Source organism: Malaclemys terrapin, chromosome 13 (assembly GCF_027887155.1).
Source record: "Malaclemys terrapin pileata isolate rMalTer1 chromosome 13, rMalTer1.hap1, whole genome shotgun sequence".
Lineage (NCBI taxonomy): Eukaryota > Metazoa > Chordata > Testudines > Emydidae > Malaclemys > Malaclemys terrapin.
The window spans coordinates 42,950,800-43,072,695 of NC_071517.1; the positions used below are offsets into that span (position 1 = coordinate 42,950,800).

The following is a 121,896-nucleotide window of genomic DNA, read 5'->3' on the forward strand; positions in this document are numbered from 1 at the left end:
GCAAATGCCAAGACTACACTGGTCTTTTTGGAAAAAAGAATGTGGAAACTCCATCTCCACACCAGGACTATGAGTGCCCAAAAGAACTGCATCTGGGAGGAAAAATACACTTTAGAAGAACATATGCCATGTCAGAATCCGAGCTCACAGCACTCCAGAAGTACCTGCAGTAGAACGTGGCCCAAGGGTTCATCCACAAATCAATCTCACCAGCTGGCACAACAAGACTTTTTGGCAAGAAAAAAGAAGGCAGTCCCAAACTCAGCATTGATTACCATGCATTGAATCAGAGAACTATCAAGAATTGTTACCCACTACCCCAATTCCTGAGTTGCTGGATCACATGGGGGATGTCTGTATTTTCAATTAGTTGGCCCTCTGGCAGGCATAAAACCTTGTGCAAATCAGGAAAGGGTACAAGTGGGAAGATTGCCTTCCAAATATTCTATGGACACTATGAATATCTCGTAATGCCTTTCGGGTTGACCAATGCCCCGGCCACTTTCCAACACTTCATAAACAATATGTCCTGAGAGATATTGGACCAGTATGTAGTAGTCTACCTAGACAACATATTGATTTTCTCCGACTACCCTGCTCATGTCCAAATGGTCCTGGAATACTTATGGCAGTGGTCCCCAACCTTTCAGTGTGGTGGGCACCAGACGACTAGCCGCCGAAATGCCGCTGAGGAGCGCAGCCACCGGACAAGCAGCCGCTGAAATGCCGCCGAGAAGCAGCAATGCCAAGAAGCGTCGTTGCCAAAATGCCGCTGAGAAGCAGCGGCATTTCGGTGGCGATGCTTCTTGGCGGTGCTGCTTCTCAGTGGCATTTCGGCGGCTGCTTGTCTGGTGGCTGTGCTCCTCAGCGGCGGGGCGCTCCCTTGTCAGTAGGTGGGTGCACATAGATGCCCCAGCAGGTGCCATGGTGCCCGCGGGCACCACATTGGGGACCAATGACTTATGGTAACATGGCCTTTACACCAAGCTAGCAAGTGTGCCTTTAATCAGGCCTCCCCAGAGTTCTTGAGCTTCATCTTATCTGCAGAAAGGATCCAGATGGACCCAAGCTTTCCAAGATTGGCTGACCCACCACGGCCCCTCCCCCCCTCTCCTCCCCCCCCCCAGAAAGTATGCGACCTGCAACGCTTCCTGGTATTTGCCAACTTTTATCAATGATTTATCCTGAACTTTTCAAAACAAATTGAAATTGACCACTCTCCTCCAGAAAAATGCCCAGTTCCATTGGTCTCCTGAGGCCCAGCATGCATTCAATCAGCTGAAACTTACCCTTCCTACAGCACCCATACTGGTTCATCCCAATGTCTCAAAAACTTTCATTGCAGAAGGATCCTGTGTCCAAACAAAGCACCAGTGGATTTTAGAGGAGGGGGAAGAATAGACTTGCTGAAGGTGATATTTTCCCAGGAAAACAGGGTTCATACCTCACTGAGGAGAGAAAGTGCCAGGGGATGTACAATGACAGAGTGGGGCATTGGGGTCTGCAGTGACTGCAAGGGGAGCACCCCCTAGTGAGCTCCCACCCCACTCCCTGCAGCACAACAATCCCTAGCACTACACTAGGGCTTTCGAACCAGGACTCACTGCCAGGGAAGACTGCCCCCTACTGAGATTCCCACCCTGCTGCCTGTATCACAGACCCCCTTTATTCATCATTGGGGTATCAGAATAAGCACTGACTGTCAGGTGAGACTTCCCCCCTACCTTGCCCCCGGTAGCACCTGCTGACCTTCTGAGGTCTCGTTTAGACATCCTGCCCTTGCCAGAACCAGCTGTGCTTGTGAGAGATCCCGGCTCTGAGAACATGTGGTTGGGTCAAGATCATTACTGACAGCTCAAGTAATGTTCATTCCTCTCGGGGGATGGATTTGAAATTGCCCTAAGGGCCCTGGGTTTCTTCTCATACTCACTTGCCAAGAGAGGTTTTGTTATTTCTAGTTGCCAACATTGGTCACAATTGACCTAAGTTGGGAGAGTTACATCAGAACACTGAGTAAATATTACTTAGGCTTGGCAGAACTCAATGTTTGTTGCTCTATAATTTCAGGTGGGTAATATCAATGTTCATTTTTCAGACTGTTTTTCAATTTTTATAAATTTAAATTTTCACAGTTCTGTGAAATTATGAGGCTTGGGGGGCAGACAGTTATTTAATGACAGGTGAGATACAAAAATGTAACATTTCAGAATCTAATAAAACTCAAAAGATACAAAGTAAGCAGCATATTCCTTACTTCACCTATCTGTAAATCTCAATTATTATTGATGGAAATATGTTTTCATCCAGTTGTGCATGCACAGTGAAACCAATGTTTAGCAATATTTGCCAATATATTCTAATCCTTGAAAGCCTAATAACACTACAAGAGATTTAGCATAGATATCTGGAGTAGCAGCAGGGAGGGGGGTGATGCAGGGTGGGATATAGGGGCACCAGCAGAGTTGCTAAAGGGGGGAGCACAGGGCTAGTATAGCAGAGGGCTGGAGGTCATGACTGAGGGGCACTAGCAGAGCTGTGGGAGAAGAGCCCAGGGCAGGGATAGCAGGGGGCTGTGGGTGGGGATTGAACATCATCAATAGAGCTGTGGGCAGTTGGGGTATCTTAGCATTGGGATAGCAGTGGGCTCCAGTTCAGGAATGAGTAGATGTCTGCTGGCATTTTCCCTGTGGCTAATTTCATTTATCCCCATTGTGTTTGTTCTCCTGTTGATCCAAACAAGCTGCTGGCGCTTTCCTTGTTGACCGTGGAAAAGTCGGAATGAGCCAGAGTGGCATTTTAACCAATAGGGACACTCAAGAACAATAGTTTACTAAAGAGAACAGACGTATAACTTGCTGTCCTTGACCCGTTCTGGGACAGAACCATTTTAACACCAAAAAGACGCAGAGCACTTGGTTCTGAAGCCACTCAGGAGACCAGAATAACACACACAGCACAACTAACTGAGAACAACGCTACGCTACAGAAAACCTCTTCTAAACACCTTCACTTGCTGGTGCCAGGCAATAAATAGCTTTATTGATAATACCGACATGGATACTTGGTTCCAAAGAGCCTCTAGTGACTAAAAAGATAGACATAATACACCTTTCTGAGAACAACTCCGCACTACAAAAAACCTCTGCAGAACCCACCTTCAATAAAGTGCTTCGCTCCGTAAATAGCCTTATTAATAAAACCACCCAGAATGCTCGGTTCTGAAGGCTTATTCACAAAGCGGTTTAGAGCTGGAAATGGGCACTTCTGGGTGGGATTGGAAGAGATTTTCTGCAGGATAGTGTCATTCTTAGTGTGTTATGTGTATCATTTTTGCCCTCTGTACCACTTCAGAACAGAGTGCCCTTGGCGATTTTATCAATAAAGCTGTTTATTGACGAGGCAGGCAATTGACGGTATGTTCAGAAGCAGTTTTCTATGGCATAGCGTTATTCTCAGTTTGTTGTATTTTGTGTATCATTTTGGTCCGGTGTCTCTTTGGAACCGAGCGTTCTGTGCCATTCTATCAACAAAGGTGCTTATTGCCCAGAACGGGAACTTGAAGTTAGGATTGGAAGAGATTTCCCGTGGCATAGTGTTATTCTAAGTTGGTTGTCTTATGTGGATCCTTTTGGTCCCTTGCACGCCTTCAGAACTGATTTTTCTGGGTCCTTATTGGTGTTAAAAAGGGTTCTTATCCAGAATGGGTTAATCATAGACTTATAAAAATGTGGGGCTGGAAGGGACCTTGAGAAGTCATCGAGTGCAGGCCCCTGCACTGTGGCAGGACCAAGTGAACCTAGACCATTCCTGATAGGTGTTCGTCCAACTTATTTTTAAAAACTTCCAAAGATAGGGACTCCAGGCTGGCCTTTGGAAACCTATTCCAGAACTTAACTACTCCTAGAGATGGAAAGTTTTTCCCATTATCTAACCTAAACACCCTTGCTGCAGATTAAGCCCATTACTCCTTGTCCTACCTTCAGTGGACATGGAGAACAATTGGTCACTGTCCTCTTTATAACAGCCCTGACCATATTGGAAGACTGTTATTGGGTTCCCCCTCAGTCTTCACTTCTCAAGAATAAAAATGCCCCGTGTTTTTAACCTTTCCTCAGGAAAAGGGATGGGGATAAAGTAAATTAGCCCCAGGAAATAACTCACCTAATATCTACTCACTCCAGACCCGCAGCCCCCTGCTATCCCCTCACAGCCCTCAGCTCCCCCCACTCCCCACAGCTCTGCCAATTCCCCTCAATCTTGACCCCCCTCCCCCCCTCCCATGTCGCTGCTATCCCAGCTCTGGGCTCCCTTCATCCCACAGCACTGCTGATTCCCCTCAGTCCCACCCAGCAGAAGTTTCCCTCCCCTGTTGTTACCCCAGATATCTATCCTCAAGGTAGTGCAGTGATATTAGGCTTGGAAGGGTTCAAATATATCGATAAAAGTTGCTAAACATCGATTTCACTGAGCATGCACAAAGTGACAAAAAATATTTCCATCAGTAATAATTGAAATGTACAGATGGGCAAAGTAAGGAAAATGCTGCTTGGAAACATAGTAGAGTTTTGTTTAAAGCTATTTACTTTGTATCTTTTGAGATACAACAATTTGTGTTGTAACAGTTTATAAAACTTGAACTTAGTCTTTTTCGAGCTAAATTGACATTAAATAACTGTCTGACCCATCCCCACCTTTCCCTAAAGTTTAAATGAATAAATATTGAAGAAAGGGCTTAAAATGAACATGAATAATATCACTCAAAATTATAAAGAAATAAACACTGAGTTTTGCCAAGACTAAGTAATGTGTACTCAGCGTTCTTCATGACTCACGCAACTTAGGTCAACTGTGACCAACGGAGGCAACTAGAAATAACAAAACCCTAGTGCCGAGTGACTATGAGAAGGAACCCAGGGACCTTAGGGCAATTTCAGACCCATCCCTCAAGAGGAACGAACATTTCCAGAGCAGTCAACAATGATCATAATTCAACCACATAATGTCAGAACCAGGATCTCGCCTGGAGCAGTTCTCACAAGCTAAGAAGGTTGCAGCATGGGCAGAATTTCAAATGGAAACCTCCAAAAGTCTGCAGATGCTACATGAAGGGACGCTCTTCCCTGACAGTCGGTGCTGTTCTCCATGCCCCAGCAGGGCACTAAAGGGCACTGTTCAGAAGGAATGGGGACACTCAATAGGAGGTCCTCTCCCTTTGCAGTCAATGCTGACCCAAATGTCCCAGCCTGGTGCTAGGAGGCACTAGGTGGTAGGGAGCAGGGCTTGGTAGGAGGTGCTCTCCCCTCGAAGTCAGTGCTAACCCCAATACCCTAGCATGCTGTTGGGGGCGCTGTGCTGCAGTGAGTGGGGGGAGGCTCACTGGGGGGTGCTCTCCCCTTTACTCCTGGGGAATTCTGCACCAAAAATTAAAAATTCTGCACCAAAAAACTAATAATTCAGTGCAAAATATTTTAAAATTCTGCAAATTTTATTTGGCAAAATAACACAATATAATCACACCTGTTTCAATTATTTTGGTAATTTCTTTCAAAATACCTGAAGGCAGGTATGTATGTAGCAATACAGACAACAAAAGAGATTCAGGAAATGTTTTTTGACAAATCTATTCCTTACTAGGCATATTAATACACAACTCTGAGTAATAATTCATTTACACTACAATACAGAGATGTATTTCTCAGCCCCCTCAGAAGCAGTGCAAAGGCTTGGGGGAGTCAGGGGTCACGGAGGTCAGAGGGAGAGGGAAGTAATTGCTGGGAAGGAGACTGGGTGTGAACTTGGAGGGTTGTTGGGTGTGGGTGGGAGAAGTATAGACCAGGTTTTTGGGGGGGCAGGGAGGGATTGTTAGGGAGCCTCCCCCAGGCAGACCCTGGCTGACCCATAGCCTCTCTCATTCAGTCAGGCACATCTGCCACTGTCCCCATGTGGACCTACACACACACACACACGTGTGTTCTTCTACCTCCACTCAGCCACCCCTTCCACATGTGGCCCTGTGCTTCCACTCAACCACCCCCTTCCTCCATGTGTCCCTGCACCCTCCTGCCCCTGTCCCCAGGTTGCCCTGCACTCCCCCTCAGCCCCTCTCTGACCCATGTCCCCATGTGTTTCAGACCCCCAATCAGTCCCCCCACTAGCCCTTATGAACCCCACTCTGTGACCCCCCCCAGCAGCCTCATGTGCCCCTCACTGTCCACCCCTCCCCCCCCATATCCTGTGCCTTCCGACCTGGCCCCACCAGCATGGTACTGTGTGGAAGGCAACCTCTTCTCCTCCCTATCCACAGCTGGGGCTGGCCCGGGACTGGCTGCTCTCTGTTTTGGTGGCACAGCGGCCCCTGGTGGGTGAAAGGCATAACTGCAGCAGAATGTATTTCCTTCAGACAGAGGCTGGAAATCCCGTGTATGCCTACCACTTCGCCCACCGTAGCAGCGGCTTGTCTGCACCTGAATGGATGGAGGTGCCACAGGGCTCTGAGATGCCCTATGAGTTCGGGACCCTGGCATCCGTGGTAGGATCCAACCACACAGAGGCTGAGGTAGCGCTGATTCGCAGGGCAATGCATTACCTTTCAGTGTACACCTGGAGCGGGTAAGGAAATCCCCCACAATCCTCTTGTCTCCCCGATCCAGACCATGGGAGCAACTGTAACTCTTTGGCCAGGTGTCCGCAACATCCAGGAACACCCGGCTCAATGCCATGGCAAAGAAGGGGTCTCTTTGAAAAACAGATAATCTATTTGGGTGAAGCTCCTGACCTAGAGCTGAACTTATTTCAGGGACATATAATCCGAGCCCCCTGGTTACAGGTTAGGGATAATTCCCTGCTTTCCACATCAGGATGTCACTGGTCCTATGAACACACCCACTCTCATTCAAGGAAACAAGGTTTTCAGCTAGTAGTGAATGATCTCAAAGCTCTGCCTGCCCTTTCCCAGCCCTGCCACAAAACTCAGGGGATGTTTATGCTACAAACACTATACAGCCCTGGCTACGTCAGCTCATCATGTCAGTACAGCCTGCAGCAGCAAACGGGGTTGCTTCAGTAGTTGGGAAGAATCACCTTCCCCAAAAATGGGAGCTACATTGACAAAAGCATCTTTCCATCAACATAAATACAGCTTTCCTATGGACTAGGTCAGCATAGCTGTGGCAGTCTCTGCTTAAGAAAACTGTGGCAATGCAACTGTTAAGCATACAGTAGAGCATAGATAAAAAGACATGATCCCTTGCAACAAAAATAAGCAAGCAACCCCCCAAAAAAATCCTCATCAATATTCCTCATTCTGGTCCTAATCACCCAGCGTGGGCTAATTTCTTCCCAGATTAGGGAAGGGATGGCAGCTGTGAAAAACAAAAACATAATATACCACAAATGGAAGAAAGGAGAAGTTTATAGTAATGAGTATAAATCAGACATTAGGAACTGTAGAAAATTGATAAGGGAAGCAAAGAGGCACATGGCGAAATCTATGGCCAGCAGCATTTAGGACAATAAGGGGTTCTTTGATGATATTAGGAACAAAAAGAATCCTCACAATAGAATTGGTCCATTACTAGATGGAAATGGTAATGCAGAAAAGGCAGAAGCGTTCAATAAATAAATCTGGGGAAAAAACATGTCCCTTAGCCCGTGCCACTTCCAGCAGCTCCCATTGGCCTGGAGCAGCAAACCGCGGGCACTGGGAACCACAATCACCCGAACCTGCGGATGCGGCAGGTAAACAAACCAGCCCGGCTCGCCAGGGGCTTTCCCTGCACAAGCGGCGGAACAAATTTGGGAACCACTGATCTAGGAATTATTTTGGGAACTCCTGTGGCTTGTGTTATACAGGAGGTTATACTAGATGATGACAATGGTCTCTTCTGGTCCTGGAATCTATGACTCTAAGGAGGGCCACTCTCTCACCCCTCCCCCATGTGTTCTCACACAGACCCTGTTCACATCCCCGCAGTCCCACAACCAATGTGACACAGGCTGTGAGCATCAAACATGGGGAAATCCCTGACTGTGCCGCTTTGGGCACTGCATAGAGCACCTGGGAGGTCTGCAAATTACAGCTACCAGCAGGCTGCCTCCAACATCTTTCCTACAGGCAACGTCCCTGCTAGTTGCCAGTCTTCATGTTCAGGGAGGCCATCTTCCTTGAGGGCAGCCTGTGGCTTCTGCCTCCTTAAGAACAATGGTGGGTGGTGGCCATCTGTCCTAGGGACAACCTGGCTGCCATGTGCAAGGGCTGTAGGCAAATGGCAGCTGACTCAGGGCAGCTTGTGGCTTCAGTCTCCTTGATCACAGTGAGATATGATGGCCATTTTTTGCAAGGGCAGCATCCTAGTTGAAAGGACAAGTGAGAGACACCATCTTAAGTAAGAGCAAAACTTGACACTCCCTTCCAGTTCAGATCCTCCTATCTATGCACCCACATTCCCTATCCATGCCCCCTTCACCCCGCATGTTGCTCTGCTCCCCACACTGCCCTTTCCTGTCTGCAAGCACAAAGGATGCCCATCTTCTCTGAGGGAAGCCTGGCTTCAGTCCCATTGCAAACAATGGAAAACAGTGGCCATCTTCCCTGGGGAAGTCTCATTTTATAAAGGGTCACAGGCCAATGGCAGCCATTATTACTTAGGGCCGCCTGTGGCTTTAATCTCATGGAGAAGAATGGAAAAAAGTGGCCGTGTTTATAAAGGGCAACCTGTAGCATCACCCCATATGAAAAGACCGGGAGGCAGCACCCATCTTAACTGAGGGCAGCCTCTGGCTTCACTCTCATTTGCAGCAACATGGGATGGCAGCCATTTTGGAAAGAGGCCAAACTTTTCAAGTTGGCTCATAATCATCCCTGCATCTGGGATGTTAGACACCAGTTGGGGCAGGTTCCTGTCCCCACCAAGCCACAGTACTAACCTTAGTGGGGCATGTTCATTTTCCATGCAGGAAACCCATGGTGGGGGAGGGCAGTGAGCAGCTGTGGCCCACCTACGATCCCGCAAAGCAGAACTTTGAGCGCCTCAGCCTGAAGCCACCCGAAGCTGAGAAAGCATCACCTGCCTCGTGCTGTGAATTCTTGGCATCACTGCTGTCAGAGAAACCAAAGGCCCCAGGTGAGCATCAGCAGGATGAGAGGATGGCAGCCCTAGAGGGGAAAGGCCCCGTCTCTCCCCACCCCTCTCAGCCACCCTTGGGCTGGATTGGAGATGGCTCCCCTCTAGAAGCAAAAGATCCCAGCTCACATTCTCATTTCCATGGGAGCTTCTGGTCTCCAAGAGATGCTCCATTCTCCTGTCTGGGGTAGAACTTGCATATCCTGGGAACTCCAGATCCCATCTGCTCTGGGGCAGCCCCAGGTTCTACCCCATCTTCTGTTGCTCAACCCCTCTGGGTAGGAGGATGACAACCATGCTTCCTCTCCAAGGTCTCCCCATGTAGCCCCCATTTCAGGGGAGGAGGAATGAGCTCAGACAGAGGGATTCCCAGAAGGGAGGTGGGGATTGAGGGAAAGATCCAAGGACCCTCTGGGCTGAGGGTAAGTGGCCTGTAATGACACGGAAGAGAAAGGCAGCAGTGAAAGAATGACATGCAGCTGGCTCTTGGGAGGGATGCAGCCTCTGGGTAACTGTGTAAGACAGGGATTCAAGGAGAAGCCAATAGCCACTGGGAATCCTGTGTGCCAAGGGGCTTCTTATGGAAGGCAGAACAGAACCTTGCATGTTGGACCCTGGGGTTACAGATGCTGGGAAACATGGGAACTCCAGCAGAACAGCATCCCCTACTGCTAGAATACAGCACTGGGGGGCACTAAATGTGGGAGGACAGCCCTCTCCTGACCCCCCCCCCCATGCCGCTCTTTGCAAAAAAGCACCCCCAGTGCATGGAGATTAGCACTGACCGTAAGGGGTGAGCGTCCCATACTGAGCCTGTGCAGCACCTGGTTTCCCCTGCAGGTCTCCCCTCCTGTTTACAAGTAGACCAACCCCCGCCTAGTCTGAGCTCATCCCCGCTGCTGTTAACCCCACTCGCTGTGTGTCCCACAGGAGCAGACGTGCCCAGCCCGGGGGGCCGTGAATGAAGAGCTGAGCAATTACAATTGAACCCTCCCTGCACACCACAGGATCCCGTTCCTGTTAGTGCCTGCGATTCATTAACGAGGATCCTGCTAATGAACCAGCTGGGAATCCACGGATTGACCCTCCCTCAGCAATTCCTCCACCTCCAGTGCATTAAAGCATTTTCAGTCAGGAGACAGAACCCTGGTGTGTGAGGTTGATTAGCTCCTGAGCAGGAGAGAGTGGGCGCAATGGGAGTTGTGTTGAGATAATGGGGAACAAAGACTACATAGGGGGTCAATGCTGCTCTGGTGTTTGCAGAGGCAAATGACAAAGTGCAGAGATCACACTCTGCACCCAAAGATATGGAACCCAGGAGTCCTGACTCCCAGCCTCCCCGGTCTAACCAACTAGACCTCAATGCCCTCCAAGATCTGAGATAGAACCCAGGCGGCTTGACTTCCAGCTCACACGTCTCTAACCCTTAGACCCCCCTCTCGTCCCCAGACAGGGGATAACACCCAGGAGTCCTAACTCCCAGCCCCCCCTCTGCTCTAACCACTAGAGACCACTCCCCTCCCAGGCCTTGGGAGAGAACCCAGGAATCCTGACCCCCACCCTCTGTGCTCTAACCCACTAGCACCAATCCCCTCCTTGATGGTGCTCAGTGGACTGTGAGGAAGAAGAGTACACACCAGGGAGTCTAAGGAAATTGGTGGTTTATTGATGACATTTGTGGGCCATTATACAATACAAGCCTCAGAGACAGATGTTTTCTCAGCCAGCTGGCAGGGTATGGGGAGGAGGCTAAGTGGGTATAGGGATAGGGAGAGTGCTCCACATGCACACAGCACCCCCTCCCCATGACCCCCATCCCTGCACAGATCCCCTCTGAGAGGCAGGGACTCTGTAGTCCAATCATCCCTCAGCCTCCCTGCTTGGCGGCTGGTGGAGTTTGGGACAGGGGCTCTGGCCCACCTGGGGGTTGGTCTGAGCCTCCACAACTCAGTGCACACTGATGGGAATGACAAAATCTGGAATCAGAGCCCTCGAGAGCGTAAAGGCCCCCATGTCCATTTCCCCATCCCCTGAACCAGCTGGTTCCCCCTTCCCTCCCCCTCCTCACATCAGATCTAGCATCCCCTAGAGGGGAAAGGCCCATGTTCAACCACCTAATCATTGTCCCAGTAACCAGGGCTGCTAGCACAGACCCCCAGAGCACATGAGATTGGCACAACTCTTGCAGAACGGCCATCCCCTGGAAAGGCAAGCCGCCCAGCTCCCAACTTCCAGCATTCCCCATGGCTCAGTTCTCTCAGATCAACTCAGAGCTCAGTTGAAGCACTGAACCATCATTTCTTCCATCGTTAACTGCTGTATCTATTATTATTTCTCCTGCTCCGGCGGGGTGAGTGGCACTTTGCAGGTGGGCTGGGCCAGGCCGTGCTGGGTTTACAATCTGGATAGGCAAGGAAGGAAGTGGGGTTGGGCTTCGGGTTGGCTCAGACCTAAAATCTGGGGTCTGAAGCCGGCTGTGGTTGTGAGGAGAGCTGAGGGTCAGGGTGATTAGGAGTAGGTTTAAGGGTTACAGGTTTAAGAGTTAGAGTCAGGTAGTCAGATCTGGGGAGCCAGGTTATAAATAGGGTGTTAGGGTCGGGAATTGGAGCTCAGGGGTTCCAGGTCCCATTGGGTGTTAGGGTTAAGTATTAGGGTGATGGAGTTGGCTGGAACCGTTAAGTTCTGGATTAGGGTAGGATGGTTATGCCTGAAGGAGAGACAACAGGCTTGTAAGGTAGGGTGGCTAGGGGTAAGTTTAAAGGTTAAAAGTTAAGAGTTAGGGTCAGGTGGTCAGATTTGGGGAGCAGAGTTATAATTAGGATGTTAGGGTCAATAACTGGAGTTCGGCAGTTCTGGTTGGGTATTAGAGTTAAGTGGTTGGATGGCTGGAACTGTTAAGTTCAGGGTTAGGGTGATGCAGTTAGGGTTACAGGAGAGGCAACAGGCTTATAGAGTAGGACTGGGTGTGGGGTTAAATAGTGGGGTTCTTGGTTAGCATTAGTGGGGATGGGGCAGCATGTAGAGGGTGGGAGGCTGGGTGAGGTGGTAGGGTGATAGGGTCATGGGATAAGAGAAGAATAATAGGGTTACAATTAGGTGTCAGTGTATGGGTTGCGGGACAGGATTAAGGGATAGGATTCAGGCACTAGCAGTGGGGGGGGTTAGGGTTGGGGATACATTTGGGGTCTCAGTGGTAGGGCTCAGGGTAAGCGCTTTGGGGAGCGTGTGACACACCGTACCTCAGACCGACACCCTGGAACCCCCATAGTCATCATTCATACATGGTTGTGATGTTTCATACAAAGCATGGTATATGAACGGTCACGATCCGCTGAAATCCCTTGTTCTGTCCAAATATGGCTATCACTAGTGTGTATAAAGTTATGAGATTGTGCTGTATGTTTGTTACTAAAATACGCTATAATTTTGCTAGTGACACACAAAAACCCCTGCCCGGGTGGGTGTTGATCACCCATTAATCCACTGTATGACTCAACTATGCAAGCACCACACAGTGGGAACAGCTCGATCACTGTGACTTGGGGGCTGCTTGTGCACAGTGACTCAGCAAAGTCCACCAGGACATGCCTGCACTAGTGCCTACCAGGCACATGGGCCAAGGGTCTAACATAAGGAACAGCTGCAGCATGAGGGGGCCTTTCTCCACCCCCACCTATGCTGGAAACAACCTGGACCCCAAGAAGGGGACCGCCAACAGGGGAGTTTGGGAGAGGGCGAAGGAGATCCCCCTGCTGAACAAACAAGGTGCGAGTACTAACCTTGGGGTGAGTGAGTTTGTTTGGCTGTTTGTGTTTTTCTTTCAGGTTATTTCAGTTACAGGGTCAATTAGGATTGTGTGTTTGGGGACAGTTTGAGCCTTTGTTCCCTTGATCATCCTCAATCAGCCTTGTGATCACCCTCCCCTTGTGTGATTAATGAGCGAGTAGGGCTGACCTAGGAGGGAAGTCATAATATAATTGTTATGGTTAGGAAGGGCCACATCGCCAGTGCCAACACTGCTCCTGTCTCCTCCACCTGTGCCTGTATCCAGACAGACAGACTAACCACAGATGACTCTACCCAGATCCTGGCTGGATTTGCAGAGACTGTGGCCTGCATTTTCCCCCTCACAGAAAGCCAGGCTGTGTGGGGGACCATCCAGTGTGAGAGGCGTCTGCTGGTGGACTTTCTCAGGAAGCAGGTGGGAGAGCTACAGGAGGAGGTGGGTAGGCTGAGGAGCATCTGTGCACACGAGGAATTCATTGACAGTATTCATATGGAGACTTCCAAGGCTGAGGACACTATCCAGATAGAGAGGACTGCTGTCATGCCACCAGGGGAGGAGGATAAGGCTCTGGTATAGGGAGGGTTATGGGCATAGAATGAAGGTGTTAGGGTTAGCGTTATGGGCAGGGTGCTAAGGTGTCAGGGTTTTAGGGCTATGTGTGACGGGTTGTATCACAGAAAATCTCTTAGGAACTGCCAACTGATGTGCTGAGACTACTTCTAACCTGTTTTCCCTGCCAGCTTGGGACTCCAGAAACTTGCCTTGTTTGAGCCAGACACGCTTGCCTGCTGCAAACACAGACCCAGGTCTGAACCACGTCCCCCAAAAGCTGCAGGCTTAACTGAAAACGGCTTAAGAAGTGTTCCTGTCTCTAACACAACTCCCAATGGGGTCCAAACCCCAAATAAATCCATTTTACCCTGTGTAAAGCTTATGCGGGGTAAACTCATATAATGTTCACCCTCTATAGCACTGACAGAGAGATATGCACAGCTGTTTGCACCCCCTCCCCAGCATTAATACATACTCTGGGTTAATTAATAAGTAAAAGGTGATTTTATTAAATACAAAAAGTAGGATTTAAGTGGTTCCAAGTAATGACAGACAGAACAAAGTAAATTACCAAACAAAATAAAACATACAAGCCTATGCCTAATACAGTAAGAAAGTGATTACAGATGAAACCTCACCCTCAGAAATGTTCCAGTAAGCTTCTTTTACAGACTAGCCTTCTTCTAGTCTGGGTCCAGCAATCACTCACACCCCCTGTAGATACTGTCCTTTGTTCCAGTTTCTCTCAGGTATCCTTGGGGGTGGACAGGCTATCTCTTGAGCCAGCTGAAGACAAAATGGAGGGATCTCCCAGGGGTTTAAATAGATTTTCTCTTGTGGGTGGACACCTTTCCCCCCCCCCCCCCCCGTGTAGAATACCAGCTACAAGATGGAGTTTTGGAGTCACGTGGGCAAGTCACATGTCCATGCATGACTCAGAACTTACAGGTAGCATGCATGGTTCACATACTACCTTGAACGTCCTCATGTAGACTTCTTATGTGGATTGGAGCCTTCCAAGATCCATTGTCCATTAAGTGTTTCTTGATTGGGCACTTAACTTGCAAATTCCTTTCTAAAGAAGCTGTCCAAATGCCTTACTAAGGCTACTTAAAATCAAACAAGTACACAGCCAATACTCATAACTTCGAATACAAAAAAATGACACATGCATACAAATAGGATGAATAGATTCAGTAGATCATAACCTTTGCAGAGATATGTTACATGGCATATGTAGCATAAAACATATTCCAGTTATGTCATATACATTCATAAGAATATTTCCATAAAGAATTATGGGGTGCTATGTCACACTATGGGCATGGGCTAAGGTGTCAGTTTTAGGTTTAGGGTTATGGACATAGGGTTACGGTCTCCATTTTAGGGTTAGGGTTTCGGCACAGGATTAAGGTGTCAGTGTTACAATAGGGCTATGGACATAGGGTTACGATTTCAGTGTTAAGGTTAAGGCTATGGTCATAGATTTAGGGCATCAGAATTAGGGTTGGGGTCTTACGGTCATAGGATTAAGGTGTCAGTATTAGGGTTAGGGCTGTGGGCATAGGGTTAAGGTATCAGTTTTAAGGATGGGGTGGTAGGGTTCAGTCATCAATATTAGGGTGAGGGCTGTGAACGAAGGCTTAAGGCATCATCTGAGGCACGAGGGAAGATTGTACAGGGAGGGGTCTCCTTGCAGAAATCCTTGTGGCTGCAGCAGCTGTGGTTGTGGATGGTGTCGGAGCGGTGGCTTTGCATCCCCATGTTGTGGTCTATCACTCCCTGAAAGGTGCAGCGCAGGTGGCTGTAGCGCGCACAGTCAGCTGGGGAGGTGGTGAGGACAGGCTCCGTCACAGCAGGCATTGAGGGCATCTCCTAGCCGGCTCAGCCCTGCATAGGCTCCTTGCCGTGCCACCGGCTCTCTCGGTTTTTCCACCGGGGATGGGTTTTGAGCTGGGGCTGGAGCCTGTCTCATGATGATGTCCCAAGAAGTTCCAGACCTTACATTATTTTACTCCTCTGATTGGCTGCTCACCCCAGTTGCCCACTTCCCAGGGCAGTGCAACCAATCAGAACTGCTGCAGCCTGAAGCTGTTCTCATGGGAGAGTGAAGGGTGGAGCAGAAGGAGCTGGGAAGCTCTGCCCCCTCCTCCCCTGCCCCTCCTGTGAGCAATGGGGACATAATGGTGCCTCTGCTCCTCCCCCCTGCAGCACCCGCTTGGGAAGGGGCACTTTGGGGGTGAAGAACCCCTGGAGCTGCCCAGTGCAGGCTGGCGGGGAGGGGGACCCTGCTGCACCCCCCAGCCCTGGGGGAGGGGGATGAAAACCCCCAGGAGCAGCAGACAACCCCCTCCCCTCTGCCCCCCTACAGCCAACACAGCCCTGTGGGGTACACCCTGCAGCAGAATCCCCCTGGTGGCCCTAGGGGCCAAGACAGGTCCCCAAGTCTCAGCATAGGCCGAGCCATGCCACCCTTCCCTCCAACCTACGCCAACCCAAGGCACAACAGGGCAGCAGCTGCAAGGAGCAGAGCCCCAGCCATACTGGCCGTCTCCGCGTCACTGGCAGACACTGGGCCAGGGAGAGACAACTCCCCAGCGCAGATTGACAACCGCTTCCCCGTGTAAATAGATCCAGTTCTGAGGCCTAGGAACCCCCCTCCCTGGGTGGGAGTTTCCCAGAGGGGAATTATACAGGGTGTACTGGAGAAAGGCAGGAGCACTGGGCCTACTGCACCATCTGAGGCCTGAATCAGCGGCTGTGAACTAAAGTCAGGTCATGTATTAAAGCAGATGGTCAGAAGTTCACTGTCCAGTACATGAACTCGGCAATGTTGTTGGTAATATTGTAGGCACTAGGCATTTACGTAAATATATTCCAGCTAGTACAGAGACATCCCAATCCGGTACAAGATAAGATGGTGTCACAGAACAATGACTAGAGATTTTTTGTTCAAGATATCAGGAACACGGCGAGGTAGGAAACAGAAATACGTCATGAAATACGTAAATTGTATATTCCCGTTTTTTGCCTCAGCCTATAAATGTCGCGGCCTTAACCCTTTGTCCAGCATAGGGGCAGAGGAATGTGCCGCCACTGACTAAGCTGAGTCCATTTTAACGAGCACCTTTGTCACCGGACTGAGCCGGTGGTCTTTGTTTATGAGCAAGATCGAGGTCTGCTGAATGAACATGCTGCACTGCCTATGAATGACATTGCAGCTTCAAGGCCAGAAGCACCGAGTGGCCTGAACGGCATTACTAATGACGCTCCAACCTTCGGCACTTGACAATGCTGGGTAGTGCTATCAAGATCTGCTAAACCAGCTATCTGCACAGATCTGCACAGCGCAGGGAAAGCACACACACACACACACACACACACACACACACACGCAAGCCAACGGGTAACCCAACATGTGACTTGTTTGGATCAACAGAAAAACAAACAGGATGAGGATGCATTAAATTATCCCCAGGAAAAAAATTCACCTGATATCTATTCACTCCTGACTCACAAGCCCCCAGCTATCCCCTCACTGCCCTGGGCTCCCCTACTCCCCACAGCTCCTCCAAAGCCCCTCAATCCCAATCTGCATCCCCCTGCAATCACAGCTCTGGGCTAGGGTGACCAGATGTCCTGATTTTATAGGGAGGGTCCAGATTTTTGGGTCTTTTTCTTATATAGGCTCCTATTACCCCCAGTCCCTGTCCCAATTTTTCACATTTGCTGTCTGGTCACTCTACTCTGGGCTCCATCCCGCTCCCCCAGTTCTGCTGATCACCATCAGTCCCCACCCCATCCAAGCCCTCACTTCTCTCCACTCCCCACAGGTCCTGACCCACAGCCCCTAGATTTCCCAGCTCTGGGCTTCCCCCCTCGACAGCTCTGCCAGTTGCCCACAATCCCACCCAGCAGAAATTCCCCTCCTCTGTTGCTAAATCTTCTATAGTGATATTAGGCTTGGAAGGATTAGACTACATCGCTACATGTCACTAAACATCAATTTCACTGTGCACACAATCTAACGGAAAAATATTTCCATTGATAATCCATGAAATTTACAGATACTCAAAGAAAGGAAAATCCCGCTGGAAAATGACACGGCAACCTTACTTTATATCTTTTGAGGGGGAGGTTGACAATTGATGTTTTTACAGTTCATGAAACTAACTTATTGGCTCTCACCTGCCATTAAATAATTGTCTGACCTGCCCCCAGAATTTCCCAAAAGTTGAAATTAATAAAAATTGAAAAATACTTTGATATTATCCATCAAAATTATAAAGAAATAAACATTGACTTCTGTCAAGCCAAAGTAGTATGAAGTCCGCGTTCTGCAATGACTCACCCAACTTGGGTCAACAGTGACTAACTTGTGACTAGTGGTAGCAACTAGAAAAAACAAAACCCCAGTTGCCAAATGAGGATAAGCAGCAGCCCAAGACCTTAGGGCAATTTCCACTCCCAGGAGGAACAAAGATGCCCAGAGCTGTCATTAATGTTCATGACTCAACCACATGCTGTCAGAACCAGGATCTCGCCTGGAGCGGCTCTCACAAGCTAAGATGGCTGCAGCATGGGTAGGATTTGAAAAGGAGACCACCAGAAGTCTGCAGATGCTACAGGGAGCTGGGCAGCGGCGGTGTCCCCTGACAGGTTTCAAAGTGGTAGCCGTGTTAGTCTGCACAGGGCCGGCTCTAGGTTTTTTGCTGCCCCAAGCAAAAAAAAAATTTGGCTGCCCCCCACCCCAGCCCTGGGCTCTTCCCCCCCCCAGTACCTTCCCCCATCCGCACCCCCTGACACCCCAGCCCTGGGCTCTCTCTTCCCCACCCACCTGCACCCCTGCTGCCGCAGCCCTGAGCTCCCCTCCACCAAACATGACCTCCTTGTTCACCACAGCAAACCCCATTTACACTTGCAGTGGGGATCAAACCGTTTCTCCTATTTTTATTTCACTTTAGTATAAATCTCGCCCCCACAACCCCATCTTTAGTGCTCCAAATGCACATGGAAGGCATAGGGACTAACCCTCCAACCTTGTACCCGGAAAGGGATGGGGAGCTAGTAAAGAGGGTTCAGGCAGAGGAGCGGGTGTGGGGTGCTTGGGGGCTCTACACTGGCAGAGAGGCAGGGTGTGATGTACTCACGGAGGAGGGTGGAGGAGGAGAGGGGGTATCAGGAGGGTTGTGGGAGAAGAGGTGCAGGGGAAGGGGGATGTGTGGGAGGAGAGGGCTGGGGGAGGGTACAAGGGGAGAGGTGCGGGTGAAGGGAGAGGACAAGGGGAAGGGGTGCGGTGAAGGAGTGATGGGGGAGGTACAAGTGGAGGGGCTGCGAGCGGGATGGGGGGTGCAAGGGCTAAGAGGGGCAGGCGCTGACAGCTGCTTCCCCAGCCCCGTGCAGGCAGAGCCGAGAGGACAGACACTGACCCCCAGGTGCCCGAGCCGCGGGGGTCCCCTGGCAGGGCAGTATCCCCCGCTGCCCCGCTCGGAGCCGGGCTCTGCCTCTCCCCGCCCAGGGCAGGCAGCGCAGGGCTGAGTGGGGGAGGTGCGCGGCGGGCTGGGTCCGGGGGCAGGAGGGGGCGGCGGCAGCTCCCTGGCAGCTCGGGCTGCCCAGCCACTCGCCCTGTCAGCGCGCGAGCCGGGATCCGCCCCCTGCCCAGCCCGGCGCCCCCTGCACAGCCCCCTCGGGCGGGGAAACGCCGCGCCGCCCTGGGGAGACTCCGAGCAGCAGCAGGACCCCTCCCCCCTCCCTGCATCCCGGCCCCACTTCCCTCCCCCCTCCCCGGCTCCTCACCCCCAGGCTGGGCTGCAGGTCAGGCTGCCCGGCCGCTGGAGAGCCGGAGCATCATCCCCCGGAGCTGAGCCCCTCTCGCCGCCGCAGCCGGGCTCAGCTCCGGGGATGACGCTCCGGCTCTCCAGCGGCCGGGCAGCCTGACCTGCCGTCCAGCCTGTGCGACTCCGGCTGCCATGAGCGCCATCTAGCGACTGCAGCCCGAACTGCAGCGTCAGTTCCAGCGCAGCCTGAAAGCCTCAGTGACAGGGAACAGCTTGGTTCAGGGCCGGCTCCGGCTTTTTGCGCCCCAAGGGAAAAAAAAGGGGGGGCTGGAGTGCCGCCCCTTGGAAAGTGCTGCCCCAAGCACATGCTTGGAGCGCTGGTGCCTAGAGCTGGCCCTGGCTCCCGGGCCACGCCTTAGCCCAGGGTCCCTCCAGCCAGGGCTCCCGCCTCCAGGACCAGCCGGGACCTGGGAGGGCAGAGCCAGGGGACCGCCCCGGCAGGGGGCTGAGGAGCCGGGGCAGGGTAACCCCAGAGGGAGCGGAGCCCCGGAGAGCGGGACACAGGCCCCGCACGGCAGCACCCCGCCCTCTATGGCCCCACTGCTGCTGCTGCTGCTGCTTCTGGCCGCCCTGTCGCAGGCCCCAGGCGGCTCGGGCCACTTCGCCCAGCCGTGGCTGCGGCACTGGGGGGCGGCCGCCCTGCGGCACCTGCAGGCGGCTCCGTGTGCCCCGCAGGGCGGCCGCCAGCCCGAGTGTCCCCCACTCAGAGCCTGCCCGGCCCAGCCGCTGCTCCCCCACAGCACAAACTGCAGTGGCCCAAGGGCGCTCCCGCGCATGACGCTCTGCTGCTGCCAGGGTCGGCTCTAGGCTTTTGCTGACGGAAGCAAAAAAAAAAAAGATGGCTGGAATGCTGCCCCTGAAAATGTGCCGCCCCAAGCACATGCTTGGTTTGCTGGTGCCAAGAGCCGGCCTTGCACGTCACACCCTGAGTGTCCGTGTATAGCCACAGCCCTGGTCCAGCAACTCTGACCCCAGCAGCCTGTCCGCAAACACCAGCCACACTCTGGCTTCCACCAGCCTTGGTTACCACTTGCAGAGTGACCCTAACACACTCCTAGTCCTGGATTTCCCCTCCCCCCCCCCAACATGTTTTTCTGCACTGTCCAACCCTCTCCTGGACAGTTCAGGGGGAGGGATAGCTCAGTGGTTTGAGTATTGGCCTGCTCAACCCAGGGTTGTAAGTTCAATCCTTGAGGGGGCCACTTAGGGATCTGGGGCAAAATCAGTACTTGGTCCTGCTAGTAAAGGCAAGGGGCTGGACTTGATGACCTTTCAAGGTCCCTTCCAGTTCTAGGAGATAGGCTATCTTCGTTAATTTATTTATTTTTATTTTAGATCTGTTGCTTCTCTAAGGGGATCTGCTACCTTAAAGGGAGTTACCCGAACGATCCACAACACTGGGTGAGTTTCAATTAAAGAATAAAACAAGTTTATCTAACTACAAAGAAACAGATTTTAAGTGATGAGGCATGAAGTCAGGAATGGCTACAAGAAAAACAAAGATAAGACACTTCCTAAACTCAGGTTTCACAGTAGCAGCCGTGTTAGTCTGTATCCGCAAGAAAAAGAACAGGCGTACTTGTGGCACCTTGGAGACTAACAAATTTATTTGAGCATAAGCTTTCGTGGGCTACAGCCTACTTCATGAAAAGGTGGGAGTTGTCCTACCAACTAGATCTTACAACTAGGTACAATCAACTTAGGCTTGAATAGAGACTGGGAATGGCTGAGCCATTACAAACATTGAATCTATTTCACCATGTTAAGTATTCTCACACCTCTTGTCCAACTGTCTGTAATGGGCTATCTTGATTATCACTACAAAAGTTTTTTCTCTTACTTAATTAGCCTCTTAGAATTGGTAAGACAACTCCCACCTTTTCATGCTCTCTGTATGTATATATATATCTCCTCACAATATGTTCCATTCTATGCATCGGATGAAGTAGGCTGTAGCCCACAAAAGCTCATGCTCAAATAAATTTGTTAGTCTCTAAGGTGCCACAAGTATTCCTATTATTTTTTCTAAACTCAACAAACTAGCCTTGGGTCAAGGTGAAGTCCCTGTATTCAGTATATTGCTGGCCAGACTCTCAGGCCAGGATCTGTTCCCAAAGCCTGACAGCTGTTTCTTTTGTCTTCTTAGATGAAAAGAGAGAGATGGGTAGGGAGAGATAGCATTGGGAGTGGTTTTGCCCCTCGCTTTTATAGTTCAATCACCCTCTGAAATGTATTTTTCTGAGCGTAACTCCTAGATAAAGTTCTCTCCAACTGAGAGCAAGGAGGCATGGAGTCTGAGGGTAGGGGAAGGAGGTTTCCTGCTGTTGCCTGCTAAGATTAGATCTGTTTGTTCCTACCACACACACACACACACACACACACACACACACACCACTTCCTTACCAAAGAATGGCCACTTGACAGGTGATGGCCCATCAGCTTTGATGACACCTGGCTGGGGTGTCACCTTGTCCTTTGTCCTTGAGAAACAGGTTTACCCCCTCCCCAGACTTGTCTGAAAAACACCGGATTTCAGCTTATGTTCATAACTTTACACCGAATGTTGCTACACACATTTCACCATGACGTTATTGACCAGCGAATTATTCGTTTTCAAATGATACCTCACACGGCATATTTTGCACCAAGGTTATTGCAATAGCGTGAAGGGAGTGAATGCAGGGGCGTATTCCATCACACCTTCAGAGTTAAATCCCCTCTCGGGGACTGAATCGGCAGGGCTCCCTCTGAACACCAGCCACTGATGGTGGTCCAGCCTGGGCCACACTCAACTTGTGGCTCACTCCACTAACTCCAAGAACTGCCATGCTAGCAGCCAGTAGGTCCTTTAATTTCAGCCTGCTGGGTCTCGATTGGCCCTTGCTGATTCCCAGCCCTTCTAGCAGCTGGAGGACCAGCTATCACTGGGTGTCCAAAATGGCTGCCAGCTGGGAGGTCTAATATTCTGGCTCCCAGCCCATCTCTGCCTTGCTCTTACACATCCACGCACCAGCCAGGGGTTCTGACCTGCCAACAGTTGTTATGCTTCTTCCTGCTCTGTTTCTGTGGTTTGCTTCTTCGTGCCCAGCTGGCGTTAACAGCTCCCTCTTGACCCTCTGCTTCATCCTGCTATTTGAACAGCTTAAGGGTTTTACACAAACAGTTATTGGATGTGCAAACGGTCGCAGCAAAGTCAAAAGTGCCGTATTATCAAAATCGCATGCAAAAGCAAAAATTCCCGTCTATTTTCGTATACTGTTATATATATAATATTAATGCTGCTCGCATTATTGACTATACATTTGACTAACACAATTCATTACACAGTTCTCCAACACATCCCTTCCAGCTGCTGCCATGATGGGACTTCTCCACGTGGTCCCCTCCCTGCTCCTCCTCTCCCTGCCAGGCCCCAGCTCTGGCTCCGATGACAATGGCACCGTGGTGCTCACCACCAGCGGCCCCATCCGGGGCAAGCGCCTCTCGGCCGGCTCCAGCACAGTGACGGCCTTCCTGGGCATCCCCTACGCCGACCCCCCATGGGGGCCTTGCGCTTCCAGAAACCGCTTCCCCACCAGCCCTGGAGCCACGTCCTGGAGGCCACCGGCTTCGGCAACGCCTGCCACCAGCCTCCGCTTACTGGTTACCCTGATGCCGAAATTTTCTTCGTCAATACGCCGCAGTCTGAGGACTGCCTCTTCCTCAACGTCTGGGTGCCCCATCCACGGCCTCCCGTGCTGGCCCCCATCCTCCTCTGGATCCACGGCGGGGGGGTTTATATGGGTGCAACCTCTGTGGAGCTCCACAGTGGCCGCTTCTTAGCCGCCACCAAGAAGGTGATCGTGGCCTCCATGAACTACCAGCTGGGGGCGCTGGGCTTCCTGTCTCTGCCCCCGGCTGCCCCGGGGAACGCCGGCCTGTGGGACCAGCGCCTGGCGCTGCGCTGGCTGCGGGACAACGCAGCCGCCTTCGGTGGGGACCCGGCCCGTTTGATGCTCTTTGGCCAGAGCGCTGGGGCTGTGGCGGTCGGCCTCCACCTCCTCTCCCCAGGGAGCCGGCCCCTCTTCACCCGCATCACGATGCAGAGCGGAGCCCCGACAGTACCATGGGCTTGGATTTCACCCATGAAGGCCAAGGAGAGAGGCCGGAGGCTGGGCCAGCTGCTGGGCTGCATCGATAGCGATGACACGGCCCTGGTGGGCTGCCTGCAGGGGAAGGCAGTACCCGGATCTGTTGGGGATAACCTTTGCGCCAACACCAGATGGGGATTTCCTCCCTGATACACCACCAAGGCTACTCCAGGCCCAGCATGACCAGCCTATAATACCCATCCTGACCGGCATCACTGCCAACGAAGGCTCCTACTTGCTAAGTGGCAGTGTCCCCAGCGTCAAACTGGAGAACGCCAGCTCCATCGGGTGGCATGAGCTGCTGAAGCTGGTGAGGCTCATAGCACCAGGGGCACCAGAAAAGGCCACCCAGGCCGTGGCACGGTGGTACATCCAGGAGGGGGAGAAGCAGGGGGAGGCACAGTACCGATGGGCCATGGAACAAATCATTGGTGACTACGCCATTGTGTGCCCGGTAGCCGAGGTGGCTGGGCGAGAGGCGGAGGCTGGCAATCCCGTGTATGCCCACTACTTCACCCACCGCAGCAGTGGCTTGTCTTCACCTGAGTGGATGGGGGTACCACACAGCTCTGATCTGCTCTTCATGTTTGGGACCCTTGCATCCGTGAGAGGCACCAACTACACGCACACGGAGGCCGAGGCGGGGCTGAGCCGCAGGGTGATGCGGTACTGGGCGGAATTCGCCAGAAGTGGGTAAGGGAATCCCCCACAATCCTCTTGTGCCCCTGAGCCAGACCATGAGAGAAGCTGTAACTCTTTGGCCAGGTGAACACAACATCCAGGAAGACCCGGCTCAATGCCATGCAAGAAGGCGTCCCTGTGAAAAATAGTTAATCTATTTGGTTGAAGCCCCTGACCTAGAGCTGAACTTACTTTGGGGATGTAAAATCTGAGACCCCTGATTCCTGGTTAGGGATAATTCCCTTCTTCCCTCATCAGGATGTCAGTGATCCCACATGCATTCTCATTAAAGGAAACATGTTTTTTAGCTCAGAATTCTGCCTGCCCTTTCCCAGCTGTTCCACACAAACTCAGGGGATGTCTATGCTACGAAGACCATATGGTCATGGCTACAGCACCATAGCTAGACCGGAGTCACCCCATAGTGTAGACATGGCCTACCTTGAGGGAAGGGGATTTTCCACCGGTGTATGAACGCTGCCTCCCCAAACCACAATCGCTGCATTCCCAGCACCAGCCTTCATAGGCACCGACTCTGTGGAGCACCCACGGAGAAAAATTAGTGAGTGCTCTGCACCCACTAGCAGCCAAGCTCCCCTCACTCCCCGCCCCAGCACCGCCTCTTCCCCTGAGCGCGCCGGGTCCCCGCTCCTCTGCCTACCTCCCAGCACTTCCCACCCGGCCGCTGCCAAACAGCTGTTTGCAGTCTCCAGGAGGGAGGGGGCGGAGCGGGAAGGTGGCACGCTTACGGGAGGAGGCGGGGAAGAGGCGGGGCTGGGGTGGCGATTCGGGGAAGGAGTCGGAATAGGGCCAGGGAGGGGGTGGAGTTGGGGTGGGGACTTTGGGGAAGGGGTTGGAATGGGGGCAGGGGTGGGGCCTCATGGAAGGGGTGGAGTGGGGGCGGGGCTAGGGGCCAGCGGGGGATTGAGCACCCACAGAAAAGAGGGAAGGTGGACGCCTATGCCCTCCTTCCACCAACATAACTGCAGCTACACTGGGAGTTGGGTCAGCACAGCTTCCTCAGTCCGCTCTGGCAGCCTAGCTTTTAGGGCTTAGATATCGGAAAACAGTGGCCATCATTCATGGGTGGCACGTGAACCGCCAGCTGGGGGAGGCTAGCCCCCAGCCCCGCCCCTTCCACCCGAGGCCCTGCCCCTTCTGCACCCCCCACCAATGCCCAGAGCTCTCCCCACCGCAGCTGCTGGCCCCCGCCCCAGGCTTGTGCCCCCAAGGCCTGGAGCACCCTCAACCCCAGGGCGGCGGGAGAGCAGGTGGCATGGCCTGAGCCGGAGCCACCCCACAGGGAGACTGGAGCCATGCCGAGTGGGAAGCGGGGGTGGGGAGGAAAGACTGGGGGCAGGGCATGGGCGGGGCCACGCCTGGCTGTTTGGGGAGGTTCAGCCTCCCGCAGCCTATGATACCCGCCACCCATGCCATCGTTCCTAGGAGCAGTCTCACTTTATGCAAGGGCTGTAAGCCAATGGCAGCCATCATAACTTAGGGCAGCCTGTGGCTTCAAACGTGAGAACAACTGGAGATAGCAGCCATAGAATCATAGAATCATAGAATCATAGAATATCAGAGTTGGAAGGGACCTCAAGAGGTCATCTAGTCCAACCCCCTGCTCAAAGCAGGACCAATTCCCAGCTAAATCATCCCAGCCAGGGCTTTGTCAAGCCGGGCCTTAAAAACCTCCAAGGAAGGAGACTCCACCACCTCCCTAGGTAACGCATTCCAGTGTTTCACCACCCTCCTAGTGAAATAGTTTTTCCTGATATCCAACCTGGACCTCCCCCACTGCAACTTGAGACCATTGCTCCTTGTTCTGTCATCTGCCACCACTGAGAACAGCCGAGCTCCATCCTCTTTGGAACCCCCCTTCAGGTAGTTGAAGGCTGCTATCAAATCCCCCCTCATTCTTCTCTTCTGGAGACTAAACAATCCCAGTTCTCTCAGCCTCTCCTCATAAGTCATGTGCTCCAGACCCCTAATCATTTTTGTTGCCCTCCGCTGGACTCTTTCCAATTTTTCCACATCCTTCTTGTAGTGTGGGGACCAAAACTGGACACAGTATTCCAGATGAGGCCTCACCAATGTCGAATAAAGGGGAACGATCACGTTCCTCGATCTGCTGGCAATGCCCCTACTTATACAGCCCAAAATGCCGTTAGCCTTCTTGGCAACAAGAGCACACTGTTGACTCATATCCAGCTTCTCGTCCACTGTGACCCCTAGGTCCTTTTCAGCAGAACTGCTACCTAGCCATTCGGTCCCTAGTCTGTAGCAGTGCATGGGATTCTTCCGTCCTAAGTGCAGGACTCTGCACTTGTCCTTGTTGAACCTCATCAGGTTTTTTTCTGCCCAATCCTCTAATTTGTCTAGGTCCCTCTGTATCCGATCCCTACCCTCTAGTGTATCTACCACGCCTCCTAGTTTAGTGTCATCTGCAAACTTGCTGAGAGTGCAGTCCACACCATCCTCCAGATCATTAATAAAGATATTAAACAAAACCGGCCCCAGGACCGACCCTTGGGGCACTCCACTTGAAACCGGCTGCCAACTAGACATGGAGCCATTGATCACTACCCGTTGAGCCCGACGATCTAGCCAGCTTTCTATCCACCTTACAGTCCATTCATCCAGCCCATACTTCTTTAACTTGGTGGCAAGAATACTGTGGGAGACAGTATCAAAAGCTTTGCTAAAGTCAAGAAATAACACATCCACTGCTTTCCCCTCATCCACAGAGCCAGTTATCTCATCATAGAAGGCAATTAGGTTAGTCAGGCACGACTTCCCCTTCGTGAATCCATGCTGACTGTTCCTGATCACTTTCCTCTCCTCTAAATGTTTCATAATTGATTCCTTGAGGACCTGCTCCATGATTTTTCCAGGGACTGAGGTGAGGCTGACTGGCCTGTAGTTCCCCGGATCCTCCTTCTTCCCTTTTTTAAAGATGGGCACTACATTAGCCTTTTTCCAGTCATCTGGGACCTCCCCCGATCGCCATGAGTTTTCAAAAATAATGGCTAATGGCTCTGCAATCTCACCCGCCAACTCCTTTAGCACCCTCGGATGCAGCGCATCCGGCCCCATGGACTTGTGCACGTCCAGTTTTTCTAAATAGTCCCGAACCACTTCTTTCTCCACAGAGGGTTGGTCACCTTCTCCCCATGCTGTACTGCCCAGTGCAGCAATCTGGGAGCTGACCTTGTGCGTGAAGACAGAGGCAAAAAAATCATTGAGTACATTAGCTTTTTCCACATCCTCGGTCACTAGGTTGCCTCCTTCATTCAGTAAGGGGCCCACACTTTCCTTGATTTTCTTCTTGTTGCTAACATACCTGAAGAAACCCTTCTTGTTACTCTTAACATCTCTTGCTAACTGCAACTCCAAGTGTGATTTGGCCTTCCTGATTTCACTCCTGCACGCCTGAGCAATATTTTTATACTCCTCCCTGGTCATTTGTCCAATCTTCCACTCCTTATAAGCCTCTTTTTTGCGTTTAAGATCAGCAAGGATTTCACTGTTTAGCCAAGCTGGTCGCCTGCCATATTTACTATTCTTTCTACACATCGGGATGGTTTGTTCCTGCAACCTCAATAAGGATTCTTTAAAATACAGCCAGCTCTCCTGGACCCCTTTGCCCTTCATGTTATTCTCCCAGGGGATCCTGCCCATCTGTTCCCTGAGGGAGTCAAAGTCTGCTTTTCTGAAGTCCAGGGTCCGTATTCTGCTGCTCTCCTTTCTTCCTTGTGTCAGGATCCTGAACTCGACCATCTCATGGTCACTGCCTCCCAGGTTCCCATCCACTTTTGCTTCCCCTACTAGTTCTTCCCTGTTTGTGAGCAGCAGGTCAAGAAAAGCTTTGCCCCTAGTTGGTTCCTCCAGCACTTGCACCAGGAAATTGTCCCCTACACTTTCCAAAAATTTCCTGGATTGCCTGTGCACCGCTGTATTGCTCTCCCAGCAGATATCAGGGTGATTAAAGTCTCCCATGAGAACCAGGGCCTGTGATCTAGCAACTTCTGCTAGTTGCCAGAAGAAAGCCTCGTCCACCTCATCCCCCTGGTCTGGTGGTCTATAGCAGACTCCAACCACGACATCACCCTTGTTGCTCACACTTCTCAACTTTATCCAGAGACTCTCAGGTTTTTCTGCAGTATCATACCGGAGCTCTGAGCAGTCATACTCCTTTCTTACATACAACGCAACTCCCCCACCTTTTCTGCCCTGCCTGTCCTTCCTGAACAGTTTATATCCATCCATGACCGTACTCCAGTCATGTGAGTTATCCCACCAAGTCTCTGTTATTCCAATCACATCATAGTTCCCTGACTGTGCCAGGACTTCCAGTTCTCCCTGCTTGTTTCCCAGGCTTCTTGCATTTGTGTATAGGCACTTAAGATAACTCAACGATCGTCCCTCTTTCTCAGCATGAGACAGGAGTCCTCCCCTCTTGCGCTCTCCTGCTTGTGCTTCCTCCCAGGATCCCATTTCCCCACTTACCTCAGGGCTTTGGTCTCCTTCCCCCGGTGAACCTAGTTTAAAGCCCTCCTCACTAGGTTAGCCAGCCTGCTGGCGAAGATGCTCTTCCCTCTCTTCGTTAGGTGGAGCCCGTCTCTGCCTAGCACTCCTTCTTCTTGGAACACCATCCCATGGTCGAAGAATCCAAAGCCTTCTCTCCGACACCACCTGCGTAGCCATTCGTTGACTTCCACGATTCGACGGTCTCTACCCCGGCCTTTTCCTTGCACAGGGAGGATGGACGAGAACACCACTTGCGCCTCAAACTCCTTTATCCTTCTTCCCAGAGCCACGTAGTCTGCAGTGATCCGCTCAAGGTCATTCTTGGCAGTATCATTGGTGCCCACGTGGAGAAGCAGGAAGGGGTAGCGATCCGAGGGCTTGATGAGTCTCGGCAGTCTCTCCGTCACATCGTGTATCCTAGCTCCTGGCAAGCAGCAGACCTCTCGGTTTTCCCGGTCAGGGCGGCAGATAGATGACTCAGTCCCCCTGAGGAGGGAGTCCCCGACCACCACCACCCTCCTCCTCCTCTTGGGAGTGGTGGTCGTGGAACCCCCATCCCTAGGACAGTGCATCTTTTGCCTTCCAATCGGTGGAGTCTCCTTCTGCTCCCTTCCCTCAGATGGGCCATCTAGTCCACTCTCCGCATTAGCACCTGTAGAGAGAACATGGAAACGATTCCTCACCTGTATCTCCATTGCTGGTGCATGGACGCTCCTCTTTCTTCTTCTGGAGGTCACATGCTGCCAAACCTCCTCACAATCCTTCTGTCCCTGCTGCGCCTGCTCTGAATCTTCAGAACATTGTGGCCGTAGAAGCATCTCCTGACGTCTGTCCAGGAAATCTTCATTTTCCCTTATGCAACGCAGAGTTGATACTTGTTTCTCCAGCCCTCGAACCTTCTCCTCCAATATGGAGACCAGCTTGCACTTTGTGCAGACAAAGTCGCTTCTGTCCTGCGGAAGAAAGACAAACATGGCACAACCTGTGCAGGTTACAACAGCTGATCGCTCACCTTCCATATCACCGTCCTCTTAAGAACTTCCTCAACTGTTGCAGGAACGACTCGGAGAAACCTGCAGATGAAAGCCTCAGTGCGCTCTCCCTAGGCGAACTCCCAGGCAAACTCCCGCTGTTAGCCTCTGCTGTTCGCCACTCAGCTGGTTCGCTGCTGACTGCCCTTATATACCAGTCAGGCCCACTCAAGGCCCAGCTGGAACAAAGCACTCCCAATTCACACTTTTCAAACAAACAAGCAAGCAATCAAGCACACGGTCAAACTGACCAACTGTCCCAGCAGCAGACACTCAGATACTCACCAACACAGCCCCCCTAATGCAGCACTTAGCGTACCTCCTCTCGGACAGCTCCCAGGCAAACTCCCGCTGTTAGCCTCTGCTGTTCGCCGCTCAGCTGGTTCGCTGCTGACTGCCCTTATATACCAGTCAGGCCCACTCAAGGCCCAGCTGGAACAAAGCACTCCCAATTCACACTTTTCAAACAAACAAGCAAGCAATCAAGCACACGGTCAAACTGACCAACTGTCCCAGCAGCAGACACTCAGATACTCACCAACACAGCCCCCCTAATGCAGCACTTAGCGTACCTCCTCTCGGACAGCTCCCAGGCAAACTCCCGCTGTTAGCCTCTGCTGTTCGCCGCTCAGCTGGTTCGCTGCTGACTGCCCTTATATACCAGTCAGGCCCACTCAAGGCCCAGCTGGAACAAAGCACTCCCAATTCACACTTTTCAAACAAACAAGCAAGCAATCAAGCACACGGTCAAACTGACCAACTGTCCCAGCAGCAGACACTCAGATACTCACCAACACAGCCCCCCTAATGCAGCACTTAGCGTACCTCCTCTCGGACAGCTCCCAGGCAAACTCCCGCTGTTAGCCTCTGCTGTTCGCCGCTCAGCTGGTTCGCTGCTGACTGCCCTTATATACCAGTCAGGCCCACTCAAGGCCCAGCTGGAACAAAGCACTCCCAATTCACACTTTTCAAACAAACAAGCAAGCAATCAAGCACACGGTCAAACTGACCAACTGTCCCAGCAGCAGACACTCAGATACTCACCAACACAGCCCCCCTAATGCAGCACTTAGCGTACCTCCTCTCGGACAGCTCCCAGGCAAACTCCCGCTGTTAGCCTCTGCTGTTCGCCGCTCAGCTGGTTCGCTGCTGACTGCCCTTATATACCAGTCAGGCCCACTCAAGGCCCAGCTGGAACAAAGCACTCCCAATTCACACTTTTCAAACAAACAAGCAAGCAATCAAGCACACGGTCAAACTGACCAACTGTCCCAGCAGCAGACACTCAGATACTCACCAACACAGCCCCCCTAATGCAGCACTTAGCGTACCTCCTCTCGGACAGCTCCCAGGCAAACTCCCGCTGTTAGCCTCTGCTGTTCGCCGCTCAGCTGGTTCGCTGCTGACTGCCCTTATATACCAGTCAGGCCCACTCAAGGCCCAGCTGGAACAAAGCACTCCCAATTCACACTTTTCAAACAAACAAGCAAGCAATCAAGCACACGGTCAAACTGACCAACTGTCCCAGCAGCAGACACTCAGATACTCACCAACACAGCCCCCCTAATGCAGCACTTAGCGTACCTCCTCTCGGACAGCTCCCAGGCAAACTCCCGCTGTTAGCCTCTGCTGTTCGCCGCTCAGCTGGTTCGCTGCTGACTGCCCTTATATACCAGTCAGGCCCACTCAAGGCCCAGCTGGAACAAAGCACTCCCAATTCACACTTTTCAAACAAACAAGCAAGCAATCAAGCACACGGTCAAACTGACCAACTGTCCCAGCAGCAGACACTCAGATACTCACCAACACAGCCCCCCTAATGCAGCACTTAGCGTACCTCCTCTCGGACAGCTCCCAGGCAAACTCCCGCTGTTAGCCTCTGCTGTTCGCCGCTCAGCTGGTTCGCTGCTGACTGCCCTTATATACCAGTCAGGCCCACTCAAGGCCCAGCAACACAGCCCCCCTAATGCAGCACTTAGCGTACCTCCTCTCGGACAGCTCCCAGGCAAACTCCCGCTGTTAGCCTCTGCTGTTCGCCGCTCAGCTGGTTCGCTGCTGACTGCCCTTATATACCAGTCAGGCCCACTCAAGGCCCAGCAACACAGCCCCCCTAATGCAGCACTTAGCGTACCTCCTCTCGGACAGCTCCCAGGCAAACTCCCGCTGTTAGCCTCTGCTGTTCGCCGCTCCATCTTTATAAAGGGCAACCTGTGGCGTTACCCCATGTGAGGAGAATTAGAGGCAGCCACCATCTTAACTGAGGGCAGCCTGCGGCTTCACTCTGATGGGGAACAACAAGGGATGGTAGCCATTTTGGAAAAGGGCTAGACTTTGCAAGTTTAATGACCCCTTGGTCTGGGATGTCAGACTCCAGCAGAGCATGTTCCCATCCCTGCCCAGGCCTGGCTCTGGGTGGGGAGTGTGATCCCTGGGCTTCATCAACTGTCTGTTGAAATCCCAGAGCATCATTCACCTCCCCGTGTGGGGCGTGTTTCCCCCCAGGAATCCCATAGGGGCAGGGAACAGCAGGGACCAGTGGCCTCACTATGACCCCAGGGAACAGAAATTCTTCCGCATCGGCATGGAGCCGCCCCAGGTCAAGGGGCGATCCCCTGCCCGGCACTGCAGGTTCTTGGCATGGCTGACCAGAGCGCAGCAGAACGCCACAGGTGAGCAGCAGTGGGGTGAGAGGACAGCAACTCTAGAGGGGAAAGGCCGCATGCCCCCCCATGAGCCAGCCAGTCCCCACTCCACACTGGACCTGGATCAGAGCTAGCGCCCCCCAAAGGGGAAGGGCCTCATATCCGATTCCCCTCACCCCATGGGAACATGGGATGTTACAATTACACCTCCACAGCATGTCTTCTGAAGAGTCAAAACTTGCTTGCACACTAAAGAACTTTGGAAGACTATGTACCAGCGCCACCTAGTGGTGCTTCCTCTTTGTCCTTTTTCTTCTCTTTATATCCCCCCAAAAGCATGATTTTGTCCCCAGCGTGAGGATGCCCCCCCCCCCTTTTCATTGGTTCATTCGCCTGTGTCTTTTCTCCTGTGTTAACTTCACATCCTCATATGGATGCCGTATGTAAATGGAACTTCATTTACACGAGCACCGAGGTAGACAGGCGAATAAGCCATCCTTTGTCCAGCAGAACTCTGCTTTTTCCTTGGTCTCTAAAACATATTTTCAGTACTTAAGCACAGCTCCTTAAACATCCCCCGTACGTACATCTCGCAATGATTACGGGGCTCGGTACAACAGAAGCTTCACATGACGGAGTTTATGGCTAAATACCGTGAAAGCGGGGTGTCAGGTGTAGTGAGTTTGTCAGGCCTCTCAGAAGTGGCTGTTACAGACCAGTAAAACCTTTGCCAGCTGAGACCAGCTCTGTGTCAGCATGGCAGGATGGATCCAAAGACAGAGGGGGATGGGGGCTGGTGGCCAGTAAGGGCAAGGAAGTGATAGAAGGCGTTGAAAGAATGAAACGCAGCTGGGTTCTGGGGAGCGACGCAGCTGCTGTGTAACAAGGGAGTGAAGGAGAAACCGGTAGACACTGAGAAACCTATGTGCCACGGGCCTCTTATGGGAGGCAGAACAGAACCTTGCATGTTGGACCCTGGGGGTCACAGATGCTGGGAAACACGGGAACTCCAGCAGCACAGTGTCCCCTACTACTACAATGTAGCATTGCAGTCGGAAAGGACTGTGAGGGGAGAGCGCCCCCTACTGAGCCCCCAACCTGCTCCCTGCAGCACAGCGCCCCCTAGTGCCACACTAGGGCAGCACTGACTGCCAGGGGACAGCACCCCCTACTGAGCCCCTGCCTTCCAGCACCTAGGTTTCCCACCCCACTTTCAACCACACCAAACCCTGCCCAGGCTGAGTTTATCCCCACTGCTGTTAACCCCACTCGCTATGTATCCTGCAGGAGCAGACCCAGGATGTGTGGGGCCCGGGAAGTGACACATGAGGAGCTGAGCAATTACAATTCCCCTGCCGGGGCGGGACCCGACCCTCCGTGCAGATGACAGCATCCAGTTCCTGTTAGCGCCTGCGGCAGCTGCTGATTTATTAATCGCACTGATAAACCTCTCAGTCGTCGCCGGACTAAACCGCCCCCTGTAGCCTCCCCGTGCATTAAAGCATATTCAGTCTACAGACACTACCCCGGAGTGCAAGATTGGTTAGCTGCTCCTAAGCAGTGGGGAGAGAGCGAGAGAGCGTATGTGTGTGTGTGTGTTGGGGGCAGGGAGGTCCGTGTCCAGATAACGGGGGGCACAGATTACATGGGGAGGTGAATGATGCTCTGGGGTTTCAACAGACAGTTGATGAAGCCCAGAGATCACACTCCCCACCCAGAGCCAGAAATGGAACCCAGGAATCCTGGCTCCCAGCCTGCCCTGCTCTAATCACCAGATCCCACTCCCCTCCCAAAGCTGGGAATAGAACCCAGGAGTCCTGGGTCTCAGCCCTCTGCTTTAACCCCTAGACCCCACTCCTGTCTATGCTGGTGCTCAGTGGACTGTGAAGAAGAGCCGTACACACTCAGGGATCTCAAAAATCAGTGCTTTATTGATGACAAGTTGCAGGCCATTATACAATACAAGCCACAGAGACAGTTCCTACCTGGCCAGTTGTCACCCCACACACGCCAGGGAGGTGGTGGAGGTTTCTTTGTATCCCAATATACAAAGACAGGGGCAGGGGGACAACAGCCTAGATCAGAACGAGAATCCCCTGGAGGGGAAAGGCCTCATGTCCCATTCCCCACCCCCCAGGGTCTAGATTCTATATTTGCCGTTGCTCCCACGAGATGCATTTCCAAGCAGGGTTTGAAGCACCAAACCTGGCTCTCCAGTGCAGACATCAACTCACACGTGCACTAGTTACACACAGCTTGGTTGAAACCTTTCAAGCCCTAACCCTCTCCCCCATCCTTCCCCCCAGCCGCTGGAGCAGGAAGTCAATCCTTCACCTCAGCTGGCGGTGGGGCAGCTGCTCTGCCATGTACTGCCTGGGGCAGAAAATATATTTCCCCAAGGTCTTTCCAATGAGGCTTGCCCCCTCTCCAGCATCAATGAACCCCCGACGCTTCCCTCACCCCCAGTAAGACATGGGAGATGAACTCTGCCTTCTCAGCTCCTATGCAATCCCCTGACTCCTAAACCATTAGGTTACCTTCCCGTGGGCTGCTGTGCCCCACCCCAGAGGTCGCTGCATCTCGGCGCTGAGGGAGCGATGCCGGTGCGGCGCTGCTGGATGGATGTTATCCGCTGTCCCACCCCAGAGGTGGCTGCATTTCAGCCAGGGGAGCCTTTCCGCTGCGTATCGAAGCCTTTGGCCCCTGCCCTGGATTCCCTCCAGCCGGCCCATGCCCCCCTCCCCCAGCCCATGCCTCCCTCCCCCATGCATGTGCTGAGCTCAGCAAGGTCACTGCTCTCAGGATCAATAAACCACGGGGGCTGTTAGTCTCGGGGTTGGAGCCATCCAGTCAGATCCATCGTCCCCCGTTTGCTGAACCGTGAGCCACAGTGAGAGCCACAAAGCTGCAACTGCACTGGGGAGACGGACAGGTAAGTCTGTGCTGCCGCTGGCCCCCCAGCTCCGAGAGGGGGAGAGAGGGGTCAAGGGAGGGAACGATGCGGGGTCAAGGGCTGGATATTGGATCTGCCCTGCGAATTACCCATCCAATACACCAGTTCTCAGACCCCACACCAAGAGCTGGGGATAGAACCCAGGAGTCCTGGCTCCCAGCCCCCCCTGCTCCAACCCTCTAGACCCCACTGCCTGCTCAATGGACAGCAAGTAAGAACCGTATTCTCCAGGGTGCCCAAGAAAATCGGTGGTTTCTTGATGACAGTTGCAGGCCCTTATACAATACAAAGCACAGGGACACGTTCCTTCCCCGGCCAGCTGGCAGTGCACATGACAGTCACCCCACACACATGGGGGGAAGGGGGGAGTCTTCTTTCTACCCCAATATACAGAGACAGGGGCAGGGGGATCTGGGCCTGGATCAGAGCCAGCATCCCCTGGAAGGGAAAGGCCCCATGTCCCCTTCACCAGACTGGGGGCAGACCGCAACCAGTGCCCCCATGGAGAGGAAAGATCCTGTGTCCCATTCCCTGCCCCCCAACCCAGCCACTCCTCCACCTTGGGCCTGGATTCTATATTTCCCGTTGCTCCCACAAGATGCATTTCCAATGGGGGTTCGATGCTCCAAACCTGCCTCTCCAGTTCTGACTCCCAGCCCCTCTGCTCTAACCCACTAGGCCCCACTCCCCTGCCAGAGTTGGGGCTAGAACCCAGGATTCCTGACCCCCCCAACTCACTAGATCCTGTGCCCGTCCACACAGATCCTGCAGCTTCCTGCCCAGGTCTGGATCACCTGTTTGTCGCTGTCCCCCCATTCCCTCTACTTTGTCTGGTTTCTCTGCTCTCTGCTGCCTTGGTATCTCGGGTCCCACAGCTGCTGGGCTCAGGGGTACAATTCGTGAAGCCACTGTGAGAGATGACCATGCCCCGGACTCCTGGGTTCTATCCCCAGCTCTGGAAGGGGAGTGGGGTCTCATGGGTTAGAGCAGAGGGGGCTGGGAGTCAGGACTCCTGGGTTTTATCCCCACCTCCGGGAGGGGAGGGGCATCTAGTTGTTAGAAGTGGGGGAGCTGGGAGCCAGGACTCCGGGGTTCTACCAGTAGGGGGTGGGGGAATGCGACGGTTGCCCTCCCGTCCTGACTCGTTCTCCCAGGGCAGGAAGGGCGCTCTCACCCGCAGTGGGGTGAAGGACGTACCAGGGTGAGCTCAGCAAAAGACTCAGCACGCTAGGGCGAATGACCGGTGGGCCTGTATTTGCTAAAGGGGAACAAGGACAGCAAAGGAAACTATCTGCCCCCATCGGTTGGTGGAGGGCTTGGATCAGATCAGGACTGGCAATGGCTGAAGGGGAAAGGCCCTATAGCTCTTCCCCTGTAACTCCCTCTGGGGGGTTTCCCTTCCAGCTGCCGCGATGCTGGGACTCCTCCCCTGCCTGCTCCTCCTGTCCCTGCCGGGCTCCAGCTCTGGCTCCGATGACGACAGCACCGTGGTGCTCACCACCAGCGGCCCCATCCGGGGCAAGCGCCTCCTGGCCAGCTCCGGCACAGTGACGGCCTTCCTGGGCATCCCCTATGCCGAGCCCCCCGTGGGGGTCTTGCGCTTCCAGAAACCACTTCCCCACCAGCCCTGGAGCCACGTCCTGGAGGCCACCGGCTTCAGCAATGCCTGCCACCAGCCTTTGCTTACTGGTCACCCTGAGGCTAATGTCTGGACACCGAAAAGACCGCAGTCCGAGGACTGCCTCTTCCTCAACGTCTGGGTGCCCCATCCCCAGCCAAACGGGACGGCCCCCGTCCTCATCTGGATCCATGGAGGGGGGTTCTTCACAGGGGCAGCCTCCCTCGACATGTATGACGGGCGCTTCTTAGCCGCCACTGAGAACGTGATCGTGGCCTCCATGAACTACCGGCTGGGGGCGCTGGGCTTCCTGTCTCTGCCCCCGGCCGCCCCAGGGAATGCCGGCCTGTGGGACCAGCGCTTGGCGCTGCGCTGGCTGCGGGACAACGCGGCTGCCTTCGGTGGAGACCCGGCTCGTTTCCTGCTCTTCGGCCAGAGCGCCGGTGGTTCCTCAGTCAGCTTCCACCTCCTCTCTGCGGGGAGCCGGGCCCTCTTCACCCGCGCCGCGCTGCAGAGCGGAGCCGCCACCGCACCGTGGGCTTGGATTTCCCTCGAGGAAGCCAAGGAGAGAGGCCGGAGGCTGGGCCAGCTGCTGGGCTGCACTGATAGCGATGACACGGCCCTGGTGGGCTGCCTGCAGGGGAAGGAACCCAGGGAGTTCCCCAAACACGAGTTCTCCGTCTTGCGCCACAAGGACCTGCTGGGGCTGCCCTTTCTGCCGACACCAGATGGGGATTTTCTCCCTGACACACCACCAAGGCTGCTGAGGGCCGGGCACAGCCAGCCTATGCCAATCCTGGCTGGGTTCACCTCCAACGAAGGTGCCTACATGTTAAAATTCAATCCTCTTGACTTCAGCCTGGAGAACACCAGCCACATCGGCTGGGAAGAGCTGCTGCAGGTGGTGAGGCTGGGAATGCCAGGGGCCCCAGAAGAGGCCGTGCAGATCGTGGCACGGCGGTACAGCCAGGAGAGGCAGGATGAGGCACGGTATTTATGGGCCATGGACCAAACCACCGGTGACCGCCTCTTTGTGTGCCCGGTAGCCGAGGTAGCTGGGCGAGAGGCGGAGGCCGGCAGTCCTGTGTACACCTACTACTTCACTCACCGCATTCCTGGCTTGTCTTTACCTGAGTGGATGGGGGTGCCACATGGCTCTGAGGTGCCCTACCTCTTCGGGACCCTAGCATTCATATGGGGTGCCAACTACACTCTCACGGAGGCCGAGACCGGGCTGAGATGCAGGGTGATGCGGTACTGGGCAGAGTTTGCCAGGAGCGGGTAAGTGAATCCCCCAGAATCCTCTCGTGCCCCTAACAGCCCAAAACGCAGCCCCGGTGATCAAACCAGCACAGCGAGTGTCCCCCTTGAGCCAGTTGTCCACAACGTGGTCTGGCAGCCAAGTCTCAGAAGAGTTCCTTCTTAAATATAGGTCACAATATGTCCAACTTATACTCCTGGCTGGAGGGAGAGCTAAATTTTTATGAGAGGGGCAAAATTTTAAACATGATGATTCATAGTTAGTAACAGTCCTCTTCCTCTTTCACATGGATATTTTGAAAACACAACAACACGAACACGAACACGCTCCTGCAGGAAAACAAGTAGCTTAGATAACAGCCCCTGGCTGGCTCCTCTTTCCCAGGCCAGCCCTGACCAAAACAAAGCTACAAACCCAGAAAACCCTGATAGTATCACCACCACCACCTGTGGCTTCAATCCCATTGAGAACATTAGAAGGAAGTGGCCATTTTTAGTTAGGGAAACACATGGCTTTCTCTTGTTTGGAAGAACAAGAGACAATGGACATCTTAACTGAGGGCAAACTCTGGCTTCAGCCTCCTTCCCACCCAGGTCTGTGGCCCCATGTTTCCCCACCACCACAGTATCCTTCCCTCTCCCGCTATGTTGCTCTGTTCCCCACACTGCCTATTCTATGTCTGAGAGCACAAAAGGAAAGCCATCTTCACTGAGGGCAGCATATGGCTTCAGTCTCATGGAGAACAATGGCACCCTGAGTATTAGTCCTTTTGAGAAGAACAGGGGGTGGCAGCCATCTTAACTGAGGGTGGCCATTTTGGAAAGGAGCCAGATTTTGCAGATTGACTCCCAATGACTCCTGCATCTGGGTGTCAGACTCCCGTTGGAGCACATTCCCATCCCCCCCCAGGTCCAGTTCTAACTTCCACGGGACGTGTTCAATTTCCCCCCAGGAACCCCACAGGGTCAGAGGGCAGCAAGGAGCAGTGGCCCCTCTACAACTCCAAGGAGCAGAACTTCGTCCGCATCAACACAGAGCTGCCCCAGGCCAAGGGGACATCTCCCACCCAGCACTGCGGCTTCTTGGCATCGCTGCTCAAAGAGACGCCGAGCCCCACAGGTGAGCATCAGTAGGGTAAGAGGATTGCAGCGCTGGAGGGGAAAGGCCTCGTATCACATTCCCCGTCCCCCTGAAGCAGCCAGTGCCCCCATCCTGGGGCCAGATTGGAGCTGGCACATCCTATAGGAAAAATTCCCTCTGTGCCATTCCCTGCCCTCCTGAGCCAGCCAGTCCCCTCGATCTGAGGATGGATTACAGCTGGCATCCCCTAGAGGGGAAAACGCCTTGTGTCCCATTTGCCACTTTTCATGTGAACATGGGATGATCCTCGCGCCTCCTAGAAGGGCAGACACCTGTGGGGAGCTCTCCCATCCCCTGAGGTCCCCAGAACCCACGTGCTGTGGGGCAGCCCCAAACTCAAGCCCAGTTTGTGGTTGTTTGGGCCTTTTCAGTGGCAGAATGACATCTGCGTTTCTTCCCCCAGCTGAGACCCACAGAACTGCTGACCCCTCAAGGAAGAAGGAACATGAGGAAGAGAAGGAGAACTGAGCCCCATAGAGGAAGCCAGGACCTGCAGCATCAAATCCCAGACGCCTACCACCAGCTGAGCAAAGGGAGTAATTCCCCCAGCTGGGAGTCAGTAGACGGCTGCTGTAGTAATTAATCTGGCCACTAGATGGGGATATCATCCTATTCACTTAGCATTGACGACCTTTCCAGGCATGTTTCCTAGCAGTATGTCATTCAGCCATTAGATGTCGCTGTGTGCAGCATATCGCTCCAGCCAATGTGGTGTCCCTGGTAAACAAGGAAGACCACTCTAGACCGAGAGCTGTGTAGAAGCCTGTTTGGGTCAGTAGCTGCTTTCTTTAATAAACGCCTTCTGTTGTTATTATTATTTATTATGTGCGTCACCAAATGAGATAGAAGAACCCAGGAGTCCTGACTCCCACCCCCTTCCAACCCAGTAGGCCCCACTCTTGTCCCCAAGCCATGGATTGAACCCAGGAGTCCTGACTTCCAGCCCCCTCCAACTCAGTGGGCCCCACTCTCGTCCCCAAGCCATGGATTGAACCCAGGAGTCCTGGCTCCCAGCCCCCCACATCATTATACATTGCGAAGTGACACCACTTTTCCCCATCTGAGGTTCTGTCAGTTTGACTGGGTTACCCCAGACGTCTCCATGGCCGAGCAGAGATCTGGTGGGTTGCTGACCTGAGACGTGCCAGGGAAGTGCCTGTGCGTGACTGAGAGGACCCGAGGCTGTGATTCATCCTCTTTCAGCGGCACCGCGGGTTGCTCACCCCAGGTTGACAAGCCCCTGCTAAAAGCTGCCTGCGTTAAGCGTGTAACCCCTAGCATGGCAGGCGGAGACCGGCGATCCCCATCCACACCTCTGAGTCCTCCAAGAAGAGCTCCCCCTCCACCAGAGATACTAATTGACACGGTCATTTCCAGGGCAGCTGTATGCGTGCATCTGAGTCCGCACATTAGAAGGACACAGACACAACACCAGGGGGCTGATTTCAGCATCTTCAACACTCACTTGTCCTCCCCACAGGAAAGGGGGCTGGGAGTGAAAACTCCTGGGTCCTATTGTTGACTCTCAAAGGGGAGTGGTGGAGCTGGGAATCAGGACTTCTGGGTTCTTTTCCCAGCTCTGGAAGGGGAGTGGGGTCTAGGGGGTTAGAGCCAGGGGGGAGAGGCTGGGAGTTAGGACTGCTGGGAACTATCCCAGCTCTGGGAGAGGAGTGGGGTCTAGTGGTAAGATCAAGGGGGGTCCGGGAGCCAGGACTCCTGGGTTTCTATCCCCAGCTCTGAGAGAGGAGTGGGGTCTAGTGGTAAGAGCAGGGGGCTGGGAGTCAGACCCTAGGCATGCTGGGCTTCTCTGAGCCAGGGCAGGGAGTACAGAGGTCTTAGATGGGAAAGACACACACTCCTGACTGATCACAGGGTGGCTGGGGACTGGCATTATCCTTCTGTGCCGTGGCCAGCCATGCAGGGAGCATCGCCCGGGGGGCGCTGGCTGGAGGGACAGGGCAGAGCCATTTCATAGGAACTGCCCACACAGAGAACAATCACTGCTGGGCACGGATCAGTCTCCACAGCTAGATTCAGTGGGGGCCTGGAAACCCAGGCTCCTGGGTTCTCTCCCTAGCTCTGGAGGGGGAGTGAGTCTAGCGGATAGGACCAGGGATGGATCTGGTGTATTCAGGGTCTTTATTTTACATTTTATCTCCAGGCACCAGGGTCAGCACTGCCAGCGAAGGGAGAGCGCCCCCTACTGAGCCCCTACCCCAATCCCTGTAACACAGCGCCCCCTAGCGCCACCCCAGAGTTGCCACTGACTCAGTAGCAGGTAAATATGAGGGAGGCAGTGTCCTAATTCCCTCAGGAACAGATCAAGCCGAACCCATTAACTGTGAGAACAAAGTGTCCTTATTTACGCCAGTTTGTCAGGATCCATCCCACCTCCGCACGGGGTATTTATAGCTTCATAGATTCATGTATTCCAAGGCCAGAAAGAGGCATTGTGATCATCCAGTCTGACCCCCTGTGTAACACAAGGCAGAGAACTGCCCCCCACAATAATTCCTACAGCAGATCTCAGAGGGTGGGGTTACATATCGGAAACATATTTCATGGCTGATGCAATTTTGTTTACAAACGAGGATAAAAGTCTTGCCAAAAACCAATGGTAGGCCTAGGACTAGAACCCAGAATCCTGATTCCGCGTGTCCCGTGCTCTAACCACTACATCCCACTCCCCTCCCAGAGCCGGGGGAATAGAACCCAGGAGTCCTGGCTCCCAGCTCCCCCACCTCTAACCACTAAACTCCACTCCCCTCCCAGAGCCAGGGATAGAACCCAGGAGTCCTGACTCCCAGCTCCCCCACCTCTAACCACTAAAGTTCACTCCCCTAACAGAGCCAGGGATAGAACCCAGGAGTCCTGACTCCCAGCTTCCCCACCTCTAACCACTAAACTCCACTCCCCTCCCAGAGCCAGGGATAGAACCCAGGAGTCCCAGCTCCCAACCTCCCCAACCCCAGCCTACTAGACCCCACTCCACTCTCAGTCAGAGAGAAAACTCAGGAGTCCTGACTCCCAGCCCCCCTACTGAATGTATCCCTGGTGGAGGGAGCGGGGGTGTTGCTTCTGGGCAGCGGCTGTTCTTTGTGTGGGAGTCCACCTGGCAATCTCCTTGGACATCAGCCATAGTCCAGTGAGTCCAGTCTTGCTGTCCTCCACCCCCATGAGTGATCTGTGGGCGTTGGCCCTCAGGAGATTGTGGGAGGATAAAGCCAGCCCCGAGCCCCCCTGCGATCAGCCAGGAGTCTGCATCTCCACCAGCTGAGAGCTCTCCACTCCCCGGACCCAGCACCTGCCTTGACCCAGAGGAGCCCAGCATGGCCCGGGCTCTGCTTCTCGCAGCTTCTGCCCTGCTCTGCCTCATGCTAGGGGGTAAGTGCTGTCTCGGGCTGTGGGGGGAATTCCACTACTGTGTGAACTATACAGACCCTGAGCTGCTTCTGCTGTGGGGGACCCCTTTCTCCTCCTATAGCTGGAGCTAGAACCCAGGAGGTCCTAACACCCAGCCCCTGTGCTCTAACCCACTAGACCTCGTCTTCCCTCTAGAGCTGGGGATAGAACCCAGGAGTCCTGGCTCCCAGCTTCCCCTGCTGTAACTACTAGATCCCACTCCCCTCCCTGAGCCAAGCCCCAGAGGTTGCAGTAGGGGCTGCCAGTGGCGAGCGTGGCTGGGGAGCACTCCTTTGGGGGGATGCCCGGGTGATGGGTTGGGCGGCCACAGCCTGCTGGGGGCTCATCTCTCATGTCCCTCCACAGCTGACGCCCTGCGCTGCCGGCTCTGCAGTTCCTTGCAGCCGGGGATGCCCTGCATGCCCCCAAAAATGAGCTGCAACTCCCAGCCGCCCAAGGCAGCCTGCCTCTCCGTCACCATCTCCTACGGTAAGGACCCAGGTGTTCGGCTGCCCTTGTCTCCTTTCTCCGCTAGGGGCTCTGCTGGCACCCGTCCAGAGGCAAGAGCCTCCCCCCACTCACGTCTAAAACTCTTACTCCCCCCTACTTCACACCCTTCACCATATCCCCCACCCACATCTGAGCGGAGGTGGTTAGCTCCACCTACAGCGTTGGCCACACCCACTCAAAACCAATAACCACACCCCTTTCCTCCTTGGGTTATTACTGGCCTCTCACCTTCCATTGCTGGCCCATCGGTGTCTGAGCTGGCCCTGCCCCCTCTGTTTGCCGCACCCACCTAGAGGCCGTAGACCCGCCACCCCCATCCTTCCAAGACATGGCTTGCATTATCTGGACCACAGCCCATGGCATAGCTTTAAGCTGCATCCCATCCCCCCCGGCCATTCTTTATAGGACCCCCATGGCTCCACCTCCTTTGCCTCCAGCCAATCAGCACCTCCACTGTTCCATGCCACCTAGGGGACACTGTGATCTTTCTCCCCCACTCCAATAACCTCCCTTCCTCCTGCACACACTAGCACACCTTGATCCCACCCAGCTCTCCGCACGGGATAGGATCCAACCACTGAACCCCACATGCTGCTAAGCTTCCTGAGGCCGGGCAGTGACTGATCATTTCTTCCCGCTCTGGCTCTCTCAGGCACACTCCCAGGTGCACCCCATCTCCTACACGCATGTGTGCAGTGGGGACCCTGCAGGTCATCTGCCTAGGCCCCGAAACCAGTGTCTCTGCTCTACCGAGCCCCTCAGTTACTCAGACACATTCCCTGGGAGTCCACCTCAATGAGAGAATTATGGTTTCACTAACACACACACACACACACACACACACACACACTTTCATCTAGGCTGACTCCTGTATAGCTAAGCTTGGCAGACTTCAATTTTTATTTTTTTATCATTTTGACACATAATATCAATGTTTATTTTTAAGCATCTTTATATCTATTTAAATTTTCACAGTTGTGCAAAATTTGGGGTTTTCAACATTTTTTTCCTAATTTTTATCGATTTAAATTTTCGCAGTTGCAGGAAATTGGAGGGGTTTCGGACAATAAGGGAGGGGGCGGACAATCATTATTTCCTGACAGTAGTTGTTGAGATTTGAAAAGCTAAAGCTTTTATAACCCATAAAACACAAATTGTCAACATCACATCTCGAAACGTATAATGGAAATAGCCTTAAAGCAAACTCTGATAAGTTTGTAAGCAGCATTTTTCTTACTTTGACTGTCTAAAAATTTCACTTATCATTAGAAATGTATTTTGTCGGTTTATGTGTGGGTGGTGAAACGGACATTTACCGATAACAATAGAGTCTTTCCAAACCTGTACATAACACAGGCTGTGTTGTTCACCCCATGCTCTGAACCTCTGATGGCTAAAAGCTGGGACTGAGGATGGATCACTTGATAATCGTCCTGTTCTGGTCATTGCCTCTGAAGCATCTGCTGCCAGACACTATAGGAAGACAGGAGACTGGGCTAGATGGACCATTGGGCTGACCCAATATGGCCGTTCTTATGGTCATACTCTGGGTGACCCTTAACCTCTGACTGCCAGGAGCTGGGAGTGGATGACAGGGGCTGGATCACTCAATAATTGCCCTGTTCTGTTCATTCCCTCTGAAGCCCCTGGCATTGGCCACTGTCGGAAGACAGGACACTGGGCTGGATGGACCATTGCTCTGACCCAGTGTGGCCGTCCTTATGTGATCACTCAATGCGTAAGCAAGGGCTCTGGTTTCTTCGGGGCCCTGCTGCAACTGGCTGCACAATGCCAAGAGCTTTGAAGGCAGCATCCCACCGGGTCTCTCTGTCTGGGAAGCTCAGCCCTCGGAGGCACAGTCCCCCACCCGACGCGGGCCGCCCATTCTGTGTCACCCTCCCCATAGCCACGGGGGGCGGGCTTGTGTCCCTTTCATCCCACCGGGGGAAGCTAAGGCAGCTCAACTCGCTGGTGCAGGCGAGATGGGAGCCGCTGGCTCACCCCTGCTCTCTCTGCCCCCCCCCTTGCAGGCAGCCAGGTGGAGCAGAAGATGCTGGGCTGCATCCAGGCGGATAACAAGAAGTGCGGCCTGACGTGGGACGACCCGGAGACCGGGCGTCACGCCGAGTACAAGTGCTGCTCCAGCGGCGACCACTGCAACGAATAGGGGCCCCGGCTCCGGCCTGCGGCGCCCCCAGGGTGGGGGGGCGGTGATGGTGCAAACTGGGCGCTCGCGCCGCCCAACTGTCGCTTCCAGCCCCCCAGCAGGGTCAATACAGCTGAGTCCAGAGCCCTGGTGTCCGTGAGGTTCATTTCAATCGGGGGCATCGTGAGCTCTGACAACACCCACACCCACGCGGGAGGGGACACGGCAGTGGGAAGGAGGGAAGTCAGCTTGGTACCAGGGCCGGCTCCATAAAACAAAACAAAAAAAGCCGCGATGGGCGGCGGCAGTTCAGCGGCAGGTCTCACGCTCCTAGAGGGAGTGAGGGATCTGCCGCCCCCGAATTGCCGCAGGTGCCGCCCCTCTCCCTTGGCCGCCCCAAGCACCTGCTTGTTAAGCTGGTGCCTGGAGCCAGCCCTGCTTGGTACGCTCCACATGCAGGGAGGGGGAATATGCATTTGGTACATTCCACAAAGGGGGTATTCATTTGGTACATTCCACAAAGAGGTGGGCATGAAATTGGTACATTCCACAAAGAGGGAGATATGAATTTGGTACATTCCACAAAGGGGGTATGAATTTGGTACATTCCACAAAGAGCTGTGTGAATTTGCTATATTTCACAAAGGTGGAGGTATGAATTTGGTACAGTCCACAAAGGGGTGGCTATGAATTTGGGATGCTCTACAAAGGGTGGATATGAAATTGGTACGTTCCACAAAAGTGGGGGGGGGTAATGAATTTGGTACATTCCACAAACGGGGATGGAGGCTATGAATTTGGTATGCTACAAAAAGGGGTATGAATTTGGTACATGCCACAAAAGAGCGGCTATGAATTTGGTACATTCACATTCCTCAGAGAGGGTATGACTTTGGTACATTCCACAAACGGGGGGATGAATTTGGTACATTCCACAGAGAGGGTATGACTTTGGTACATTCCACAAACGGGGGGATGAATTTGGTACATTCCACAGAGAGGGTATGACTTTGGTACATTCCACAAACGGGGGGGATGAATTTGGTACATTCCACAAAGAGGGTATGACTTTGGTACATTCCACAAACGGGGGGATGAATTTGGTACATTCCACAGAGAGGGTATGAGTTTGGTACGCTCCATATAGAAGGCGCGGCCATTTCTGGTCGGGGCAAACCCACTTCCTGCCTTCGAATGTCAACTTCTGGAAGCCGCTGGCTGGCGTCACTTCCGGTGAGGGCGAAGAGCCCTGTGAAACGTCGGCGCAGGGACTTCCGCTCTGTGGCCGGAAACCCGGCACCCCGCCTCCCTCACCTCCGTACAGTTTCCGCTAGGGGCGGCCTTAGCCTCTGTGTCGTCACTTCCGCCCTGGGCCCAGACCGGGGCGGCCCTCGGCTCCTGTGCCCCCACCGGGAGGAGGAGGCGGGCGGAGGTGAGTGCGGGGGGGTTTCTGTGAGACCCACCGTCATTATCCCTCCCCCCAACCGCGGGGAGAGAGACACCCCCCCGTCAGCGGGGACCCGCCCCGCCCCGGAGAGACCCCGCATCCGACTGCCGCTCCCACCCACTGGGGGGGGGAGACACCCCCGGGCCCAGGAGAGGCGCCCCCCCCCTCGCACACACAGACAGCCCCGCCCCTCCCTGGGTTCCAGGAGCGAGAGAGCCCCTCCCCCCATCCCAGGAGAGACCCCTCCCACTGCCTCACATTCATGGGAGATAACCCCCCACCCCACAATCAGGGCAGAGACTCCCCCAGAAACACCCCCCTCCAGCAGGGCAGCAGGCGTCAGCCGAGCACTGGGGGAGTCACGGATTCACTGCTTCCAAAGAAATGATGCCCCCCCGCCCTCCATCGCCAGCTTACCAGTTCCACCTCTGCTCTTTCACACAGCCCCAGAGATCAACTGTAATAATTCATCCCCCACCTCCCTGTCCTTCCCCCACACACTAATTGCCATGCAGAGAAATAGCATCCCTAGGGCAGTCCGTCTCAACCTCTCCAGACCACTGTACCCCTTTCAGGAGTCTGATTTCTCTTGCCTGCTCCCAAGTTACACCTCACTTAACAACGACTTGCTCACAAAATCAGACATGAAAATACGGAAGTGTCACAGCCCCTAGTACTGAAAAATTGTTGACTTTCTTATTTTTACCATAAATCAATTGGACTATAAATATTGTACTTACATTTCAATGTACAGTCTATAGAGCAGTATAAACAAGTCACTGTCTGTATGATATTTTAGTTTGTACTGACCTTGCTAGTGCTTTTTATGTAGCCTGTTGCAAAACTAGGCAAATATTGAGATGAGTTGATGGAAGATCTCTGCATACCCCTAATTGAGAACCACTGCCCTAAGTATTCCTGGTTCTTCTTCCCAATATAGTGAGTCCACCTCGCTAGTTCTTCCCCAGCAACTGCGGAGGCCCCCCAGTCTCCACCACAAGTGCCATGCAGGCCTGCACTCAATTAAACAGAAATCACTTTAAAAAATAAATCTGTTCTGGTAACCCCCACTTAACTCAAATGCCCAGTCAACAGGTAGGAGGGAAGTTCTGTGGTAAAGATTTGTCACTTAGTGTAAACCTTTCTGCCATTAATAGTCTCTTGTGAGGAAAAAAATGGGGTAAATAAGATCAGGATTTCTAAATAAAATTATTTTAATTTACCCCACTAACTCCCTTTGCAGGCTGCCTTCTTCATAAAGAAGCAGTTTTAAGAGTGAGCAGAAACCCAGTTAATTTTGTCCTTCCCTGGTGGCTTCAAAATCTGTGCTGTGGAGGTAGAAAAGCGTATCGTGAATTACACCTTGGATAGGAAGCATAGTCCAATGGGTAGAGCACTGGACTGGGAATCAGAACTCGAGTCTCCTGCTCCTGGCTCTGCCGCTGACTTTGGACAAGTCAGATTCCCTGGCTGTTCCTTCATTTCCACCTCCCATCCTATCTAGTTAGACTATGAACTCTTCAAGTCTGGGACTGACTCTTATGATCTCTTTGAGACCAGGGTCCCTGATCTCTAGGTATTAGCATAATAAATAATAACAAACTTCCCCCTAAGGCCTTAATGTAAGCGGGAAATTGTGAGCACGCAGGGGCCTCTTGTGTAGCGTTTGTACTATGCCACCTTTATTCTTAATAGGCTATCTCCAAGGGAAATAATGTTAGTGAGACTCACTCATAAGTGTAGGGCTGGAAGGGAACTCAAAAAATCATCAAGTCCAGCCCCCTGTGCTGAGGCAGGACCAAGTAAACCTCCTAGACCATCCCTGACAGGGGTTTATCCAACCTGGCCTTAGAAACTTCCAGTCATGGGGACTCCACAACCTCCTTTGGAGGCCTATTCCAGAACTTAACTGCCCTCCGAATTCAGGTTTCTAGTATCTAACCTAAATCTCCCTTGAAGCAGACTAAGTCCATTACTTCTTGTCCTTTCTTCAGTGAACATGGAGAACAATTGATCACATTTATCTTTATAACAGTCCTTAACATTTGAAAACTATTAGCAGGTCCCCCTTCTGTTTTCTCTTCTCAAGACTAAACAGGCTGAGTTTTTTTAACCTCTCCTTATAGGCCAGGTTTTCTGAACCCTTTATTGTTTTCTCTTCCAACTTGTCCACTTCATTCCCAAAGTGTGCCCAGAATTATACACAGTACTCCATCTGAGGCCTCACCAGTGCCGAGTCGAGCAGGACAATCACCTTCCATGTCTTACATGGGACACTCGTATTAATGCAATCCAAAAAGCAATCTCCTGGGCTCTGGGCATTTGGGGATAGCTGTTCCAAGATTCCCACGGTTCACTAGTCAATGTATGGACAAAGAGTTTGATTTCAGTGTCTTTGGGTGGTAACTGAGATCTAGTTCTTGTTGTCAGTTGTTCGCTGCGTGTGTTCTCTCTATGTGCTGTACCGACTCTGGCCAGGTAGACGGCAGAGCAGACCTCCATCGAACTGCCCAAAAAGACCACAGACTCAGGTGCTTGGCCAGGTGTATTGCCGACAAAGCATGGTACTAGCACCCCATAGACTCTACAGGAATACTACTATACGTACACCCATGACAAAGGACCAGCTCAGTCAGTGGCGGGTCTTACCACTGCCCCCTAGGCCGGACAAAGGGTTAAGGTGAGGTACCTCAACTTTTATAGACAGACAAACAATCTGGGATAAGGAACCGGCGTATCACTTTACGTGTTTCATGACATGTTTGTTACCTCCCCTTGTACCTTTCTCCTGATGTTTCAAACAAACATCCCTATTCACCACCCATCTTTGTACTTTATTCCTCATGTTCCAGACAAAACACCCCCTTCCGTCAAACCATCTTGTGCCCAGCTGGGGTGTCCCTGTGCTGGCCTGCTGGAATATGTTTACATATTCAGTGTGTTTTAGCAGTGCCAACCATACCTGTGCCGAGTTTATGTACCGGACAGTGAATTTGCCGGCAAGCATCTGCTTTTTGACAGGGCCTGACTTTTGCTCATAGCATAACTTTTTCTGACTTTGGTTCAGGCCTCAGGTCTTTCACCAGGCCCATGCTTCAGGCTCTGTCTTCCTACTATAGTTCCCCTCCTTTTAGCTTTTTCCGGGGAGGATGTTTACCCACCATCCCAGAAAAGCATAATGCATGAACGTCGGATGACCCAGAGGGCTAAAGGTTGTTACATGTCCACCTTACATTACCATCCACACATTCATGCCCTTTCTGTCCTTTGGCCTGCACATCCCCTTGATTAGATTTTCATTTGCAGTGTCCTTAGTCCCCTGTAGTGGGCCTGGGAATGTTAGGTCTGGGACTTTGGTTAAGGGATATAGTTTTAGGCATTATTACAATGTGTCCCACAGTGCTATGTGTATGAGGAATAAAACAGAAATTTGGAGTAGTGACATCACAAGTGAGGTCTTCGTATATACACCTCTACCCCGATATAACGCTGTCCTCGGGAGCCAAAAAATCTTACCGCATTATAGGTGAAACTGCGTTATATCGAACTTGCTTTGATCCGCCAGAGCACACAACCCCGCCCCCCGGAGCACTGCTTTACCGCGTTATATCCGAATTCGTGTTATATCGGGGTAGAGGTGTACATTTTTTGTAATCAGTTACTATACAGTACTGTTATAGGTTACCCTTCCCCAATGGTGACATCCAGCAGTAAGTTTCACTGGGCAGGAAACAGGAGCGGCTCGCTTTTCTGTACCATTCGTTTGTCCTGAATTATTGTGACTACACACTGGAGTTGTGATATCAACAACGTTCCTGGCATAACAAACCACGGTGCAATGCTCTGTAGGTTTGCCTTGCTGCATGGTACACCAGTAGTTGATGTAAATCCAGTTGTTTCTTGTAAATGCTCTCTTCCAGATAACGTATTTAATGGACAGTAATAAATTTATCAAGTATTGCTGTGTCAGGGATTTAATATTGGAACAAGATTGTATTAAATAACATGTGCATCTGTTAGGAGGAAGCGTCATTGACCCCAAATTATGACTGGTGCTAACAGGGAATTTGTCCATATGACTTGACGTATTTCCAGTTCATTGTTTTTGTTATACACTGAGCACAAAGCTAGTTAGCTGTGAATTACTAATAAGGTTAGGCAATTTTCTCTCTTTTTTTTCTTTTGTGTTCCCTAATGAGTTGGTTATGGAGGTTACTATGTAACTCTCATAAGCAGTATAAATAATTTCTTTACCAATTTGGGTTTTTTTTTTTTCTTGCCTTCATATTGTTTGCTGCCATTAGTTTAATTTTTACTTGTGTTTGCTTAAAAGATTTAGCAACATCATGCACATTATCAGTGGTGTACTGTTTCTTCAGTAGCTAGGCCCTTAATATCATGAATTACAGGTTCAGAAACAGTTTCTGCTGCCTGGTGGTCAAAATAGTTAATGGTTTGTCCTGTTCCAAATTGATCTCCAGAGTCAAACAATCTCGAAATGCAACCCATGATTCCATAGCTTTTGGAGTATCCTATTTTAAGAGATTCCAGACTGCTGAAAAGTCTCTTACCCAACCCTAAAGTCTTGTGCACATTCCTGATAAGATGCTAGTATTATCAATTAACAAAGTATATGGCAATAATACAGTTGCTTTTACACAATAAAACCACAGGCACATGAATTCACTTTTCTCAGAAAGATACAGTTACATGACCATTAGACCTGGTCCACTTTGTTGATTCTAGCTGATTGCCTACTTAATTGTCCATATATGGTAGACTGAGGTGTACTTGACCAGTCTGTTATTTATAAAGCACTTTGTTTTTCTTTCTTGATGCCTGGGGGTTTCTTCACTGTGCATTGATATCTTCTGGAATCTTTGGTCTGTGGGATGCATCCTTAAACAGCTCAAGTTGGGTAACATAGTAAAGATTTGGCTTGTTTGCTTGTACATTTCTCTTGTTTTCAGTAACCCAAATTTAATACACAGATTAACTTCATTTTTTTACACTGTAATAGGGACCAAGTCTTTTATAACACAAGCAATGCTTGTGTTATGTTTTTCCCAATTCTTTAGCACAAATAGACCTGTTTTAGATACTTTTGCTGCTGTTGCATGGACATTCCTTTTTTACTTAATGTGTGCATTACCAATTTTTTCATAATATAATGCTTGACTGCTAAAATGGGTGCTCGCAATCTTCTGTGAGGTGTACGGCTCTCCCCTGCTAAGCACTCTGTTTTAGCAAAAGTTAGTAACAGAATTTTTACCAAGTTTTATAAAGTTAATTTGCTTGCGATCCCAATTCCACCTTTAACTGTTTGAAAGCACAAACTTTACTAACCACTACTTCCCTTTAGTATAATATAAAAGAATAAAAGTATAAAAAGTATAAAAATTAAACCAAAATGAATTTTAAATGCAGGTCTGTGCAGGGTATAAAACTTTCATGATGCTTGGTAATATTTGAGGGAGACAGGTGGAAACTGGTGAAATTGTTTCGTTAGCTTTAATGCTTTGCAACATATCCAGCCGTGGTGTATATTATATTTTTTTGACATTTATGCTATGGCATTCTTATAACTATATTGCAATATTTAATAATGGTGAAAACAGTTTATAAAAACCCAATAAGAAATTGACATTATGTTAAGACTACCTTTACATTAATGTTGAGGTTTCTTCTTACATTTTTTCCTTTGAATATCTATGATTAATAAAAGATAATTCTTTTTGTTTGCAGTTGCATTATTTGTTGGGGCATCAATATATGTACATATATTTAAAACTGAGGCCTTTTTGAGCTTTGCAAAAAAAATTGGTATTATGATGGTTATCCCACCATAATATTAAAATAGTGTGATACCACTTATAATAAAAAAAAGTATCAAATTGACTTTTGTTGCAACAAAATTAAAACAAAACACAGCACAGGACAGCATACGTGACATACAGGACAAACTTACAATTAAAGGTGAATGGTGCCGGAATTGTATTCATAACTATACAAGCTAAGGTGTTAAGAGGGGTAGCTCAATGGTTTGACCATTGGGCTGCTAAACCTAGGGTTGTGAGTTCAATCCTTGAGGGGGCCATTTAGAGAACTGGGGCAAAAATCTGTCAGGGATGGTACTTGGTCCTGCTGTGAAGGCAGGGGACTGGACTCAACCTTTCAAGGTCCCTTCCAGCTCTATGAGATAGGTATATCTCCATTTAATATTAAAGCAATGCATGTTGCAAACAGGTAAACAGAAGTTAAACATCTAAATAAGCAAGTTATATTTTTTAAACTTTTAATAAGAATTGATAAAAATGTATATTTGCCCACTTTGTTAGGCATTTTTCATTACTTTTGTATTTTATTTTAAAAACTCTGCTATATGGAAATAAGGAAAACCCATGTTTCAAATATTAGTCAGTGGTTAGGATTAGAAGCAGAATCTGCATTTCTGTTGCTTGGCAACGATATTTTTAAGAAAGTTAGGAGTAATTCCAGCTGTTGCATTCCTGAAGGGTTAAAATAATTAATTCGCTGGGCTTATTTAGAATACAGTTTTTACCTTGTTTTCTCTTTGTTTTGTTTTCAATTGCTTCCTCCCTTTCAGCAACGGAGGTTTCTGTAATAACTATAACTTTTAAAACAAAGAGAGGGCAGAAGTGAAGAGAGGCAGAGGGAGGGTGGGGGAAGAGCAACCTAGGAAGGGAGGGAGACCTGACCTGAACCAAGAGAGATCAATTAATTCTGTGAGGTCATTTTAAAGTACAGGCAGCAGCAGCAAGTTTAGCAAACAGAGGATATAAAGGAAAACTACCGGGTATGTACAAATATTTGAAAGAGAAGATTACATCATTGGCTGTGAACGAGGAGTGGGGCTCAGTGGAGGGGTTTATCCTGGCTCTGAGAGGAGAATGGGGATCTTTATCTGCTCTTACAAAACCTGAATTTGTTCCCCCAGTGTCTGTTGCTTCTGTCTGCCTGCCAGATGGGCGCCTTTCTCTGCTTCAATGAACCATTTCTGGGCAACTCCATGCGTTAATGCTTCGATTCCAGTTGTTAACCCTCATCCTCTCGGTTTTTCACTTTGAAATTCTTTTGTATCCACTCCCCGGCGATCATGTCGCTTACGGCAGTGGTTTTCAAACTTTTTTTCTGGGGACCCAGTTGAAGAAAATTGTTGATGCCTGCGACCCAACGGAGCTGGGGCAGAGGGTTGGGGTGGGAGTGGTGAGGGCTCCGGGGTGGGACTGGGAAAGGGGGGTTCAGCGTGTGGGAGGGGGCTCTGGGCTGTGGCAGGGGGTCGGGGTGCGGGAGGGGGTCAGGGCTTTGGGCTGGGGGTGCAGGCCCTGGGGTGGGGCCCAGGAGGAGGGGTTTGGGGTGCAGGAAGGGGTTCTAGGTTTGGGGGGGCTCAGGGCTGGGGATTGGGGCACGGGTTTGGGGTGCAGACTCCCAATCAGCGGCGCAGCTGGGGTGCAGAGGTAGGCTTCCCGCCTGTCCTGGCACCGCGAACCGCACTGCGCCCCGGAAGCAGCCAGCAGCAGGTCTGGCTCCTAGGCAGAAGCGCGCCCACAGGCACCACCCCCCTCAGTTACCGGCCAATGGGAGTACGGAGCCGGTGCTCGGGGCAGGGGCAGCGTGTGGAGCCCCGTAGCCTCCTGCCTAGGGGCCGGACCCGCTGCTGGTCACTTCCAGGGCACAGTGCAGTGTCGCAAAAGGTAGGCACTAGCCTGTCTTAGCTCGGCAGCGCTGCCGACAGGACTTTTAATGTCCCGGTTGGCGGTGCTGACCAGAGCAAGGCGACTTGGCGCCTTACATGCCACGACCCAATAGTGGGTCGCAACCCCCGGTTTGAAAAACATTGTTTTAAGGTGCTCTGTTTACCCTACTGTTTTCTCCTGATTTACCAATGCAGTGAACGGATTGTTTGCTACTTTTTCCTCCTGTGCACGCACTTAGGGCTGGTCCACACTAAGCCCCCAGTTCGAACTAAGATACGCAACTTCAGCTACGTGAATAACGTAGCTGAAGTCGAAGTATCTTAGTTCGAACTTAAAGGTACTTACCGCGGGTCCACACGCGGCAGGCAGGCAGGCTCCCCCGTCAACTCCGCCTACTCCTTTCGCGGAGCAGGATTACCGGCATCGACGACGAGCACTTCCGGGATCGATTGATCGCGTCTAGACAAGACGTGATTAATCGATCCCAGAAGATAGATTGCTTGCCGCCGAACCAGCGGGTAAGTATAGAAGTACCCTCAGTCATTCCCAATGTCTTCCATGCGGCACCCGTTCCAATCTTTCCGGGTTTCAGCTTTTAATTTTGCTTGGAGCACCTTTTTCCATTTCTGGCCCAATTCTTCAAGCACTATCTAAGTACCTGAAGCCCGTTGTCGCCCACAAGGTTTATAACGAGGGGATGGCACTTTTCTTGTTTGCAGATTTTCTACAGCTGTTTCCAATTTTCTGTTCTGTTCCTGTGCTTTCCAGCCTGCTCTGTTGCTTTTGTAGCTTCTTTTCACTCTTTTTTGGTTTCTGCTGCTTGCCCCACCGGTTCTGGGGCATGTCGTCTTAACTATTTAACAGCCGTGGTCATATTTTTTCAAGCCTTGGTCTCTGCCATCGCTTTACATATTCCAGGCCACGTTTCCCCACTGTCTTTTTTGAACTCATGTGGATCTCCTTTGCTGGCCACCCAGCGCGTCCATACTTCATATAACTCTGGGGATTGGAAGGGAGGGTGTAGGAAGGCAGAGCGCTCACCGGCACAGTGCCTCCTGCTGATTGGTCTGAGAATTGGCTCTTCCAGCTTCACAGCGCCTTCTGCTGGCCAGTGTCTCCCTTGCTGCCGCCTGCTTCTCCCTTTTCTCCACCACACTTTAGTTCAGGCCCCACATCCCTCCCGACCCGTGGTGCCCCTTTGCTCGGGCACTGCCCCCTGGCAGTACCCCACACTCAGGAGTCCTCCCCTCCCTGGGAACCCCAATCCCCCTAAGCTCACCTTGCCTCAGTGACCAACCACCAGTCTTCATCTAGCCCCTTTTCTCAGGGGCAAACTGTAGTCTGAAATGGCCGCTCATCATTGGCAAGTAGATTTGGACCTGCTGCCTTTTCCTGGTCTGGCCGCCCCGCTGCAGCCTCAGAACCACCACAGGCCCTTTTAGCACGGCCTCAGCCTGGGGACTCGCCTGGCCAGAGCTCCCCAGCTCTGCCTGTCTTTCCCCAGCACGGCTCTATTTGAGATACCCTTCTCTAGCCATCAACCAGGGCCTTCCCACTCCACCACTGCTGTGAGACTTCCCCTGCCTAGCTCCCAGCCCTTTTATCAGGGCCAGCCAGACCCTAATTGGGTGTGGCCACACCTGGGACTGCCAACCCAATCAGCCACCCTCGGCTGCTTTCAGGCTCAGCCCTCTCCAAGGGCTGGCTTTTAACCCTTTCCGAGCCGGAGCGGGGTGATTGCCCCGCTACAGAGGGGATAAGGGGATTCCCTAGCTCGGGGGTTTTCTGCCATGTTAGATTGTGATTCCTACAGAAGGCAGCTCGCCTACTTACCAAATCAGCAGTCGGGGTCACCAGTGTTGTCAGTTGTTGGCTGCGTGTCTGTTCTCGCTGCGTGCTAGGTACTGGCTCTGGCCAGGTAGACGGCACAGCAGACTTCCATTGACCTGCCTGGAAAGACCACAGACTTGGTTTAGTGGCGAAGGCGCTCGGCCAGGTTTATTGCCAACAAAGCAGGGTTCTAGAACTCCATACGCTCTACAGGAACATTACTTCATGTACGCCCGTGACAATGGACCAGCTCATCAGTGGCAGGGCTTTCCACTGCCCCCTGGGCCAGACAAAGGGTTACGGCGAGGTACCTCAACGTCTGAGACAAACAATCTGGGATAAACAACTTAGGTGGTGTTTCATGACATGTTTGTTACCTCCCCTTGTACCTTTCTCCTCCTGCTTCAGACAAAACATCCCTATTCACCACCCATCTTTGTACTTTATTCCTCATGTTCCAGACAAAACACCCCCCTTCATCACTTCTGTCAAACCGTCTTGTGCCAGGCTGTGGTGTCCCTGTGCTGGCCTGCTGGAATGTGTTCATATAGTCAGTGTGTTTTAGCAATGCCAGCGTACTTGTGCCAAGTTTATGTACCGGAACTTGCCGGCAAGCCTCTGCTTTTGGACAGGGCCTGACTTTTGCTCATAGCTTATCTTTTTCTGGCTTTGGTTCAAGCCGCTGGTCTTGCCCCATGCTCAAGCTTCAGGCTCTGTCTTCCTACTACTGTTCTGATACCTTGCAACACGCCAGCCTTCAAACGCTTTGACCAATCCAGTCTGGCAATTCCCGGGCCTCCAGCGCTTTGATTGGTCTGTTGATGTGAAGGGAACCTAAGAAAATTCACTCCACCCTAGGCGATTGTTGGAGAGTGAGGCAATCAAATCCTCTCTTGACAGCTAATTGAGAGCGCCATCCGAGGGGGAACAATCCCACAGGTGCCCAGAGGTGGATGCCAAGTCGGATCAGCCACTGGAGCCCCCCGGAGGGAAGCAGGACGTTAGAATGACGTTCACACAATGATTTTAGTTTGGGAAGAGGGGAGCTGTAGTGGGACTGGACTGAGGGCTTTAAAATGGCGAACGGGGGGACATTCACATTGATGGTCTGGTGGATCTCCATCAAACACTTGGGGTTTCCAGAGGAGCGTAAGGGAGTGAAATTCAGTAGGATTTGGCTACCACCTCGCTTATGCTGTCTTGGAAACCCCAGCCTCAGTATTGAGCCGGTTGGTGGACTCAAAGTAGCTGTGGAGGTCTCACTGTGGTAGGGATGTCAACTTGGTGAGGGAGACTGGCTGGCTCACAGGATACAGGCCCTTTGCCTCTAGGAGACGCCAGCTCTGGTCTGGCCTCACAATGAAAGGACTTGGAGGACTGTTGGCCAAGGCAACAAGGAGTCTGGTGGCACCTTAAAGACTAACAGATTTATTTGGGCATAAGCTTTCGTGGGTAAAAACCTCACTTCTTCAGATGCATAGAGTGAAAGTTACAGATGCAGGCATTATATACTGACACATGGAGAGCAGGGAGTTACTTCGCAAGTGGAGAACCAGTGTTGACAGGGCCAATTCAATCAGGGTGGATGTGGTCCACTCCCAATAATCGATGAGGAGGTGTCCATTCCAGGAGAGGAAAAGCTGCTTCTGTAATGAGCCAGCCACTCCCAGTCCCTATTCAAGCCCAGATTAATGGTGTTAAATTTGCAAATGAATTTTAGTTCTGCTGTTTCTCTTTGAAGTCTGTTTCTGAAGGTTTTTTGTTCAATGATAGTGACTTTTAAATCTGTAATAGAATGACCAGGGAGATTGAAGTGTTCACTTACTGGCTTATGTATGTTATCATTCCTGATGTCCGATTTGTGTCCATTTATTCTTTTGCAGAGGGACTGTCCGGTTTGGCCAATGTACATGGCAGAGGGGCATTGCTGGCACATGATGGCATATATAACATTAGTGGATGTGCAGGTGAATGAGCCCTTGATGGTGTGGCTGATGTGGTTGGGTCCTCTGATGGTGTCGCCAGAGTAGATATGGGGACAGACTAGGCAACGAAGTTTGCTACAGGGATAGGTTCCTGGGTTGGTGTTTCTGTGGTGTGGTGTGTAGTTGCTGGTGAGTATTTGCTTCAGGTTGGGGGATTGTCTGTAAGCAAGGACTGGCCTGCCTCCCAAGGTCTGTGAGAGTGAGGGATCATTTTCCAGGATAGGTTGTAGATCGTGGATAATGCGCTGGAGAGGTTTTAGCTGGGGGCTGTATGTGATGGCCAGTGGTGTTCTGTTATTGTCCTTGTTGGGCCTGTCCTATAGTAGGTGATTTCTGGGTACCCATCTTGCTCTGTCAATTTGTTTCCTCACTTCCCCAGGTGGGTATTATAGTTTTACGAATGCTTGATAAAGATCTTGTAGGTGTTTGTCTCTGTCTGAGGGGTTGGAACAAATTCAGTTGTATCTTGGGGCTTGGCTGTAGACAATGGATCGTGTGATGTGTCTTGGATGGAAGCTGGAGGCCTGTAGGTTCGTATAGCGGTCAGTAGGTTTCCGGTATAGGGCGATGTTTGTGACCATCACTTATTTGCACTGTAGTGTCCAGGAAGTGGATCTCTTGTGTGGATTGGTCCAGGCTGAGGTTGATGGTGGGGTGGAAATTGTTGAAGTCCAGGTGGAATTCTTCAAGGGCCTCCTTTCCGTGGGTCCATATGATGGTTTATTCTTGCTGCCTTCTCTGTTAGCTTCTCTGCTCTTTCTGCTGCTTCTCTCACAGACGCACACAGCTCCTCCCATCCTCTCCACCACTTAACTCACCTAGGAACATGTTATCCCATCATTGGCCACTAGGGGAGGGTCTCTTGTGTCTTCCTCTGAAGCATCTCATGCTCGGTCCGGTTGGAGATGGGATATTGAGATAAAAGACCCCCTGATCCACTTTCCTATGTTCATAAGTAGGTGTCAGTAAAACCCCCAAGATGTTTCTAAAGCAGTCTGGGTATAAATCTCTCTTTTAGGTGGATCAGGTTTGACTTGCTTTGTATCTGTGATAAAATCTGACTAGTTCTCCAGTCTTCCATTGAGACTTCCAGGGTAGACAGGACTTGAATTTCTAATTGTGGGTTGGAAGGCAAGGGGAAGAAATTAGTTTAGCCCTTTCAGGCCTTCACTGTGCATCACAAAGGAGCAACAGTGCCCAACTTTATCTCCTCCTCAACTGGGGGATGGGAGCATCAGCTTCTGCCACTTCTGGGGTGGTGCCTCAGAGCTGATCACGTGTATAACACAGGAGTGCTCCAGGGGCCCTTGACAATCATGTGATGTTTGAGCTCCTTGTAATGGAATTGTTTCCCATACAACATCCATGTTTCCGCACTCTGTGCCCTCAGCTCACCGCTGCCCGGATTGTGGGAGAGGGCGCCGCTTGCCCAGAGCCACAGAGAGATCCACGGAGTGTGTTGGAATCGGCTGCTGGCTTGTCACTGCAGCCTGCTGCGAATGCCCAACCCATTCTTGTGGAGTGAAACCAAAAAGTGAGTAGGATCTTCTCTCTCCTCCCGACTGTTTGGTGAAAGGGCACATGTCCCATTCCACACACATCCTGAGCCAGTCAGTCCCTCTGCCCTGGGGCTGGATCTGAGTCACATCCTAGAGGGGAAAGACCCCATGTCCCATTCAACACACCCCCAAGCCAGTCAGTCCCTCCGTGCGGGGGCCGGATCAGAGCTGGCTCCCCTTGGAGGGGAAAGGCCCCATACCCCATTCCCACACAGTGATTCTCCCTTGTCTCGCAGGTACCATGGCTACCACCAACCCCCTGGAGAACCTGCAGGTGGAGGCCAGCTGCTCCGTCTGCCTGGAGTACCTGAAGGACCCCGTCATCATTGACTGCGGCCACAACTTCTGCCGGGTCTGCATCACCCGCTGGTGGGAGGAGCTGAATCGGGACTTCCCCTGCCCCGTCTGCCGCAAGACCTTCCGCCACCGCACCCTCAAGCCCAACCGGCAGCTGGGCAACATGGTGGAGATCGCCAAGCAGCTGCAGGCCACCAAGCGCAAGGTGCGGGACGAGAGCTTGTGCGGGAAGCACAACGAGGTGCTCAACCTCTTCTGCAAGGAGGACCAGGAGGCCGTCTGCCTGGTGTGCGAGATCTCCCACGACCACCGCTCCCATACCGTGGTGCCCCTGGACGACGCCTCCCTGGAGTACAAGGTGGGAGGCTGCCCAAGCGATGACACCCGGCCCTTTCCCCAGGGCCGGTGCTCTACAGTCCATGAGCTGGAGAAGGTCTCCCGGGGTCCCTCTAGCATCTGTCTTCACTGCAGAGCTAGCCCGGGTTCTAACCCACCCCCCTCATTTGCTTTCACTCACCCTCATCCAATGAGGATGCAGAGCTGGTCGTCCTCCAGTGCCTTCCCACAATGCCGCCTGTGTCCCCAGAAGGACAGACAAGTTCTCCTACAATTCACTGGGAAAGAACCAGCTCAGATTGCCGCAGTGCTGAGATCCAGGGGATATGCCCCCAGAAGTCCTAGTGATGCACACAGGGGAGCACAGCACCAGTGGGATCTAGTGAGTGGGGGCTGGGAGCCAGGACTTCTGGGTTCTGTGCCCAGCTCTGTGAGGAGAGTAGACCCTAGTGGTTAGATGAGGGAGGACTGAGACTGGACTGTCCGTAGGGGACTGGGTTCTCCTCTGGCCTTGACTGTGCCTCCCAGCAGCCGTAAGCCCTTTCCCATGCCATAGTGCCATCCCTGGCCCATCTAAATGCCAGGGAACTGACCGTCTGGTTACTGTTGCTTTGAGCCTGAATCTTGTGGCCGGATCCAGCTTGTTAAATGTTCTTTGTCCTCCCAGGAGAAACTGCAGCAGTGTCTGGAGCCGCTGGAGCGGAAGCTGCAGGACATTGCCCACTGCAAATCCCAGGAGGAGAAGAAACCCGGAGAGCTGAAGGCAGGTGGCAGGGGCTCAGGGGTTTGCTCTGTAACGTGTGGCTGGGTCATCCGTCAGATGCGCTGATCCGGCCATGAGTTGCGGAGCTGGGTTGGGCAGGGTCCCGGCTTGGATGGGAGACCTGCGGGAGGCCTCAGTGGGGGGGCGTTCTCCCCTCGCAGTCAGTGCTGGCTCTCAATGCCCCAGCCTGACACTCGGAGATGGCACTTCCAGCAGCACAGTGCCCCCTAGACATGTCGGAAACCCTGCTTGTGTGAGATGAGTGAAGATCTCCTGTCACTTATCTCAGGAATCAGAGCACTGACCCTGGGGTCCAAATCCCAACTCGGGCGGCTCTGTTCTGCCTCGCTGAGCCTCCTGCAGTCTGGTTTCAGGTGGATACGAGGCTCCCTTTTGCATCCTCCCCCACGCTATCCTGCGGCTTTGCCTTGTGGTGTCACAGCTACCGCGCCCTGCCCCAGAGGTGGCTGCATTTTGACAGCCTGTGGAGCAATCTACATATACGCTCTGCAAAGAGGATAACTGTCTCTGCCCACCTATAGAGAGCCCCCACCCAGGTTCCCACTACACTCAGCTCCTCTCTGTTCAGCTCTGTGGAGACATCCCTCACAACCAACACCATCACCTGGGATCCCCAGGTCTGGGGAACCCCCCCCCCCCATCCTGAAACCCTCTGCTCCCTTCCTCTGTAGCCAGATCTGGGGAGACCCCCTGTTCTGCCTCTCTGTGGCCAGATCTGGGGGAGACCTGTGCTCATCCCTTGCCCCGTGGGGCAGTGCCCATCCTGACTTTCCCCGTGCCTGACTCCAGCTTGGTCCTCCCTTCTCCCTGCCACTGCAGAGAAAGGTGGAGAGCCGTCGGCAGCTGATTGTGAGCGAGTTCGAGGAGCTGCACCAATTCCTGGAGGAGGAGCAGCAGGTGCTGCTCCGGCGGCTGGAGGAGGAGGAGAAGGAGATCCTGCAGAAGCTGAAGGACAACGTGGCCCAGCTGTCGGACCAGCGCCTCTCCCTCAACCAGATCATCACCGAGATCGAGGAGAAGTGCCTGCAGTCGGGCATTGAGATGCTCAAGGTGAGGAGCCCTAAGGGGCATCCTCTTTTCCTGGCCCTTAGGTTGGTACCCAGCGAGACGTGGCTGAATCCCTGGGCAAGCACACGGATTTCCATCCTACCCACAGAGCTTCCTCCAGAGATGCTCAATATGGCACCTCTGTCTGGAGTTTCCAGAGCGGGGGAGTTGAGGGGGCCTCTGTCCTCAAGAGCTTCCTCCCAAGCCACTTCCAACTCTTAAGGGTGGAAGTAGCAGCCAGAATTCCCATCTGATCCCTGAAGCTCCCACCCAGGAGTCTCCCGAGCCCATGGAGGGGCACTGTTGGACATCTCCATGCGGATATGGATGGAGCTCCGGCTCCGTCCAAGGAGGCACCCAGAATTTCCATCCTGTCCCAAGCGTTTCTTCCAGGGCCTATTCTGAGCTTGCTTCTCAGATACCAGGCTGGCTTCCTGGAGAATCCATAACAAGGACATTTAGCCACCTCTGCCTTGGAGCTTCCTGCCAAGGGACCGACCACCTCCTTCAGCCTTGTCTGCCCCTAGCGCAGAGACCGTTCTACTGGCTTGCAAGTGCTCGCACCAGGGTAGCTTATTCCACTTCAACAAAGTGAAATAAGTTAGTCTCCACCTCGTCCCGGTATAACTCTGTCAGTAAAGTCACATACACCCCCAACCAGCCTAGCTATTCTACAAGTGTAGACCAGGCTTTGGCCATCAGGAGGTCCTACTTGGATGGGTCAGCATGACTGTGTTGGGAGGAGGGAGGTTTAGGGACCTCTCTCTCAAGAGCTACTTCCCAACTCCTTGGTCTGCTCTGCTCCTTAGAGGTGCCCCACTGAGGATCTTTGCAGGGCTCCGACTGGAGCTCTGGCCGGATCCAGAGGAGACCTTCGTATCTCCCAGGCTTCCTCAACGTGTTGGGGGAAAACCGGCCCCTGAGATGCCATCATGTGCAGATGTGCAAAGAGTCAAGGCCGTCCGCTGCTGAGCCACGAGCTCTGTGGTTGAGCCACTGCCCATCAAGGAGACTCCCATGCCGGGGGAAGGTCTGGGAGGCCTGTTGCTTGCTGGGGACGTCTCAAACCAGGATGGGCCAGAACGCTGGGGAACTGGCTGTAGGGGGCCAACTCTGGCCGCCTTTTGGAACTGGGCGAGATGGACCCTGATTTGGGGCATCTTCAGCTCTGATGGGCAAAGCATTGGGGGATAGGACGTAGGAGATGATCCTGGAATAGGTGGTGGATGGGCCTTGATGGGGCATCTCTCTGGGAAGAGGCTGTGGGAGACCTGTCCCGCCCTGGGGTTTGGGCAGCCCAGATACTGCCTGACCGATTCCTGGAACCTCCCTTGATCCGCTTCTTTTCTCTCCCTGCAGGACATAAAGAGCACCCTGGAAAGGTAAGGCCTCCATTCCCCGGCCCTCGCCCCGGGAGCTGACGACAGCACCGCCCAACCCCCTGCACTCAAAGGGAAAAGGATCTGAACAGGACAGGGGCCTAGGGGTGGGTCAGAGCTGCAGGAAAAGACAAACAACTGAGCCAGCCCGTGTCTTGGACCAGAATATCAGAGTGGGGTCTAGTAGCTTAGCGCGGGGGGGCTGGGAGCCAGGACTCCTGGGTTCTATCCTGAACTCTGGGAGGGGAGGGAAGTCTAGTGGTTAGAGCAGGGGAAGAGGGACTCAGTCAGGACGCCTAGATTCTGCTGCTGGCTCAGCCCATTGTTTGGCTTCTCTTTGCCTCAGTTTCCCCTGCCTAGCCCTGTGTCTCGGGCACAGGCAGGGTTTGTGAGGCAGGATAAGTGTCTCTGAAATGCTCCGTGTTAACAGCCCTGCCCTTCCTCTCAGAATGCCGAGAAGATAACTCCGTTACAGGCCATGCAGCTCTCGGATACAACAGTGACTGGGGCAGACAGGTACCTTGGATAGGGTAGGCCGGGGCTCTGGCCCCAGGGGCCCCTGTCCTGGGAGCTCAGACCCAGCTGATGTGGTGCTAGCTATGTGTCGCCCCCTTCAGGTGTGAGACGGTGCAGACCATGGAACTGGCCTCGGTCCCCATTGAGCTGGAGAAGAATTTCTGCAGCTTCCCCCGGCAGTACTTTGTCTTGCGCAAGATCATCAAGAGACTGATCGGTGAGTGGGGCTGCTGAGAGTTCTGCCCTGGCTGGGGTCCCCTCCTTCCCTGGCCCTGGGGGGCTGGTCCCTCTCCCACCCTGTTCACCAGAGAACATACAGGGCTTGGAAACCCTGCCGGCTCTGGGTCGGTTTGTAGGAAGGGTGGGGCTGGCACAGAGGGGGTTTGGGAGGGGATGAGCGGGGGTTCAGTTGGGGGTGGCTGGCACGGGGGGGATTCGGGAAGGGGGTGGCAGTGGGGTTGGTGGTTGGGAAGGGGGAGTGGAGAGGTTGGTGGGAAGGGGCGTGGGGCTGGCACGGGGGGGATTCGGGAAGGGCGCGGCAGTGGGGTTGGTGGTTGGGTTTGGGTGAGTGGGGTGTTAATTGGGAAGGGTGTGGCAAGGTGAGTGAGGGGCTCGGTTGGGAGAGGGTGTGGGGCTGGCATGGGGGGATTTGGAAAGGGGTGGCAGTGGGGTTGGGTGAGGAGTGAATGGGGGTTCGGTTTGGAGGGGGGGATTCGGGAAGGGGTGGCAGTGGGGTTGATGGTTGGGTGTGGGGCGACCGCGAGGGCAATATGGGGTGGGGCAAAGGACTGACCGCCCGACCCCTCTCCCCCTCCAGGAGACGTGACCCTGGACCCTGAGACGGCCCACCCCAACCTGGTGCTGTCCGAGGACCGCAAGAGCGTGAAGTTCGTGGACACGCGGTTGCGGGACCTTCCCGACACCCCGCGCCGCTTCACCATCTACCCCTGCGTCCTGGCAACCGAGGGCTTCACCTCGGGCCGCCACTACTGGGAGGTGGAGGTGGGCGACAAGACGCACTGGGCCCTGGGCGTCTGCAAGGACTCGGTGAGCCGCAAGGGCGAACTCATGGCCCTGCCCGAGACGGGCTACTGGCGAGTGCGGCTGTGGAACGGTGACAAGTATGCGGCCACCACCACCCCCTTCACTCCACTGCACGTCCCCATCAAGCCCAAGCGGGTGGGCGTTTTCCTGGACTACGAGGCCGGGCGGGTGTCCTTCTACAACGTGACCGACCGCTCCCACATCTACACCTTCACGGACACCTTCACCGAGAAGATCTGGCCCCTCTTCTACCCGGGCATCCGCGCCGGACGCAAGAACGCCGCCCCCCTCGTCATCCGCACCCCCACGGACTGGGAGTGACGGGGCCTGAGGCCGCTCGCGCCAGCCTCCTTGTAGACGGGCTAGGCAGAAGGCGTGGGTCTGGTTTCTGCTGTTCATCCGCATGCCATGACTGTGATGAGCACCGTGGCTCTTACTGCTCTCCTGGAGACCCTGCCTGTTTGTGGACCGGGAGAGCCGGGGCGGGGCCGGACATGGATTACCGAAGGCCCCATCCCTCCCCACAGACTGGGGTGGGGGACACCTCGCTGGCCATGCCCTGATTTAGTCCAACCCTCATGCATTGGGGTTTGCAGGCCCCTGCCATGCACGCTGGAACCAGCCATGAAGGAACTGCTCCGTTCCATTTCCCCCCTCCGCCGTCCAGCCAGCCTTCCTGGACAGGGAGTGATGGAGGCGGCTAGATCCCGTTTCTGCCCTCCACATGGACCAGGCATGGGGGGATCTCACAGCTCTCTGACACCGCTGCCTTTCCAGGCTGTGTGGGAGGACCCCCACCACCCTCATCTCTCCCCCAATGTGGGCCAGCTCAGCACGGACATCAGACTCCAGTGCAGTCCCAAAGGACAAGACCCTGGGTTCCCTCCTTGGGCGGGTGCTACCTCCCTGCCCCCATCCAGGAGTGGGGGGACCCTGCTGTTCAGGAGAATCTGGACCCAGGGACTAGTAGATTTCCCCCACTAAGTTAAACCCATGGGGATCTCTCTTGAGTGTGTCGATGGTAATAAGTCACTATGGACTGCAACGGGAGAGGAAGAGGAGGGGGGTTTCTGATTAGAATTGGGGGAGACAGGCTGCGAAGGACTATGGGGGTGTCGGCAGTTCATTCTGAGGGCATTGCATAAACGGGGATTCAACAGATTTATGGGGTGGCCCCTCCCTCATAATCACTCTGTTCCCTCCGTGATGTGGCCCTAGCTCCCCCTCCAGAATGGACTCAAGGGGACAGATCCGTGCTTGTCTGGCTGGGTTCTCAGTCCCTGAGTCACTTTAATTCTCGGCTCCTCTCGCACTCGTCTCCTGATTTTGTGGGGTGGGGGGAGGAAGGGCGGAACTGTGTTGTTTCCACCCAGCTCCCGTGAAGATGCATCACATTGGATTGTCCAAGGTGAGTCCTTGGGAGAGGGAGTGGACTCGAGGGAGAGAATCCTTGGCCTTGTACGACCCAAGTTTATTCGCCTTCTGGAGCAGAGCAGGCAGGGTGAGGTCCAGTCGATTAGGTCTGGGGAGTCAGGACTCCTGGTTTCATTCCCAGCTCTGGGAGGGAAGTGATGTGTCTAGTAGAGCGGAGGGGCCGGGAGTCAGGACTCCTGGGTTTTGTGCCCAGCTCTAGGAGGACATACTGGTACCACAGTCAGCCTGATCTGGTGCCGGCAGAGAGGCGGGGTAGCAGACTAGATGGATGAATTGGTACCCAGAAAAGGAGCATGTTGAGCTTTGTTTCTCAGTGTTCCACGTTGCTTGAGGGGGCACGACCTCTCGGTCTCTTGATAGTGGCGTATCTTCTTGGGAAATCACCTGTCACCCTTGTCTAGGCCAGAGGAAATGTTTAGGACTGACCAACTCCTGTCCCTTTGGGCTGAGTCCTCCCCCTCGCTCTGGGGTGAACTCTCTGGGGAAGGCCCGTTACAATTCCTCACCGCCGACTGGGATTTGTTTGTGGCAGGGATGGAAGTCGTTGGACCCACCCGATAATCTGTTCTAACCTGTGTTAAACAGGAGACGCCGATGAGTGAATAGGCTACAGAGGCGGAACTCCCCTCGGCTTCCTCAATGAGAGGGTGAATTTTACCCAGTAGCCTCCACTCCAGGAATGCCGGGAGATCTTGCACGGTTCCCAGCCCCTCCCATTCCACCCCACTGCGGTAGCTTTGAAAATGCATCTCCATGCTTTCTTTGCCCTCTGCAACTCGCTCTTTAATAACCCATCAGGTGCATCCATATCTGTGCTGCTCTGCACCCTATCTATTTTTAACAGTAAATAATTGCGTGTGTGTCTTTTGGAGAAAAGAAAAAGCGAGGAAATAACTTCTGGCCAATGAAGAACTCCATTAAAGCAAGGAAAAGGCTGGGGCACCCAAAAAACTATGTCACCGCGCAGTTACGGTTGGAAATTGACTGTCAAAACTGGCCCTGTCTCTTCTCTCTGAGTTGTATCTGTGGCACATGCGAGGTTTTCATTCTCAAGCAAGCTGGTTTCTTCCCTGACTCGTGTATCGTTTTCAGATGTCAGCTGTGAGATTAGAAGAGCCAATCTTTCAGCCCTGATTGGCTCAAGAAGTGGCCCTGAGGGGAATTAAATAGGACTTTCCACAAGGGGCTGTTTGGATGAGAACGCAGACCTCATGTTCCCTGCCACTGCCGAGTGGTGGCATATTGGTCTCGCGTGATCTCCGTTTTTGGCACTTAACAGTTAAGTCCCCTGAGGATTGAAATGCTTTAGTCTAAAGTTTTTGGACTCAATACAAGGGTAACTGGGTGTGTTGATGTTGCCCGTGTTTACAGGTCGGAAATCTCCTTTGCCTTTCCAGGACTAACTGCATCTCTCGCTCCTTTTCTGAGCTGAGCGCATCCCCACCGGCCCTCAAGCCCTTCCCTTTCCTGGGGTGGGATTCCCCTATTTTCCCACTCTTAGCCCGCTTCCCGGGCTACGGCACCCCAAGTATCAGCTCTGCTTCTCTGGCAGAGCTGTATGGAAGTTGGCCCCCGAGGTTCAGTCTTTTGGGCACCTTGACCTGAAACCAAAGGATTGTGTGTTGTTAACAGTAGGAACAAAGCACAGCAAGAGAGAAACAGATTTTAGAACAGCAACCGGCCTACAGGCGAAACTCTCAGTGGTAGGAGCTTATTTGCGGACAGTAAACACTACGCCCTGGATACCACATGGTGAGCTACTTAAATTATCACAGGCCGCTCCAGATCTGTCCCCCTTTGAGTTTGGGTTCAGCCCTTTGAATAAATGCTGACCCAGGCAAAGGTTTTTGCCACCCAAGGGCTTTTCAGTCCAGCTGACAGCAGCCACATGGGAGCCGACAGCCGGGAGTTGAAGCGAGACAGATTCCGAGTGGAGGCAAGGTGCAGATTTTCCACAGAACGGGCGATTAACTCTTGGAGCCGCTTCCCAAGGGAGGGTGTCTAGCGCTGGGAGTCTTTAGCAAGACTCGGTTAGTGTTTCGAGAACATACGGCCAAGCCTGATCACTATGCAGTGGAATACTCTCGCCTGGGTTATGCAAGAGCTGATGATTATTTGTATTTCAGTAGTAGCTAGTTCCCAACTGGGATCAGGCAGGACCACGTTGTGCTGTGCGCTGTGTGCCCACGTGTAATCAGAGATACTCCTTGCCTTAAAAAGCTTCCAATCTAAACAGTCTGGCTCAGACTCAGGTGAGACTTCCTGAAATGCAGCCACCTCTGGGTAACAGCTGCCCAGCAAATCAGCAAAGGATGTGCTCACCCAGCACTGAGATGCAGCCACCTCTGGGGTGGGGCAGGGCAGCTCTTTAGGAGTGGAGATTTTGCAGGAGCTGGGGCGGAGGGCTCTGATTCAGACTCGCGGCGGATGGGGTAGTATCAAGGATTCATTCATGCCCAGGAGGGGTCAGAGCCTCATTGGGGAGATGCTTTTCTGCCCCAGGCAGAGAGGGGCAGGGCAGCACCTCGAAATGCTCCATATTTGAGTAGCTGTGTGTGAAGGAGGGGTGAGAGGGGCACCGCTTGTAATGCATTAACTAGCTGTGTGTGTAACTAGTGGCCCAGGACAGGGACTGGCTGGCACAGGGCAGGGCAGGATGGGACGCAGAGCCTTTCCCCATTAGTTTGGGTGGGTAGCTGGCTGAGGGGAGGGGAGGGGGGAATGGAACATGGGACCTTTCCCCTCTAGGGGGCATCTGTATCCGACCCTATCTCCGTGCAGGGCGGAAGTGCGTCCCACTTGGTGCACCCATGTGTGTAATGAGCTGGTGGGTCTCAGCAGAGAAGGTGCCTTTATCCCTACCTGCCCTGAACACCCCAGTGCCAGTCACCTCAGCAGGGATGCCAAAGGCTGAATGGGCCCCAGCTCCTCCCTGTCCCCGTAGGGGGATCCCTGCAGGGGTGGTGCTGTGACTCGTCAGCAGGGGGTGTTCTGTGGTGGGGGGCGCACTCCCTGCTCCTGTCCCCATTGGGGGTGGGTACAAAGAAGCCGCCTCTGCTCCCCTGGAATGTGGGGGCAATTGTCTGCACTGCGGTCTGTCCCAGCTGGCCGGGCAAGAACCTGTCTCTGTGGCTTGTATCGTATAATGGCCTGCAATTTGTCATCAATAAACCATCGATTTTCTTAGACTCCTTGGTGTGTACGGCTCTTCCTCATGTGCACTGAGCACCAGCAAGGAGGGAAGTGGGGTCTAAGTGGGTTCGAGGGGGGGCTGGGAGTCAGGACTCCTGGGTTCTGTCACAGGCTCTGGGAGGGCAGTGGGATTTAGTGGTAAGTTCCCTGTAAGCTGCACGGCTGGGTGGCCACTCAGGAGGCTATCAAGTGCTGCGCAGTTCAGGGGTCCCTCCCCCCACTGCCATGTGCTGCTCCCAACCTCTGCCTTGGAGCTGCTCCCGGGAGCCTCCTGCTTGCTGTGCAGAGCGGCGGAGGGGATAAGGGTGCTGATGTCAGGGTGTTCCCCTGCCCTGTACCCCATCTCCACAGAGCAGGGGGACGAGACGCAGGGAGCTTGCTGGCAGCTGAAAGGGCAGCGTACTTAAAGGGGCAACACGCCTCTCTGTCACACACACATACACACTCCGTCTTTCACACTCGCCTCCCAACACATACTTGTGGTGGTAGTGTTGTTACTTCTTGATACGTCTTTCAAAGTGTGTTATTTTAGTTTTTGGTCTGTGCATTTCATAATTTTTATTTCTCTCTTGCGTTTAAATTTAATTCATTGAGTAGTGAGTGCAAATGCCTAACCTCCTGTCCTGGCTGGATTAATTATTCCTATGGTAAGTTTTAAAAATATATATATTGTATCTCTAATGGTGGCGCACATCTGCACATTACCTCGATACGGTGCACATCACAAAATTCATTCCACACATGGATGGAAAAAATGAGAGGAAACGTTGGTCTAGCAGTTAGAGCTAGGGAGTACTGGGAATCAGGATTAATGCTGGTCAGTGAACAGCCTGAAGCCCTAGAGAGAAGACCTCTTGCTCTTGATTCCTGTTTGTGAACAGAAGAGTAGCCCAGAACTACTTGAGAACCCCAGATGGGCCAGGGCTCTGTAGCAGAAGGCACTCTGCTGCCACCTGTTGGTGGCAAAGGGAAACAGCTGGTATAGAGCAAGCCTCATTTGCATTTCAATTAGGGTTAGGGTTGAAATTGGAACAAAAGGTCTGTTTCCATTAAGCTTTCGTGGGGAAGCTAATTCAGATTCATCGTGGAATTTGTGCTCAGAACCAGACAGGAAGAGCCAGCCCCACACCAAGAGAACCAAGTGGTTCGAGTCTGTAGAAGTTTTGATACCATCCTCATCACTGTAGTATCTGAGCGTCTCCCAATAGTGCGTTAAGCCAGGTGTCTACGCATCCATCACGTGGGGTTTGGTCTCTTGTCCTCTACCCAGAGGAGGAAGGATGCTGTGGAGTGTCTTGTTTCAGTAGCAACTTCAAATCTACCTGCTGCTGTGTGTTTGTTAGAGAAGGCCCGGCTGAAGAACTAGACCTTGCCCGTGGAGAGGAACGGGCGGAGGTTTGGGATGGGGCTCGGTTCCAGTGGGAAGTTCAGTAGGGCACATGGCTGTGATGTGGATGACCCAGTTTCAAATCTTTGCTCTCAATCAGGTGTGCAGCTCTCTCACTCTCTCTCTTTCTGGTGTCAACCAGATACTCCATCCAGGACCTGAACTACCTTCCTGAAACATTAACAAAACGAGGAGGGTTCTGCGGAACGTGTCTCTTTCAGAGAAGCAGCACTTTCTGATGGAGAGAGGTTTGGATGAGACATTCCAGTCAGCTCTAGTCAGGACTCCTGGGTTCTATCCCCTGCTCTGGGAGGGGAGTGGGGTCTAGTAGGTTAAAGCAGGGGAGGCTGGGAGCCAGACTCCTGGGTTCTAGTCCTGGACTTATGACTGATTTGTGTAAGACCTTATCCCCATTTGTAAACTAGTTGCATTGACTGTGAAACGTGTTTCGGATATGTAACCTCACCATGTGAGCTATAACTACCCTATGCAGAGGTGGGATGGACCCTGATGAACCCACGCTAATAAGGACAAACACTTTGATCTCACTGTTAATGGGTTCGGCTTGATCTGTGCGGGAGGCTGTTTGCGAATATGGGGGAGGCAGTTCCCCTAGTGTGGCACTAGGGGGCGCTGTGCTGCAGGGAGCAGGGTGGGGGCTCAGAAGGGACCGCTTTTCCCACACAGTCAGGGTTGACCCCAATGCTCCAGTGCGGTGTAGGAGTCCACTGCACTGAAGATGAAATGTAAAATCCAGACCCTGGCCCGTCTAAAGCTCTAACCCACTAGACCTCACCCCCTCTAGGAGCTGTGGATAGAACCCAGGAGTCCTGGCACCCAGCCCCCCACTCCCCTGCCCTGCCCTGATGAATCTATTCCTGGAGACTAGTCACCTCCCTGCAGGGACTGTTCTTGGTGTGGGTGGTTACTTCAAAATGGGTCTGCTCTGTCCCTCTAGCCGCCTCAGGCGATGCTCCCTGCACAGCTGGTCACCAGCACAGGAGGATAAAAACAGCCCCAAGCCCTGGAGTCAGGAGTCTGCGTCAGTCCCAGCTCAGAGCTCTGTGCTTCCCTGAGCCTGTGCCTACCCGACCCAGAGGAGCCCAGCATGGCCCACGCTCTGCTCCTCGCAGCGTCTGCCCTGTTCTGCCTCGTGCTGGGAGGTAAGTGCCGCTGGGCAGCTCGGGGAACTCCACTCTGGGGTGACACAGGCCTGAGCGGCTCCAGAGGCAGCGGACGCCTGTCTCCCCTGAGCACCTAAAATAGATCTCAATAGTCCTGACACCCAGCCTCCCCCACTAACCACTAGACCCCACTCCCCTCCCAGAGCCAACGATAGAACCCAGGAGTCCTGAAACCCAGCCTCCCCCTCTAAACACTTGTCGTGGAAAAAGTCACCCACGCATTGATTTTAGTTCACAGACTCAAGCCTGAGGCCAGTTTATTGCAAACCATACCAACGCGTTGGGGTAGCAGTCCGAAAACTACCACACCCAGCACAGCGCGAAAATAAGGGTTGGGGTCTGTCCCTTTTTCCCGGCAGCTTCCTCATTATTTACGAGAATTGGGTGCCTATTGGGTGGGGGATTTCTTGGTGGTTTCTGACATGGGTGGTACTTGGCACCAGTTGGAGTGTTGTTCTCGTCAGGGTACATATTGTTTTTTCCGGGGTCGTAGGGGTTTATTACGGGACGCCCAAAGATGATATATGATTAGCTGGTTGGCAGATAGCTGGAACTATAGGAGAAGTTGGCCTTTACTAGAAGCAATTTCTGCATGTAAGCCGTTATTATGTTTCGTCAACAAGTGGTTATCATGTTTTTCATAAACAAGCAGTTATCATGTTTTTCATCAACAAGCGCTTATCATGTTGCTAAGGCCTTTCGCATGGCTTCCGTCCCCTCCCTCCTCTGGTCATGGCCCATGACCGTATTTGGCAGGGAATTGCACAGCTTAGTTTTGTTCAGGCCTTGGCCTGTACTGTTCTATGTAAAGGCCGTCTATATAGTCAGCCTCTGTCAGAGGGCCTGAATTTGGGCCTTCGGTGTTACTTTGGCTGTCATAAAGAAGGCCACCTAGTTCTTTTTCCCCACAATTTCCCTCCTCTGATGCCATGTAGGCATCATCATTATAATTTGCTAAAGAGGCCATAGTGCAGTATTTAGGCTTAGTTTCTTGTAAAAGGGGATCAGTGGACACGAGACTGGCAGTACCGGCGGGGCGGACACTAAGGTGACTAACTTCTGGGTCTCTAGTAAAGTATAGTGTTGTGTTGGGGGTATCGATGGGAAAAAGAAGGGCTTGGGGTGGTGATTGAACCTGTAGCTGGGGTGAACGACACACCCTGCACAGGCAACAAAGGGTGGCGATTAATAAAACGCAACAGATTGCAAGAATTGGACCAGCTAGTATTTTTAAGAATGAGGATGTGAAGAGGCTGGGCGTGGCTTGGGCAATTTCTTTAGAGGCAAAACACAAAACGTCGTGGGAAGAACATAGGGTACCCCCCCCGGTAGGCAGTTTGGAATGCTTTGGCCTCTCTGTTGTATTCAACCTCTATTCGGTGTATTTGGTCTTGGAGGTGAGATATGGTGGAGAGGAGGGAGATCAGAAAAGTCAAATTTAGGAAGCGGTTCGGGATGAGGGAAGTCCAATCGAAAGTAAGGGGGATGGCTGGGTGGAGGGTTATGTAGATTTGGGGATTAACAGGCCATGTGATAAAGCAACTACCCTGGGTAGTGGTTAAGTTAAGGTGAAAGGGAAGAGGGGTGTGGGGATTTGATGGCAGGGCGCAACCATCCTTTTTGCTAAATAGGAGTTCTCCTCCTGGGGCCTTACCTACTGCTTCTCCTTCCCAACAAACTGTATCAAAGATATTCAGTAATTCCCTAGGGTATAACTTATGGAGACAAAACAACTGTGTGGGTTCCAAGGGCCATAAGGACCACAAGGTTCCGATTTCCACCCAGACGTGTTGAGCAGTGAAATCATGGGGAGTGGTGATAAAATGGCTAGGTTCGTGGGGTGGCTTGATTTTCCATACCTGCCGGCCGATAACCCAGTCCCATAGGCAGCCCGCCCAGGGTCCTGGCAAAAGTAAGTGCACTGGGGCTCATGTGCCATTGACAGGCCCCGAGGCCTGGAAACAGGGCCAGCTCTAGGTTTTTTGCCGCCCCAAGCAAAAAAAAAATTTGGCTGCCCCCCACCCCAGCCCTGGGCTCTTCCCCCCCCCCCACCAGTGCCCACCTGCACCCCCTGACGCCCCAGCCCTGGGCTCTTTCCCCCGCACCCGCTGCTGCCCCAGCCCTGAGCTCCCCGCCCCCCCAACATGACCTCCTCGTTCACCACAGCAATCCCCGTTTACACTTGCAGTGGGGATCAAACCGTTTCTCCTATTTTTATTTCACTTTAGTATAAATCTCGCCCCCACAACCCCATCTTTAGTGCTCCAAATGCACATGGAAGGCATAGGGACTAACCCACAAACCTTGTACCCAGAAAGGGATGGGGAGCTAGTAAAGAGGGTTCAGGCAGAGGAGCGGGTGTGGGGGTGCTTGGGGGCTCTACACTGGCAGAGAGGCAGGGTGTGATGTACTCGTGGAGGAGGGTGGAGGAGGAGAGGGGGTATCAGGAGGGTTGCAGGAGAAGAGGTACAGGGGAAGGGGGGAGGTGCGGGAGGAGAGGGCTGGGGGAGGGTACAAGGGGAGAGGTGCGGGTGAAGGGAGCGTACAAGGGGAAGGGGTGCAGCGAAGGAGCGATGGATGAGGTACAAGTGGAGGGGCTGCGAGTGGGATGGGGGGTGCAAGGGCTGAGAGGGGCAGGTGCTGACAGCTGCTTCCCCAGCCCCCTGCAGGCAGAGCCGAGAGGACAGACACTGACCCCCAGGTGCCCGAGCCGCGGGGATCCCCCGGCAGGGCAGTATCCCCCGCTGCCCCACTCGGAGCCGGGCTCTGCCTCTCCCCGCCCAGGGCAGGCAGTGCAGGGCTGAGGCGGGGGAGGTGCGCGGCGGGCTGGGTCCGGGGGCAGGAGGGGGCGGCGGCAGCTCGGGCTGCCCAGCCACTCGCCCTGTCAGCGCGCGAGCCGGGATCCGCCCCCTGCCCAGCCCGGCGGCGCCTGCACAGCCCCCTCGGGCGGGGAAACGCCGCGCCGCCCTGGGGAGACTCCGAGCAGCAGCAGGACCCCTTCCCCCTCCCCGGCTCCTCACCCCCAGGCTGGGCTGCAGGTCAGGCTGCCCGGCCGCTGGAGAGCCGGAGCATCATCCCCCGGAGCTGAGCCCCTCTCGCCGCCGCAGCCGGGCTCAGCTCCGGGGATGACGCTCCGGCTCTCCAGCGGCCGGGCAGCCTGACCTGCCGTCCAGCCTGTGCGACTCCGGCTGCCATGAGCGCCATCTAGCGACTGCAGCCAGAACTGCAGCGTCAGTTCCAGCGCAGCCTGAAAGCCTCAGTGACAGGGAACAGCTTGGTTCAGGGCCGGCTCCGGCTTTTTGTGCCCCAAGAAAAAATAAGGCGGGGGGGGGCGGGATGGGGGCTGGAGTGCCGCCCCTTGGAAAGTGCTGCCCCAAGCACATGCTTGGAGCGCTGGTGCCTAGAGCCGGCCCTGCCTGGGGTGAGCAACCCCCGCAGTGCCGCTGAAAGAGCCTGAACCACAGCCCCAGGTTTTCTCAGTCACGCACAGGCCACTTCTCTGCCACGTCTCGGGTCAGCAACCCACCAGATCTCTGCTCGGCTATGGAGACGTCTGGGGTAACCCAGTCAAACTGACAGAACCTCGGATGGGGAAAAGTGGTGTCACTTCGCAGTGTATAATGCTTGGAGTGGGGGGGGCTGGGAGTCAGGACTCCTGGGTTCTATCCATGGCTTGGGGAGGGGAATGGGGTCTAGTGGTTAGGGTGGGCTGCCTGCGGGGATGGTGGTTGGGGGGGTGTTTGTGCCCATCTCTCATTGCATCTCCCCTTGCTCGCCCCCTGCAGGCAGCAATCTGCGTTGCAGACAATGCGCCCTGAACGAGCCCTACATCGGTTGCCTCCCCGGAGTCTCTGAGTGCACCCCTAAGGCCGGGCATCCATGCATGACTGTCAACATCAGCTATAGTGAGTGGGGGGCAGGGGCTGTACCGGGTTCTCTCTGTCCCAAATGCCCCCACCAGTACTGAGCCGTACTCCTTTCTGGGCAAGCTGCTGCTTGGCTCTGGCCTGACCCCTTGTGGTCAGGCTCAGAACTGCAATGTGGGCTCAGCCGGTGATGGAGCAGCTGAGCGGCCTGGGGGTCGGGATGGCCTGGTTTCTGATCCCATCCGTGCTTTGGGGTGGCGTGGTTCTGAGCTCTGCCTCTCTGTTGCCCCCTGCAGGAGGTGAGGTGCAGTTCCTCCTCCAGGGCTGCATCATGAATCCCAGCCGCTGCGGGATGGTGAAGGAGTTGATGGTCCCCGAGTACCACATCAACATCACTTGCTGCTCCCACGCCTCCTTCTGCAATGAGTGGGTCCCGCTGCCCCCTGGCAAGGGAGGGCACTGAGTCTGGCCTGCCGCCTGCCACCCGCCTCCGTCCCTGCCTGTCCTCAGTCCTGGTCCCCATCCCTCCTCCCCCTCCCGCAGTTCTCCAGCCATCTTCTTCCCTCCTTTCTTCTCTCCACCATTCACCCATTCCTCTCTCCCCATCCTCCCTCCGCCTTCTTCCCACCCATCCTCCTTCTCTTCATTCATCCCTCTCTTCTCTTCTCTTCTCTTCTCCTCTTCCTTCATCTGTCCTTCCCCCTCCCTTCTTCCCTTCCTCCTCCTGATCTTCCCCCCATCCACTCTTCCTCCACTCACGCTCCTGGTGTGAAACCTGCCCATGTTCACTGATTCACTGTGATTAATAAACTTGTTATGGGGATGTACAGTTCTATCCATCTGTAGAGCCTGGGGACAATATAGTCAGATAAAGTGGTCATGATCTTTGTCACCTTCGCCATGTGACTGCAAGGATACGAATGCGGCAGCAAGCGGGAGAACACGTGAGAACTGGTGAATGGTGAAAAAGGCCCACCCTAACCTGGGAATGAGTGGGCCCGTGTTGGATAGTGAAACCCAACTAATGGTGTATTAGGGGGCTTGTTTTGTAGTTTTATTAATAATAGGAATGTTTTAAAGGAGGGGCTCAATAATGTACAGTGAAAAAAATGAATCTAGAAATAATAAATACTGAAAAACATTCCTGACTCTATAGCTAACATGAGAGGGTCTAAATTAGCTGTTATCTCTCAAGAAAGAGGTCTTAGAGTTATTGTAGAGAGGTTTCTGCAACCATCTGCTCAGTGTGCAGTAGTAGTTTAAAAAAGCCAACACAATATTTGGAATCGTTAGGAAAGGGACAGATAATAAGACAAAAAAATATAATGCAACTCTATAAATCCGTGGTACACTCACAGCTTGAATACTGTGTGCAGTTCTGGTCACCCCCTCTCCAAAAAGATATGAGAACTGGAAAAGGTACAGAGAAAGTCAACAAAAATGATGAGGAGTGTGGAACGGCTTCCATAAGAAGAGAGATTTCAAAAGACTGGGACTGTTCAGCTTAGCCAGAGACAAGGGAGGAGGGATATGAGGGCCGTCTATAAAATCTTAAATGGTGTGGGGAAAGTGAATAAGGAATGATTTACTCCTTTACATAACACAAGAACCAGGAATCATCCAATGAAATGAATAGGCAGCAGGTTTAAAACAAACAAAAGGCAGTATTTCTTCACACAACGCACAGTCAACCTGTGGAACTCATTGCCAGAGGATGTTGTGAAGGCCAGAAGTATAATTGGGTTTAAAAATAATTAGATAAGTTCATGGAGGATCGGTCCATCAATGGCTATTAGCCAAGATGGTCAGGGACGCAACCCCATGATCTGGGTGCCCCTAAACCACTGACTGCCAGATGGTGGGACTGGACAACAGGAGATGGATCACTCACTAATTGCCCTGGTCTGCCTGTGCTTCGGAAACATCTGGCGCCAGCCATTGTCAGAAGACGGGATACTGGGCTAGCTGGACCATTGGGCTGACCCCTTAAGTTATGCTTGGATTTGTTTTGCCTAAAACCTGTTGTGAGCCTCACTTGTGAAAAAGAAAATTAGTTCAGTGTTGTGAGCTAATGCTGGTAATGCCCTGGTAAAGCAGCAATGAGTTAGCACTGTTGTAGTCTAACGAATTTATTGCACCGACAAAGCAGGGCTTTGAGCCAGCTAACTTCGGCTATTAACTTGATGCACTGGCAAGCAGAGATTTCAAAATGCAGTCGCAACCCTCCTTTGTCTCCACTGTTGACCAGGGGACAGCTTCCCCTCCACAGTGACATCTAGTGGCCAATTTATATACTGCACATAAAGGTATCACTGTAGGGATGCTACCGTAGGAAGAGGGATGAGTGTGCCGGATCTTGTCTCCATCTAGTGGCCGGCCAGCATTACTACAACAAAAATGCTACCGACGCCCAGCTGGGAGAGTTAGGCCAAGATCCTCAAAGCTATTTAGGTAACGAATTCCCATTCGACACCTAAATACCCATGAGAATCTGGACCTAACTCCCATAGCTGAGATGGCGGAGGGGGTCTGGGCTTTTCCTGCTGAAGATCCTGTGTTTCTCCATGGTGCTCAGTCCTCCAGACGTTCTGTCTCCCCTGCTGGTTCAGCAGTTCCTTTGGGCTGGGCTAAGAGAGAGGTATGGAGGTTACTGTCCCATCACTAAAAAGCCGGGCCTACAGTCAAGTGGCAGTCCAGGCATGTGAATGCCAGAGGCCCATGGATGGGAGGGCTCCCCCCAGATTTTGCCTGGAGGCCAGAATATCCCCCGTCTCTATGGAAAGCGGAAACTGGCTGATGGGAGCATATTATGTAGTCCTTTTCCCTCTGGGGGGCACCGGCTCCAATCCATCCCCAGGCTGGGGGGACTGGCTAGCTCAGGTACTGGGTGACACAGCCCCTCACTGCTCCGGATTGTGCCCCAAATTGTGACACTCACCCTTGAGCCGCTGATAGTTTGGGACCAATGGTGTCAAGACGCCACAGAGCCGGGCGGGCGACGTCCCCTCCACCTGGGGCGGCTCCGTTCCGATACGGAAAAAATTCTTCTCTGTGGCATTGTAACGAGGCCACTGCTCCCCGCTGCCTCCTGCCCCTGTGGGGTTCCTGGGGGGAAATGCAACTATGGTCAACATAGGGGGGGGGGAAGGGAATGAATTCCAGCCACAAGGGGGCAGACAGGAGGATGCCCTGATCAGGTGACCTTCACTACAGCAAGTGGCAGCAGAGAGGGACAGGGACATAGCCAGCCACCCACAGTCTCCAGCCAGGTCTCACTAAGGCTTCCCACGGGCTAGGAAGGATCAAGAGCCAAACAACCCAGTTTTGCCCTCTTCCAAAATGGCCACCCTGCCATGTTGTTCTTCACGGGCTGAAGTCACAGGCTGCCATCTGGTGGTGAAGTGGGGAAGTGCTGGCTGCTGTCATGCCAGCTGCCAGGTTGATCTGATATACAGTTCTCTGGCTCCGATGGGGAAGTGGGAAGGGCTCAGGATCAGCTGGCAGGTGTAATTTGCATAGATATCCCAAACGTCATGTAGTACCCCCCAGCTGCATAATTGGGGCTTTCCCCAGCTTCCACGCTCACAATCTGTCTCACATTGGCTGTGTGACCGCAGGGACATGAATGAGGTGGAAAGGCTTAGAGCCGGGGGATATTAGTGATTGGGAAACATGGCTCACCGTAACCTGGGAGTCAATGGGCCCAGGTTGGCTAGTCGGGACCAAGTTATTGTCAGATTTCAGAGGGGAAACTTTGTTGTTTTATTTAGTATGGCAGCTATTGGGGTTGGGGGAAAAGAAATAAACAGGAGTGTTATGGTCTAGTAATTAGTGATAGGACTGGATTCCACCTGTCCTGGGGACACCAAATTTGAATGCAAGTTTGTGGAGCAAAGCTGAAAGTGCAGGTAGATCCAGGCCGATTGGCACTCAGGGTTGCGACTTCTTAGGAGTTCCCTTACCCACTTCTGGCAAACTCTGCCCAGTAGCGCATCACTCTGCGGCTCAGTGCCACCTCGGCCTCCGTGTGCGTGTGGTTGGCTCCCCCCACGGATGCCAGGGTCCCAAACAGGTAGGGCACCTCAGAGCCATGTGGCACCCCCATCCATTTGGGGGAAGACAAGCCACTGGGGCGGTGGGTGAAGGTGTAGGCATACACGGGACTGCCGGCCTCCGCCATCTGCCCAGCCGTCTTGGCTATGGGGCACACCACATGATAGTCACTGATGATGTGAGCCATGGTGCGGTGGTACCACGCCGAGCCCTGCCCCTTCTGGTTGTACCGCTCCGCTGCCGCCTGGACGCCCTCCCATGGCAGCCCCGGCATTGTCACCCTCAGCACCTCCAGCAGCTCCTCCCAGCTCACGTGGCTGGCGTTCACCCTGGTGAAGTTAAGGGCAGTGATGATTAGGTAGGAGCCTTCGTTGGCTGTGACACCGGCCAGGAGGGGTATAGGCTGGCTGTGCCCGGCCTCCAGGAGTCTCAGTGGCTCATCGGGGAGGAAATCCCCGTCTACGGTCGGCACGGACCCAGGCATGGACATAATGCGTTTCCCAAAGTCTCCCAGCTCCTTCCCCTGCAGGCAGCCCACCAGGGCGGTGTCATTGAAATCGGTGCAGCCCAGGTCACGGCCCAGTGCTCGGCCTATCTCCTTGGCCATTTCTGGGCTAAACCAGGCCAAGGGAGAGGTGGTGGCACCGCTCTGCAGCGCGGCGCGGGTGAAGAGGGGCCGGCTCCCCGGGGACAGGAGGTGGAAGCCGACCGAGGCAGCCCCAGCACTCTGGCCGAAGAGCATCAAACGAGCTGGGTCCCCGCCGAAGACGGCCACGTTGTCCCGCAGCCAGCGCAGCGCCAGGCGCTGGTCCCACAGGCCGGCATTCCCCGGGGCGGCCGGAGGCAGGGACAGGAAGCCCAGCGCCCCCAGCCGGTAGTTCATGGAGGCCACGATCACATTCTCGGTGGCGGCTAAGAAGCGCCCATCTTGGAGCTCCAAGGAGGCTGCACCTACGAAGAACCCCCCACCGTGGATCCAGACAAGGACGGGGGCCGGCGCGGGGGGCCGGGGATGGGGCACCCAGACGTTGAGGAAGAGGCAGTCCTCGGACTGCGGCGTTTTGGGTGTCCACATATAGGCATCAGGGTAACCAGTAAGCAGCGGCTGATGGCAGGCGTTGCCAAAGCTGGTGGTCTCCAGGACGTGGCTCCAGGGCTGGTGGGGAAGTGGTTTCTGGAAGCGTAAGGCCCCCATGGGGGGCTCGGCGTAGGGGATGCCCAGGAAGGCCGTCACTGTGCTGGAGCCGGCCAGGAGGCGCTTGCCCCGGATGGGGCCGCTGGTGGTGAGCACCACGGTGCCGTCGTCATCGGAGCCAGAGCTGAAGCCCGGCAGGGAGAGGAGGAGCAGGCAGGGGAGCGCAGGGAGGAGTCCCAGCATCATGACAGCTGGAAGGGAAACCCCCCTAGAGGGAGTTACAAGGAACTGGGACCTTTCCCCTCTAGGGGGCGCTGGTTCCAATCCAACCCCAGGTCACGGGGGAATGGCTGTTTCGGGGAGTGGGGAATGGGATGTGGGGCCCTTCCCCTGCTGGGGGAGTTGCTCTGCTGCAGCCCAACCTATTTAAACCCCCATGCGAGCAGGAAGCCTGGCTCCTTTTTGGTAAACACAGTCTCCGGACAGTCACCCCCACCCCGCCCCTGGCTCCAGCTCTCCGCTGAGCTCTCAGATCTGTATCACTTTGCCCTTTGGCCCATTTCCCTCTGCAACAAGAGGCCCCTTAATGCCAGGGGGAAATGCTGAAAGGCTGGGACAAAAATCCACATGCCACCCTCCCCAGGGGCAGCTCCAGGCACCAGTGCAGCAAGCGCGTGCCTGGGGTGGCAAGCCGTGGGGGGGCCGGGCAGCCTGCAGGTCGCTGTGAGGGCAGCAGGCAGGTGGCTTTCGGCGGTGCGCCTGCGGGAGGTCCGCTGGTCCCACAGCTTCAGCGGCAATTTGGCAGTGGGTACGCCGAAGGCGCGGGACCGGCGGACCTCCCGCAGGCATGCCGCCGAGTCCGCGTTACCAGCAGACCTCCCGCAGGCGCACCGCCGAAAGCCGCCTGCCTGCCGTGCTTGGGGCGGCAAAAAGCATAGAGCCGCCCCTGCCCCTCCCGGAGCTGGAGAGAGAACCCAGGCGTCCCAGCTCCCAGCCCTCCCACTAATCCACTAGACCCCACTCCCTTCCCAGAGCTGGAGAGAGAACCCAGGAGTCTTGATTCCTGATTGATAGGACTCCTGGGTTCTAGCCCCAGCTCTGGGAGGGGAGTGGGGTCTAATGGGTTAGAACAGAGCGGGCTGCGAGTCAGGACTCCTGGGTTCTCTCCCCAGCTCGGGGAAGGGAGTGGGGTCTGGGCATCAGGACTCCTGGGTTCCATCCCCAGCTCTCAGCATGGGGTCTGTGGAAGGGGTATTAGCTGGGACGCTACCAGTCGAGTTCCCAGTTCCAGCTCCCCTGACACCAGTCACCCCTTGACCACGCTCTGCCCATCGCGGAGCCCGAGGGACACCCCCCCCCCCCAGCTACACAGACTCACCTGCTGCAGGCACGGCTCTGTGGCTCCTACTGCAGATCCCAGCTCAGCACGATGGAGGAGATCTGCTGATGCTGGAGCCAAGCGGCTCTCGTCTCTGGTGCTGACAGCACCAGCCAGGGCACAGTTTATTTACCCTGGCAGCAGCAAGCTCGCTGGGCTGTGCACACATAGGGCCCAGGTTCAAGGTGGCTGGAGGGATCCCAGGGCAGGGTCCATGGGCTCAGAGACCCAATTCGGCACCTCTGGGGTACGGTAGCAGGGTCACAGGCTCACTGTGAAATGCAGCCGCTTCTGGGGTGGGGCAGCTGGGGCCCAGCCGCACAGCACAGCTGCCTTGGGCTCGCTCGCTGCTGCTAAGATGCGGCTGGCTCTAGGGTGGAACAGCAGGGTAACAGGAGGCGAAGGGGAAATCCCACAGCCAGTTCCACCCACAGCTGGATTTTGGTGGCGCCAGAGGGGAAGCCCCCTTTGGGGGGAAGGGACGGGACATTTTACACTTGAGGGGTCAGGGTTCCAGCTGTGTCTTGGGCTTGAAATGGAAAAAGACAAGAGGTAGGCGAAGATGTTCATTAGCCCTGCCCACAAGCCAAGCCCCGCCCACCAACCTAGCTCCGCCCTCTTGCGATGCCAGCAGGGCGCCCCACCCGCCATCCAGGAGTCTGTTCATCTCTGTTCAAAATAGGATCCCGCGGCTCTGCTGCGCTCCCCACAACACATTTCAGAGACATGCTGGGGCAAGCAGAGAGCTGAGCCCATCACTCTGATGGGGGGGAAGCTGCCCCAAGTGTGCCCGAAGCAGCAACACTGCCTGAGTCTGCAGCGAGCCTGAGCCCATTGTTCTGAAGGGGTAGCAGGACTGAGGGGGTCTCAATAGAGCCGTGGAGGGGATGGGGCGCCCAGGGCTGAAATAGCAGGTGACCTAAGGGTCAGGCTTGTGGGTCATTGGCATAGCTTGTTGGTGGGCAGGGAGCAAGCCCAGGGTGGGAGAGTGGGGGGGCGGGGCTGCAGTCAGAGCTGTACCCCATCTGAATAATCCCCCTGTGTCCCCACATCCCTCCCCTCTGCATGGGTAGCATTCACAAAACATCTCTCATGCCAGCAGGCCCAATGTTCTTTAATACATTCAGGGTTCATCTGGGGGAAGGAGAGGCTTGGGGATCGGGGAGGGGGGGGAGTGGAGAACTCACTCCTTTGATTCCCTCACCTGCTCATTAGCAGGCGCCTGGTTAATGAATCCGCAGCAGATGCTCCATCCCTGCCCTGTGGGGCCATCACCTTGGGCGTGTGGGGAAGGGGATACCCCGCAGGGTGGGGCGTGGGGTGAGCCGTGCCGAGGCCGGGGGGGGAGGGGGCTGCAGGATTCCCCCCCCCCCCATTGGGCTGTTTAGTTCTCCCGCGTGTGGCTGGAGCAGCAGCTGGCGCAGGGCGGCCTGGGCCTGCCAGCTAAGCCCGGGCGAGGCAGGCGGCTGCGTGGATGGGACACACACACACTCCGACAAAACCTGTGGGCAGCTGGGTGCACCGGCCCCTTGGCATGAGCGCAGCCTGCACCTGGGGGTGCGCTGATCGTGGAAGGAGACTCCTGCACTGCCTCAGGGCGATGCTAGGGGGTGCTGTGCTGCAGGGGGGAGGGGTCAGTATGGGGCACACTCCCCCTGCCCCAGTGCAGTGCCAGGGGGGCTCAGTAGGGGGCGCACTCTGCACCCAGTCAGTGCTGAACCCAAAGCTGTCGGAGCGTTAACATGTTTCCAAGCCAACATCAAATCCTTTATAAGCAACAGCCTGGCCCAGCTCCGGCTGGCATTTGTACTGCCCCTAAAATCCTTGTCAGCCCAGCGCCGGGGCATTCACCCCAGGCTCCTCCGGCCTCACTCACGCCCAGATGGTGGGTGCCGTGAGGAAGCCAATAGAGGGGCCCCCAGCACTCTGGCTGGAGTGTATGGAACGGGCCAGGTCTCCACCCAAGGCGGCCGTGTTCTCCTGCAGCCAGCGCGGATCCCACAGGCCGGCGTTCCCCAGGGCTTCCTCAGCCGGTAGCTTGCGGAGGCCGCGAGCCTGTTCTCAGGGACGGCTGGGATGCACCGGTTGTTGGCGTCCAGGGAGACCGACTGGGGGATTCAGACCAGGGTGGGAGCCGGGATGCGGCACCCAGCCTTTGAGGAAGAGGCAGGTCTTGGGTGGTGGCACCATTGGATGCCCAGTTGGCCCTGTCCACACAACTAAAAACACCTATATCCTCCTCTGGCTGGAGGCAGGCGTTATGGTAGGCGCCGGCCTCCAGGACACGGCTCCAGGGCTGGTGGGGAAGCACTTTGGGGCTCAGCCTAGGGGACACCCAGGAAGGCCGGCCCTGTTGTTGGAGCCAGCCGGGAGGCGCTTGCCCCAGCTGGGGCTGCTGGTGGTGAACTCCACGGTGTGGTCATTGGAGGCAGGCCCGGGCCCAGCAGAGAGTGAAGGAGCAGGCAGCCCCCTGCTGTGGCCTGGGGGCCAGCACTGACTGTGTGGGGAGAGCCCCCACCCCCCTGCCTGCTTTATTGTCCGGGGTTAGCAAACTTCCTTGCGGGCAGGACAGAGGATGGGTACCAAACAGACCAGGCAGCCTGCCATGGATCTGCCGCTTGGCCGGGACTGAAACGTGTCATCCCCAGGTGGGCATGGGGCAGGATCAAGGGGGCCAGAACACTGCTCTGAACCACCCTGAATTAGGTGGGGGCACGGCTTGTGTATTTCCCAGTCTCACTCCCTCTGACACACACACAAATCACACGCACACGCGTGTGAGTGTCACGGGTGACCCTACACAAACATTCTCTAGGGACTCTGGCCCTTTTGTGTTCCTTTTTTAGTGCTGGCCTCACCTGGAAAAAGGGTTCATGAAAACACAGCCCCCTCCCTCCTGGACCCCATGCTCAATCAGTTGCTCTGGGAGGGGAAGGAAGGGTAGTGGGGTCTAGTGGGTTAGAGCAGGGAGGGTTGGGAGTCAAGACTCCTGGATTCTATCTCCAGCTCTGGGAGGAGAGTGGGGGCTAGTAGGTTAGAGCAGGGGGTGCTGAGGGCCAGGACTCCTGGGTTCTATTCCCAGCTCCTGTGTTCTCTTCCTGACTCTGGGAGGAGGGCAGAGTTTGTGACAACATGCTGCATATCCTTGGGGGACCTTCTTGAATTAAGCATCTTTGGGGTCTGTTGTGATCACGGGACCTAAAAAATGTACCCCAGTTGTAAGTTTAATTGTGAGATGTCTGGGAAAGTTTATCAGAGGTCACACTAACCTAGGATGGTTTGCTCGGCAGAGAATTGACCATGAAATATAAGTCTAGCTGTTTTTCAAGAAACGCACATGTTAGGAACAGGTGCAAGAAAAACCAGACACAAAAATTGAATCAGTCCAGACAGCAGGGGCCCTACTCATGCAAATCACTGACTGTGGTGAGGTCATACTTAACAAACAAGTAAATGTGGGAACAAAGTTACCTCTGCGAACGTGGCCTTCCGGAAATGGATTTAACTGGTGACCAAAATAATGAGGAGAAACTGCCCCCACCTGTACTCCTTTTTGGGGGGTTGCTTAAAAAGAATCATTCTCATCCCCCAGCTCATATATTCACCCCCACCTGGCCATCTCCCCTTATCTCAGCTTCCGGGACCCCGGGAGCAAACCAGATTAAGGGATTTTCGTCCCAGCCGAGTGTTAGGGTTACTAAAACATCCAGCACCACACAGCCACGTAAACTCCTGTATGGTTTTCTCTTCCCTTGCTCTGTTGCTTTCTGCTCCCCGCCTTCAGCTTCCCACCTGCAGTGCCGCAGCACCGCCACGTGAGAGGACCCCAGCCCTGCCTAAGGAGAAAAGACCCTGAAAGGATAAGGCCTTTGTCTGCAGCCATATTGCAAGGCCTAAAGCCTTCGTTTGCAGCCAGATTAAAAGAGCAGCGGAGAAGCAGGAAGTCACATCCTCACATTCCATCTAAATTACATTAAAACGATGTAATATCAGGCTGTTAAGGAGACCCCGTCCTAATGGCACCTACTATTGCCAGACAAAGAAACAGATCTTAAGATGGTTAAAGAAAACTTTGTTTGATGGCATTCTGTCTGACAAGAAACCACTTATCAATAGTTGTGGAATCCTCATTTCTTTATTGTTTTGTCTTTATGATCCCCACTTCCCCATTGTTTGTCTGGATGAGTTCTGTCCGGTTCTTTGATTATTTCTGTCTATTACTTCATTAATTTTGCTAGGTGTAAATTAATGAAGGTGGTGGGGTAGGATTGGTGAGAGCATTTTGTTAGGATTGGTTAGTAAAATGTTAGTATATTGATTGGTTAAGATATAACTAAGCAGGGCTCAAGTTTCACTATATAAACTGGGGTCCAAAAGAAAATTCTTGGGGAACCAGCTCCAGGACACAGCCCCAAAGATCAGAGCTGTGAGACCTCAACGCTCTGCCAATGACGCAGTGCAGAAACTGGAGTCCCCCAGATGGACCTGATCCTAGGGTGACCAGATGTCCCGATTTTATAGGGCCAGTCCTGATTTTGGGGGCTTTTTCTTATATAGGCTTCTATTACCCCCCACACCCTGTCCTGATTTTTTACACTTGCTGTCTGGTCACCCTACCTGATCCTGACTGGCCATCAGGAAAAGTTCATTTGTCTTCTTGGGAGTGGTGAGCACCGTATGTGTAGCGTGTGCAGTCTGGTTTTTGGTGATTGTTAATAAATAGAGGTTACTTAGGATATCACTGGTAAAAGACCCCATAAACCTGCAAAAGATTAAGCCCTGAGCCCACTCGGAAAGGGTGTTAGCCCAGAGCCCTTGGAGGAGTAGAGCCCAGAGCCCATGGAGGGGTAAAGCTAGGTGCCTTTCACCTGGAGCCCTAGGACCAGGTAAGGGTGGGTGCCTAAATTAAGAGGATTGCGCCTTGAGCCCGAGGAACTGGGTAAAGGTGGGTGCCCTACAGTGTGTAACAGAGAATTTTGTGCCGGTAACACCCCAGCCAGCTGACGGCCCAAACCGGAAAGCGAACTGGGGCCAAGCAAGAAGTGCCACGGCCAACCAGCCAGGGGAGCAAACGCTTCTCATGGGACGTCCCAGTCCCTAGTATTCCCACTGGTAACGGTAGACTGTTTCTCCCACTAGCCCCCCATCAAGTCTAGCCAGGACCATATAGTCCCTCCGTCCTTGAACCGCCCCCCCGGGAGTCCCCTCCATTGTATTCCCCCCTTCCCCTACACGTAATCCTAGAGGGGTATGGTCCATTACGGTCACGCCCTCCCACCAGCTTGTTTTAAGCCAGTAAAAGATGCTGAGTCAGGAAACGTGCTTCTAAAAATGCACACGGAGATGCAATTTGATTGTACGTTTATAAATAGACAAGGGTCCCAAAAAAACCACCGAATCAGAACCGACGCCCCCTAGAGGCCCCATGTCTCGTTCCCCACCCCCTGAGCCAGCCAGTCCCCTGCTCTGGGGCTGGATCGGAGCTGGCACCCCCGAGTGGGGAAAGGCCCCACGTCCCGTTCCTTGCCCCACTGAGCCAGCCAGTCCCCTGCCCTGGGGCCAGGTGGGAGCTGGTGCCCCACAGAGGGGAAAGGCCCCGTATCCCATTCCCCACCCCCTGAGCCAGCCAGTGCCCCAGGAGTAGATAGTTTCGAGGGGGTCATTTCTCTTCCTCTCCCTTTTCAAATCAGTCTTGGCACCTCTCTTACGAACGGAGTCTCCTAAAACCTGCCCCAGGCCTGTCCTTGCCACCCCGCACTGGGATCAGGCCCCAAGCCACTGGCCCCTGCTCACGGCCATCCCCGGGGGTCACCTCCTGCTTGGGCCCCCTTTCCCCACCCGGGTCCCAGCCTCTGCAGTCCCCTGCGGGGGGGAGCGGCTCTGGAGACCGGAGATCACACTGGGGGTTTTGGCCTTCTGTGCTGAGGGCTCCTTCGGGGGATCCTGGGGGGCTGCAGGTTTCTGGTCTGGAGGGGAAGAGATGAGATGGAGATGCAGGAAATTCCCACTGCTTCCCTGCCCTCAAATTCTCCCCCCCCCCCCTTGATCCTGATATTCCCCCCTACACGGCTAACCCCCCCACACACCAACCCCAGCTCCTCCCCCACCCCCAGATCCCCTCCCAGGTTGATCCCAGAGTCCCCTCCCCAAAGTCCCCCCCCAGTCCAATCCCATCTTCTCCCCATACCAATCCCAGTTCCCCCCCCAATCCATACCCCTCTCAGAACAACCCCAGCTCCTCCCCGACTCGATCCCTTCCTGGCCGATCCCAGCTTCCCCACCACCACCACAAATGCCCCATGGACCGATCCCAGCCCCTTCCCCCACACCAATCCCAGCTCTGACCAACCCCCCCAGCTCCTCCTCCCTCCAACCCCCCCCAACTGATGCGAGCTTCATCCCCCAGACCAATCCCGGCTCCCCCCCGCCATCCATACCCCTCTCTGACCAATCCCTCCCAGATCAATCCAGCCTCCCCCCCACACACACACACACAGTGACAAAACAATCCAGAGCCGGGCAACACCCCACCCCATCCTCCCTGCTGAGCCCTGCCTCCAGGTGCCCCACTCCTCCACTCAGGGGCTGCAGCCCCACACCGCCCCCATTAACCCTTTGGATGCTGCCCCCTCTCACCAGCTTGGGGCTGGCTCTCCAGCAGAGCCTCAGGCTGCTCCGCCCACAGCTTGTACGCGGGGTTGCTTGGGAAGCGCTTGGTCTGGCCGCAGCAGAGACACCGTACGACTGACCAGCGCCGGCCGCGGCGCCCTGGGGGGAAGGGGGAGGGGCAGGGAGTCAGGGACCGGGCACAGACAGGCATGCACAGGGAGAGGCTTTGTCACCTAACCCCACTGGTCTCCCAGGGTCCTGACTCCCAGCCCCCCTGCTCTAACCACTAGACCCCACTCCCCTCCCAGAGCTGGGGAAAGAACCCAGGAATCTGGGCTCCCAGAGCAGTACTGATCCCTCCCCACTAGAGGGCGGCACTCACTTCTCTGGCGCACCGTGGAGCTGACACCAGGGACCAGGAGGGAGGAGCAGGATTTGCAGATGGTTCTCTTCACCGAGGGGTCCCTGGCGGAGGGGAGAAAACACAGACAGGGGCTGGGCCTGGGGAGATGGGCCTCTAGAGGGGAAAGGCCCCATGGCCCAGTCCCCACCTCCTGGGGCCAGATGGGAGCCAGCACTCCCTAGAGGGGAAAGGCCCCATGTCCCGACACTCACTGTCTCAGCACGAGCCTGCGGCTGATGGTGCGCTGCGCGTGGCAGTAGAATCGCGCCAGCTCCTGGTTCTTGGGGTTGTGGGCGAGGACACAGTGAGCCGCCTGCGGGGTGGGCAGGGGGAAAAGAGATGCAGAGTGAGGGGAACAGCCCCACATCTCCCCCTGCTCCATGTCACCCCCAATCCCTCCCTGAGCCCCACATGGCTCTCCCCTCCCCATTGATCTCCCCCCAGCCCCATGTCACCCCACCATTACCTCCTCGCCCATGTTATCCTACTGATCCCCCCTCCCCATGTCGCTCCCCCCAGCCCCACTGATCCCCCCCCTCCCCAGTCTCACTGATCCCCCAACCCCATCCCCCCCACCAGTCCTCCCTCCCACCGATTCCCCCCTCCCCCAGCCCCATCTCCATCCAACCTCCCCTCCCCCAGTCCCATATCACTGCCCCACCTCCACGTGACCCCCTTGCCCTACCGATCCCCCTTCCCTTCCAGTTGCCCCAATCCCATCTTCCTCCAATCCTCCCCGCCCCCACCCCACACACAGACACACCAACCCTCTTTGCCCCACGCTCTATTCAGGAATCCTGGGGGGAGCCCCAGAAATCCCCCCTCCCCGGGCCCCACAGAGACCCCTAGCCCTGGGACTAGGGGGAATTGCTCCCAGGGTCTCTCTTAGGCAGGGGTTCTCAAACTTTTGTACTGGTGACCCCTTTCACATAACAAGCCTCTGAGTGTGAGCCCCCTTATAAGTTAAAAACACTTTTAAATATATTTAACACCATTAGAAATGCTGGATGCAAAGCGGGTTTGGGGTGGAGGCTGATAGCTCATGACCCCCTATGTAATAACCTCACGACCCCCTGAGGGGCAACCCCCAATTTGAGTACCCCTGCACTTGGGGATGTGTAACCCCCGTTCCCGCTGGGACCCCAGCACTAGGGGGCACCACCCTCACCTGGTAGAGGAAGCTAAGCCTTTGGAAAGCCTCTTTATCCTTCACCTGGGCCGACATTGCTGTGGGGGGGCAGATCTGGAATAGGGGAAAATACTTGAGGGGGGGGCAGCTAGTCCCCTAAGGGGCTGTTAGCTGCCCCTCCCCCAGCTGGCTCCATGCTGCCTTCAGCAATTACCCCAGGTGGGGGCGTTTTCACAATCCACGCCCCCCCCACCACCACCCCATTTCTAGTGACTCCCCACCACACACAGAGCTGGGATCTGTCCCCAAAAGACAGGGGGCTCCCGGGCTTTGTTATTCTTCCAGGAGGGACAACAGCCCCCCCATACCAGAATGGGCCCTGCTACCCCCTTTCCCCCCACACACACACCCTTGTAAGGTTACACCTGCTCCCCCCCAGATCACCCCCAACAGAACATCCCCCACCTCCTCGTGAAACCCCCATCCCAGCTCCTTCCCCAGACCCCTATCGCTTCCCCTGCCAGCCCCCTCCCCACATCTCCCTCCCCTGCAACTCGCCAGCCCCTTCCCCAAACCCTTATCGCTTCCCCTGCCAGCCCCTCCCCACATCTCCCTCCCCTGCAAATCCCCAGCCCCTTATCGCTTCCCCTGCCAGCCCCCTCCCCACATCTCCCTCCCCTGCAACTCGCCAGCCCCTTCCCCAAACCCTTATCGCTTCCCCTGCCAGCCCCCTCCCCACATCTCCCTCCCCTGCAAATCGCCAGCCCCTTCCCCAAACCCTTATCGCTTCCCCTGCCAGCCCCCTCCCCACATCTCCCTCCCCTGCAACTCGCCAGCCCCTTCCCCAAACCCTTATCGCTTCCCCTGCCAGCCCCCTCCCCAGATCCCCTTCCTCTCACAGCCCCCCACCCTTCTTCCTCCAGCCCCCCTAGATCCCCTTCACAGCAGTACCCCGCCAGCCCCTTTTGTTCCCCCCCTCCCCCGTTTGCCCCGGACCTGTCACATGGAGACACCAGCAGCGGCAGCCTCTTCCTGCCCAGCCCCCGCCCCCCCAGCTGACGTAGCTGCAGCAGTAGCAAAGGCCTCTGGGAAATGTAGTTCCCCAGCCTGCCTGGCTCTGCCACACACCATGGGGCGGGGGGGGACACCCCTTCCTCCTGCACCTGCTCCCTCGGGTCCCCCCTGCTCCCCAGCCGAGACTCAGCACAGCCCTGGCCCTCTGCTGGCCATTCCCCCTCCCTCCAGCAGGGGGCGCTCTGCTCGGGCAGCCAGCGCTGACCCCAAGGGGGCGCTGTGTTGCAGGGAGTGGGGCGAGGGCTCAGTAGGGGGCACTTGTACTTTGCCTAATTTCAGATAATATTGTATACGGCTGGTTCCTTTTTTTTGCAAGCCTGGATTAACTGCATTGTATTGGCTCGATCCCAGCTGAGGCAAATATGTATTGCCATCCCTGGAATTCATCCTGTGGTTGTCATTGGAGTTAGGAGGATTCCCCCATCCCTTCTTGTCCTAAACTGTGGTAGTTAAATAGCTGCTGCCTTCCACCCCAGAAGTGGCTGCATCTCAGTGCTGGATGAGTGATGCCTATGCAGCGTCATCATGCAACTGTTTCCCCAGCTGCCCCACCCCAGAGGTGGCTGCATCTCAGAACTGACGGGGAAGATCCAAGCACCGGCGAAGATCACGGGCATCTGCATTGACTTGCTGATTTAAAAAAAAAGCTGATGCAAATTTATGAGCGCTTTGGATGCGGCCGTTGGGCCAGGGGCAACGGAAGGTCCCTAAAAGTGGGGAGGCCATGGGCACCCGAACCATGGCCCCACCCCCTCATGCCATCCCATCCCCCCGAGACCCCACCCTGAGGCTGCCTCTTCGCCCTGAGGCCCACCACGCCAGTCGCTCGCACTTAAGGCCAGTAATTCCAGCGCCCCTGCTTTGGGCTGCTGTCAGGGCACTCACAAAAAAGTATTTCGAACAAGACAAGGGGCAGGGGTGGTGAGTCCAGGTGACCAGTTTGCCCGAGGGGAAAGGGGTTGCAATGCTGCCCAAACAGAGCCCCAGCGATCGGTCCTCGCTTCCACCTCGGGAGCAGATACTTCAGCAAAGCCAGCATTTGCTTGCACGTGGGAGTGGCTCTCTGCTTCATGGTGCATTTCCCCCAGTTTGCTGTCTCCACCTCACTCCTGTCTGTTCCATCAGATCCGAGAATGACCCTGGGGCGGTGCAGGTTCCCCTTAGTTTACACTGCAGTGGAGATTTAACAGACTTTTTTTTTCTTTGTAAAGTTTTTCTGATCTCAGCTGGGGCAGGGCCTGTCTCTCCGTGTGTCTGTGCAGTGCCTGGCGCAACGGGGCCCTGATCTCTGCTGGGGCAGGGAGACTCTCTCCCTGTGTGTCTGTGCAGCGCCTGGCACAACGGGGCCCTGATCTCAGATGGGGCAGGGACTGTCTCTCCCTGTGTGTCTGTGCAGCACCTGGCACAACGGGGCCCTCATCTCAGCTGTGGCCTCTATGTGTTGCCCTAATACATCTAATACTAAGCCCTCTTGGTGATTTGCTGGATGTGTCAAAGCCGCACAATAAACACAACCAGCAGGCTGAAGTTCAACAGTTGCCCCAGGGCAGACTGGGAGGATGCCCTGAGGCGAGCGGAAGAAACTCCTGGAAAAATAAACAGCTCTACTTCCATGAGCAGTATGGGCGAGAATACTGTGGTAGGGAGTTCCACAGGTAAATGGGGAGCAGGATGCTTCTGCAGCAAAACCAAGGTTTGAAGACTAAAAGGAACAAGCCTTTTTGATGGATAGAAATGATCCAAAATGAACAGGCCCGAGCAGAGACCACTGCTCTGAGCCAGGGCAGCAAGGACCAGGCTGGGATATTGAGCTACATGGACCCATGGATCTTATCTGAAGGGGCGGGCTACTAGGCTAGATGAGCCCATTGGTGTGATGCAGCCGGGCGGTGGAGATCCCAGGATAGCTGGACCAATGGCTGGGGAGGGAGACCAGTGTCCTGGCCAATGACGGAGGCGGGGTCTGGAAATAAACATCACTTTTATTCATATACAGAGGCTATAGAGCATTGGAATGAACATGGAGAATGGGGGGGGCGGAGCTCAGCCAGGGCAGGGGGCGGAGCCTGTAACAGGGGCAGGGGGTGGAGCCTGTAGCCAGGCCTCCTCCCCCCTTTTCTCAATCTGTCCAACAGGGGGAGCCACTAACATTCGTCCTCCCCCAGCAAAGCAAACAAGTTCCGGCTTGAGAGTTTCCCCTTCAGCACCCTCCTGGGTGGGGCCTGGGCTGGGGCGCTGCTCCCTCCTCCACTGGAGGCAGCTGGTTCTTCCTCCTCCTCCTCCTCTTCCTCATCGGCATCACGGTCCTTCTCCTCATCCTCCTCCTCCCCAGAGCTGGATATCTCCTCTTCCTCCTCCTCCTCTTCCTCTGAACTGCGCCGGCTGTGCTTGCGGTGAGCCTCCTGCAGGGCGGCGATCTCTGCTGTCTCGGGATGGTGCTCCCACATAGCTGAGGGGGACAGACGGATGGTCAGGGGTGGGCTGCGAGGGTAAACCACCATGCTCTAACCACTAGACCCCACTCTCCTCCCAGAGCCAGGACTAGAACCCAGGGTTCCTGACTCCCAGACCCCCTGCTCTAACCCATGAGACCCCCACTCCCCTCCCACAGCTGGGGATAGAACCCAGGAGTCCTGACACCCAGACCCTCTGCTGTAACCACTAGACCCCAAAACCATCTGCAAAAATTTTTTGATTTTTCAACCTGATTCAATATAAAAAGAAAAAAAAAAGGCAAAATATCAGAATCTCCTGCCTAATGGTAATTCTGATTTTCACTCATCTCTTAGATTTTCTATAAGTGCACACACACGCTCACCATAACACACGAGTACATGAACGGTAACATATTTATACAGCACACTTCTGTGGCGAGAACGAAGAAAGCAGGCACTGTTAACTACTACTGATTATCATTCGTAAACTTATTTTTAATTCAAAGGAGCGAAGACTCGTTAGCAATGAGTAACTACTGATGTAACTGTCTTCAGCACATGGCCCATCAGCGAGTTTATGAACTGTTCCTAAACTACTCCTTGGGGAAAATCATTGCTCGCTAACTTCATTAACGAATTCCCAGGCCAACATCCTCTCGCCTGACCTCCTGCAGAACACAGGCCCTGGTTTAAGCGCGTGAACCAGAGCAGCCCTTTGAAAACATCCAATGTTGATTTAAAAGCTGCCCGTGACCCACCACAGCCCTTGGTAAATTGCCCCAATGCCCCTCACTGTTCAAAACGTAGGTCTTTCCACCCTGAATCCGTCTGGCGTCAACTTCCAGCCGTTGGATCTTGCTCTCAAATATCAACAGCATCAATAATCGCCGAGGTGGCGAGGGAAGGATTTTAGAATTCTGAATAGGTTGGATATCAGGATAAACGAGCCTTAAAAACTCATCAGCCTTTTGCTCAGGGGCTGAGGTTAAAATTCTGTCATAGAGGATGGTGCCGAGTCACTGGGGTGAATTCCCAGCCATTCCTGCCTTTCCCTGAGGGGGGCAAGCGGGGTAGAAATATCACTAGCCCAACAGGACTTGCCATTGGCTACTCCCCCTCCCGTGGCTATTATAGGCAACCTTCCATTGGATCGGTAGGATCTGGTCCTCCTGCCCAGACTCCCAGAGGGATGCTGGGTAAATACCCACAATGCCCTGGGAGGGCAGTCCCCTCCCCATCCCAGTACCTTTCTGAGTGGAGTAGCCGGGAGGCCGCAGACAGAGGCAGAGGCGTCCGTCCACCGCCAGCCGCAGGATGCTGTTGGCAGCTCGGTACACGTCGTTACGAGCCGCTTTGGCCGTCTTATAACCGCGCTTCTCGGCCCAGGCTGGGGAAAGAGGGCGAGATGGGGTCAACACGGACCACAGAACCCCCTAGTGCCGCACTGGGGCCAGCACTGACTGCCGGGGAGAGCGCCCCTACTGAGCCCCCATCCTGCTCCCTGCAGCACAGTGCCCCCTAGTGCCGCACTGGGGCCAACACTGACTGCCAGGGGAGAGCGCCCCTACTGAGCCCCCATCCTGCTCCCTGCAGCACAGCGCCCCCTAGTGTCGCACTGGGGCCAACACTGACTGCCAGGGGAGAGCGCCCCCATCCTGCTCCCTGCAGAACAGCGCCCCCTAGTGTCGCACTGGGGCCAACACTGACTGCCACGGGAGAGCGCCCCCTACTGAGCCCCCGTCCCACACCCTGCAGCACAGCGCCCCCTAGTGTCACACTGACTGCCAGGGGAGAGTGCACCTTATTCAGCTGCTGTGCCGCTCCCTGCAGCATGGTGCCCCTCTAGCGCTCAGACCCCATTCACCTTCACAGATGTCCCAGGCGCACCACCGGGTCTCGGGCTTGCCCTCCTCGGCATTGGGGTGGCGCAGCTTGAGCAGGGCTTGGATGGGGATGCGGCCAGCCAGGTATCCCACGGCGTTGTAGGGCTCCTGGATCTGGGAGATGGGGTAGATGCCAGACAGGATCTGCAAGGAGAGACAGGAAGCAGCGTGGGTGTAATGCCAGCATCCGCCAGCAGGGGGAAGATGTCTCACTGCCGCCATGACCAGGGATTTGGCATAAGTTATCCCAATATTACATGGGGGGAAATTAATGTATGGCAAGGGGAAGAGAACGGAACCCAGGAGTCCTGGCTCTCAGCCCCTCTCCTCTAACCACGAGATCCCACTCCCCTCCCAGAGCTGGGGTAGAATCCTGGAGTCCTGACTCCCAGACCCCCCCCGCTCTAACCACTAAACTCTCCACCCCCCCCCCCCCCAAGCCAGCTGTGGGGCAGTACCTGTAGCTCCCTGTGCACCAGGGAGGGGAAGATGAGGCCGGGGCAGTCGCAGAGGCGCACGGTGGGGGTCAGGAAGTAGGTCTGGAAGTACTTGGTGTGGCCGGGCGTCCGGGACACACTCACCACCTTGTGCCCTACCAGCCCATTCATCAGCGACGATTTGCCCACGTTGGGGAACCCTGGGGGAAGGGGCAGGGTCACAATGTGGACAGAGCCCCCCCAAGTCCCCACCCAGAAAAAGCCACCCCCCAAGGTCCTCCCCAAGTCCGATCCAGCCCCCCAACCCCCCTTTTGTCCCCAAATCACCAGCCACCCCCACTGCACGCTCCCTTCTCCCCACCCGCCCGCAAGACACCCTGTGTCTCCCCTTCATTCACTGCCCCCCAACCAACCACCCCCCTCCACATCCTGCACCACCCCTTTCCTCAAACTCCCTTCCACAGCAACCACCCCCCATTTTCCCACCTGCCCGGACACCGTCCCCCTCAGATGTCCCCTCAAAAACCTCATGGAGATCCCTCGTCCTCCACCCAGTCACCCCTTCCCATGCACCCATTATCCAGCCACTCCAGCTACTGCCCCCTAATCCTCGCAGTCCAAAGGGGCCCCAAGCAGCAGATCAGGAGAATGACCCCCTTTCCCCCCTCCAGTGCAGAATGCTCTCACCCACACAGCCCACGGTCAGAACGCCGTCCTTGTAGAGCTCCTGGGAAGGAACCCCGACATCCATGGCCACGTCAGTCTGGTGTTCCACCACCACAGCCGCCCCTTCGTCGTCGTCGTCGTCCTCATCCGAGTCCTCGGCGGGCAGGTGGGCGCTGGCCGCGTCCCGCTCGATCTTCTCCTTCCAGCTGCTCAGGTCCACTGGGGAGGGCAAAAGGGTCAAAGAGAGGCCAACCAATGATTCTGTAGCACGTGCCCTAGGGCTGGGCAAGTGTTCAGGAAGCTAAGCAGGGTCTGCTCTGCTCAATGTGTAGATGGGAGATGGCTCTGGGGGTGCCGTGCTGCAGGGGGCAGGCTCTCCCCTTGCAGTGCTGACCCCCATGTGGCACCAGGAGAAGCTGTGGAGCAGGGTAGGGGATAAGACAGTAATGACCCTAAGGGGATGTTATAAATGGTCCTCACCTTTCCCAGCAGTGATGGTCTCGCAAGCATGGAGCAGCTGCTCTGGTCCCATGGCCGTGCTCCTGCCCTTCCTCCGCTTCCGCCGCTTCTTAAACACTGACACACGAACAGGGAGAAGCCAGAGGTTAGACTAGGGGCCAGGACTCCTGGGTTCTATCCCTGACGGGGGAGGGGAGTGGGGTCTAGTGGTTAAAGCAGGGGGACTGGGAGACAGGACTCCTGGGTTCTATTTCCCAGCTCAGTATTAAAGTTTTCCAATGTCACATCCCAATATCCAGGCACTAATTCATCTGCGGCCAGATCAGAGCCGGCGCCCCCTACAGGGGGAAGGCCCAGAGTCCCATTCCCCAAACCCTGAGTCAGCCAGATCCCAGCCCTGTGGCCGGATCAGACATGGCGCCCCCTAGCGGGGAACAGCCCCGTATCCCATCCCGAGACAGCCACTCCCCCGTGCTGGGGCCGGCGCCCCTGAGCGGAGGCGTTACCTGTGCTGGGATCCTGGCTTTGCTGGGGGTAGGAGGTGAAGCAGACGACGTGCACCTGGGGGAAGCGGGTCTGGAAGTAGTGCTTCCAGGCCACAACCAGCGCCGGCGGCGCCAGGTCGATCTTGTTCAGCACCAGAATCAGGTTCTTCCTCATCTCTTTGGTCACAAAGTCGTACAGCGCAGGGGAGAAATTAATGACCTGGGGGCGGAGACAGGGACGGCTGAGCCAAGGGAGTGGGCTCCAGTGGGTTAGAGAGGCGGCGCTGGGAGTCAGGACTCCTGGGTTCTATCCCCAGCTCTGGGAGGGGAGTGGGGTCTAGTGGTTAGAGTGAGTGTGTGTGTGTGTGGGGGGGGGGGGGGGGGGGGTAGGAGCCAGGACTCCTGGATTCTGTCCCCAGCTCTGGAAGGGGAGTGGTGTGTAGTAGGTTAGAGCCAGGGGAGGCGGGAGAGGAGATGGGAACCAGGACTCCTGGGTTCTGTGACCAGCTCTGGGAGGTTGTAGTGGTCAGCAGTGGTCACCGCCCCATCCATGCTGCCCCCTTCAATCCCGTTACTTTCAGGAGCTGGGATGGCAGCAGCTTTAGGCCAGGACGCTGGCAGTTGAGGGAGGGAAACAGAGATCACGCAGGGGCTTTACAGACGTGGGGAAGGGAGCGGTATCCTGGTTTGATACCCTGTAACGCTGGGACACAGGAAGGGACCCAATGACCCACTGGGTCACGTCCAGATGCCAAGAGAGAAGGGAGACCTCAGGGCTCCCCCCACAATTTGTATGGGACCCCCAAGAGCCCCTGGGGCAATTGCTCCAATCTCCTGTGTCCTGTGGGGGCTGCCTGTGAACAGGGCTCCTGAACTACCCCCACAGCAGGACCCCAGCGGCTGGGAGTGAGGCTCTTCAACCCCCCCCTCCCCACAAGCTGTCCCTGCCCCCTTGCCCTGGGATCCCAGGCAGGGGAGGGGCCCTTACCGGATGACGGACGTCTGTGATCAGCAGGATGATGTCTGACATCTCCAGCACCCGCCACAGCTGACGCCAGGTCTGCAAGGCAAGCGGAGAGGGGAAAGCCCCCGAGTCAGCCAGTCCCCTTACCCTGGGGCTGGATCAGAGCTGGGGCCTCCTAGAGGGGATAGGCCCCATGTCCCATTCCCCGTGCCCCCGAGCCAGCCAGTCTCCCGCCCTAGGGCTGGATCGGCGCCAGCATCCCCCGGAGGGGAAAGGCCCTACGTCCCCGCTCACCTCCAGGTTATGCTCGAAGTAGCTTAGCTGGTTGGGCTGGTAGGTGCTGTAGATTCCCTCCAGATAGTCCCGGAAACACTTCTCCTCCCGCACCAGCAGCTGCTCCTTGCTCATCTGGTAGCTCCAGGGGGGGCGCTTGGGGAAATCCAGCACTGGAGGGGTGGGGCGGGGGAGAGAAGCGGTCAGTACGGAGGGATCCCAATCTTGAGAAGCTGCGAAAGGGCCCTCCAGCAACCCCAGTGAATGCGAGCCGGCCCCCGGGAACCAGGATTCCATCACCCATACATGGTCCTCAGCCAATATTCCCACCACTGCCATGACCCGTTGTGCCCACACGTCAGCCAGATCCAAGTTCCTCAGAAAGCAAGGCGTCAGCAGGAAGAGGGCAGCCTGGGGAACTCCCCGCCATAGGATGTTTGCACAGACGGAGCCAAGAGGGAGGGGAAAAATTCAGGAGGGTCCTGGCCCCTCCGGCGATGTCCCTCCCCACCGCAGCCCCTTGCTCACCGGAGCCGGATCTGTAGACGTCCTGTATGTCCAGCTCCTTCTCGCTCTCTGGGACAGGCTCCAGGATCTTCTCCTGAGCCACCTTCTTGCGCCGCTCCAGCTCCTCCCGGCTCTCGCGCTCAAAGTGAAGCCGGTACCTGGCAGCGGGGGGAAGTTACAGAGCATCAGGCCAGCTGGGAGACCTGGGGGCAGAGATCCTAGTTGTCCCAGTTCTCCTCCCCAATGGGGGCTCCCAGCGCTGCCAAGATGCCAATCCAGGTCTCCCACCTGCATCCGGACCCAAGCCGACCCTGCTTAGCTTCAGATCTGATGAGAGGTGTCTCAGACAGTTGGTCTCACTGGCTTGATCTAGCGCTAGCCAGGGGAGACTGGCTGGGTCATGGGGGTGGAGAATGGCACATGGGGCCTTTCCTCTCCATGGGGCGCCAGCTCCCGTCCGATCCCAGTGTAGGGGGACTGGTGGCTCAGGGGAGAATGAGACATGGGATCTTTCCCCTCTAGGGGGCGCCAGCTCCGATCTGATCATTCCTGTCTGAGTGTAACGCATTGTGGGGTCTCAGCCCAGCCACCCGTAGTGCAGGCGCCCTGTCCCCACGCCACATGCCAGCACTGACCAGCCCCCATGCTGGCAGCCTCATCAGGGAAACTGAGGGCTAAACCGGCCACAGAGTCCCAGCTCCTCCCTGTCCCCTAGGGGCAGATCCCTGCAGGGGCAGGGCTGAGGCCCATGAACAGGGGCGCTGTGTGTGTTGGGGGGAGCTCTCCCCGACCCAGCAGGGAGACCCCCGACGCAGCCCCCTCTCCCCAGCTGATCTGCCATGGCTGGACTCGTTGCATAGGGTCTCACAGGCCATAGGGCCCTTCGGTACAGCCGGATCCGCCGAGGTAAACCGCTCTCTCCCTCCACTATAACCCCCCGTCCAGCAGCAAGGCTAGACCTGCCCAGGAGGGGACAGACTTCAGAGCCAACCCTGGAGCGGCAGGTTGGCCTAAATTCATCCCACTGCAGCTAACAACAGGGGTAACAGAGCAAGAGGGAGTGGGGGTGGGGGAGCCAGGACTCCTGGGTTCTATTCCCAGCTCTGGAAGGGGAATGGGGTCTAAGGGAGCAGAATCTAATGGTTAGAGCAAAGGAGCTGGGAAATCAGGACCCTTGGGTTCTACACCTGATTCTGCCAAATACGCTCTGTGTGACCGGCTCCGTGCCTCAGTTTCCCCCCGATCACCGCCCCTCATTACCTGTTGGGGTCATAGCTGCGGTCCCCCAGCCTGCGGACTGCTGGCTGCTGGTTGAGTTTCCGGACCTGCAGGGACAGGGACTCGCTGTCCGACGTGTCTGTGTGGTCCTCCCGCCGCTCATGGCTGCCACTCCGGCTGTTGGAGCTCGACCTCACGCCATCAGGCAGACCTGGGGCACAGAGAGGGCAGAGTCAGGGCCCTGTCCCCACTAGGAGGCGCTGGCTGCGCGCTGGCCCAAGGCAGCATAATGCACCTCCACAGATCAAGGCCCCAAGGTCAGACCCAGGCTCTGCAATGCAGCCCTGCAGGGCCCATGACGCTGCAACAGGGCTGCTCAGAGCCGGGGACACTTGCAGCGTATCAAGTGTCTGCGGCAACAGAGGTGGGGGCTGGTTGCAGTCTCCCTCCCACGCGAGACTCCATCCCCCTCAGAGACTGCAGAGGGGATGGCATCATTCCTCATGAAATGGGAGGCGTGTCTAGTGGGTTAGAGCAGGGTGGGGGCTGGGAGCCCGGACTCCTGGGTTCTATCCTCGGCTCTACCACAGTGTGACTCTGGGCAGGCGCTGGAGTTGAGCGAAGGATCGCCGCAGGCAGGAATTTTTGAGGCGCCTCGAGTGGAAGTCAGCAGCAGAGCCGAGGGTCACCCAGGGGCCGAACTAAAGTTGGGGGAGGAGATTAGTGTGGCCAGGGTGGGGCTCCTTATCAGCCGCTCCCAGCCAGTTTGTGAGGCAGGGCCGAGGAACGCTGGCTTGCAGCCTACCTCAACCTCAACAGTCAGGACTCCCTAGCGCAGGGCACCACCGTCCACCCAGCCCTGGGTCAGAGGCAAGCCCGTGGCATGGCACAGTGTGGGGGCCCCCTGTACCACTCCCTGCAGCACAGCACTCCCATGTGCCATATTGGGGTCACACTGACTGCAACGGGAGAGCGCCCCTACTGAGCTCCCATCCCGCTCCCTGCAGCACAGTGCCCCATAGCACTGAACCCAACACTCAAATGACAACAGCGGCTGGAAATACCTTAGGCAACCACAGCTGCCCTTCTGAACAGACGCCCTGGCCACACTGATCCATGGCCCCCCTTGTGAAGACCTCGGAGGGTGCCAGGGCTGGCGCCACATGCCAGAGTTAAGCTCCTTGGCAAAGCACAGATGAGAGAGTCCTGCACATTGTGCTCTTGACCGGCTGCCAGCTGAATTCTGGGTAACAGGGCTTTAACACAGCTCGGTTTTGCCTGGGAATTGCCTTGGTTTATTGTCTAGGTGCTCAAAGTCCAATGGTGCATCTCAGTTTGGGGATATAGGGCCTTTCCCCTCTAGGGGTGCCAGCTCTGATCCAGCCCCAGTTGATACCACTTTAACATAGCTATAAATTAGAGAACAGGCTCTCGCTGAGTTTTTGCCTAGCAATTTCCCTTGTTTACTGTCTTCAATGCTTTAAGAACAGGCACCAGGCTGCATGGGCTCTCTCCCCAGGGGACTGAGCCCAGAGTCAGACTTATGCGGGAGAGGGGGGGAATGGGACATGCCCAGGGCAGGGCTTGCAACTCCAGGACTGGCTACCCCCAGATGTTAAGCTGAACTGGGGGCTTGCTAGATTGGTGCCTGATTGCCACAGCGCAGCACTGGGGGAGAGCACCCAATTGTTTTGCTCGGAGAGAGGGCCTTTGTGCCCAGGGAGGTTGTCTAAATTTCTATAGGGCGCTGGGATACTCCAAGGCCTCTCGTCTGCCTAACTCCCCCACATTAAATCCCCCACCCCCACCATGCTCCAGGGGCCCTAGGCAATTTCAAGTGCCAGGATTGAGTCAGCCCCCAGATGTTGGGGTGGGGAGAAGGAAAGGTCAGTGCCCAGATGTTTTGGGATGGGGGGGGTTCCCCCAATATTGGGGTCGGGAGATGTATTTTTTGTAAGGAAAATGTTCACTCCCCAGCTGTTGGGAACGGGGGGGTGGGGGTGGGCAATGGGTCAGTCTCCAAATATTGGGAAGGGGTTTGGTGCCCAGATGTTAGTGGGGGGAGAGGGAAGGTCAATGCCCAGATGTTGCTGGTGGTGGGGGAGGGGGTCGGTGCCCAGATGCTTGTGAAGGGAGGGGGAAGGTCAGTGCCCAGATGTTGGCGGGGGGAGGGGTCGGTGCCCAGATGTTGGCGGGGGGAGGGGTCGGTGCCCAGATGTTGGCGGGGGGAGGGGTCGGTGCCCCGATGTTGGTGGCCGTGGCCCCCTCCTCACCCCGTTTCCGCTCCCTCTTGTCCTGCAGCTGCTTCTTCTTCTGCTTGGCGCTAAACGGCCTCTTGCGGGGCATGTCCCGGCCCGGCCGCCGTCCCGCAGCACCGGGAGGGAAGCGGGAAGAACCACTCTGCAGGCCCGAGGGGGAGGGGGGCGGAGCAAACCACTGTGACTGGAAGAAACCACCGAGAACCCGGGCGGGAGAAATCTGGGAGAAACCATGGCGGAAGGAGGAATAAACCACTGAGACGGGGGGAGAGGAAACTTGGAGAAACCACTGAGGAAAGGGGGAATAAACCACTTGGAGCGTGGGACAGCATAAACCACCGAGAGCTGGGTGTCTGTGTGTGGGGGTGTGAAATTTGGGAGCAACCGCTGAGGGAAGGAATAACCCACTCGGCAACTGGGAGAAACCACTGAATGGGGGGGGGGAGAAGAAACCATATAGATCCCAATAGAGCGGGGAGACAGAATAAACCATTAAAAGATATGGGGAGGCAGAATGAGAAGGGAGAGGACTAGTCTGGGCTAAACCATTTAGCTGGGGGGGATATCAGAGTGGTAGGAGGCTGGGATAAACCATTCAGATCTGGGGGCAGTAAGACTGGGTTGTACCATTAGAGGGGAAACACTGGGCTCTACCATTTTTGTTAAAGGTCGGTGCAGTGGGCGGAATTATTTACAGGGCAGAGATGTGGATGAACCATTCTGTTGCTGGGGGTGGGTGTGCTAGGACTGGGTTGAACCATTTTGAAAGGGGGAGGGATTTCAACCATCCCATCCCTTCCCATTTAGGCTCAGGAGGAGGAAACACAGAGACAATGATAAATCTTTCAGTCTAGGTGTATGGGAGCAACTGGGCTGAACTACTCAAGATAAGAGAACAGGAGGGAGAGTGGATTAGAGATGGAACCCAGGAGTCCTGGCACCTGACTCCTAGTCTCCGTGCTCTAACACACTAAACCTCACTGACCAACCAGAACTGGGACAGAACCCAGGAGTCCTGATTCCCAGCCCCTCGCCACCCCCTCCGAACCCACTGGACATGTCAAACTTTACATTATGTATACGTTTTTCTCTTGTTAATTGACAGATGATAACTATAACCTAAGTAGATTTGTCTACCCTGATTCTGCGGCAGCTGGATAGCACATCAGTTTCTTTGGGGCTCTGGGAACATTTAATGTCCAAATCAGACCATTTTTCACCAACAGAAGTTGGTCCAATACTATATGTTACCTTGTCTCATGTTTCAACCAGTTAGTTTTGTGAAGAGAGGGTAGGATACTTCATATGTTTGACCAGGATTCATGGATTCTATTCCCAGGATCATCCCAGCCCCGCCAGCATGATGGCACATGCGAGGTCATGCCACACTGGGTGGCAGAATGGACCATTTTTAGGAGCATGCTGTCCCATTCCTGCTGGCATGACAGTGCCTGCGAGGTCACGCCACATGTGGGGAGGGTGGCGTGCTCTTTAAGAGCCAGAGGGGGTGGAATCACATTCCCCCAGCTGACACCGCGGTCCCCATACTGGATGAGGGATGAACCTTTTAAAAAGAGGCCTGCCTGGGTATGTGGCCTCCCTGGGATGGAGTTCCTCTGGGCAGCATCCAGCGTCTCTTTAGACGCCTTTAAGGAGCGGCGGGCATTGTCGGCGGTTCTCTGCCTGGCATCCCTCCTCCAGATCCCTGATATTCAACCGTTGACCCTCTCTCCTGTCCCTGTTGCCCCCCTAGCGCTTGCTCCCGGCTGCGCTTTCGTGGTTCCTCCCCCTAAATCACCTGGCCCAGCCTAGCACCTGCAGACAGCACTGCAAGGACAGGAGTCCTGGCTCCCAGCCCCCCACCCCACCTCCCAGAGCTGGGGACAGAACCCAGGAGTCCTGGCTCCCAGCTCCCAGTGCGGGGAACAGATGGGGGTAACATGGTGGCGTTGGCTTTGGTGCGACAGTCATGCGGTGGGGCCTTGGGGTGCTGCCTGCCCTATGAGCTTCCCCCTGTGTTTGGCAGGACAGGGAGGGACCCCTAGGCTGGGCCTGGCTTGGGGGACTCCCTGCCCCCAATCAGCAGCCCCCGCTTCCATAGAGGACTGAACCACATCACTGGTGTTAAGGGGCTTATCTAGCCACACAACAGTGCGTCTCTACTGCTCCGCGGCTCTCTATGGTGCCGCGGAAGCCACTCTGGGCTGGGCGCTTCCGGCACTCGATGGTCAGGCTGGGCCGCCCCGCGCAGGCGCAGTGGTGAGGTTTCCCAGCTGCTGGCCGGGACTGCATGTGAGCGCTGGGCGCGGTGACCGGCCATGCCGAAGGGGGGGAAGCAGCCGCCGCGGCCGCCGCAGGAAGAGTGGATCGGGGATGGGGAGCAGAAGGTTGGGGAGGCCGCAGGTGAGCAGGCCGGCCTGGGCCGGGGGGGGGGGGGGGGATACACAGGGCCGGGTGGGATTGGGGCAGGGGGTGGTTGGACCGGAGGCGGAGGGAGACTGAGAACCGGGGGCAGAGAACCAGGGGGGAGCTGGTCCATGGGGGGTACACAGGGCCGGGTGGGATTGGGGCGGGGGGTGGTTGGACCGGGAGGGGCACAGAGAATCGGGGGGGTGGGGGGATGACAGAGAACCCGGGGGGACTGGGTTGGGGGGTGGGGGGAGTGCCGGGGGCGGAAGTACTGGGTAGGACTGGGTTGGGGGGTGGGGGGGCGGGACAGTACTGGATGGGACGGGGGGGGGTTAGAACCTGGCCAAGGAGGGCTGGGCTGGAGTGGCATAAAAGCTGAGGGACTGAATTGGGCCAAAGCAGGGGGAGAGGGGGCTGGACCCTAAGCTGGCTAAAGTGGGGGATGAGATGTGGGGGAAGAGACCCTGGAGGGAAGTGTGGGGGGGGGGGGAGTGGAAAGGAGGTTAATGGGGAAGAGACTGGTGGGAGGAGGAGTCCTGGGGCTGGGCTAGATGGGGAAGAGCTGAGCTGGAACTGAAGCTGGATTATTTGGGGGGAGGGGGGTTGGGTCTGAACCAGGTGAGACACTGGGGTGAATCATTAATTTCAGAGTAGCAGCCGTGTTCGTCTGTATCCGCAAAAAGAACAGGAGTACTTGTGGCACCTTGGAGCCTAACAAATTTATTTGAGCGTAAGCTTTCATGGGCTACAGCCCACTTCTTCGGATGCATAGAATAAACTTCAGAACGTATATTGAGGAGATATATATACACGTACAGAGAGCATGGAAAGGTGGGAGTTGTCTTACCAACTCTGAGAGGCCAGTTAAGTAAGAGGAAAAAAAACTTTTGAAGTGAACCAGGTTCAGAAGGAGGGAGCAATGGGATGAACTAGGCTCAGCCAAGGCTGATCTGGACTAAGGTGGGGGTGGAGGACAAGAGGTGCCCACACATTCACCCACAAGAACTGCCCCAGGTGGGACCCAGCCGGGCCTGTGCAGTGGAGGGAGTGGCTGTGGATAGAGAGATCTGGGAGCCAGGACTCCTGGGTTCTATTCCCAGCTCACTGTCGGGAGTGGGGTCTAATGGATTAGAGCGGAGGGGCTGGGAACTAGGACTCCTGGGTTCTCTCCCACCTGCCTGGATTAATCTCTCCTGACTTGTTTCAGACAAAGTGGTGAAGAAGGGCAAGAAGGACAAAAAGACCAAGAAGTCGGTAAGAAGTGGGACTGAGCCAGGCCATGCTGGGGGAGGTGTGAGCTCTGGTACAGGAGCCTAGTGGGCAGGGCATTGGGCTTTAACTCAGGAGACCTCGGTTCTACACCCGCCCTGCTGTGTGACTTGAGTTAAATCACTTCTCTTTGTGCCTTAATATCTCCTCCCACCATATAGCTAGTTATATGGACTGTCTTTCATTGTGTGTCTGGGCAGCGCTTGGCACAACGGGGCCCTGATCTTAGCTGAGGCAGGGACTGTCTCTCGCTGTGTGTCTGGGCAGCATCTAGCCATGATCTCAGCTGGGGTTTGTAAGTACTAAAAATGGGGACGAGTAGCTGTGTCTCTCAGATCTCACTGCTAGGGGACAGGCAAAGGAAGGTGGCTGGATCTCCCATAGCACAGTGCAATCTCCCATTGCTGGGAGTGGGGGGAGTGAAATGGGGAATGGTCACCAGCTAGAGTGCCCTTCCCTCACCACTAGGGGCAGGGAGACTCCTGGGGGGTAGGAGGGGGTAGGAAGCAGAGCTCTAATCTATCCCTGCTGCCCTCCCCAGTTCTTTGAAGAGTTGGCCGTGGAAGAAAAACAAGTCAGCGAGCAGCAGGCTGTCATTAAAGAGAAGGAGCAGCAGCAGCAACAGGTGAGCAGCTGAAGCAGGGGTTCTCAAACTGGGGGTCGGGACCCCTCAGGGGATCACAAGGTTATTACGTGGGGAGTCGCTAGGTTATTATATGGGGAGGCCGCGAGCTGTCAGCCTCCACCCCAAACCCCGCTTTGCATCCAGGATTTATAATGGTGTTAAATATTTAAACACGTGTTTTTAATTTATAAGGGGGGTCGCACTCAGAGGCTTGCTATGTGAAAGGGGTCACCGGTACAAAAGTTTGAGAACCACTGAGCTAAAGGAACTCCCCCGGGGGGCTGCTGGATGTTATTGTAGAACCTACAATAACTATGCTGCTAGAAAGGGATGCCTTGCTTAACCAGGGCTCCCCCGCCCCAAGATTCTCATGGGCTGCGTGCAAGGGAGATATGACCCCCCCACGTCTCATCTCTGTCTCCCCCACCCCAGCTTCAACAACAGAAAAAGAAACGAGAAAAGAAGAAAGACAAGAAGAAGAAGGAGGCAGAGGAGGATGAGGAAGAGCACCAGCTGATCGAGAAGCTGAAGAAGCTGTCGGCTCCGGGCAGCGATGAGGATGAGGAAGGTGAGACAGGATGAGGCTGGGGGCCAGTTCTCCTGGGTTCCATTCCCAGGTCTGGTAAGGGAGTGAGCGCTAACTGTTAGGGTGGGGGTGGGACCTGGAGGTCAGGACTCCTGGGTTCCATACCCCCCAAGTAATTAATCTGGACAGCTGGCAGGAGCTCAACTTGCCACACTTCCATGCCCTGGAATATGGTGATTGTTTTTGGTGTGTGAGGGGTTAACGTGGTGGGTAACGCCTGGTGCAGGGGGGCAGGTAGACAGCGGCTGTGGCGCCATCTCTGGGGTATAAAAAGCGGCACCATTCTGCCAGTGAGCCCAGAGGGGGGCCCTCTCCAATCCCTCCTGAGACCTGCCCCATGGGATGAGAAGCACAGGCCTCTCTTCTCCATGGCCTGCCTTTTCCTAGCCCCTGCCCCATTGCACTAGCCCCTTGGCTCCAGCCCCTACGCCAGGAGAGCCCAGCCCCACATGCGTCAGCAGGGAGCTAAAAGATGATAACCCACCAGGAAGCCCTCCCATCCCAGATCTCCCAAGGTGCTGGAGGACCAAGATTTCTATGGGGCTAGCTCCCCATGGAGGGAGTGGTTGCGTCTGCGTTCCATCGATCCCTAAAGTCCTTCTCTCGTTTCCTTTCCAGCGACTGTTCCCATCACCAAAGGTGGCAAGAAGAAGAAGGTGAGACTCTAGGCTGAAAGGAGCCATAGGGCTCAGGAGAGCAATCTAGACTTGGGCTGCAAGGGGCCCTACACAAGGGAATGGGCTGTAACTGGGGGTGGGCTGGAAGGAGCCCTAGGGGTTGCTGTGTAGACTCAGAGTGCGCTGGGGAACGGGCTGCCCTGGTTGAGATGGGACCTGATGGGGCATCTACTTGAGGAATAGGTTGTAGGGGGGTGATCCTGCCCTGGGTTTCTGGGGCAGGGCTGGTGATGGGGAGAGAGGAGATGTCCACTCTTTGCTAACGACCTTGGCTTTACCTTCCCCTAGGGAGGAAATGTGTTTGCCGCCCTGAGCCAGGAGCAGAGTGAGGAAGAAGAGGAGGAGGAGGAAGAAGAAGAGACGCCAAGACCTGCCAAACCCAACAAGAACAAGATCAACAAGGTTAGGTCGCTTGGACAAAATCTAGCACAGAGCGGGAGTGGGGACATCTTCTAGTGGGTTAGAGCAGTGCGTGTGTGTGTGTGTGGGGGGGGGGGGGGGTCAGGACTCTTGGGTTCTATCCCCAGCTCTGAGGGGAGTGGGGCCTAGTGGTTAGAGCAGGGAGGGCTGGGAATCAGGACTTGTGGGTTCTATCTATCCCTAGCTCCGGGGGGAGAGGGGGGGGCTAGTGGTTAGAATAGGGAGGCTGGAAGGCAGAACTCCTGGATTCCCAGATCTATTGGAGGACAAGGAAATGAGGGAATAGCCCCTCCCAACAGCCTGGGAGATCATCCCCTCCCCGCCAAGGGACGGTCCGGGAACCCCTGGTGCTGGAGATGTTCCGTACCAGGCTTGGCCGGGGCCCAGGGGATTAGACTGTGGGGGTCGCTCCTCCCCTGGGGGTGGGGTAACTCTTCCAGTGCCAAGTTGTGGGGCTGACATGTTGCCTTCTGCAGGCCCCACCTGATGACAAAGAGGAGAAGCAGCCAGGGAAGAAGTTGACAAAGGACGACAAGCCAAAGGGAAAACAGGTCAGTCTCCCATTGCCCCCATGTTGCGTGGTTCCCACTGGTCTTAACCGGGACGGTCATGGCTGGGTCTGGCATGGATTGGAGTCAAGACTCCTGGGTTCTAGCCCAGCTCTGGGAGGGAAGTGGGGAGCAGTGGGGGATGGGAGCCAGGATGCCTGGGTTCTATTCCGAGCTCTGAGAGGAGAGCAGGGCCGGGGGGGAGGGGGGCTGGGAGCCAGGACTCCTGGGTTCTATCTCCAGCTCTTGGAGGGAATTGGGGTCCAGTGGGTTAAAGCGGGGGAGGCTGGGAGTCCCATGTGGCAGAATAGCTTAGCCAACCAGCTGCATTATGAGTTTTGGCTCCGCTGGCCAGGGGTCTAATCGGGGCAGTGGGACGGGGATGCTGGGCTGGGTCAGATACACTCAGAGACGCCGCGTCTCACCGGGCCAGGATTTGCTCTGTGCTCTCAGCAGGAAGAAGAGGACGATAAAAAGAGGAAGAGCAGGAAAAACGAGAAGAACAAAGGGAGGCAGCAGGTGCGAAGCTGGCATTTACAAGATTCAGCGGGATTGGCGAGTGGAAACCAGTTCCCCAAGGCTGCACTAGGGGGCGCTGTGCTGCAGGGAGCAGGATGGGGGTTCCGTAGGGGGCACTCCCCCCTCGCAGCCAGTGCTGGCCCAATGCCCCAGCGCTGCACTAGGGGGCGTTGTGCTGCACAACATGTATCTGGTGTTAGGAACTGAGGTTGACTTCATCCAACCCTGCTGTCTCTAAATGCTCTTGTTTCTCCCACGGCTCCCAGGGAGGAGGATCAGGCTTTGCTGTTCTGGCCCAGAGCGAGGAAGAGGAGGAGAGTGAAGAGGAACCCAAAGGCAAAGCAAGCAAGGTGGGCAAGAGGAGTACTGGGCATGTGGCGTCTAGTGGGTTAGAGCACGTGGGGCTGGGAGCCAGGACTCCTGGGTTCTATCCCCAGTGCTGGGAGAGAGGAGTGTCTAGTGGTTAGAGTAGGAGGGGCTTGGAGTCGGGGGGACTGGAAATCAGGACTCCTGGGTTTTAGCCCCAGCTCTGGGAGGGGAGTGGGGTCTAGTGGTTAGAGCAGGAGGGTCTGGGAATCAGGACTCCTGGGTTCTATCCCCATCACCAGCCCCGCATTATGGGGGTTGGCTTCCAATGATTACTCCGGAATTGACCCCATCGGTCTGATGTGGCGCAGTGCAAAGGGAGGCCAGCATACCAGGCTAGATGGGCCCTTTCGTCTGATCCAGGCAGAGAGGTGTGATACCGGGCTGGATGGGTTTATTGGGGTGATCTGGGGTCCTGGGGAGGAAGGGGGGCGGGATACTGGTTAGCTGAATGTCCTGAACTCCTTCACAATCTTCCTTCCAGACTGTGAATAAACAGACGGAATCCGGTGAAGCTGGGAAAAAAACAAAAGGAAAAAAGAATCAACCAGCCCAAGTGAGTGTTCATGGGGGGGCTCCCTGCTACTGGTGGACACTAGGGGGCGCTGTACTGCAGGGACCAGGTGGTGGGCTCAGTAGGGAGCATTCTCCCCTCATAGTCAGTGCTAGCCCCAATGCGGCACTAGGGGGGCGCTATGCTGCACAAAGAGTCTCTGTGCAATATCGCTGTGGCCAGTACCCAGCTGCCCCACCCCAGAGCTGGCTGCATTTTGGCGCTGGGAGAGCAGTCCCTGCTCAGTGTGGTTGGATGAGCTGGCTTCTGTTCTGCTGCAGAATAAATTTGCTGCTCTGGAGTCCGAGGAGGAGGAGTTGGAGGAAGATGAGGAGGAGCCAGAGAAGAGCAAGGAGAAGCCCAAGCGAGGCAGCGAGCCCGTAAGACAATCCTCTCGGCGGCGGGGGTGGGTTTGCTCTGCTCAAACCAAGCCGCATTAATTGGGCTGGCCCAGGTGTGAGACAACTTGGTGGGTTCTCAGCTCATCTCCCAGCATCCAGCTGGCCCCCAGTCCCGCACGGGCAACCTCAGCAGAGAGGCCCAGGGTGAACGGCCATGGAGCCGACCTCCCCTCTGCCCCCTGGAAGGGAATCGCTGCAGAAGTAGGGCTGAGGCATATCAGAAGGGGATGAGGCTGTGGAACTGGGACCCAGGACTCCTGGGTTCTATCCCTGGCTCTAGGAGGGGAGTGGGGTCTAGTGGTTGGGTGGGATGCTGGGCACCCGGACTTTTGGGTTCTATCCCTGGCTCTGGGCGGAAGGTGTTATTGGTAACAAGCCTCCTATGGTTGGTACAGCAGTCGGAGGAGGATGAGGACGACGAGGGGGAGAAGAAGGACGATGACCCCTATGCTCATCTCAGCAAGAAAGAGAAAAAGAAGCTCAAGAAGCAGGTGAGCTCTGGGTGGGAGGAACCTTCCTGGAGGGGGCGGAGCTTCTGCCAAACAGGCTCCTCCAACCCCTGTGTGTGGTGATCACCCCCTCCAGTGGGGTGGCTCCCAGCTGTCTATAGCTGCACTTCTTGTTCACATGCCAGTGTTCCCAGAATCCTTTGCAGCCATCCGGTTGGTACTGACGCATCATAGGAATTGCTTGCGGGGGGAGGAGAGGCTGTTAACTAATGTGGCTCCATTTTGTGGGAGTCCCCCACCCCCAGAGCGAGGCCTGGCCCGATAGGCTCCCCACTGGGGCACCCACCTAGCTGGGCGTGATGGCCCCCAGGCAGGCTGGGTACTGGCCGGGACGGTCCCTTGGCTGGAGGGGAGGGGAAGAGAAGGTCCCTTGGCCGGGGCATCACCTCAGGCTCTCCCGCAGCTGGAGTTCGAGCGGCAGGTGGCAACGCTGAAGGCGGCCAACGCGGCAGAGAACGACTTCTCGGTGTCTCAGGCGGAGATGTCCTCGCGCCAGGCCATGCTGGAGAATGCCTCCGATATCAAGGTACTTCCCCCACCCCCGAGTTTATTTGATTGCATACGCACACGCACACACGGTCAGCAGTTGGCGTTTCCCGCTGTGATGCCTTCCCATTTCTTCCCTTCAGCAGCCACGTGGAAGGGGTTAATGTCCCATAATTCCACCCCCTTCTTTTCCCTCTCCTTCTCCCCCTCTCCCCTCCCATGTTGATGGAGTTGGTATTTCCCACTACAAGGAGGACCAGCAACAGTATGGAAGGGGTTAAGCCCCTCCCTTCCCTCCATTGGTGGGTCTGGGTTGTGCCATGCTGCAGGGGTTGGGTGGGAGATTGAGTTGAACCATGTGGTAAGAGGGGGATGGGAGTGGATCACACCACCTGATGGGGGTGTGAAGGAGTGGACGGGGGGGGGGGGGTAGGTTGTACCATGAGGTGGCGGGGCCATTGGTGGTGGCAGTGGAGGACATAGAGTGGATTATACCATCTGGCAAGGATATAGAGTGAGTGGCACAGTTATATGGGAGAGGGAGTGGGTCAGATTATCTGGGATTGCAGGGAGTGGGTTATGCCATCTGAAGGGGGCGTTGCACAATGGGAGAGGAAATGGGTTGTACCAAGAGGTGGTCATGGGGACCATTAGGTGGAGTGAGGGTCATACCATGAGATGGCAGGGGTCCTCTGGGGGGGATGACTCCCCCAATGATAGGTCATACCATTTGACACATCTGGCAGGGGGAGGGTCGTACTATCTTGTCCTGATCTCTCTCCTGTGCGGTTGCAGCTGGAGAAATTCAGCATCTCAGCTCACGGCAAGGAGCTCTTCGTCAATGCGGACCTGTACATTGTGGCCGGGCGCCGGTACGGCCTGGTGGGACCCAACGGGTAGGTACATGGGTGGATCCCTCCCGGGGACGCTCTTCCCTCGCAGTTAGGGCTACCCCCGTGTGACGCTAGGGGGCGCTGTGCTGCAGCCTCCCCTTTGCTTCTTCCCTCCCGGCTTCACCCTTTCTTTCCCTCCCCCTTTGTAGGAAGGGCAAAACCACCTTGCTGAAGCACATCGCAAACCGGGCCCTGAGCATCCCCCCTAACATTGACGTGCTGCTGTGTGAGCAAGGTAAGCAGGGGCTATGGGGAGCTAGGACTCCTGGGTTCTTTCCCCGGTTCTGGGAGAGGAGTGGGGCCTAGTTAGAGGAGGGGAGGCTGGGAGCCAGGACTCGAGGATTCTCTCCCTGCCTCTGGGAGGAGGGAGTGGGGCCTAGTGGTTAGAGCAGGGAACCTTGCACTCACTGAGTCCTCTTCCGCCCCTACCTCCCCACCCCCAGAGGTGATAGCGGATGAGACCCCCGCAGTCCAGGCGGTGCTCAAGGCCGACACCAAGCGGCTGAAGCTGCTGGAGGAGGAGAAGCGGCTGCAAGCTCTGTTGGAGAAAGGGGACGACAGCGTGGCTGAGCAGTTGGAAAAGGTACTGGGCGGTGGGGGAAAGGAGATAGCTGGGGGGGCGGGGGGCGAAGGGGGGGCAGGCGTGCAGGGGGATGAAGGAGGTTTGTAGTAGTGTGGGGAAGCAGAGAGTGGGCAAGGGGGTAAAGCATGGGGGCAGTTGAGGGGTCTGGGGAGGGGGGAAATGGAGGGGGCCAGGGGATGTAGAGGAGGAGGCTCTAGCATCAGGAGGAAGCGAAGGCTTCCTGGTGAATCCGCCCGTCTCCCTCTCCGCAGGTGTATGAGGAGCTCCGGGCCATGGGGGCGGCCGCAGCGGAGGCCAAAGCCCGGCGCATCCTGGCTGGTCTGGGCTTCAACCCTGAGATGCAGAACCGGCAGACCAAGAAGTTCTCGGGCGGCTGGCGCATGAGAGTCTCTCTGGCCAGGTGAGGCTGGCGGGGGTGGGGGCAGCATAATGGGTCTGGGATCCCACATGTGCTGACCTGGGTGAGTCCATGCAGTAGATCGATTGGCGGAGGGGGGGTGTCACACATCACCCACACACACACACTGGGGCTGCTGGTGGCTGGCCTGAGACCTGATAGCTCTTTACACCCAGATGGGAATGATCCAATCTGGAACCGGGGCCCCCTAGAGGGGAAAGGCCCTGTGTCCCATTCCCTGCTCCCCCTAATCTGGCCAGTCTCCTCGCCCTGGGGCAGTCCTGCAAGGAGCCACTAGGGGGCACCGCTCACCCACCCCATCTCCTTCAGGGCCTTGTTCATGGAGCCGACGTTGCTGATGCTGGACGAACCCACCAACCACCTGGATCTCAACGCCGTCATCTGGCTCAACAAGTGAGTGCCCAGCCCTGGAGAAACCCTTCCCCTCGGTGCTGGGGCCCCACGGCTCAGATCAGCAGCTGCCACCACTCGGGGGGAGCCCATTCAGCGAGCAGCGACTGAACGGGGGTGGACCCCAGGAATCTCACACAACTGGGACTCTGGGTGGGGGAATTCTGCTCAGCCCCTTGTGGTGGGGCTAGGGGTCTCGCTGGCTGTCAGAGGTAGATGGGGGGGCGGGATGGGGGCAGGAGTCGAGTGGGTTATAAGCTGTGTTGGGGGAGGGGTTTCCTATTGTGGCAGGGGACGATCAGGATTGGGGGATGGCAGGAAATTCCCTTATTGGGGACAGGGCAGGATTTGGACTGTGGGGGGTGATGTTTGGATTCTGGGGGTCAGGGCTGGGGTTTGAATAAGGAGCAGGGTTTGGGCTCTGGGGGTTTCCCCTATGGGGCAGGGGTCTCAGCAGAGGACCAGGATTTGGACTGGCTGGGATTCCCCCCTGGTGGGGCGACAGGGAGGGTGCATGGGGCCCAATGTTTGGGGGGGGGGTGTCAGAGGAGAGAGCCCCCATTTGTAGATTTCCCCCCACTGCTGGGCTAAGTCAGGCTGCCCAACATCCCACCGTGGGGTGTACGTTGGGTGTTCTAGCTCTGTCCCCTCCCCCGTGGCAGGGGTGTCCCTCCGAGCCGCGGATCAGGGTCCGTCCGTCTGATTCTCCTCTGCCTGTCCCCCGTTCACCTCCCCAGCTACCTGCAGACATGGAAGAAGACTCTCCTCATCGTCTCCCACGACCAAGGCTTCCTGGATGACGTCTGCACTGACATCATCCACCTGGACATGCAAAAACTCTTCTACTACCGGGGCAACTACAGTGAGTTGGGGGAGCAGCTGGGGCAACTACAGTGAGGGGGAGGAAGAGGAGGTAGGGGAACTATATGAATGGGGACTGGGGCAATTGCGGGGACTGATCTGCCCAGGGTGGGGATTAAGCGGGGGGTTGGGTCACCCAGAGATCTGAACCCATCTGGAGGCTGATTTGCCCCTAGGTCTCCTTCCAGGGGTAGGTTTTGTGGGTTGATGGTGCATCATGGGAGTTGTAGTTCAGTTGCCCCATACCCCCATTCATCCCTATGGACTGGGCTCCTTGGCCAAACTGTTTCCTATGATGCATCCCTCCCACTGAGCTGCCAAATTGCATCACGAGAGCCCTGTGTCATAGTACTTCATGGGAGATGTAGTCCAGCCAGGGAGCTCAGCCCAGAGCAGAGAATGAGAGCATGAGGTGTCTGAACTACAAATCCCATGAGGTGCCAAAGGGGCATGTGAGAACCCCAACTTTTCTATTGGCTGAAAACCCCGTTTTCACCCCAAAAAAGAGGGAAATTTTTGACTAGCCTGAATGGTGAGCTTCCTCCACAGGCCTCATCCTCTAGTTCTAGGAGTTGAGATCACTTTGTTTACATCCAGAGGGTCCCAAGTTCAATCCCTCAGGCAGGAAGCGGGGCAGGGAGGGGAAGTGGCATTTCCCTGTCTCTGCTTTGGTGGCCGAGAGGGAAGTCAAAGCCGGATCTCCCCCCTCTCCCCCGGTTCCAGAGCAGCGCCTTAACTACAACCCCTCACCCCCTCTCTGCTGCAGTGACCTTCAAGAAGATGTACCAGCAGAAGCAGAAAGAGCTGCTCAAGCAGTACGAGAAACAGGAGAAGAAACTGAAAGACCTCAAGGCTGGCGGGAAGTCGACGAAACAGGCGGTCAGTCCTGAGATCCAGCCCCAGGGCAGTGGGGACTGGCTGGTTTGCAGGTTGGGGAATAGGATATGGGGCCTTTCCCCTCTAGGAGGCCACTGGCTTCAATCCAGCTTTCCTACTTTGAATTTAGCCCCATCATGTTGACCCAGGGAACTCACTGCTGCAGGATTTTACTGAATTAAGAATCTCTTTCCCAACAACAATGCGGTTAACGCTCACCCCTCACGCTGAGGGGTGGCAGCTGAGCCCCACCTGGGTGTCACATGAAAATTAGCCCTTCCTTGCCATGGGGCTGTACTGCCCTTTGAGGTACAGTGTGGTGGATTGTACTGCCTTGGAGTCTGGAGCTGGGGGGTACCAAGCTAGATGGGCCTCCTGATCTGATGAGCTGGATTAGATGGGCACACGGGTTTGATCTGGGGTGACAGGGAGGGAGGCGGGGTACTGGGCTGGATGGGTTCATTGGTCTGTTGCTCTGTTCGTCTCCAGGAGAAGCAAACCAAGGAGGCCCTGACACGAAAGCAGCAGAAATGCCGCAAGAAGAACCTGGATGAAGAAGCTAACGAGGCCCCCGAGCTGCTGAAGAGGCCCAGGGAATACACGGTGAAATTCACCTTCCCCAACCCGCCGTCACTCAGCCCCCCGATTCTGGGCCTGCACGGTATGTCCCCACACAGCGTCGGGGGGGGCCTTTGCAGGGGTGCTCTCCCGTCACAGGGCTGACCACAATGCCCCAGCATGACGCTAGGGGGCGCTGTGGCATTATTAGAACTCCCCTGGGGCGTGAACCCTGCTGTCCTGGCCAAATCCCCTCCCCACAACCCACGTCCATTCTGCCTCCCTGTGGCCACAATTGAACACCGGATTCCCCTTCACTTCCTGCCCCAAACTGTTGGGTGACATTGCGGTGCGCCTGTTCTCCAGCCACCCCACCCCAGAGGTGGCTGCATTTCAGCACCGGGTGAGCGCTTCCTTTTCATCCTCTGGGGATACAGGATGCTGAGGAGTTTTCTTTCCGACCCCGGTTTCCCAGGGGCCCCAGAGCTGAGTGGTGCATTATGGGCAGGTCCCCCTGGAGCACTGTCCAGCAGTTGTGCGCCCGCACCCCTCACCCTCCTCCCTGCCCCTTCTCTGCAGGTGTCGTGTTTGGCTACGAGGGACAGCAGCTGCTGTTCAAGAGTCTGGATTTTGGGATAGACATGGAGTCTAGAAGTAAGTGACCGGCCGGTGTTTGAGAGACCCTACAATAACAAACTGACCTGCGCACAGCCCCAAAACTCCCTTTGCCTGCAGCCCCAACGACGCTACAAACCAGGGTGTACAGGCTGCACCTGTGGGCAAGACCCTATAATAACCTCACCCAGCAACTCGATGATGATGAACTAGTCAGTGCAGCCACAGTGCTCCTGAGACCCCACAATAACAAACCTGCACACAGCCCCAACACCCCTACGACAATGAATTGGACTGTTCAGCCCCAGGAAAGACTCTACAGTAATAGTCAGTCTGCACAACCCCCCTAGCACCTCTGAGAGACCTTAAAATAACAAACCAGCCCGTGCAGACCCTGTAGCATCCCAAGAGATCTGACGTTAACGAAGCGGCCCTCATAGCACCCTCGAGAGACCCTACAATAACAAGCTCCCACACACAGTCGTGGGGTGGGTAGTGGGGAGTCCAATGCTAATGAATCAGTCCCAGCAGAGCCCCCGTGCTAACCCACCGCCCTCCTGGTCTGGTTGAGTCACTGATGGCTGCTCTCTCTCTGCCTCTCAGTCTGCATCGTGGGTCCGAACGGCGTAGGGAAGAGCACACTGCTGCTGTTGTTGACGGGGAAGCTCACACCGGTAAGGGGCCCTTCCCGAAACCCCCGAATCCAGACTCAAGCCAAACTCGTCCAATTCTGTTCTGCCTCTGTGTGTCTTCAATTGGGGACAGGATTCCCCTTCCCTCCTGTCCTAAACTGCTGTGCAGCTCTTCCCCAGCTGCCCCACCCCAGAGGTGGCTGCATTTCAGTGCTGGGCGAGGGCTTGCTGTGTGCTGTTAACACACTAGAGGGCAGAGGAAAGTAGTATCCATTAACCCCTTTCTCTTCTCCTTTCAGACAAGAGGGGAGATGAGGAAAAACCACAGACTAGTAAGTAATGACGGGACTCAAATGCTGAGGTTTGTGTGGGTAGGGGAGCCCATGACTGGGATTGCAGAGGACTGCAAATCAGGATTGGGGGGCACTGGCAGAGCTGGGGGGCACCCAGGGCTGGGATAGCAGGGAGCTGCAGGTTGGGATAGGAGACCAGGGCTGGGATAGCAGGGATCTGCAGAATGCAATTGAGGAGTACCAGCAGAGCCGGGGTGCGACAGGGAGTGGGAACCAGCAGCAAGGGGGCGGTGCTTTGGGTGGTGACTGCCCCTTTCTCTCTCCCCGTAGAAAATCGGCTTCTTTAACCAGCAATACGCCGACCAGCTGAACATGCAGGAGACGGCGACCGAGTACCTGCAGCGCAACTTCAACCTGCCCTACCAGGACGCCCGCAAGTGCCTGGGGCGTTTTGGCCTTGAGAGCCACGCCCACACCATCCAGATCTGCAAGCTCTCCGGTACCGGGGGCGGGGCCTCGGGGAGGGGGCAGGGCTGGGGGGACCTTGGTGGGGGGGTCTAGGGAAGGCTTGGGGTTGAGTATACAGAGTAAGCGGCAGGGTCTGGAGAAGTGGGGGGGCACCCAGGGGAGGTGGGGGTTGAGGCCGGGGCTTATGTTGGGGGAGGGGAGAGGGCCAGGGTCTGGGCAACCAGGAGAGGTGGGGGGCATGGGATGGGGGAGGGCACCCAGCAGCTTAGGTTGGAGGTGGGAAGGGCTTGGCTGTCCAAGGTGAGGGATGATGCAGACAAGTGGGGAGAGGGTTCCCCTGTCTCATCCCTCACCCTGCCCCACTCTCTCCCTTCCCCCCAGGAGGCCAGAAGGCTCGTGTGGTGTTTGCAGAGCTGGCCTGCAGGGAGCCCGACGTCCTCATTCTGGTGAGTGTCTCTGGGGCAAGGGGTGGGACAGGGCCCTGGAGAGCACCAGGCCCCATAGGTTAGAATCGGGGGCTGGGAGCCAGGACTCCTGGGTTCTATCCCCGACTCTGGGAGAGGAGTGGGGTCCACTGGGTTAGAACAGGGGGGTGCTGGGAGTCCGGACTCCTGGGTTCTCTCTGGGATCTGCCCCTTCGCCATCTCAGCCCATTGTCTCTTCCCCAGGACGAACCTACCAATAACCTGGATATCGAGTCCATCGATGCCCTGGCTGATGCCATCAATGAGTACAAAGGGGGTGAGTGATGCCAGCGGGCGCTTGGACTGGGCTGGATGGGCCCGTTGGCCTGGTGGGGAGGGAATTCCAGGCTGGAACGGCCCATTGGTCTGGTCCAAGGGTGGGGAGAGGGAATTCTGGGCCAGAAGAATCTGTTGGTCTGGTCCGGGGCTGGGACTGGGTTGGGAATTCTGGGCAGGATGGGTCCATTGGTCTGCTCCGCGGGGAAGGGAGGGAATACGAGGTTGGATGGGCCCTATTGGTCTGTTCCGAGGGGAGGAGGTTGGTTATTTAGGGATAAAAACCACTTCCTATAATGGCCCTCACCGAGTGACACCACCCCACAAAAGGGCCTGCACAAACTACCCAGCATGCATTTTCCTGGGCGATACCCTCAAACATATGCCCCATCTCCCCTGTCTGTGGGATGGTATCTCCCACCTCTTGGAATGGGGGATCCCCCTGCTCCCCTAACCCCCCCTTCCCCTTGCAGCCGTCATCATTGTGAGCCACGACGCCCGGCTGATCACGGAGACCAATTGCCAGCTATGGGTGGTGGAGGACCAGAGCGTCGAGCAGATTGACGGCGACTTCGATGACTACAAGCGCGAGGTGCTGGAGGCTCTGGGCGAGGTCATCATCAACCGGCCCCGCGAGTGAGGTGGGCGGAGCCTCCCAAAGCTCCTCCCCCCCATGATGGACTCTACATTCACCAGCCTGCCCCTTTGCAGCAGGACTTTTGAGCAGCTGGATAGCGGAGGAGGCGTGGCTATAATGATGGGGTGGGGCTAAACCTGTGAAGGTGGGGTGCTCTTTTTTTTGCCACCCACTTCCTTTCTGGGAAGGGCCACTGGTTATTTATATGAAGGGGGAGGGAGAGGATGGTTGGTCTATTTTGGGCCAGGTGGGGAGGGGACTGTGCCCCATTGCTGGACTCTTCTCACCCCCCCAGCTGCTCCGAAGATGGTTTGAGCCGCCTTCTGTTTCTGTGTGACAGGATTCAATTAAAACAGGAAGGAAAAAAGTGGCTGGTGGTGGCTTTGATTGTGCGGGGGGTGGGGATTCATTATGGCCGGCGAGGTTGGGAGCAGAGGGTGTCTGTCTGGCCCACTCACTCCTTCAAGGGGGCAGAGGGGAGCTGGGGACATTTCTGCCCACGTGGCTGGTGGGAAGGGGGCGCCTGCCCTGCTGGAGGCTGGGCTGAGCCCCCACAACTCGTGACAAACATGGGGCAAAAGGTTGACTGGGATGGGTCCATCTGTGTTACTGCCACAGAGAGGGAAAGGCTGAACCATGTAGAACGGGGTGCAGGGTTTGGCACTCGCACCTCTCTCTCGCTTGCAACCTCAGGTTCCACAGCAGCATGGGCCCAGTGGGGGGTTTGATCAGCAGCTCCACCACCTGGCAAACTTGTGCCAGCAATGGGCAGTTCAGGCCACCTCTCTGGCTGCAGGCTCACAGCAGTGTTGATGAGGAAGGAAAAAGACACGTCGGTTGGGGGACTAAGT

At 55.0% G+C, this 121,896-nt stretch overlaps 6 protein-coding genes and 1 pseudogene across 9 annotated transcripts; 4 read left to right on the forward strand and 3 right to left on the reverse strand.

Moving 5' to 3' along the window:
- The first annotated feature begins 22,646 nt into the window (after positions 1 to 22,646).
- LOC128848143 (acetylcholinesterase-like) lies at positions 22,647 to 24,125 on the forward strand (annotated as a pseudogene).
- An 11,022-nt stretch (positions 24,126 to 35,147) lies between these two features.
- Positions 35,148 to 40,095, forward strand: LOC128847782 (acetylcholinesterase-like). Its single transcript, XM_054047483.1, has 4 exons — positions 35,148 to 35,244; positions 36,670 to 38,164; positions 39,097 to 39,263; positions 39,688 to 40,095. Exons 2-4 carry the CDS (start codon positions 36,678 to 36,680, stop codon positions 39,750 to 39,752), a joined length of 1,719 nt encoding a protein of 572 aa, XP_053903458.1. The 5' UTR covers positions 35,148 to 35,244; positions 36,670 to 36,677; the 3' UTR covers positions 39,753 to 40,095.
- A 6,594-nt stretch (positions 40,096 to 46,689) lies between these two features.
- On the forward strand, positions 46,690 to 69,906 carry TRIM39 (tripartite motif containing 39). The gene is made up of 8 exons (XM_054047263.1): positions 46,690 to 46,774; positions 59,713 to 59,856; positions 60,118 to 60,536; positions 61,182 to 61,277; positions 62,118 to 62,348; positions 63,705 to 63,727; positions 64,342 to 64,457; positions 65,058 to 69,906. Exons 3-8 carry the CDS (start codon positions 60,123 to 60,125, stop codon positions 65,603 to 65,605), a joined length of 1,428 nt encoding a protein of 475 aa, XP_053903238.1. The 5' UTR covers positions 46,690 to 46,774; positions 59,713 to 59,856; positions 60,118 to 60,122; the 3' UTR covers positions 65,606 to 69,906.
- A 7,520-nt stretch (positions 69,907 to 77,426) lies between these two features.
- On the reverse strand, positions 77,427 to 82,990 carry LOC128847838 (acetylcholinesterase-like). 2 transcript variants are annotated; one of them, XM_054047563.1, is made up of 4 exons: positions 82,914 to 82,990; positions 80,310 to 81,786; positions 79,286 to 79,452; positions 77,427 to 78,974 (listed from the first exon to the last, which is right to left on the reverse strand). In XM_054047563.1, the coding sequence occupies exons 2-4, from the start codon at positions 81,779 to 81,781 to the stop codon at positions 78,919 to 78,921; spliced, it is 1,695 nt and encodes a 564-aa protein (XP_053903538.1). In that variant the 5' UTR covers positions 81,782 to 81,786; positions 82,914 to 82,990; the 3' UTR covers positions 77,427 to 78,918. The 2 variants fall into 2 exon arrangements, with proteins under 2 accessions (XP_053903538.1, XP_053903539.1); XM_054047564.1 differs by having other exon boundaries at positions 80,310 to 81,803; positions 82,914 to 82,982.
- A 5,267-nt stretch (positions 82,991 to 88,257) lies between these two features.
- RPP21 (ribonuclease P/MRP subunit p21) lies at positions 88,258 to 92,100 on the reverse strand. 2 transcript variants are annotated; one of them, XM_054047447.1, is made up of 6 exons: positions 92,051 to 92,100; positions 91,094 to 91,168; positions 90,138 to 90,238; positions 89,905 to 89,987; positions 89,550 to 89,681; positions 88,258 to 88,879 (listed from the first exon to the last, which is right to left on the reverse strand). In XM_054047447.1, exons 2-6 carry the CDS (start codon positions 91,148 to 91,150, stop codon positions 88,722 to 88,724), a joined length of 531 nt encoding a protein of 176 aa, XP_053903422.1. In that variant the 5' UTR covers positions 91,151 to 91,168; positions 92,051 to 92,100; the 3' UTR covers positions 88,258 to 88,721. The 2 variants fall into 2 exon arrangements, with proteins under 2 accessions (XP_053903422.1, XP_053903421.1); XM_054047446.1 differs by lacking the exon at positions 92,051 to 92,100 and having other exon boundaries at positions 91,094 to 91,416.
- Positions 92,101 to 94,092: 1,992 nt separating this feature from the next.
- Positions 94,093 to 103,880, reverse strand: GNL1 (G protein nucleolar 1 (putative)). Its single transcript, XM_054047435.1, has 12 exons — positions 103,729 to 103,880; positions 101,498 to 101,666; positions 100,259 to 100,395; positions 99,752 to 99,903; positions 99,482 to 99,553; positions 98,515 to 98,713; positions 98,030 to 98,125; positions 97,571 to 97,768; positions 96,905 to 97,083; positions 96,428 to 96,590; positions 95,810 to 95,950; positions 94,093 to 94,577 (listed from the first exon to the last, which is right to left on the reverse strand). The coding sequence occupies exons 1-12, from the start codon at positions 103,799 to 103,801 to the stop codon at positions 94,273 to 94,275; spliced, it is 1,884 nt and encodes a 627-aa protein (XP_053903410.1). The 5' UTR covers positions 103,802 to 103,880; the 3' UTR covers positions 94,093 to 94,272.
- Positions 103,881 to 105,965: 2,085 nt separating this feature from the next.
- On the forward strand, positions 105,966 to 121,415 carry ABCF1 (ATP binding cassette subfamily F member 1). Of its 2 annotated transcripts, XM_054047427.1 has the most exons (28): positions 105,966 to 106,116; positions 107,330 to 107,376; positions 107,933 to 108,016; positions 108,449 to 108,584; positions 109,221 to 109,258; positions 109,568 to 109,681; positions 110,176 to 110,250; positions 110,701 to 110,766; positions 111,033 to 111,116; positions 111,617 to 111,688; positions 111,967 to 112,065; positions 112,482 to 112,577; positions 112,999 to 113,121; positions 113,877 to 113,977; positions 114,124 to 114,209; positions 114,418 to 114,557; positions 114,809 to 114,957; positions 115,285 to 115,368; positions 116,103 to 116,227; positions 116,993 to 117,105; positions 117,592 to 117,763; positions 118,240 to 118,314; positions 118,879 to 118,949; positions 119,207 to 119,239; positions 119,531 to 119,699; positions 120,050 to 120,114; positions 120,337 to 120,409; positions 120,882 to 121,415. In XM_054047427.1, the coding sequence occupies exons 1-28, from the start codon at positions 106,032 to 106,034 to the stop codon at positions 121,046 to 121,048; spliced, it is 2,742 nt and encodes a 913-aa protein (XP_053903402.1). In that variant the 5' UTR covers positions 105,966 to 106,031; the 3' UTR covers positions 121,049 to 121,415. The 2 variants fall into 2 exon arrangements, with proteins under 2 accessions (XP_053903402.1, XP_053903403.1); XM_054047428.1 differs by lacking the exon at positions 110,701 to 110,766.
- The last annotated feature ends 481 nt before the right edge of the window (positions 121,416 to 121,896 follow it).

Coding starts and splice junctions, on each gene's coding strand:
- TRIM39 (XM_054047263.1), top strand. CDS start 60,123: ATGGCTACCACCAACCCCCTGGAGAACCTGCAGGTGGAGGCCAGCTGC. Junction 61,278..62,117: donor AGAAACCCGGAGAGCTGAAG/GCAGGTGGCAGG, acceptor CTGCCACTGCAG/AGAAAGGTGGAGAGCCGTCG. Junction 64,458..65,057: donor GATCATCAAGAGACTGATCG/GTGAGTGGGGCT, acceptor CTCCCCCTCCAG/GAGACGTGACCCTGGACCCT.
- GNL1 (XM_054047435.1), bottom strand. CDS start 103,801: ATGCCCCGCAAGAGGCCGTTTAGCGCCAAGCAGAAGAAGAAGCAGCTG. Junction 97,769..98,029: donor GACCATCACTGCTGGGAAAG/GTGAGGACCATT, acceptor TGCCCTCCCCAG/TGGACCTGAGCAGCTGGAAG. Junction 96,591..96,904: donor TGGTGCACAGGGAGCTACAG/GTACTGCCCCAC, acceptor CTCTCCTTGCAG/ATCCTGTCTGGCATCTACCC.
- LOC128847838 (XM_054047563.1), bottom strand. CDS start 81,781: ATGATGCTGGGACTCCTCCCTGCGCTCCCCTGCCTGCTCCTCCTCTCC. Junction 79,453..80,309: donor GCAGAGTTTGCCAGAAGTGG/GTAAGGGAACTC, acceptor ATTTCCCCCCAG/GAACCCCACAGGGGCAGGAG. Junction 78,975..79,285: donor AAACTATCAGCGGCTCAAGG/GTGAGTGTCACA, acceptor CCTCTCTCTTAG/CCCAGCCCAAAGGAACTGCT.
- RPP21 (XM_054047447.1), bottom strand. CDS start 91,150: ATGTCGGCCCAGGTGAAGGATAAAGAGGCTTTCCAAAGGCTTAGCTTC. Junction 90,239..91,093: donor GGCTTAGCTTCCTCTACCAG/GTGAGGGTGGTG, acceptor CCCACCCCGCAG/GCGGCTCACTGTGTCCTCGC. Junction 88,880..89,549: donor GGAGAGCCAGCCCCAAGCTG/GTGAGAGGGGGC, acceptor CTTCCCCTCCAG/ACCAGAAACCTGCAGCCCCC.
- LOC128847782 (XM_054047483.1), top strand. CDS start 36,678: ATGCTGGGACTCCTCCCCTGCCTGCTCCTCCTGTCCCTGCCGGGCTCC. Junction 38,165..39,096: donor GCAGAGTTTGCCAGGAGCGG/GTAAGTGAATCC, acceptor ATTTCCCCCCAG/GAACCCCACAGGGTCAGAGG. Junction 39,264..39,687: donor AGAGACGCCGAGCCCCACAG/GTGAGCATCAGT, acceptor TTCTTCCCCCAG/CTGAGACCCACAGAACTGCT.
- ABCF1 (XM_054047427.1), top strand. CDS start 106,032: ATGCCGAAGGGGGGGAAGCAGCCGCCGCGGCCGCCGCAGGAAGAGTGG. Junction 110,767..111,032: donor AGAACAAAGGGAGGCAGCAG/GTGCGAAGCTGG, acceptor CACGGCTCCCAG/GGAGGAGGATCAGGCTTTGC. Junction 112,066..112,481: donor CCAAGCGAGGCAGCGAGCCC/GTAAGACAATCC, acceptor TGGTTGGTACAG/CAGTCGGAGGAGGATGAGGA.